This window comes from Mastigoproctus giganteus, chromosome 7, assembly GCF_048544385.1.
Source record: "Mastigoproctus giganteus isolate SK-2022 chromosome 7, ASM4854438v1, whole genome shotgun sequence".
NCBI lineage: Eukaryota > Metazoa > Arthropoda > Arachnida > Uropygi > Thelyphonidae > Mastigoproctus > Mastigoproctus giganteus.
Window position 1 is genome coordinate 15807516 of NC_143581.1, and position 144179 is coordinate 15951694.

The 144179-nt window shown below is 37.2% G+C and overlaps 1 protein-coding gene across 1 annotated transcript; it reads right to left on the bottom strand.

Annotated features, from left to right (window-relative positions):
- Positions 1 to 1801: 1801 nt before the first annotated feature.
- Positions 1802 to 119186, bottom strand: LOC150082576 (dnaJ homolog subfamily A member 2-like). Its single transcript, XM_090377534.1, has 10 exons — positions 119080 to 119186; positions 50941 to 51000; positions 44412 to 44514; positions 31136 to 31256; positions 25486 to 25566; positions 21932 to 22065; positions 19699 to 19841; positions 19371 to 19569; positions 11075 to 11202; positions 1802 to 2601 (listed from the first exon to the last, which is right to left on the bottom strand). Exons 1-10 carry the CDS (start codon positions 119146 to 119148, stop codon positions 2413 to 2415), a joined length of 1227 nt encoding a protein of 408 aa, XP_090233660.1. The 5' UTR covers positions 119149 to 119186; the 3' UTR covers positions 1802 to 2412.
- Between the last annotated feature and the right edge of the window lie 24993 nt (positions 119187 to 144179).

Consider the following 144179-nt stretch of genomic DNA (forward strand, 5'->3'; position numbering starts at 1 on the left):
GCCCGTTACTGAGTTATATTCATCACTATTTCTTGCTGAAGGAAGTGCAAGTTCTTGCATTTAGCATTTAAGATAACATTGTATTTAATCAATAAAAGTAAACTGCCTGTACTGTTAACACAGTGAAAAATTTCCTACCATGGTTGGGTAGGACTTGTTTTGCCAGATACAGTAGGACCCACTCATACGGTGGAATAGGTTCCAGACCCCCTGCTGAAAAGCAAAAATCATTGAAAAGTGGTACACAGACCCCCCCCCCCCAATTGTGAATGCATATAAAAGCCTAATAACATGTTTACACTATGATACACTGTAAACTGACAATCACCGACAATAAAATGGTGCTGGATGCCCTTCTCAGACTCGACTGCTAAGAGCGTCATGCAAAAAACTCTGAACATAATGAACATGGATATAATTAAAAACTGATGTATTAGTGGAATGCCAAGAAGTGGGGGCCCTACTGTATTAGTTACAATGCTAATGTGTTTGCAAATGTTGCGATATCATAGGCATACCTGCAATATAATGCACTTGGCAGCAAAAATGTTAATTGTACGGTAACATGAAGCAAAAATAGTTAAAAAAAAAAAAAAAAGTTTCTTTTGAGGTACACACGAAATCTTTGTGTATACTCTGGAATAAATTTACAGCGTCATTAATTTTTAGCAATCTTGTACTTCAAAGAAGTCATTTAAGAGAATTTTTTTATCCCTTCCTTCATTAAAAGATATTTTCTTTCCATTGAGAGATGCACTCCAGACTACCCATGCAATTCATTCTCAACAGGTCAAAGTTACCACTAGCTACACATTTTATTCTACAAATGAATATTTAACAAATACACTATGGAAATCCATGACTGAGAGTTTAAGTGTTGCCAAAGGTCATCTCCAGCGCGAATATATTATTTTTGATTTGTTTCAATCAGCACATTTTATGAACTAAGTTTTCTGCAAATTAACTATTAAAACAAAACAAAAAGTTTAAGAAATGAACAGGAATATTTATTTCATTTCTTTAACCATACTCCAAAAAATTAAGGTCTATCGTAGAAACATCACAACTCTACAGTACAATTACAATACTGACACTCACACCATAGCCATGTTGTTCAGTATTTACTCTCAGGCCAGGGTCACACAAAATAGCAACTTTTGGCAATCAATACCATCATAAACAGAATACTTTACAAAATACAATACTAAATGCTTTAGGAAGTTGTGGAAATGAAATATTACAAAGGAAGTGAAAGGATGAAGTGGAATGCTTCTCTCTCTTGCTTTACACACTGCTTTTGTGAAATTTCGGGAAATGTATATCAGCAACTGTCAAGTTTCTTAAAACAAATTCCAGTTTCTTCCTACAGTGCAGTAAACTTTTTCTTTTCTTTTTTTTTCACTATCTCAAATTGTTGTTACTATTTAATCAATGTAAAAATAACATGTTTGTATTCCATTAAAATATTTTTTCACGAAAGGATATAGAAACTTTACTCTAACATTTTAATTAGCCATTTTTACACATTCTTCCGTTATTTCTAGTCGTGTGTATTTGTATAGAAATACCCAAAGTCAGTTTTCTTCATGGGAATGGGGGACAGCACAATAAACCAAAATACAAACTAAATTCCCACAAAAAATTATAAAGACCAACTTCTACCAATAGAATACAATTACATAATAAACAGTGATCAAAATCTTAATTTAATGTTCTGTACACTTTAGAACACCTATACACGAAGGAGTGAAAACTTGGGCTTCTTAAAAATAAGGCTTTTACTTCTGACTGGGTAAAAAAAAAAAAAAAAGGGGGGGGGGACACGAACAAGAACTAATCAGTTAAAATGGCCTGCTGTAAATTTAACGAGAGATTTTACAGCTTACTGAACACATTGCTGTAAGGTATAAGTGTGTTATCAGAGGAAGACCCAAAATCTAACAAAGGCACAGCAATGTTAGGTCACATTATAGTAACAATATTGTAAGGTGGCCTTTCACAACCAAGTAACATCACAAAACCAGCAATGTTTATGTATATAACCTAAGATCCTGTCAGTTTTCTTAAATAATTATGTGTGGGTAAGATAGGAAAACAGATGCTTCTGTAGAAGTCAAACTGTAATTGTCACAGGTCATAAAACTAAACTCTCCTTTTATACAGTACTTCAAAGCAGTCCATATAACCATGGAGACAAGAATATAATACAAGTTCCTCTTCTCAGGCAAACTTGTGTGGGTACTTTCTGGTAAGTTCTACTACTGATACTGACAATGCAAGACACAAAGATGCCTGAGAATACACCTGGAGAAACAGGCTTATGTTGAATTTTTGTGTGCCCAGATAAGCCCTACTAATAATCACTTAACCCTTACAATAAGGAAAACTCCTTGATTATCTAAAGATTTGTGGTTATTGATGTGCACATTGCACCCCTGGTCCTCGGTGATGGTCTTCATCATCAGAATCATAGACTTCGGATCTCCCAGTTCCACTTCCACCAGCTATGTTAGGATCATAATCGTGAAGGTCTACTTCTTCTACATGATCACCAATGGGCATCTCAAAGGCTGGGCGTTCTGGAAGCAATGTTTCCAGTTCCTGAAATGAAGTTAGCAATCACAGTTTATTAGATAAACAATAAATCATTAAAATAATGGTCCTCTGCTTTTTAATATTTTAAAAGAATGTAAAGCTTCTTTAGAACATTTTACAATTTAAGTAAAAAATAAAAATAAAAAAACCCTAGGTGTTTTTTTTACAAAAATTTTAATACTCAGTTATATTAGCATTTTAAAAGAACAGTTTGGAGAGCGGTCTCTAAAAATAAAATAGAATAAGCATATTTCAAATATTTAAAAAAAGAAATATTTTGTGCTAATGAAGTGTGCTGTTCAACTTTAACAGTCACTGATCCAGAGTAAATAAAGCAGTCTTTCTTTTTTTCAAAGGTAGCTTCAAAATGTTCACAATATCCTCCATTTCACATAATTTTTAAATTAGTTTTTAAAATCGTCTTATGATAATAATAGATTGCATGTGAATGGATTCACTGTGAAAAGAATGCATTCTGTGGCAAATGGGATCCTCAAATTAGGAATGCTAGTACCTGTGTCTAGTGTTGAAGGAAGCATAGCAAACTGCAAGTGGTGAATATGATACAAACAAGAAAGTTGTAAAGGGTGTGATGAGAGCTTTTATATGCAGATGGAACTGGTGAGGAAGTGCAAGCACCTCTTTATGAGAATTTCAATTTGCTCCTCATCGAGTGGAGTGACCTGAAGGGGAACCCATCATGGGAGACAATTTTAAATTAACTAAATGAGCGTCACCTATATCAATGCTAGGGCAAGAATATTCTGGACCTAATCATCACCCATGACCTTGACAGAACCAAAACCCTTAGAGGAGGCAGCATGTGTCAGGGGTAACCAATGATGAATGTATATAGTGGATGATGAGCGACTGCTCAGTTTTCAAAGTAAGGCTGCATCCACACATGCAACATTCAAGAGGATCTGCTGGTGCTCAATTTCCCAAACTAATAAAATTAGAGGTATGATTTTTTTTTTTTTTTTTTTTTTTTTTTAAAGGAGCATTAGCAACTAAGGCCATATTGCTCCGGGAATATGCGGTGGTTATTCCCTGACCTTTCTGCATCCTCCGTATTTGGTGGTGACTGGATCAAACCCCGGTCGAATCAAGAAGCGTGTGTTACACACTGCTGCTCCTTCCCACCTGGCTACGGAGGCGCCTTAGAGGTATGAACAATCTATGACAGCCTGAAGTGCCACATGGTCTCCATCTACATAGTGGAGAAGATGGAACAAGGATTATGGAATTACTAAATCTGTACTCAAATGATACGAATGTGGCAGAGAGAGAGAGAGAGAGAGAGAGAGAGAGAGAGAGAGAGAGAGAGAGAGAGAGAGAGAGAGAGAGGTCATAATAGCAAAAGAAGGATGTTACAATTAATGAATAAGGAAACAGCTAGTTTAGTGGCGCAATAACTCTGCATGCACCTCTTTTTATTCTTTTTTTAAAGAGAATTCTTTCTGCAGTATATCCAAAGGAATGACAATGTTAAAACTGACTAATCTGTTTACTGTTATAAAAACCTTCGCCAATCCATTCAGTGTTTCGATATTTGCAGTTAAACAATGTTACTTCTATACTTAACCATGCATCTTCTCTTCACACTTCATGTTGAAGGGATAATGTAATCACCACTATCATTTTTAGTGCTGTATGTCACAGTGAATCTTCATTAGGAAAGAGCAATGAAAAAAAAAAAGATGAATGCTCTGTAGGAAGACTAATGCAAAAGTTCAAAAACAGGTTTTAAGTCCAGTAAAATAGTTCAAAAGAAGTGAATTTCACAAAGAAATTCTAGTTTCAATTTTGAACAGGCATGAGTATTTCATAGAGTTTACAGAGATAAATGTTGACAGAAATAACACTGGTTCCCGTCAGTTATGTTATAATGGATAACTTTTTTCAGTGTGAATGTGTCAACAATTGAAAAATTGTTCTTTTTAATAAAGGCTATTTCTACATCTTTGTAGTGGTTATATTGGCCACTACAAAGTTTTTGTAGACCACTAATTCCAGATCACAACATCTAGTTGAGAATAGATGTTGACTAGACTGCTGACAGCTTGGAGAAATTCAAAGGCCAGCTTGACTTTATGACAAGCAAATAATTTCTCCCCCCCCCACACACACTGACCTACCATTAATATCTGGGCACCCCTCCAAGGATGGGGAAACAGATCCTATGCATGCAACACATCACAGAACCTGCTATAAATATGCACACTGGGATTTGAACAGACAATTGCAAAAGCGGGCATGCAAGATGACAAGTTCAACAGAATTGATCACATCAACAAATGCCAAACACCGATTAACATGGTGTAAGGAGCACAAATCCTGGACTGTAGAGCAGTGGAAGACAGTCCAATATGGACAGATGAGTTGGTTTGCACTCTACCAGCCTGATGGCTGTTCCTGGGTGTGAATGCCAGGGGAACAGTTCATTCCTGGTTGTATCCTCCCAACAATGAAGTTTGGTGGAGGCAGTGTCATGGTACAGGGCCCCTTTCATGGTTTGGCTTGGGCCTTTTAGTCGTTATTGACAAAATCATGAATGCTGTGCAATACCAGGCCTTCCTGGACAATTATGCACTTCCAACATTATGGCAATACTTTGAGGAAGGCCCAGAAGTATTGCCAAAATGTTGCCACCTGTATCAGCAAGACACCACACCATGCCATACTGCTCAGGTTGTAACAGAGTGGTTTGAGGACACAGGTGTAGAAAAGTTGAATTGGCCAGCCCAGAATCCTGATCTGAACCCCACTGAGTATCTTTGGGATGTATTGAATTGTCAGGTATGTGCACGTCGAGACTGCCCAAAGAACAAGGCTGAATCGGTGGCTGTGTTAAAGGTCGAATGGAGAAACATATCACCTGACATTTATAAAAAGCTGGTTGAGAGTATGCCGCAAAGATTGAAAGCTGTCATAAAAGCAAAAAGGTTTTAGCACAAAATATTAAATGACACAATAAAAGCTCATTTTTTGTCTAAAGGCAAGTGTCCAGATACCAATGGTAGGGCAGTGTGTGTGTGTGTGTGTGTGTGTGTGTATATATATATATATAAATTTATATAAATTATACACTAAAATTAAAATAAATAATTTCACTGGTACAAATACACAACTCACCTCTCCATAAGCACATGGCTAAGCACACTAGCATAACATGCTAGTCTACTAGCTGAGCCTCCTGGACCAATGCCCACAGTATACTGCAGTGTGCGTCATGCAGAAAATAAAACTAACCACTGGCTAGAAACAATACACAACTACTTTCAGGCTCTCAATTAACCTGGCAGCATGTGCACAGGAACTGACAGGTCCATCTTCAAAATAACCACTGCACATTAACTGCTGGTGCAATGCTAATGGTTGAAAAATTTTCAAACTTTTATTTGAGCAGTTCTGGAAGTGAAATATTAGGCAATTGGAATTATACATGCAAAGAACTTGTTAGGATTTGTGTACTATTTTTACCTTATTACTTCATTGTGCTAGTTTTGGTTTCAATACACAAACAATACATTGCTGAAAATGAAACTAGCACGGTGGCTGATATGCCTGATGCAGCTGCTACAGAAATTATTCTGTAGAGGGAATGTTGGTTAAGAGGGCTTCTTCCATAATTGCGTAGACCTGAGAGAGAGAGAGAGAGAGAGAGAGAGAGAGAGAGAGAGAGAGAGAGAGAGAGAGAGAGAGAGAGAGAGAGAGAGAGCACACACGTATGTCTACACGCAAAAAAGTAAAATTTTTAGCTTTTTGCATTACTGCTTTCAGCAAACTTCATAACCGAGTGTGAACTGCTCTTGCTAATTATCCCACACAGCCAGTGACCAGGTAGTACTACTTTAGAACAGCTGAAAAAATGCTTGATTACAGTTGTCAAATTAAATCTGTGTATATGTTGCTTGTATACCTCAAGCAGTCACTTGTGATATGCATATTGCAGTTTTAATCATTGTACATTGTAATTTAAGCACGTACAAGACAGCTACCATACAGCCACTCCCAGACTTACGTAGGTTGGAATTTCCCTAAATGCTTATGCAGCACTCGCAAATTTGATTGAAGCAAAAAAAGAAATGTTCAGCGAACATATAAATAGAATTAATTATTAAATTTTTTTTTTTTATCTCATGTGCAGAAAAAATTACAAAAAGAGAGGAGACAGGCATAATGTCAGCAAGTTTTACCTTTCAAGCATCATTGCCAGACTTAACTGTCCAGCTGATAAGCACGCCACTGCGGAAGTTGAGGGCTGTGGAGTTTAAGAAGGGGTTTCTTCCAACACATCACAAAATTTCTCTGCAACTGCAGAATCGATACTGGCGACTGCACAGCATACTTTAATGTTTTGGAAACCAGCACGATGCTCGAACCTATTAAACCACCCGTTGCTTGCCACAAACTTTGCTCGTGGTTCGCCATACTTATGCTTAATATCTTCATAAATACCTCTTGCTTTTGCTTGAATGGCCATTGGACTCTGGGGCACTTGCTTCTCAATCTGATTTTCCATCCATATTATTAATAGCTTTTCCACCATCGATATAGCACCTGAACACTGTTTTGTGATCACTGTTGATCTTAAATGCATTGATCCTTTAACATATTCTTTTATACGTGCACTGTGCCTCAAAATTACTGTTGAAGCAGAGACCTCGTTGTTTGGTTTTTAGAAGCATTAGCAACTAAGGCCATATTGCTCTGGGGATATGAGGTGGTCATTCCTAACCTTTCCACACCCTCCGTATTTGGTGGTCACGAGCTCGAACCACGGTCTAATCAAGAAGTGTGTGCTATGCACTGCTGCTCCTGCCCACCTGGCTACAGAGGTGCCTGCAGAGAGACCTAATTCCACGCAATAGATGACAAACTTTGTCCTGCTTCATATTTATCTACATTTCTAAAATCAATTTTGTCTTGTTTCCTAGCATTGCCAGCACTTGCACTTTCAGTTGGTCCCTTTCCCTTCACCATTGTAATAAGTAAACAGGAATGAAGAGAAGGTTCTGAAAATTTGTTTTTTTTTATGATTGAAGAATTCAGTGAAGGGGAACTTATTTCAACATAATACCATAACGTAAAAAACCCACACAATTCCAGTTATCGGTATTATCGCAAATGCAACAAGATCGAGTTTACTACCCATTTATAATAGATTGCACTTACAGGAAAGCCCAATAAACCGGAAAGTGCAAACTGTTGGTAGTGACCTCCAGAAATGTGTTTTAGAAAAATATCACAAAGGCATTCAAAACTGATTCTTACAACGGAACATACAATAACAATGAAAGTGTAGTGTTGGAATTTCTGTAAGTAGAATATTACATAAGCCGGGGAATGGCTGTACTGTCATCAAATGCAATGATTAAAGCATTAATGTTTTGAAACAATGTAAAATATCAGCTATGTTAAGAGAGAAATTTATAGGCAAATTAAAAATCATGACTACCCAATACATTTTCACCTCTGGTTGGAATGGCAAGTCATGCCTTGCTGAATTCTCCCCCGGTAAGCAAGTTAAAAGCTCGGTTTACTCTTTTGTCATTAGCAAAAGTTTGGCAATGCTAATTGTGATCACTTTACAGTTGCTGATAGGTGTAGGGAGCTGCAAAAATTTGCTGTGAAACAAGGCCATTACACATGTAGAACCAGCTCCAATGAAAATTTAAAGTTATTGCTTTAAAAATTTAACAATGGACCAAGGAGCTACTCCACACAGGAACAAAAGTTAAAACCTAGGCATACCCTAGCTATTGGTAAAAATTTAACATCACTTTGCAGTTGACGTGGGTTACAAAAAAATGCTATGAAACGTGATTATAACCTGTATATTAAACTCCCAACAGTATGCTATCAGCAACTACTGATCAAAACACAGCTGTAGCAGGAGGTAAAATCCAGTTCCACTTGGCAATTTTAACATTTACTGAATGTAATAATGCCTTCAGTAAATAAAAAGAAAAGCCATTTATCAAATTGGCATACCAGCCTATGAAATTACACAAAAAATGAATGTGTCAGTCAAACCTGATTCAATAGACAAGTAGGTGTAGTCATGTTCATCAGCAACACATTATTTTATCAAATTTTATATTTGTTTTTTAAACTTGGCACAGCACAGTAGCATTGAAAGTAAGAAAAAAAAACTCTTAACCAGCTCTTCTTTTTCTCAAATACAGAACATTGGTTATTCAGAATAATTTGAAAGGCTGATCTTTTTTTTTTTTTTTTTTTATTTTCAGTAGCACAGTAAGCTTTGGTTATAGTGGTCATGTTTGCAAATTGAATTTATTATAATAAACGAAAGATTGAGTTTACCACCTGTTTATAACAGACTGTACAAACAAAAAGCCAAATAAACCGAAAACTGCAAATTGTTTTATGGTTGTGACCTTTAGAATTCTATGCGACAAGAAATGTGCCCTAGAAAAATATCACAGACTAATTTAGCCGAAGATTCCGTAAGAATAATATCAGCTGAAACTGTGCAAGTTATTATTCTTCTCAATTTTTAATGATAAAATGTGAACGAAAAGAAAATGCGTAGTTTTAACATTGCAACTAAAAACGGAGATTAACAGAATTAGAAAAGGTGAAAATTTAGAAAATCTTTCCAAAGAGTTAAATGTGGACTTAAACAATTTACGACAGCAAGAAAAAATTCCAATGCCATATCAGAATTTGTGTAGATTATGGATCGTGAAGGAGGATCTAGCAAGAAAAAGACTATGTCGAAACCTAAAAATGCCGCTTTAGAGAGTGCACTTTATTTGTGGTTTCTTAAGAAGCGAAGTTTAGGTGAAGCAGTGTCTGGCCCAATGTGTGAAAAAGCATTGGATTTTAATCGAAAATTAATAGGTAATGAAGATTAAGGCAAGCACAGGTTTGCTGAAAAACTTTAAACCGAGACCTGGTACACGTGAACTAGATATTCAAGGCGAGAAAATTTCTGCACACAAATCAGCAACGGTGTCCTTTGAAAAGTAAGTTTGTTTCAGTTACAGCAAATTATGAGAAGGAAAAAGTTTATATTGTTGATGAGACGGGCTTATCATGGAAAGAATTACCGAGAAAAACCCTAGCCACTAAAAGAGAAATGCTGGCACAAAGTTTTAAGACGAGGAAAGAGCGAGTTACAATTGCTGTGTGTGCAAATGCCACCGGGAAGCACAGACTGTTGCTGTTCATTAATCAGTAAGTCGAAAAAACCGAGAGCATTTAAAAATCTTTCTAATTTTTCCATTTTGTATAAAAATCATAAAAATGCCTGGATGGATGTTTCTGTTTTCCGAGATTGGTTTATAATTTTTAAAATTTAATTAATCTTATGAGAAAAATTATCTGGTTCGATTATCTGGAAAATTTGGCTATCCGAAAGAGGTCTGACATCAATTATTCCGGATAACTGACGTTCTACTGTAGTGACAATTCACATGCACAAAAAATAAAAAAGATTTAATCCCATTCTACCAATGTAAAATTTCACAATTATAATCAAACACATTCTTACAGCTGTAACCACATAATCAGCACACATTCTCACCTGCTCTAAAATAACAAACTAATTAGTGCTTCATGCAAGTGTTCTATAACCAGCTTATACAGCTGCAATTAGCAAGAGTAGTAGTAGTAGTGCCACATTACTTAATTCACTAAATAAGCAGCAGTGCTAGAAGAGAAAAAGGTCATTAATTTTTGCATGGATTACAAGTATTAAACAGAAAATAAATAAATATTCCAAAATATGAATACTCTCTCTGTAGCTGGTAAGTAAAATTATACATAATAAACATAACATTTGTTTTTAATGTACAGCTCACATACATTGTACATAACCACAGAGCTATGGTGGCAAAAATGAAACTCTGCGATCTCGTTGTTAGTGGGAGAAATTGAAAAAGAATTCACATTCTTCAAGAAGAATAGTTAATAATGTGAGTTACAGTTATGTAAATTCTGATTCCACACACAGATCTTGGGAAAGAAGAGAAATCGAAAATTTAGAGGTACTAGATATTGTATGCAATACACTGGCAAAGTTTCATTACAGTTCATTCAATTTCATTATAACATTTGCAAGACATTAGTTTTTTGCAGTCTTTTGAAATTAAACAAGCTATTCACAAGCCACTGATCCCAACTGAGATGTAAAATAATCCACTTTACAAATTGCTGCAGAAGTCCACATCACTTGTACAAGCCAAAGAAGTCACCATGAGCAAAACAAAGCCAGCAGGTCACAACTTATTTCATAATTCTCAAAAACTGTAAAAACTTTTACATGGAAAATAAAGGTTAAAAAAAAAAAAAAAAGAAAAGAAAAAAAAAGTAAATCAAGTAAAATTAATTATGCAGTACCAACAACTTTTAAATAGTAATTAATTTCCCCAAAACCTTCCTTCTGATGGTAGGCAATAACAAAAATAATAATAATAAAAATAGCATAAATCAAATTTTAGCCACCTACTTTAATTGTAGTCTCATCTGCAAAGTGGTTTTCAGGAAACTGAACATCGAATTTAATGTAGAGATTGCCCTTTTCAAAAGGATTACGATAAATAGGCATGCCTTCACCTAAAACTCCCTTTACAGAGCCTACAGGAAGGAAAGAGAAAGTTAAAAAAATGCATATTATGTGATACACCAAATAAGCGGCCCATTAATAATAACAAGTGCACAGTTGGGTTCTTTTAAAATATGCAGTGATAACTAAGACCAAGGCATTGGTATATAATAAACAAACAATAAAGGCACCCACAATATGAGAGACAATTAAAACTACGCCTTCTACACTACATACGTAGTTCAAATTTATGGGTAAACTATGGTGTATCTACACCGATATTATATAGCAGGGGTGGCCAAAGAGCAGATCATGGCTTTAATTTTGGTCGATCACTTTAAATATAGTCAGCCCTCGATTTGCGCGGCCAGGTATACTACCAAAATTTTATATTGCGCAGCGGGTTTCGCTACCTGTGTGTTATTTCATTTATTATTTATTTTTTTATGAAGCTTCAAAAATAGGAATGAAGAGCAAATTTTGGAAATTTATTTATTTATTTTTTTTTGCATGATTGAAGATTTCATTGAAGGAGAAACATTTCACCATAATAACGTAAATTCCAAAAAGAATTCCAGCTGTCGGTATTACTGCAAATGCAATAAGACTGAGTTTACTACTCGTTAATAATTTGATTGCACTAACAGAAAAGCCCAATAAACCGGAAAGTGCAAATTGTTTTTATTATTGTTTTATGGTCGTGACCTCCAGAAATAGCTTTAGAGAAATATCACAAATGCGTTCAAAACTAATTCTTATAACAATATAACCAAACAGAGCAATAAATGGTGGTGTTTGTCCGGTTATTTTGGAAACAAAAAACTTCCTCATTCGGGAATCCTCTTCATCAATTATCCTATGTTAGCTGTTCAGACAGAATACATGTATTTTTCTGGTTCGCGCAACTTAAGTGTTTTAATCGGCAAGCATTGCTTTTGCTGCTTTAATAACCGGACAGTACTTATGTTAATTTAATACCTTTTGATTTAAAATGAATACTACAAAAAAGAGTAAAACATATCGTTTTCATCAAGAGTGGGAACTTGAATACTTTTTTGTAATGGTGAAAGGAAAATGTTGCTTTTTGATTTGCAATGCTTCCGTGGCTATACCCATAAAGGAAATTTAGAAAGGCACTCAATGTACTCCATGGTAAATACCAATCAGATTTTCCACTGAATAGCGACCTTAGAAAAAATAAATTAGAACTTAAACCCAGATTATTTGCGCAACAAAATTTCTTTGTGACACCTAATTTACAATCTAAAGCAGTAACTGTAGCATCATTTAAAGTGAGTCATCTTTCAAAAAAATTCAACTCATTTTCTGATGGTCAATTCATCAAAGACGCATTTTTAGAAATAACAGATTCTCTTTTTGAAAATTTTAAGAACAAAAATGAAATTAAAAGTGCCCTTCAAGATCTGCAATTATCTCGAAATACTGTGATGCGACGTGTCGAAAAAATGAGTAAAAATGTGAGGGAACAATTGCGTGCTGATATTGCTAATTGTGTGTCCTTTTCTTTACAACTGGGTGAATCTGCAGATGTTAGTGATACAGCTCAGTTGCTCATTTTTATTCGTATGGTTTTCGATGATTCTGCCACTAGAGAAGAACTGCTGGGTATGGTTTCGTTAAAAGAAAGAACTAGAGGTCTTGATATCTTTAACTCATTCAAACATTTTATTGAAAAAATTAAATTACCACTATTTAAGCTCGTATTGGTAACAACAGATGGAGCTAAAGCAATGACGAGGCATCTTAACGGATTCATCGCATTGTTCCTAAAGGATGATGAATTCCCAGATTTTTTGAGTTACCACTGTATCATCCACCAACAAGCGTTAGCCAGCAAAATTGTGAATTCCATCAGAAAACAATCTCTTCAAAGGAGACTTTCCGAAATGCAACTCGATGAAAATGAACCAGACCTGACATTACACACAGATGTGAGGTGGCTAAGTTGGAGTAAGTTTCTACAGAGATTTCGAAATTTGCTGAATGAAATAAAAAAATAAAATAAAAAAATTGTTGATCAAAGGGGAGATATTATCAGCAGCTACACGATACGGAGTGGTTGTGTGATCTGGCTTTTTTTCTCAGATGATTTTACTAGTAAAAATAAAAATGTGGGTGTCACCCACCTACTAATCATGTTGATTAGTAGTATTTCTACATGCAAGATCATTTGCAAAAATATCCTGTTTTTGAATTTAATAGTGAGAATTATGTTTCTGAAATTGAGAATGTTGTGGACGATTTTGAAACCAGATTCAGTGATTTTTAAAACAATTGAAGACATTGTTCAATATATTTCTTATCCATTTAACGTCGACTTAGATATGAAACAAATTGCAGAAAGAAAAAAAAAAAAAAAAACGCTGCAATTTTTCACAAGGAGAAAATATTTCTTGAAAACGAAATTATTACATCTTCCTAAAAGCCGCAGCGCCAGAAAAAGAGTTTTGGAAATATGCTTGCCGAGAAAAGTACCCAAATGTAAAAAAATGCAGTGAACTTTTAAATTCCTGTTTTGGTTCCACATATATGTGAATCTGCCTCGGCCTTTTTGTATTTAAAACAAACAAAGACTCGCTGTGCTCTTACGGACTTGCACACAGAAGATTCTTTACGGTTGGCCTTATCACATCCCCAATTTTGAAAGCTTGGCAGATGACATTAAGACAAACTTTGCATAAATTAAAATTTTAAATACATATGAATTTAAAATAAGAATTCTGAACTGTACTGAATTTTAATTTATAAACAACATTTTTCAATATGTGTTGATTAACTTTTTTAACCTTGTGCAATGTAATTTTTGAGATGGTAGATTGCGGCACATTTTGAAGGAAAAAAGTAGATCGCATCACAAATTAAGTTGGCCACTCCTGTTATACAGATAATAAATTACTAGAATAAGAGAAATCTACCTCAATATCATACAAAGAACACTTACGTACGATACTCTCCATAAATTAAAATGAATAAAGCATTAACGCAAAATGATTACAGTAAAAAATCAATTGAAAATTCAAAAAAAACAAAGTTTAACAGTTTAACATAAATTTAAAAAACGATTTTCCTTCCTAAAGCAGACTGCTTTTCGACTGCATGCCACAATCACAGGAATGGAAATTATGGAGTATGTGAGCTCGAATCTTAAATAGATAGATTATTTGTCCCCATGCATGTGCTTTTGCAAAAGACCACAAAATGGATATTAGATATGGACGGCGAATGTTAATAGAATTCTCATGCAATTTAATTTCGATGATTCCTGCAATTAACAGTCTCGTATAATTACACTGGACACTAAGTATTTTGTCCTTGTAAACAGCATGAAAGGCCAATTCTGACGCTGCTGAAAGAGAAGCACGAACTGAGAACATGTACTGTTTTACTTGAATATTCAGCAGAAATTGCTTTGATCCTTGGTAAGAAGAGTCGCAATCACTGCAAGAAACGTTGCACACTAGGTAATTTATTTGTGTCGCAAAAGAGGAAAGGACTGAGTGAGTGTTCAATATGGCATGTAATTTCCATATTGGTCTGGCCACAATCTTAAATTTGGTATTTTTAAAGAATCTGTCACAATCTGCTTGCGCCACTTCTGATTGTAATAAATTAGAATTTTATGGTCAGTTATGCTTATTGGATGATGAGGGATGAAAACCCAAGTTCCTGTGAACTGTAAACAGAATGCAGATGTGAAATTTATGGGTATACTTATCGTTAATATAGTATAATATAATAATGGTATAATTCTATAGGCTATTTTTTAGGTCGCCACACTGTATAAAGATAGAAATTAATGCTCAATTACAAATACAGTAAACCCCCCGCTATTCGCGGTCGCTGATTTAATATAAAATGAAACCTAAAAATATGTGAATTTTAAATCGCCGTGAACATTTTCCACCATAAAAAAAACATGGGGGTAGCTAAAATCATCTTTACTGGTCAAAACAGCACTCAGTGGGTGGGGGGACAAAATCGCGAGTGTGGATGTTTCTTGCTAATCCTTGTTCAGTATGTGCTATGCACTTGTCATGGAAGGTTTCGTCGTTTGCTTTTAATTTATATGCTTATAAATTTATCAATTTATAAATTGATATGCTTACAAAAGTGAAAAACCAACCGTTTTGCAGTGTGTTAGTGTAAACAGACTTTTTCGAGTGTGTTAACGGAAGAAAGTGACTTTATTGTGGACAAATTCTTTTCTAACCCCTACAAAAATATGGCTACGAATAACAAGGGAATTGTGAAAAGATCAAAGAAGGTGATGACATTAGCGAGTAAAATTCAGTTATTAGACAAAATTTCTAATGGTGAAAGTGTCTCGTCAGTGGCAAAACATTATAAAATCAATAAGTCAACGGTACGATCAATCAAGAAATCGGAAGAAAAAATCCGCCGTAGTGTCTGTGAAAACGCGCTAATTGCTTCAAAAATTTTCTCTGTAACTCGTGATGTTAAATTAGAAAAAATGGAAAAGGCTTTAAATCTGTGGATAGAAGACCGAACTCAAAATAAAATTTCCTTAAGTTCACTCATCATTCGTGAAAAGGCAAAACACCTTTATCATCACTTTAGCGAAACTGGCGGGATAAGTTTTTTAGCTATAGCAAAGGCGCTAGATTGAAAGATTTGTTTGAAATTTCTAATAAATATTACATTTAATATTAAATTGTTTCTTAATTTCATTTCGATGCCTTATGCTTCCATTTCACTATGTACTGTCTATGTACATAGTCATATTATGAAGGTACATATAATACATACATAAACAAAATTTCAGACTAGTTTTTCTTATATATTTCATACTGTGGAACGGAACCCCTTTATTACTATGGGAGACATAATTCAGTATTCGTGGCATTTCTCAGGAACGTAACCCCCGCGAATAGCGGGGGTTTACTGTATAATTCAATATTAAAAATAAGCTTAGCCCTCCCATACACATTTCCCCAAAGTCCACATCCAGAATTTGAACACTGTTTGCAAAATACATAGGCAGTATCTTTCAATGAGAATATAAGCTGCTCACACACCATACCAAAATGTATGTTAAAGGTCACTGGGATCAGCGAGGGCTGCCACATAATCAGGGGTAAGATGCTATTCAGAGTTAAATAGCTTATAAAATTTAAAATAATTAACCTGAAAAGGATATTACACAGAATTACTACCAAATAGGTTAATAAAAATACTTTAACACACAAAGTATTTAATTAGTTTATTGGAACAAGAGGACAATTATTACAATAGAAACAGTGAATAACTGAAGAAATTGGCCGTTTCAGATTTCTGTCCTGAAATTCATCATTGGGCTTGGGTTTTTGGTTTAGGATTAGTTTTTAAATTGACCATCGAAGACTAAACTGTAGTGTGGGAGATACTGAAATTTATTGCACAAAATATTTTTTGAAGTAAACCTTTATTGTAATTATGGGTAGAACAGGATTAACCATTACACAAAAGATGTAAATGTGCAAGCTCAGACGAGAAGGGAGAAGTTGGAGTTTGGGATACGCAATAGATACACTGTAAATTAATGTTATTGCAGTATGGTCTTTGTTTTTCTTTCTGATAAAATACAAATAGATGAAAACTATGGGTATTGTTTACAATATTTATACGGCACTAGAACTATAGAAACCAGACCTATCTGACAAGACTTGAGGATCCAAGAATCCCCCCCCCCTCCACCACTAGACATGACCATAACATCTCTCACTGAAAGATTTCAGTTTCAGATTATGGTTCATGAAAAACTGCAGGAGTGGGAAACTTTTTTCATCACTAATTAATAATGATGCACAAAGTTACTGACTGACAAACAGCAACATTCCTTTGCCCAGCAGGAAAAACGTCTCCACCCTACCAACTAGTAAAGAATAAATTGGTCAATTTAACACACACAGTATTAATAAAATCAAGAATACTATACCTATATTTTGTTGGCTTTTCCCCCCTCTTATATTTATGTTAAAGCAAAATGTATTTAATTGTTTTTGTGTTATTATTCTATTATAATTTATGTAATATATGGTTTAACATATAAGATGGTATATAAACATTCTGAAAGGTTTTTTTTTTTTTTTTTTTTTTTTTTTTTTAAGTGTGTTAAGACTATTTCAAAGGTGATAATACAGATTTTAAACTTCTTTTCAATGGGTTGTGTTTGGGAAAGCAATTGTAGATGCTACAAGCTTTTTACACCAAGAGATACTGTTAGAGGTTTAGCCCTAAATGGATATCAGACGAGCTGATGAGACTAGTAGCAGAGAAGAAAATACATGGGATTATAAAATATCAGGAAACAGAAGTATAAACTAGCCTGTAATCAAGTCACTTAGCATGCCCGTTACGGCATGCTAAGGCAGACGAGAATTCTTTGGCTAAGAATGTGAAGGAAAGTGGCAAATAATTCTTTCCTTAATGCTAGAAAGAAAGGGAAGAACTACATTGACCAGATAGATACGAATAGCATAACTATTGACAATCCTGTACAAGTTGCTAACAAACTAAATATTTTTCCCTCTACATTCACACAGTTTTTGGAATGGGAATATCAAAGTATAACTACTTAGCTGTGTGTCAAATGATGTGATAACTGAGAGGAAAACCAAAGAGAAACTGAAATAAAGTTAGCAGTTAAAAGTAATACAGAATAATCTTGACAGGAATGCCGTTATAGGACATTCACCCTGCCTGACCAATATGATTAGTGATGAGGTATTCAAAGGAACTAGACGCAAAAAATAATTCTGACAGCATTCAGTGGACCCTCATTGTTTCCTAGGTAGATGAGCCCTAAATAGCACAAATGCAGTCTGTTTTCTCACATGTTCACAGTTTATTACTAGAACTGGCATACAAGGGTTTTTTTGCACTTGAGGAGTAATTTTCTGTACTGATTTTCTACACTGAATTCATCTTTAGTTAGTATTCTAATGTTACAGCTGTCTAGCATTCTAATTTAAATGGCGGATGCACACTTTTATACATATCAAATGTTTGTACGTTACAGGAAGCCTTAAGGATGGAAAGTCCAAGATACCGGAGATAGGAATTTTCTCTGCAGTTTCAGTTGTGAATTCTAATGTTAGTAAACCTTTCCATATTTGATAGGTGTGTTGCTTAATAGTGCTATTACATTCATTTCTGAGTGCCTTTCATGCTTAAGTTTTGTCAAACAGTTACAAAAGAAATTGATATTCCGAAGCTGAAAGTTATGATTTTTCCCCCCCTGCATTTAGTTTCTCTGATTTGTTATTAATGTACATTAAATTAAAAATGTACAGTTTTTATAGATCTGTGTTCTGATCACATGCAAATATTGTGGTTGTAGCATTTTTTGGGTGTCATTTCAGTATGGAATTTCCTATAACCTTGTAAAATGGTATTGCAGAAAGTCTGATGACTATTAAAAATAAGCATTTAAGCTAAATGACTATCCTGAACTTAAAATGGTTGGAAGTGACCTGTTAAACTGCATAATTCTCTTCACCCTACAATGGCTCCTCACATCAACAAGCTGTCTTAGGTCACAGAACTACCATCATCTGGTGTTTTCTAGTTGTTGGATCATTCTTGATGCACTCCTGTGCATGAAAACCCTGGCACATGACCTATGTAATGCCGAAAGTTGCATAGGTCATGTTTTTGGCCCATTCTCTTGATGAATTGTACACACAATCCCTCAGTGTCCAACTGCCTGCTTTATATAGCCCAGCACAAACACTACACTGTCTTGAACAGAACAATAAATTTCTTGAAGGGATGATCCCAATAAACTGGCCACTTAGTGTATGCTGAGAGCAGTGTTTAATATTTTCATCGATATATTAATACTGAAGGGTAACAAACACTTCCAAGTAGTATTATGTAAAAGTAAGAAAGATTTGCTTATTACAAATTCACTATATTCTTGTAGTAAGGAAGAAGTGTCAGCAAATGTTATAATTCTGTGATGCACATAGGAAAAGGGAGCTGTTAATAATATTAATGAAGGATGTAATTATCACACAATGCTAAGTCAATTAACTACACGCAACCTTGGCAACAACCATGATGCAGTAACAATTCTATGAAACACTTATGTCCGTTAATTATTAACAGACAACTAATTAAATGCAAGGTTTATCATTCCATATATAAATCTTTTTCTAAAATTTAAAAATGTCCCTACCTGGTTCGATGACTTCTCCAGGAGGATGCTTAATAACAATATCTCTTCCATCTAAGTGCTTGATTAGAAGGTTAAAACCACATAGAGCTTCTGTGAGAGTAATAGTGTGAGACATATACAAATCATTAGCTTCACGTTCAAAGCGATCATGATGTCTCTGACTGAGTACAATAATCACATCTCCAGGTTCTACACCAGGCTGCAAGGAGATTAAAAAAAAAAAAAAAAAAAAGTAGTAAACACAGAGAAAAATTAAAATGTTACATCATTACATTGATAATAGCACACATGAATTACAATAACAAATGAGATGTGAAAGGAAACTTACTTCTTGATCACCTTCTCCACGGAAATATATTTTCTCTCCTTCTCGCATGCCTTTATCCACATGTACCTCCAAAATCTTTGTATCATTTATGACTTTTTTACCTTTACAAGCCTTACATCTATCTTTTTCATTTACCATTTCACCTAAAAATAACAGCGGAAACATGTTTTACACAAAATTCAAAAGAACCACTAATTCAGTTTTTGAAAAAAAAAAAAAAAAAACAAAAAACACCCCAATTCGAGAATTAAAGTTGAATTATGAAGAACGCTTGAAAAAAAAACTAAGATTTACACATGGCTCTATTTGAGTGATTTTGACAATAAAAAAAGTGAAACTGTTCAAATCAAGTGAGCAATGGACTCATGGATGGTATACAAACATTTTTTTTTTTCAACAAGAAATTACAATAATCATTTTTTCTCTGGTGAGCTGCTCCTCAAATAGCAGAAGATAACTAGTCAAAAGACCAGTTCTATCATTTGTAAAAACCTCAACCTTATTACACATCACCTGCCTACCATTTCCTATGTTTGCTTCATGCATTGGTAGGTTAGATTACCCATAGCTGGAATCATGGTGTATTTAAATATTCCTTTATGAGTGACACAAATCAAAAAAGATAAATTGTAAAGCTCGGAGAGGGTTTAGTAAAATGAATGAATGCATAATTTTCACTGTTATAGAGAATTCCAGAAGTCAGGGCACAAAGGAGGGAGAGGTTTAGACTAGATTGTAGGAAGGTTTTCTTCTAGCCAGTGTTCACTGCCTTCACAGGTAGTTGAGGCTGACAGCTTGAATAAATTCAAATGTCAACTGAATAGTTAACTGTGAGGAGGGAAGCAAATGATTTATATTTTCTCATCTACTTTTCCCCCCAGCCAGTGCAGCAAAAGCTTGCGACTTCCTTGCACTATATGGCCATTTTCAAAATCCGCTTATACCTAAAATACATTATTTACAACAATCAGGGTTTTATTGTAATAAAAATAAATCTCAGATATGCAATGGCTATTAGTTACTTTTCCACTCCCCTAGAGAAAATTTGTAAAAATGCTAAAAAGAAAGCATTACAATTGCCAATCTAACTGAAACTTAGTTACAAGCCCACATTTTTTTTTTTTTTTTTAAATGTACAAAATATAATAGATAATCATGCATTCATTGTGTAATCTGTCACTCAGGTTGCACTGAATGACAACTTACATAACAAATAGCAAATTAAGTTATAGGTTTTCTTTTGCGATTTGTGTCACTCATGAAGGAATATTTAAATACACCATGATTTCAGCTATTGGTAACTAACCTACCAGTGCACCAATCAAGCAGAATTTATCCAAATGTGACAATAAGAGAGAGAGCCCTACATAGTATGTTTAGAGTATTTCTTGGAAGATATTTTAAATGCTTGTTTTTAGTTTAAGAACCACATAAAATAACTACAAGTGATAAACTTTGTTTTGTGCAGAACTTTATACAAAGTTCACTAAAGGAAGATAATGATTGGTTGTGATGACATCAGCAACAAAGCCTAATCCAGTTGTTAGTGTTATTATTTCAGGATTGACAACCAATAGCTCAAAAGGCACGAAAAACAACCCTATATGGTGACAGTAACCCCTCCCAACTTCACAGATGGGATGTTAGGACACTCATAAATAACATTCTCTGGTCATTAGGCCAGTGAATCCATCTACTGTGATTTGTAATTTCATAAGATAGCTTTCCAGCCCGGGATTTACTGTTCCAGAACAAACTTATTTTTTTCCAAACCAATCCAGAAGGTACCAATCATGAGAGGTTATGTACCAGGCAAGTTGACATCATGCATTGTGTTGTGGTAATGTTGGTGTACCCTTTCATAAAATCCCACGTATTATCCTTGTACTAGTATCAGTTCCTAATAATAATGGAGAACTAATTCTGTAACAGAGGTTATACTTAATGTGAATGGTAATACCATGTTGTTACAAATTACACAACAGGTTGATGTTGATATGTAGTCTCATATGAAGTGTTGTTATATGATTTTTATTTTCTTAAGGTTAAGGGAGGAAAGGTTTACAGCATTTTTTTAGCCTTCAACCATGTAGTGGTACTAATAAGTTCTAATACACTGAGTTTGAGGTTTTCATAAAAAAAAAAAGAGGGGGAGTTGAAGTTCTGAAATTCAGCAATGCACAATAAAATTAAAGTAGTTCCGAGAAAGTTATTTGTATTATTAGTAACTTACCTTCTCCATTGCAGTCACCACAAACAGTCTGAACATGCTGCACCATTCCTGGGCCCAAAGGTCTAAAAGATACTTTAAACCTACGGCCTTGACAACCACGACAAGTCTGCTTGGCTCCTGCTCTACCACCAAGCCTATGGGAAAAATAACTATGCAGTGTAGTCTGAAACCGAACTTTAAAAAAATAATGAATAAACAACTGAAACTAAGTTATTCGTGTGAGGATAATCACTTAGCTTTTCTCAGAGAAAGTTTGGTTAACAGAACATAAAATATCTAATCAAACTGATGCTAAAGTGAATTTTACCATTTTAATAACACATTATTATTTGATGATGTCAAAAATTGGAACAATTTTTGGTGACAGTTGATTTAAAAGAATAGAAAAGTATCCCCCCCCCACATCATTTCACCTTTCTTATAACTGAATCACAGGTTAATTATTGTATAAGATCAGAGATTAGACTGTAAACCCAGAGGGATACAATGCATCAGAAAAAAAAAAAAAAAAAAAAAAAAAAAAAAAAAAAATCACAAAAAAAAAAAAAAAAGCTGCTAACTTATCACTGGAAACAAAACTACTTTACAATTCTCCCATGTAATAAACTATTTTAAACAGAAATCACTTTTAGCTAACAAGAGATACTGCTGGTAATTTGCATTTCATCAAGAAAATGTTACCCCCCCACACCTTCAATTAATTTAAGTATATACGGTTTGTTGTTTTGCCAATTGACAGGATTTTCCAGTCCCTAACTCCTGTGTTTTCATTGAGGGATTCCTGGACATCCATTTAACTTCCAATCTGTCTGAGTACAATTACTACTAAGGAAAATAAAGCAGGATATGTTAATCAAAATTGAATAATCTGATCAGTGTTCTTTTAACACTATACCTAGTCATTTGTCTTGGCTGCAACCTGCCCTTCTTCATTGTTTGAATCCTCATGGAAACACTCCATGCTCTTCAGTCCAAATTGGAAAAAAAAAAAAAAAAAGTCCAAGTGTGAGTGTAAACAGCTTTAGGAATATTCTGCCATTTCATACTGTTCAATCAAAATTTCAACCAAGCACTCTGCAGTTTGCACTACTGCTACTTAGAAACTCATGCACTACAACCCTACATACCTTTCAGACATTCTTTTCAACACCAACATTTTCTCTTCCATTGTTTTAGATGCTGGGATCGTGCTACACTGCCGCAAGACCACTGTTAGAAGTCTTCAAAACACAGTATCAAAGCTGCGTGAAAACAATTTTACCAGTACTAGTTAAATGTGAAGTAGTAGGGTAGCAAAGCCTTGTCTATTTGGATGAGAACTCTTAACCATGCTGCCTTTACCAGAGTTTAATTCCTTTTTGACAGGCTATTTTCTTCTGATATAGTAATCTATAATCAGATTACTATCCCATAGACAGAGAAAATAAAGATACTTAATATAATAACCTTCTAGTATAATGAAGTCCACACAACATTCCACTTGTATCTTTTGTAGTTGATCTCTCCAATAAATGACTAACATTTTCATAATCTTCCTTTTTTACAAACTGAATAGGCTACAGGAACTGACAGAATTTATTCTAGCCGATGAACAGACTGCTCTGCCAGAATGTGATCAGTGCCAACCTCTTTAAAAAGACCTTTTGCAACTGAGCAGAAGCACAAGGAATCTGTAACCACATGTAAAAGTGTCTTTCCAGTAGGTGGATCTCCTACAGCTAGGATCCATTCTGTTCTTTTAGATGAGATGTCAAGAACTCCGAAATGGACTTGGCAAGACAAAGGCGCTGAATAACTCATCTAATCTCAACGATTACAGTAATGTGGAGCTTTGGTTGAGTATGCTTTTCTAAGGAAGGGTAGGTTGTGCATTGAAGTCTTTACTATGTGGCACTGGGAAAATCCAGGATTGCATACTATACATTTCTCAAATATCTAACCCCATTGTACATTGATATATCTGCCTTACAAAAGCAGCAGTCATCAAACATGGTAAGTGGGCTTTATATTTGAAGAAATGCAACAAGCAGTTCCAGATCAGAAGTGAGGTGATTATGATTTGTCTTCATCACCTATAGACATTTCAAAACGTCATATATACTATAAAACTAAAATGGCACCTAAAATATTGTGGGATAATAATCTGCAGAGCTTACAGCCCAGAGTGGTAGTCAATCTAAAACAAATCCAAGCATCAGCAAAAAAAAACACAAAAAAAAAAAAAAAAAAAAACACACCCCTTCCCATTATCACCTGTCCACCCCAATAGTCTAGTTCTTTCTTGAATTTATGCAACCTATCCACAACAACAGATGAGTTTGTTACAAAAATCAACCATGCACTAACTAAAGACAAATTTTTACTCATCTATTCTGCAACCATCTTTCCTCAACTTGAATTTATGCCCCTCCAGGTGTATAGTCTCAGCAAGAGGATCAGAATCCCATCAACAATGAGCTTGCTCAATCCACTTAAAAGAAAAGCCTTAAACACCTCAATCGGATCACCTCACAAATGCCTAGTTTCCAGAGCCACTGCAATTTGCAGAACTAGAACCTTTCTTGGTAAGAGCCCCCTTTGTTCCCCTTGCCAATCTCATTGTCCTTCTTTGCACCCATTCTAGAAGCTCTACATCCTTCCTAAAATGAGGCCTCCAGACTTGCATGCAGTACTCAAGATGTGACATAACCACTGCCATATACAATGAGATAATCATCTCCTTATCCACGCTTGCAAAATTCCCGTAATTAACAAAACCTCATGAGCTGTCCTGGCAGCCTGTCTCATATATGACTGCACAATTACCACAAGGTCTTTTCATTTTCTACTACCCTGAGTGTAGTATCACAACATTTGGTACATTAATCTGGGTTTACTGATACCCATATGCACTACCTTGCATTTGTCAATGCTAAATTTCAATTGCCATTTCTCCACTCATCTGCCTAATTTTTCTAGACCTTGTTGCAGTAGCATACCATAATTTGCAAACTTAAGACATTAGCATAATATACATTCATCAATATCTTTAATAAATACAGAGCAGTGTCCATTGATAACCACTGTTTTCTCCCATTGAAATATCCCTTTATTCATAGTAGCAAATTGCTCTTAATGCCCCACTGCTTCAATTTGTACAGCAGTCTTTTGATACTGTGCAACAGTATCAAAAGACTGCTGTACAAATTCAGGAAAGTTTTTGATACTGTGCAACAGTATCAAAAGCTTTCCTGAAATCCAAAATATGATATCAAAAAATCATGTACAATAAATAGGAAATATGAAAACCTAAATTTTGGTCAATAGTGTTACCACTTAATCCAAATTCTGAGTTCTACCATATGGGGCTACACTCCATATGGTAGAACTCAGGATATACAGTAAACTCTCATTATAATGCTATCCCACTTTTTGCACTCTTCTTTTATGGTCTGATAATCAACCAAGTGAACTGGGTGGTCTCTGTGAATGTGCTATAATGGGAGTTTACCATACTGTAATCACTAGGATTAAGCTGGCTAACTGCAATATAAGAAAGATTAATAAAATCTTACCCGTCACATGATTTGCAAATTACATTCTTGCTGAGTTGTAGCTTAGCCGTTTTACCGTTGTACAGTTCTTCTAATGAGACCCTGAAAGATTGTTTGTAAAAATTACCCATACAGATATAATCTGATTATTTTTAATCAAACATTAACTACATTAAAAGTTTAGTTGATAAGAAACAATAACATTCAACATAAATACATAAAGTATTTCTATAAATATGCAGCATCTTTCTCACCACCTCCCCATAAGGAACTTTGTAATCACTGGCTTCAAACACCTTGAAGTTAAATTCACATCTCTCACAGAGGACTTTATTCCAACCATATGGAAGATCTTCCATCTCCTTAGAAGCACCGTTAACACAGTGGACTGCAGGTTAGAGTTAGATGCTATGTAGAGTCCTTTGCTTTGCCCTCATATCATCCACTTTGTCTTGCTTATCCTTCAAATCAACCATTACTTTACCAAGGAAGCTCTTCCTACACAACTTCTTGAATGCCAGGATAATACCCATATCTGTCAACTGGATCAAGGTAAAGAAAGCCAACATGAGAACCATGGGAAACCTCTACCAGTCAAGTGTTTCACAGTACCACAGCTTCTCTCTCCCTGCATTTTCAGCAAACAGGCGGTGCATGTTATCAATAGAAGTCGATAATGATGTATTAATTAGTTTTTTCTCATTATTAAAAGCAGATTATTGGAGTTCACGAGTGGGCTGAAATTTGTTTATGGGTACACCCTCCACAGACCATCCCAGTCTTAGGGTGTACCAGCCCCGAAGGCATTACACTCTTACTCCAATAATCTGCTTTTAATAGAGAAAAACTAACAAATACATCGTTATCAACTTCTACTGACATTACCGATAACACACACCATCTGTTTACCGAGAATGCAGAGAGAAGCTGCAGCACCGGGAAACGCATTTGACTGCTAAAAGTTTCCCGTGGCTCTCGTTGTTGGTTTAGGGATTTATTAGGTGCATCGGCAACTATGGCCATAGTGCGCCACCCGTGGTTCTCGTGTTAGCTTTCTTTACCTTCGCTGATCAAGGTAGTTATGTAAAGGATGTGAAGGAGCACAGTTGATGATTACCAAGAATCTCAATCTATTAGGTTGAGGTCCTTGGGATTCTTGAACATTGAACAATATATTCAAAGTGGCAGAACCAGGCAGAGGCAATCTGTGCAAACAGTGGCTGCGAGTTTATGCGTGATGTTCTTCAGCACTCAATGTTTCTGACTTTCCCATTACAATAGATTTCATTCAATGGCTATTATTGCCATTACCCCGAGTGTTTTCAGACAGCAAAAGAAGTTCAGGTTCAACATTCACCACGTGATCTTTTATGATACCATGTCTCTTACCAAAAATGAAAATGCCACAACCAACCATCATTATGACTAAAGTTTAGTTCATGTACTTTGGAAGTTTATTAATGATTGCTCAAGGCCCGATGTCATATACCATTTGTGCACATCTTCCAGGTTTTTGTCATGAGTCACCTTCACCTGTATTCTAAAACTAACAGTCATACTAGTAATGACCTCAGTATATGGATGTGAAGTATACTGGATGGAAGAGCTTTATACAGATTTCAAATGTTGGTATAACATTTAAAAGAAACTTTCTGCATGAGTGAGGATAATATGGCAAGAATTATTAGCTTGTTTGGTCTGTTTAGGATGCTTTTACCAGAAGTTTATGTTTCAGATGTCCTTTTTCTTGGAGTTCATTAATTTGTGTTCTTTTAAAATCTTTCCGTTTCTTTATATACACTTGTCAAAGGTTGCCACTGTTCTAACAATCTAGTTGCACATTTAACCAAAGACAGGCAATATGTACATATGCTTAAAAAAAAAAAACCACCACCACACATTTTTTTACTTTAAGTGGCATGTATCAGTTAATTGTTTAAATCTTAAGTTTCCTTTTAGCACTTCTCTCTAGATAGTAGTAAGTGTCTGCCAAATATTCATCTACTTTCACAAGCAGGCACACAGCTGCCTCTTTAGCTCACCAATTAATAAGCTGGGAAGGACAGCCTATTATCACGAAGTGCTCAATTTCCTCTTTTAATACCCTTTCACTCATTTTTAGGCCTGCCATAACAGTCACACTATCAACACCAAGCAGTTTTTGAAGGAATTCTGCAATACTTTCGGGTTGTTCAGAAAGTGTCCATATCGAATCACATGGAGTCACCTTGCTCGCACTGCAAGGTGACTAAAAATAAAACAGAGCAAGCAAAAGGTGACCACAATGGGCTATAGATTGGAATCACTTTTATTTCTATTATCTGTAGTAATCAAAGTGATTCCATTTTTCAAAGCCATTGCTACCACCTCCCCCCCCTATTTGTGCAATTTGCAAACACGCTACCCTTTTCCAATTTTTACAACACAAATGAATATAGCAGAGAATAATGCTATCATTGTGTGCTTGTATTTTCAACAAAGACCACAGTGGCACACCCGGTGGCCAATTTGTTAATGAAAATAAAAAAAGGAGAAATGGGCAAAATAAAGAGAAAACAGGGTTTTTGCTAAGACAGATAGGTCAAACAGAGTAAAAAAAAAAAAAAAAAAACGTTTCCACTGTAAATCTAAAGAGCTGCAGTTATGATAAATATACAGTGGATTCCGGTTATTTGGGCCACCAGTTAATTGGGGCAGCCGCTTATTTGGGACAAATCTTAAAAAACAGAAACCAATCGAGAAAATAGCCAGGGTTCACTTTGCTTAATGGGGACAGCAGGCCGTTTAATCGGGGCAGGAGGCCACAGCACTGGAGATTACCCTACGATACCACGTGGTTCGGTCGAAATTCTGAAAGTCACAACCATAAAACAATAAAAACAATCAGCAGTCACCTGTTTATTGGGCTTTTATGTTAGTTGAAATCTATCATAAACGGACAGTAAACTCAATCTTACTGAATCTGCGATAATTCCGACAGCTGGAATTCTGTGGGTTATTATGGTGAAATGTGTTTACACTTCCATGAAATCTTCAATCATATAAAAAAATTAATTTTCAGATCTTCTCTTCATTCCTATTTTTAAAGCTTTGTAAATCATTACTCCGTTCTCACTTGCACGTATTGTGTTATTTGCAATTTGTGTGTGCCGTGTCCTTTGTTATTGATTGCTTATCTTTTTACTGTTTTAAATTTTAACCCCCACCCACAAATGTCAGTGAACAGAAATGTCAACTAGTTCGTATGTACATATTACAGTACGTATTAATTCTTACGATTTTCACGTATCATTTATTTTTTTAATTGGTAAGGTAATAAAGGGTAAATTTGTGCTTAATATATCTTTACTTTTATAGCCTGTGGATAATATTCCTCCTATTTTCTCCAATTAGAATCGCTGTTTAATAAAATTAAAATTCAAGCCACAAATGTGATCACAATGACCGGTGCTTACTACACATCGTATAGTGAACGGTGAGTTCGTTGTAACGTGATTTAATTGTACAGTGAACTAATTGTAAAGGGGGGGGTACACTGTATTTTTAACTATTTACGTGAAACTTCGGATAATTGGGGCAGCCGCTTAATCGGGCCAAAATGCACTAGTCCCGATGTGTCCCGTATATAATTAATACTTAGCATTATGTATCTAATAGAAAAACATTTAACTGTAGTGAGTTCATTCCTTTTTAACAATTAGCAATGCAATGCTGGTAGGAGTCTTTAAAATGGACAGAAATGCTTCATGTAACATTTACATTTTTCTACTTAATTACCTGATATCACTGATAAACATAAGGCCAACCATCTCACTAGATGGTGAGTTAAATTTGCTTTATTGTTAAGACATTAACTGACAGCAAATACCACAAACTGAGGCAGTCAAGCTGAAGTGTCCTGTGCAGATGAAAAGCCCGGTTCAGTGTGTACTGTTCACTGCTTTCTAAGTCCAATAGTATTAAATCAAGTATTTACTGTATTAACAGTTTGTAGGGAATGATTTAACTTTAGGCAAGTCATTCATGAAAACAAATCACATGAAAATACAGTATTTAATATTTTTATTTGATTTATGTTTTAATTTTTCAGTCTGGATGACTTGCCTAAAGCTAAAGCATATCCTGCAAACTGTTAATACAGTAAATGCTTGTTTTAAGAAATAATTTGATAATTTAAACGTCGCATAAAATCCTAAAAATTCTTTATCTAGTGAACCAAATGTGCAGCTGACTCCTACACCAACAGGACAAAATTATCAATTGACAGCTTATGAAATATAGCGCCAGTAAAAGTTAGTATAGCGATTTCATACTACTTCTCTACTTCCCTGAGTAATGATTTTTCCCTTTCTTCTCCCCACCCCCAGATAAATTGGTGTGAAAAGTGAAAATTTCCATCATGGAAAGGTAGAAAAAACAATGTTATGAAATTAAAGAAATGTATTTTAAAAATTTTTGCTTGGTTGCTGCTGCTTGAGAGATATACTAAATATCTCACTGGGAATTCAAATATATTCAAAAACCTACTTGAGTGCATTTCATTTGGCTTAAAAGCTTCCATGTATGGACATATGCACAAATATATTTTTGCGTGAGAGAGTTGGAATGATGCTCTTGAACCCACCATCTACCAGTGTGTGACAAGATTGAGAGTGGAATAGTCAGTGACAGATAATGAACAGGAAGGGCTGCAATAGTGGAGGACAATTTCGAGCTGATGTGCATTAATGTGAACTTATTAGTCCATAAAAATCAGTCAGAAGACATTCAGCAGAACTTTGAACTGCTGAAATGTCTAAGCAATTTAAGAAAGACCTGAAGCACTACCCCTGCAAAGTATGATGGTCACATTTCAAAACTTAATGTCTGGTGAAGCATATTTTTCATTTAAGTGACTTTGTGAACAAACAATTGTTGATTGTGGAACACAGAAAATGTGCAACAGAAAAAAACTGTACCTCAACATGTGACTGTGTGGTAGTTAATCATGCAGAGCAGAGTAAATGGATCATACTTCTTTGAAGATTAAAGGTGTGGCAGTAACAGTTAATGGCAAAAGATATTAGAATATGACTGAAAATTTTCTTCGAACTGAAGGACATTAATGTACCAGAGTTGTGGTTTCAAACTAGACATAACCACCTGCCACATTGCAAGAACTACAATCACCATGTTGAGAGAAAAATTTCCTAAAAGATTAATTTCACACAATGTTATAAAATATAAACTGGCCTGCCAGACCTCCAGATTTGACAGCATCTATTTTCTGTGGAGATACTTAAAGGTAAGGGCATACTATTCAAAAGCAACAAACAGTCAGACTCAAAAATAAGCGTGGATCTGAAATAAATACTATAATATACAAAACAACTGTAATTACAGAAAATATTACTGTCAAGAGTATGTCAATATACAGCATCCAAATGTAGTAATTTTCTAGGAATTATTCTCATGCTTAAAATTTAAATTTGTAAACTTAAGGTTATATTGGTACGTTATTTCAGAAAAACCAAAATATAAATTCCTTACATCAGTTTTGGAAACTGTATATGTTTATTTTCAGGAGATTGCCATTTTATTAGAAAACTGACCATAGTATAATACTGTACTGTAATAAATTTTTTTTTTTTTTTTTTTTAAATTTAAACAGTTGTATCTGATCTTTACATACTTTAATGGGTGTACTGTATCATCACCTCGCTGCTTTCGTCTTCGACCACCCATTCCTCCAAAACCTCCAAACAATCCACCACCAAAGATGTGGGAAAAGAGGTCATCACCTGACAGTCCACCTGGAAATGTTCAAAGAAAAGTATTAATTTTTTCATATGACATTAGCTGATGCCGTGAAAGAACATCTAATTTTTTATCTACTATTTTTATTTTAACCAGTGAGTTATAAATTACTGGAATAAATTACCTACACGGGTGGTAGAGGTTGACAGTTTGGGGAAATGCATAGGTTACCCATTTCCTTTTCTCTTATTAATTATTATTTTTTAAAAATATTTTTATTTATTTCATTTCATTTATTTTTTTTTTTGGCTGGTTCACCATAAGGCATAGGCTCCTTGCACCATGTGGCTATTGCTAATACTAAATACTAGGTGGGAGTTCAACTATATTCAAAAACCTACTTATATGCATTTCTTTGGCTTAAAAGCTTCTGTGCGTGGACGTATACAGTAAGACCCCCGTATCCTTGGGGGATACGTTCCAAGACCTACCGTGGATGGCTGAAACCGCAGATATAAGTGAACACCCGCTGACCCCACAAATGTGATTTTCTTGTACATACATATGTATAATAAAGTTTAACTGATAAATTAAACACACACAGTAAGACATTACTAGCATTAAATATGGTAATAATGAAGTACACAGCAGACTCTCGATTTACTAGGACATTTCAAGACTCCAAAAAAAAAAAAAAAAAAAAAAAAACCAGAAATCATAAAATTCAAGTAATAACCAGATATTTTGCAAGTCTTAATAAGCTACAAGAACCGTCGTTATAAGTTGTCATTGGGAGATTAGTGTACCCATTATCTTGCAACCCCTGCTGTTTTCACACCTACTGTTCAAAACAAAAAAAAAAAAAAAAAAAAAAAAATCAGTTTGATTTAGTGCATCGCATTGATTATTGTGTTCCGTTGCACCGGAACACAATTTTGCTTCGTTATTTATGTCAAGGATGTCGGATTTTTTTTTTTTTTTTTTTTTTGTTTAGAAATCAGGAAAATGATGGGCAAACGCAAGAGTTGTGCTTTCAAATTAAACAAAAACTTGAAATTATTCAAAAGTTTGAAAAAACTGTTCATCTGTTAAATCTCTAAAGAACCATTATAATGTTGGTGACCAAACCAAACGCAACATTGTAAAAAATAAAGGGAAGTATCGTAGTGGACATACGTGAGTAGTATGTGTTGTTTTTTCTATGGTTAACCACAAGTAACTGAATCAGTGGATACGGTGGCAAAACTGTATATATTTTTGCATGAGAGAGTTGGAAGAAATTTCAAACAACACAATCTACTGAAAGGAAAAAAATTTTTTTTACTAGTTCCTACTGGAGTGATATTAAATTAATTTCACTATTTTTATAAGGATGATTGACCAAATGGACTCAACTGACAATCATAACTGCTACTGCTTAATACAAATGATTGGATAATTTCAGATGTATTAACCATTTATATAAATGCTCAATGAGATGCAAAGGAACAAACTCCCACAGGAATTCTTACAAATGAATGCAAATGCCTGTGGTCCTGATGAATAACACTTTGAATTTGAATCAAATATAACAATAAAATAAAAATCTCTATTTCAATCTTTTCCTGAAAATAGCAAAAACAAAGAAAACTAAACCCCTTTTTAGAGGTCGGAAATCTAGCTTATATAAAGAAGGAAAATGCCAAAACCAATGAAAGATGTTTTTCATTGCAGATTTATATATAGCATTAGTAGAGGCATTTGATGCAAGAAAGCAAGCTTATGCAGCATCAGCCAAAAAAAAAAAAAAAAAAAAAAACCCACTTCCACTTCACCCCTCTGTTCGTTCAAAATACCTGTCCAGCTGAGCCTTAAACTTATTTAGGCTATCAACCTCCACCACAAGGGATGGAAGTCTGTTCCACCAACCAACCACCTGCTGGCTAAAGACAAATTTCCGCACGTCTATCCTACATCTGTCTTTCCTCAATTTGAATTTATGCCCTCTCAGGTGATTATTCTGAGCTAGAGGAAGAATCCCATCAGCATTGAGCATGCTTAAACCATTCAAGGCTTTATACACCTCTATCAGATCACCTCGCTGGTGCCTAGTCTCCAGACACTGTAATTTGCAAAACTTAAGCCTTTCTTCGTAAGAGCACCCCTTTGTTCCATTCACTAATCTTGTTGCCCTTCTCTGTACTCGTTCCAGCAGCTCTACATCCTTCTTGAAATGAGGCCTCCAGACCTGTATACAGTACTCTAGGTGTGGCCTGACCATCGCCTTATACAATGGAATAATCACCTCCTTATCCCTGCTGGAAAAATTCCTGTATATCATTGACAATACTCCATGAGCTACTCTTGCAGCCCGTCTGCACTGCTCAGAGAACTTCATATCTGCCTGCACAACCACCCCCAAGTCCCTTTCATTCTCTACCACTGTCAGTGTTGTACCACAGAGTTGATACGTTGCTCTGGGGTTGCTGTTTCCCATGTGTAGTACTTTACATTTGTCAATGTTAAACTTCATTTGCCACCTCTCAGCCCATCTGCTCAACCTTTCCAGATCCTGTTGCAGCAGCATAGTGTCAGTAGTGTCCTTGACAACCCTGCCAACCTTTGTATCGTCTGCAAACTTGGACATTAATCCCGATATACCATCATCAATATCATTTATAAATACAGAAAACAATAATGGACCCAACACTGAGCCCTGAGGGACTCCACTAATAACATCAGTCCACGATGAGCAGTGTCTATTGATTACCACTCTCTGTCTTCTCCCCCTCAACCACCCCTTTATCCATAGCAGCAATTTGCCTCCAATGTCACACTGCTCCAATTTGTGTAGCAGTCTTCCATGTGCAACAGTATCAAAAGCCTTTCTAAGATCCAAGTATATAATATCAAAGTTATTCCCTGCATCCAGTTCTTTTGTGACTACATCATAGTATCCAATCAAGTTGGTCAGGCAAGACTTCCCCTTAACAAAACCATGCTGTGTCTGAGCTATAACTGAAGTCTTGTCTAAATGATCCTGCAGTGCGTCTTTAACCAGTGCCTCCATTAATTTTCCTGGAACAGAAGTTAAGCTCACAGGTCTATAATTACTTGTGTCAGCCTTTGATCCTCCTTTGTGAATTGGGGTCACATTTGCACATTTCCAGTCTATGGGTACCTCCCCTGAGTCCAAGGAAGCTCTCATAATTATGGCTAAGGGTTTGCTTACTTCCTTTGCTGCCTCCTTTAATATAACTGGATAGATCCCATCCACCCCGGGTGCCTTTCTTGTGTTTATCTTCAACAGTGTCTCCTCCACTTTACTCCCAGTTATTTCAAGATTCTGTAACTTACTGCTAGAGTTGAATACACCTCTGGCATTCCCCTCGCTGAATAACTCCTCATGTGTGAATGTCGATGCAAAATATTCATTTAGTTTGTTAGCCACCTGAGCAGGATCATCAACACTTGACCCATCAATATCAAGTGGACCAATCTGATTCATCCCTTTCCTTCTAGAGTTTACATAAGTAAAGAACTCTTTGCTGTTTTTCTTTGCATCCCTTGCCAAGGATTTCTCGTAATCTGCCTTCGCCTGCCTAACCTCCTTTGTAACTTGGTTGCATATCAACTTGTATCTATCATAGGCTTCTGTGTCATGTGTTAATTTGTAAATATCCCATGCATTTTTCTTCTCTGCCATATGCCTCATTAGTTCATCTGACATCCATTTTGGCCTAAACCTTGAACAATATTTCTTAGTTGGTATGTAAAGCCTAGTAGCTTCCAAGATAAGTTCTTTGAATGCTTCCCATTGTGAATTTGCTGTTGGTAACATCATCAGTTGGTCCCACTGTATAGAATTTAAATACTGTCTCAGTCCATCGTAGTCGCCTTTACGGAAGCAATAACCCTTCCCTTTACCCCTAATGGTAGTTACCTCTTTGAGTAAATCCCACTTCAGCACACTGTGATCACTGCCACCTAGTGGTTCATTTATCTGCAGATTCTTAATGCATGAAGAATCACTGCTGATAATCAAATCAAGAGTATTACTCCCTCTAGTTGCCTCCCGAACATGCTGATGTAGAAAACAATCATCCAATAAATCCACAAAAGCCCTGCTAGTGTGTGAGTATCCAGCCCCCAAATTCCAGTCAATATCTGGGAAATTAAAATCTCCCATTATAAGACACTCTGATTTACTGGCCCACTCTATTTCCCTGTACAGTTCCTTATTATACTCATCAGAGTCATTAGGCCTATAGCACACTCCTACTCTCAATTTTGATCTCCCAATGTTTATGTCACACCAAACTGACTCCACACTGCACTGTCCAGCGATGTCGACTGGCTTCACTTCCTTGGTTTTTATGTGTTTCTTAACTAATAGCATAACACCTCCCCCCTTCCTATCCTGTCTATCCTTTCTGTAGACGTTGTACTCCCCAAATTGCAGTTCCGCATCCCTTATATCTGTGTGACACCACGTCTCTGATATCCCAACAATATCTGCCTTCGATGTTTTGAGCAATACCTCAAATTCATCAAATTTATTTACTAAACTCCTAGCATTGGTGTACACGCAAGTATACCTGCACCTGTTTCTATTCTTAGCTACCCTAACACAACCCATGTGTTTACTTGTACCACAATGGCTCCCAGCAGTCTCTGAAATACCATGCATCTTGTTTTTCAGGCTTCTGCTCATTCTAATAGAAGCAGTGCAAGAATCTCTTTCACCTCTGCCAGTGGCTACTGTCAATCTATTGGTCTTTGTCTCCCCCCAAGCTAGCAGTTTTCCGACCCACCTAACACTGCCTCGATAGCATCAGCAAATATTCTTGCACCCTTTCTATTTAAGTGTATCCCATCCCTGTAGAAGCAATCTCTCCTGTTAACAAGTACAGTCCAGGCTGAAAAAAAATTCTACCCCTTGAGCCTTGCACAATCTTTCCAGGGCCGAATTGATCGACAAGGCTCTCATCATATACTCCCTCCTATCGTGTCTGGGCAGAATTGCAGACACTTTCAAATTCAACCCTAATTCCCGGCTTTTGTTCAACAGTGACCTGTACTTGTTAAGTAATTCTGCCAGTCTCCTACTCTTAATATTATTAGTGCCAACGTGTACAACTATATCACCTTTTGTGCCCTTAAAAGATGATATTCGCTCTACAACGTCATCAACCTTTGCCCCTGGCAGACATACCCTGGTCCTGTTCCACCTATCTTTTTTACAAAGCATGTTCCCCGTTTCCCTGACAATAGAGTCACCAACAACTACTAGTTCCTTCGGGACCAGCGCATTCTGCCTTGGGGGTTGTCTCTGTGTCACGCGATGCCCAAGTGCAAGCTCTGGCGTTGATGTGGGCAGCTGAGAGCTTGATGGGCCCCTCAATTTAGTTTCTTCGAGGGCATCCACCCTGTCCTTCAAGCTCTCACATAGGCCCAAAAGAACGCCGAGTTGTTGCCCGATATCGATACACTCCTTGCATCGCGCACACACAAAGACATCCCCCTTGGCAGTATCATGTCCCGTACCCGATTGCTCTGCAAACATCAAGCAAACAGTGCATTTTATAAGGCTGTGAGTCAGAGGACAACTGCCCCCCTCAGTTCTGCTCTGAGCCACAGCACTTCCATTAGCTTGAGCCTTTTGCTTTGCTGCTCTGGTCTGAGTCATGATTCTATTAATTTATTAATTAATTATGTTATGTTATTAATTATATTACGTTTGTAATCTAAGTCGTTATATGTATTTATTTAAACGTACAATTTAACTGCTAACGATGTTCAACTAACGCTATCTAGTACGGTATATAACCTACGGTATATCTAGTACGGTATCACAATGGCGGGAAAGTTAATAACGGTAGCGGTAGTTACGAACACGTGGAAACCCTTACCGATACTTTTACAAGGCCGAGTAAAGAATAAATACACCAAATTAATCAAAAAATCACAAAATAATGTTATACTACTAAATTTAAATCAAAATTTAAATCAATCACGAATTTAGGGGTTACAAAAAATAAAAAATTGTAGACAGAAGAAAATTTCAGAAGCAAAAACCATGGAAAGCTAATGAGACAACGTAGCTCCTTGATTAGCAAAAGCTTTTACAAACTGAAATGAAAACTTAAGAGAATAAATTAAATAAAGACCATCTAACGAAGAAAAATAAATCAGTCAATTACTGAGTGCTGGGCACTCGGGATGAAGGGTCTGTAGTCACGAATGGTCGTTAGTGTAGTATCTCAAATAGAGAGCTTTATGGTAACTGAAAAAAAGTTTCTAGTACCCCGGCTTGGCCTAAAACTGAGGAACTAACGAAAACATTGTCTATTTGAGTCTTTCCAGTTGTTGTGAATGACAAGGGTGGGAGAAGCGACTGGCAGGTGAGGGCCATGCAAGACTCCGCACAGGTGCCTCCCCACCACTGCCTCTCTTGAGTACCTCCTTGCTGGGACAACTCCAGCTTTGAAAATTGTTAAAAAATACTTCTCGTTGCAAAATTTATAAATGACCATTATAGAATTATTAACTATTTAGCAACCTTTTTGTCACCAAAAGGAGAGTTACTTAGTACAAAGAAGTGCACTATTGAAGTGCAATAAAAAACCGGCTTTTTAATTTTAATACAAAAAGTAAATGATAGATTTCAATCAGAATAGTTTTCTCTTGATAAGCATCGGATAACACATAGCTAATGTGATTTTTAAATTTTTAGCTCCATTAGTGACAGAAATAAGGGGGGGGGGGAAAGAAAATTATTTTCCTGTCTGGTGCCAGCATTTTTAATTTTAAAAATATTTTAAACCTACTCGTTGAGCTCTTTCAAACTGTATAATAAGCTATTGGTAGTTGACATTTTGTCCCCCCCCCATTTCTCAGAAATTTTTGTCAACAATGATCAATATGGTGTTAGTTTGGCCCACATGATGTACAAACTCATGCAAAATATCAAGTCAATAGGTTGAGTGGTTCCAGAGATACAATGCTGTGACAGATGGATGGATGGACAGACAGACAACCAAATGACATTATAAGGTTCCTTCATTACACTATGGACCCTAACAAGTGAAAATACCTGGAAAAGAACAGAAGAGGAATTCAGCTGTCCATGCCTCATCTTTTCAAGGGAAGGCTATTCCATTTTTTTATGGCTTCAAGTATTTTGCTGGTTAGGACTGTGCTTTCTTACTGGTTGCATAGCGTGTACATTCTTGATAATGTCCAATAGTTGTATTAAGTCATTGCCCTGCAAGGGGGTTGCTTTGAGATCAATAGTTGGTGTCATACAGAAGGAAAGAACAGACCAGCTTGAACCGCTGCATCACGAGTAGATTTTGTAGATCAGGGGTGCTCAAACTATGAACCCAACAAAGTTTCCAAAAAATATTTAAAAAAATTATATATAATAGTGCAAAATGGAGTATAGCAACTCCTACGACACCTATCGGCTAAGCAGGAAAGCTCAGTTTCTCAACGAGTGCATACAGGTGGTGCTGCTACATTTGTGTACTTTCTAGTTCTAGTGTTTACCAGAAAAGTATTCTCTAGCCTTTCTATAAACTGTCAAAATATATATATATATATATATATATACACACACACACATACATACATACTTGCACAGATTTTAATCATTCAGCCAGTTAGACTTTGCTTCACGATGCGGTCTTTTCTGAATTCGATTATTAACGATTAATATTAATAATTCTTTAGTTTTTATTACGTTCGAGTATTGTAAAAATAAAGCTAAGTGAATTTAATCATTTAGTGAAGTTTTAATTACCTTTGTTATATAAAAACGCAACAATGGTAATAAGAGTTTAGTAAATTCAAAATGGCGGGTACCAGCAAAAAACATGTTGACAGTGAAGTTGTTCGCAATTTCAACGAAAAATAGACTGATTTATATTTTTGTGGAAACTGATGGAAAGCTGCTTGTTTAGTATGTCAGGAATCAATATCTGCTGTCAAGGAATACAATTTGAAAAGACAATTTGACACGAAACATGCAACCAACTTGGTTGCTTAGTCAGTCTCCAGGGTCAGGTATGAAGAGACAAACCAAACCTTCTCAAAAAATCATTAAAATCGCAACAATCAGTTTCTAAGAAAGTATCGGAGGATGCTGAGAGTTATGTCAAAGCTAGTTATATCATTGCTCAAAAAATTGCCAAAAGGTCGAAACCATTTTCTGATGGAGAATTTGTGAAGGAGTGCCTTGTAGAACAGCTGAAGTTGTGTGCCCAAACAAAACTAATGCATTCAAAAAGACAAGCTTGTCTTGAATGACTGTTACTAGGAGAGTAGAACTGGCATTGAATGTTGAGGGGACATTGAAAACAAAGTTGCTAGCATGCAAATTTTACTCATTGGCATTGGATGAAAGCACGGATTTAACCGATACAGCTCAGTTGGCTATTTTTATTCGCAGGATCGACGACTAAGTCTTTGAAGAACTGTTGGCTTTATGTCCCTTGAAAGGAACCAAGAAGGGAACAGACATTCTGAAATCTACGAATACGACCCTTGCTAGATATCACCTCAATTTGAAAAACCTTGCAGGGTTGGTGGCACTTTAAAAAAAGAACAAGAAATAGATACTAGCAGATTTACCAGCTACCATTGCATCATTCGCTAGGAAAATGTGTGCCAAATCTCTCGGTTTTGAAAATGTCATGAAAGTTATCACAGACATTGTGACTTTCATCCGAGCGAAGGGTCTGAATCAGACAGTTTCAAAATTTTCTACAGATGGAATGGGATGCTGATCATGGTGATGTTGTCTACTTTTCTGATGTGCGATGGTTAAGCCGTTCAAAAGTGCTCATGAGGATTTTTGAGTTAAAAGAAGCCATCCAAGAGTTCATGACAGCAAAAGGCAAGCCAGTATCAAAGTTTGACGATCTGAAGCGGTTGGCCGACTTTGCCTTCCTTATGGACATTTCTTCTAATTTGAACGAGTTAAATTTGAACTCTTTAAGTGCCAACTTCAAGACCAGAATTTAACTCATTTCCAAGGAATGCTGAAATTGCAGTCTGCAAAATATGCTCTTCAATATTTGGCTGCAATATCTCAGCTCCAGACCCAGTTCCAAGAGAGATTCCAAGATTTCCGTGCTCAAGAAAGGAGCCTGAATGTGGTAATGAACCCTTTCTCTGTGAATGTGATGAAAACTCCATGGGGCATCCAAATGGAAATCATTGACCTTCAATGTGACTCAGACCTGAAAATAAAATTTGATGAAGTGTCTCTCCTAGAATTTTGGAGAAATGCTGGGATTTGTGAAGGAGTGCCTTGCTTTCTCTTTTCTACATATTCAAAAATATGTAGAAAAGGGAAAATTTGTTAATTTAAGAATGTATGTGGCAAGAATCTTCTCCCTCTTCAGAAGCATGTACTTATGTGAACAGATGTTTTCTAGAATGAAGTACTCCAAGTCAAAATTGAGGACAAAAATTATTGATTGTCATCTGGAGCACTGCCTCCGATTAGCCACCACAGAAATAGTTACTGACATTGAATTATTAGTAAAAAAATAAACAGTCAGTTTTCTCATTAACTGAATCTCTCATTCCTTTTATTGCTATTGTAATAACATTTGCTTATAAATGCAGTTGGTTTCGTTCTTTTAAAGTTTAAAATTTAAACGATCCCTAGGTTTACAAAACAAAGTTATTACATGGAGTCAAATTCAGAAAAAACTCTCAAGGGCAATATTTTCAAGTCGAAAAATTAAAAGAATCAACATTATAGTAAAGTGCATGGAACAACACTGTCATTGGTTTTAAGTGTTTTTATTCGACACATTCCCTTAGGTGTTGCTTCTGAACTTGAGCATAAAAGCGGCATATAAGACTTGTCTATTGTATGGCCCTTGATGTAGATCATGCAAAGCTACATTAAGAAAAGAATGAGAGAACCAGTCCACATCACTATGATGGTTGCAACAGGACAGCTTCTGTTTCTTTTTGGGTATTATCAGTATGCAGAATTTAAGCAACTAGTGGCTGTATGTGTTTATATACTATAAAACTGGACCGGATCCATGGCCTACGGTGTTTCCAAGGTGGCCATGTAAGGTGGTAAAATACTTGATTATAAGATCTGGCAAAGTAAGTTAGGCTTCATGAATATAGCAAATCAGCTTATTTTATCATTAATGCCATCAGTAACTCTGGCAACAGATGACTATACTAGAAGATATCTCTTCAAAGAGACTTATTACATAACATCAGCTTTCGTAAGTTAGTCAATTTGCAGTGACAGTCTGCCCAAATGCATTACAAATATTTAAGGGGGAAAAAAAAAAAAGTTCTCTCAGATAGCCACTTCTAGCTATCTTATAATCCAGTTTTTTGGCCTCTATACAGAATCTCTAGAAAATATCTACAGTTTATTCAGTTCATTCTGCTCTGTTCATTCCCAGCAGCATCAAAAAATTGTCAGAGCTAACCATTTCCAGTCCCCACTTGCAGATGACAGTATCTCTTGAATAATAATAAATAAATAACCCACCTATTTTGTTAAATGGAGAATTTTAATAATGTTTAAACCTAATGTTTTTGCAGAATAATTATTAAAATTACAATAACATATGAACTGCACACTTGCTGTTGTACCTCACTGGTGAGGACTGTAAATTAACTAAGAAGAATATTTTGACTTACCATTTTAAAAACTTTTCAGGAGTGAGCCTTGCTCATACTGCATGGGCCCAAACTTCTAACTTTTGTAGAAAATGAAAAATAGGCACACAAATGTTTCCAAATATTAATCTATTCTTATTTTGAATGGTGGTGATCAGATTATCATTTGATTTTTATAATAATCTCACTGTAATAGTTCAATGTTAGTGAGATTAAAAATCAAAAATACACTTTTTTGATGGTGCTGTCATTTTCTCAGCTCGTTTATCTTCTAATTCATTATTACCCCCCCCCCCCGGTGCAATATCCTCTACATCTATTTATGTATCACTTCATTCAAATTCAACTCCAGGATCTGAATTCCACAGAATTAATTTCTTGCATAAACCACATGGGATAACTAGGGTTAACAGGTGTACACTAGTGATGGGCATAATCCAGAGTTTCTCAAACCTTTTCAAGTGTGGACCGGTGTTTACAGATTTTTTTTTTTTTTTCATGGCTCACCTATAGCTATAAATTAATGTATTTTCAACAATTATTAACATACCAGTAATAATGCAATTAGGTATTCATTAACATCAGTAAATATAAATAAAAGATAGGTAATTATTTCTTCGTTTATTATCAAAAGTTTACATAAAATTGATATATTTGAGTGTTTTTTGGGCAAATAAATATTTATTTAATGAGTATTTTTAGTATAACTGGGTATTTGGTATTCATTTTCATTTCTTCAGGAAATTCTCTTAGTTTTTGTAGGCATATTTCAAATAAGTTGTTCGTAGACCGGTGCTGGGCCACAGACCACAGTTTGGGAAACCCCCGGCGTAATCGATTATATGCAAATTAGGCAATTAAAAAACAACAAGAAGAAAATTTAAGGATGGGGGATTTCATCCGATATTATCAAAATTGAAGTGCTGTTTGCCACCTGGCCAAAAGTTTATTATAATCGATTATTTCAATTTTTTAAAAAATAATTTATATTATTAATCATTCAATTATGCCCATCACTAGTAGACACTATCCTCATTTTAAAAGCTATTTTTAAGCCACCATCTATTAACAGAGTTTAATATTACTTGAAAACAGACAACAGATAGCAGCACATACCTGTAGATTCAAACAATTCATACATGAACAGACATTATGCTGAATGACCTTAAATGCATAAGAAAACTGTACCTACTTGTCAAAGGGACTTAAAAATAAACCAACAAACACTGAAACTGTAAACACCATGCTCAGAATCTGTACATGCCGTTTTATCTAGATGAAATTTACAGTGCACCTGAGATTTTAGGACAGATTTCCTAAATAGGTGCAGTGACAACTTGGAGTGTCATACTATGATCTTTAACTGCATATATTGATGTAATTGACTGATTAAATCACAATTATTGAATGATACGTTAAAATTTTACGACATTTATTTCTTCACAGCTGGTGAAATTCTGAACATTTTTTGAAGCTAAAAGAAACTAGCATAGCCAATTAAGCCTGTACTTAGTACTGCACATCTTCCCTCTCTTCCTCTTGATAAAGAAACTAGCATAGCCAATTGTACAAAATGTACAGTACTAGCATGTACTTAGTACTGTACATCTTCCCTCTCTTCCTCTTGATTGCATGCCCCCCCCCCAAAAACAAAGCCACACACGACTGCATTTATTATAAAATTAAGGATAAGGAACAGAAGGGGGGGGGGTCAAATAATTACAAAATTCTGAGTGGTATGTTGGATTATTTTTGGCATGTGTTGGTGTAAAAAAATTTTGGAAAGCACTGTTTAGGGTTTTTTTTTGATTTGGTAGTTGTTGGCGCATCGGCTTTTGTGGCCATATTGCACCTCCCAAGGTTTTTGCAGTACTTTGATCCAAGCCCGAGGCGGGAATCGAACCCGCAACCTTTGGGTTGCCGGGCAGGTACTTTACCCACTCGGCTAGCCTGGTCGGCCACTGTTTAGGGTATCCTAATTTTTAAGGCAGGGAATAATACATTCTAATCCCTCCATTTTGAGTGAGTGTAACAGGCTTTTTAATCAGCATTTTGAAAGTGGCAGAAATTAAGCTCCATTAGTTTTACTTAAATTCTTGCAAAATCCCAAACTAAATAAATCTTTTCAATTTATTTATGGCCTCGGAGAGTCAGATGTTTCTGAAATAATTTCATACTTCCCACATAAAATGTGGTTTTGATGTTAATTGAACATTTAGATGGAACGGTCTCTCAACTACTAAATACAGTTCTAAAGCATTAATCAAAATTACATAGTGAAAATGCAACTGAAGAGGTTGCATTTTCACATATAGGAAATTTACTGGAAAATTGTCTCCTCAGGAAGATTGCAAAACATGGTGAAACAATTCCACAGCAGTAAGTAGAGATCAATACCTTAAATTACTTGGGGCTTGCTCAGTCATATCAATGTTTGAGAATGACGCCCTGATGTGAGCATGTTAGTGTACAAGCCTTTACAAATGAAACTCAATTCTTTTCAACAAGATTTATAAACTCAGTTCATTAAACGTATTACAAGTACAGAAAATACTTCTACTCACCATCATTTGCTCCACCTTGAATTCCCTCCAGTCCAAATTTGTCATAGGTTTCTCTCTTTTGGGTATCAGATAAGACTTCGTATGCAAATGATATCTCTTTAAACTGAAATAAAAATGTTATTTAAACAGAATCTTGCCATAAAACAATGCAATATTCAAATGATATACTGTGCTGAAAAATATTATTTATCGATGCTGCAACTACTCCTTGTGGATCTTTTTCCAAAATAGCGTGCACACAAAATATTCTTTTTAAGCCTTTATCCAATGACAAAAATTACCTTATAAACTCTTCTGATCTTATAATTATACAAAGAAATATCCTGCACTATCTTCCAATTACATGATGAAAAAAGGCCACCCCATTCCAAACTTCATATATTCATTCCTGAAATAAGAAATATGTAGACTGCTGTAGCCAAATGCTCAAACATGGGTAAAATAGGGGAGACATTAAGTTAAATGAGGTTCTAATCTGTATGACTGCTGACTGATGCTATTCTTGTATTCTCCCTATGTTGTAAGCTGCTCTAATCACAATGGCCAACCTGGAGTATGAACAGAATTATTTATTTATTTATTACTTCTTTTATGAAAACTCCAAACGACAGGTTTTAGAACCTATAGTACTTAGTACTGTGCAAGGGTTGAAGGTTGAGAAGTTGAAAGAAGATACTTGTTGACATTAGACTTAAACTTCTGTAGATTGCAATTTTCAGGAAATACACGTGAAAGATTGTTTCAGAAAGCAGACAGTAAAAGGATGTTGACTAGTTGCAGCATGCATTTAGGCTGGTTTGAGACAGAGAGAGAGAGAGAGGGGAATTATTGAAGTCAATTCAGAAGAACAGTACCCATCAAAGTATCTACAGAAAAAGCATTAAACAGAAACAGAACGTCTGAGAGGAGTGGAGAGACTTTGTAAGAGATGGGTCATTAATTAACCTAACTGCTCTCTTTTGAATGGAGTCAAAGCCTCAGATGTGGGAAAAATATTCCACGGTAAGGCAGATTTGAGACTTGCAGCGCAAGTAGCATTTAGACAAAAAATAATGCTCAGAGCGACAGAGAAAACCCAGTTGTTTTAGATGTAGTGTAAGAAATATTAGTGATGTGGTTATGTCGAAAGAGATTAGAAATCAGGGTAATCCTTAATAAAGATATGACCTTTACTAGAAATCTGAGTCATTGAAGATAAGTGCAGGAATCCTTTTTGCAAGATACAAGACAGGAATGAGTTTCAGAGGATTGAAATTATCTAAGTTACCTTTGCCCCATTGGAGACTTACCTGGAGATTGGCAGTGGATATTCGGGAAGTTGATGTATTTGTGCAGCACAAGGTTTCTCAAACTGGAAGGTGAATTGCAATATGTTATCATCAGCAAAACTATGGATAGGATTTCCAACCGATGGAATAAGGTCAATAATATACAAGAGGAAAAGAGTAGGAGAAAAGAACTGAAATTTGGGAAATACCAGTATTAGTGAAGAAAGTAGAAGAGAGCTGTCAACCACCACCTGCAGTTGTGTTTGTTTGTTTGTTGTTTGGTTTTTAGGAGCATTAGCAACTAAGGCCATAACTGCTCCGGGATATGCGGTGGTCATTCCCTGACCTTTCAGCATCCTCCGTATTTGGTGGTGACGGGCTTGAACCCCGGTCTAATCAAGAAGCGTGTGCTACGCACTGCTGCTCCTTCCCACCTGGCTACGGAGGCGCCCCATCACCTGCAGTGAGCAGTTAGAGAGAAAACACGATACCCAATTACAGAAAACAATTGGCAAACCATAACATGAAAGATTATTCAGAAGACCTTTATGCCAAACATGATCAATAGCCTTTAAAATTAAGATCATCTGCGTGAGTTTCCATATTGGCAATTACTGATCAGATGGAAGGTTTCTAGATAGTTCAAGAGTTGGCAGTTAATAGATTTCTCCATTGCTTTAGAAAGAATAGGAATAAGTGATGGGATGATAATTGTTTGGGAGAGATTTGTCACCATTTTTTTTAAGGAACTGATTGGATATGGGCAAATTTCCAAGCAGAAGAATAGTGGAATAAGAAAGTATAAAAGGTGACAGAACAGGTTTTGAGAACAAGTGGAGAAATACCATCAAGACATGGAGATTTTTTGACAACAAGATTGTTCAAAATTCTTTTGACAGAAGAGCACAGGAGGTATTAAGTGGAGTGTACTGAAGATTGGTAAGAGGTGGTTTACCAAGATTGTCAACACAAGAGTTAGAAGCAAGCAGCAGCAGTTTTATTTTTAGCTTGGGTAGAACCATCAGGTTTTAACAAAGGATGAGTACAGATGGGCAAAAGTTGTGGCCAATGGCTTAAGCAAGAGACAGAACACTTAATTGACGTTAAACTCAAACTTCTGCAGATTGTAATTTTCAGGAAATGCACATGTAGGAAGTGGAGACATACATCAGGACCTGGATCTTTCTTAGCATCAAGAATGGTGGGAGGTAGTTTACCAAGATCATCAATACACGAGTTGGAATAAAAACAGGATGCTAGCAGGTCAGCTTTATCTTTGGCTGAAGTGGCAATAGAACCACCTGGTTTTGACAGAAATGGGGAAAAGTTGCAGCCAATACCTTTGGCAAGGGACTACAATGCTCAACTACCATTCACACAAGAAGCAAGTCATACTCTTAGCTTGTTCAAAATCTAGTTTGAACTGATTAATAACTGCTTTACAATTGTTGCTAGCCAACTGCAACATGTAACATTCTCATTTTGAACAGAACATCTACTGGAAAATTAAAGTTCAGATAAAGGACAAAATTTTATGGATGAGCATGGAATAAAGGATTTCATCCCTACAAGAATAATTATGACATGATCTGAGCAAACATCAACATCAAAAGATTTAAAGCAAAAGCCTCAGCATCTCAACCACTTCAGTATGTGTGACTTGCAAATGGAAGCCAGCTGAAGTTTGAATATTAACGTATTTCGTATTTAGCAGTCATAGGCTCAAACTCCGGTCCACTCAAAGAGCGCGTGCTACTGCAGCCTTGTCCCTAACCACTCGGTTACATCAGGCCCAAGAGAGTAGAAGCAATTATGTTTAAGCTTAAAATGTTTCAGTACAATGTTTTTCTAACAGTTCATGTAATCTGAAATTTTCTGCAGTTTGGATACATTTGTATGACATTTTGAAAATGCAAGGTTTATGTTTGGGTAGACTAAACATTGCACAAAATACTGGGTGTTTACTAGTAACATATCAATTTTCACTATTTTCCCGAATTCTAATTCAGGGTTTTCACACATGTAGCCTTTTTTAACATTTGAAGAGCATAACATTGCATGCTCGTCTGGGTATATGAGTCTGCATAGTGCTGAAACTGGAATGTGTGCTCTCCCTGTGTTGTCCAAAGCATGTTAAATTGGAGGTAACTATGTATTTATTACTTACAAAAAACATATTTATGTTTATTGATGACAAAGGCAGAGTGAATAATGGCAGATAAGGCATAACATCAAAAAATGCAGGGCCTTCAATCTAGACAGTGGCAACCCTCAAATAATGTAAAAATTGGGTAGCAACAAATCCAAGATAAGTTGATAATGAAAAAGGACCTGGGAATAACTAGTTTTTTTATTATTATTTTTTTCTGATATGAAGATGTCCGAATTTTCCAAATCTACTATTCTGTGAACAAGATACAAGAGTTTGGCCAGTAGGGATGGAGAGGTGATTATTCCATTATACACAGCAATGGTAGGCTACATACTGAATATTACATATAGGTTTGTTTCCACTTGTGGAAATAAGTGGCTCTGTTATCAAGGTTATAGAGAAGAGTGACATGACTGGTTAGCCTATCAGTGGTTGCACCCCAACAGGCACCCAACTTTTTTTATAACTGAAAAAGTTATTTTATTTTTAAAGTTCTGTTTGGATCTTTTACTAATGGACTGCATTAATTATTATTTGAAATTTTTATTCTTTAAAATGAAAAATTTAAACATTAAAATTAAAAAAAAGTTTAAATGTAAACATGAAATCATTAGTCATTTAAATTTAAACTTATGTATACATTTTGACATATAAACTATGTATATTAAAAAAATATTATACACAAATACACGCAACAAATATAATTTACGGGAGAGGTCATACTGAACCTGTGAGGTGTAATATGACCATTAAACAAAAAAGCATAAGTGACTGTAATGCACCCGACATGTAATGCTATGAAAAACAAAATTTCACTTTAAAAACCACTCTTCTTGCACCTGAATTTTTTATACCTACAAAGGTATAAAAAGTTTCAGAAAAAATCCCCGAACTAAAAATTTCAGGTGCAACATGACCACTGCTGGGTTAAGGGCACATTCTTATCAAGAGAGGCTTGATTTCTCTACCTTGCAGTGTTTGATAATCATGCACCTGTAAGGTGACCCAACTGAGGTGCTTAGGATTTAAAAGAGTACAATAATGCAAAATATTTTTACCCTTAGTCACATGGCATACACATACAGGGTAGTTATAAAATAAATTTCCCTACCCAGGAGACCCTACTGTCAAAACAGTTAGAGATAGCACTGTGAAAATCGGTGGGTATGTCATTTAGGGTACAGGGAAGCGATTTGTAAAAGAAAAAAAAAAAGTTCAAATTTCTGCCACCAGGGGAGAAATTGGCACATGATGGAATACTTAACTTAGGATTAGATTTTAATATCTGAACTTAGAAATCTACAGATATTGTTCTATGTGCCTTCCTTCACTTGAGATGACATTCCAAAAACTGAGCACTGTGTGTGACACAGTTTCACATAGCATCTCACTGGGAATGTTGGCTACACGTTGTTTAATGCTTGCTTTCAAATCGACAAGCATCTGTATACCACCACAGTAAACTCTGCCTTTCAGGTATCCCCATAGCCAGAAATCACAGGGATTGAGATCTGGTGATCGGGTTGGCAGAAACTGTAGAAATGACACGATAATCTCCAAATGTTGAACAGAGCAGTGCCTTCACTTGTCGACCAATGTATGGAGGGGCACCATCTTGCATGAACACTATAGTCTCCAAGCATTGCGTTTCTTGCAGAGTGGGAATAATGTGATCTTGTCGAAGAGTGCAGTACCGTGAACTAGTTACCGTACACCTTCGGGGCAATGAGGTGTAGACTCTTCAAAGAAAAATGGTCCGATTATAAACACTGATGTAAATCCACACCATACTGTAACATATGGACTTTGTAGTGGTCTTTCATGCACAGCAGATGGATGAGAAGATTCCCATATTTGGTAGTTTTGTGGATTTACAGCCCCATGAAAAAAAGTGAAATGTGTCTCATCAGATCATAAGATCATTCAAGCCCATGTATTGTCAAGTTCCATACGAGCCAGAAATCGTAAAGCCAAGTCTATTCTTTGTTGCTGATCACAAGACTAGTTCTTGCACCATGTGAATCTTGTATGGGAACCAGCGTAAAATTATTCGAAGCACTCTACATACAGTAGACCAAGGAAAGTTCAAGTCTCTTGACACACCTCTGGCACTACTGACCACTGCAACTGCCACTTCACCCACTACCTCCGTTCCGATACGTGGTCGCCCCCTGCCTGTAATTACACCTAACTCCCCGGTTGCTTCAAATTTCTTTATTAGTTTTCGAAGCCCCACCGATGTCAAAGGTCTTTTACACAAACCTTTAAGTTTCCGATATTCATATAGTGCTGCATTAAGTGTTACTATTATTCTGGTAGAACAGTTTTACTAAAAGAGCAGGTTCCTTTTTTGTAAGAGCCATAATGGTTATTGACAGTGGCATTGGCCGTTCTGCCTTTATCTAACAGGATATCATTTGCGTAAGCAGTGCAATTTTTCACCTGGTGACAGAAATTTGAACGATATATTTTTTCTTCCACAAATTGCTTCCCCATATCCCAAATAACATACCCACCAGTTTTCACAGTGCTAATTCTAACTGTTTTGACACTAGGGTCTCCCAAATAGGTAAATTTGTTTTATAAACCACCCGGTATGTGCATAAATTTAAATTAAGAAGGGACAAGTGTAGAACAGATGTCTGAAAATAAAATTTAAGGAGGGACTATATAAACACTAGCCTGGTTGCCACTGTTGACTAAGAAATCAGGCACGCAATTAATATTTTAAAGGTCAATCTAGCAACTGTGAGGTTGAACTAAGAGTTTTGTTTCATGATTGCAGTATTATGTAGCTTGCACAAGGATTGGCATGATTTTCAGCAAAGATAAGTATAATGGATGGTAGATCACGGAAGATGCTCTTTCAGCATCCTTCTCACTTGGTGACTAACATTTTTGCAAGTGGCACCTAGATCTTGAACGTATTTGTTAAGGCACACTAGTCTTCTGTTATATTTTTGGACAAGTAAACTATATAATATCATCTGCTGTGTTACAAAAATGCCAATGAAATGTAAATGCATATCACTTAAAATTAATATCCATTTAAAATGGTATCAATGTCACAGTTAGGAGTATATTATATTAATTTTTAAACATTACTTACTTTTTCACCCTGTTCAGGATTCTTATCAGGATGATATTCTTTGGCTAGTTTCCTATAGGCCTATTTAAAAAAAACAAAACAAGGTTGCAAACTAATCTAAACAAGATCTAAACTGCAATTTACACATCAACAGTGTAGATTAAATTTATATATTTCTTATATGCAGAAAGTTCAATATTATACAAAGCATTATTTACTATCAAGACAAGATCAAAATAAATAATAACTACAAATATGATAAAGATGCAGTGGAATGAGGAAGTTCAGGACAATTTCGGAAATGGCAGATGTTTAAAAAAGAGACAGATTAGGGAGTATGCAAGAGTGTTAAGAACAAAGGTAAAAAAGAATTGTGGGCAAAATTTGAAAGATATGAAATGTATAAAGCAATAGCACATGAAGAAATGATGCATCATACAAAAAACTAACTACACCAATTGTTCAATCCCTGTAGTAATGCCTAAAACTTCCTTAAATTTATTCAGACCATCAAGTTCCACAACACCAGATAATGTTTTTTCCAACAACCAACCTCTAGATATAATAATAAAAGAAAAAAATAATAATAATAAATAAAATTTCATATATCTATCCTACAACCATTTTTTTCATTTAAATTTACATCCCTTTAATGTGCAATGTCAAAAAAAAAAAGAAAAAAAAGGGGGATGCCATCAGCTTCATTACTTCAAAAATAATTTAAATCGTTATTACACAATTAAATTTAAATTAATCATTAATTACGCATACATTTATTACAAATGTAATACTGAAAGTATTACATTTGCTAGGAACTGCTGTCCCTGTGTGCAAACGAAAAATTCTGAATTAACATATCCTAGTAGAAAAGCAATTCAGTTTAAATTAACTGCTGTTAATTTAACTGATGCCATCAGTATTTAGTTTACTCAAACCAATTAAATCTTAATCACTTCAATTAGGTCAACCTACAGGTGCCTAGTTCCTAGATGCTACACTTTACAGAAGTGAAGTCCTTGTAATAAGTACCTTTTTCTGCTCCTCCCTACCAATCTTGTTGCTCTTCTCTGCAGTTAGCTGATCCAGTTCCTTCCTAAAGCAATGTTTACAGACAAGTAAGCAGCAACCCCCCCCCCCCTGTTCCCATCAGTCAATTTCCTGTATATCATTGATAGAATCCAGTGAGTTTTCCTAGCAGGCTATCTACACTGCACAGACCTTCATGTTGGACTACAATTACCAGTCTTTCTCCTCTACCTTGAGTGTGGTAGTACCCAATTGGTATGTTATTCTAAGGCAGCAGCTACTCCAATACAATACTTCGCATTTTTCAAAGTTAAACATCAACTGCCACTTCTCAGCCTTACTTTTTCAAGGTTTTGTTGCAGTAGCATACCATGATTCCTGTCATTAAATACCCTGTGAAACTGTATCATCAGCAAACTCAGCCATTAAACTTGATGTGCCTTCACTGATATTGTTAATAAATACTGAAAATAGCAAGGAAACTAGAACTGAGCCCCGAGGGGATTCACATACTACTGCAACAAGTCCAAGACAGTGGAGTGCTGGGTGGCAATTGAGGTTTAGCATTCATAAATGCAGGATGCTACATATGGGCAAGCAGTGGTCCCAGATTAACACCATTTAGGTGGTGACATGTTCAGGGTATTAAAGAACAAAAGGGATTTAGGGGTGATTTGCAACCCAACATGAGGTTCTCTAAGGGTGCAGTGACAGCTTGTGGGTCCTGTTGTATGGGACAATGGTTGGGTCTCATATTGGGTGCTTCATACAGGTCTGGAATACCAATTTTAGGAAGAACGTGGATTTGTTGGAGTGGGTGCAGAGAGAGAGGAAACAAGATTAGTCAAGGGTACAAAAGGATATTATTACCATGAAAGACTTCAGTTCTGCAAATTGCAGTGCTTGGAAACTAGGCACCAGCAATGCAACCTGACAGATGTTTATGGATTTGGATGGATCAAGTGGGCTAAACCCAGATGGCACACTTATCCTTTCTTGATTAATTCACAAGGGAACAAGTAAATTTGAATTGGAAAAGTATGACTGCAGGATGAATGTGAGAAAATTTGCTTTCGGCAAGAGTAATTAATTGTTGGCACAAGCTTCCATCTGGTGTTGTGAAAGCTTCTAGTTGGAATAAATTTGAAGATGGATTTGACATTGTTGGAGAAGGTGTTATGGTGTAGGAGGGTACTTTCTGTTTAAAAAGTTACCTTGTGAAAAAAAAATAACAGCAAAAACTTTTTGCACAAAATTTTTTGCATATAAGGTGGCCAAAGAAAACCAGTCTTAATTATTTTGAATTAGAGGTAGACCTACAAGAATTAAATGGGATTGACAGGTCTGGAGGCTTCACTTTAAAAAGTGATGTACATCTGCTGGAACAAGTGCAGAGAAGGGCAACCAGACTGGTGAATGAAATAAAAGGGTGCTCTTACACAGGAAGAGCTTCAGCTTTGCAAATTGCAGCATCTCAAGGCTAGGAACCTGTGGGGAGATCTGATCAGGGTGTTTAAAGCCTTGAATGGATTGCGTAAGCTGGATGTTAATGACATTTTTCCACTTGCTAAGACTACGCACGAGAAGGCATAAATTCAAGTTAAAAAAAAATTTGTTGCAGGATGAGCAGAAGTTTACCTTCAGCCAGCGGGTGGTTGATTGTTGGAACAGGCTTCCATCTGTTGTTGTGGAAGTGGATGAGTTGAATAAATTCAAGGAAGAACTAGAAAAATTTGTGGAGGGCATGGATGGGTTAATTATGTAGGTTTTGTGTGTGTGAGAGTTCGAACTTGTACAGCAATACCTCACTTAGCATGGCTTCAAACAGCACGGGTTTCACTATAACACAGTTTTCAATTAAGTTTAAGTTGAAAATTTACTGTCCACATTAAAACTCATTCAATTGCCTAGGTAAACAATACATATATGCTGTGGTGCCAACTATATTGTCTCACATGCACATATGCCAAGAGTTCCCCCTCAGGTAGTCAGCGGCAACATGCAACAGTGTTCAGTATTCTTAATCCATTATGACAAGACAACGTGATACAAATTTTATTTTTTACCCCTTTAAACATGATCAAAAATATATCTGCATCTTGGCTATAAATCACTGCCAACAACGTGCCTTCTGTTTGGCAACATGTTCTGCCCCATTTGGCAAATGATCTGGTTTTGTATCGCAAGTTCAAACAACTGCCAAAGAATTTTCAACAGAAGAACTGGAGAAAGTTTTTCGGGGGATTGACATGGCCTGCAAGGTGATTATGAATGGAGATCCGAACGTTCAACATAGCATCAAGATACGGCAAATTTTACAAGATGGGATTCGATGCTACAAAGACTTGTATGCCGAGAAAAAGAAGAGACGACTTCACCAGACTTCATTATTGAAATACTTAAAGTTTTTTTCTCATCTCTCATGCTGTTACCTTTTCATTAATTAAATTTTTGCAATATATATTTTTTTTCAAATCCTTTTAATTGGCTATCAAGTGCAAATTGTTTATAGACTTTCTCTAGTATGCATTCAATTAAAACCCATAATTATATCTCAATCTGCAGAGTTTCACAAAACAAGGAATAGTTTCAGTACCAATTATCAGTGCTATGCAGGGTATTGCTGTATATTGGAGAGTGGAATAACCTCTGCCTTAAATTTCATTTTGGGCTTGATCGAACTCAAAAGCACTACTGCAAAAGGTATATTTGATTCCCTGCTCAATTGTCTTCAGTCATATGATATGACAGAAAATTTAAAAATTCACTTAATTTGTGTCACGTGATGGTGCAGCTGTAAAAGTGGGGTTACCAAACTAATGAAAGAAAAATGCACTTCATTAAATGTGTGGCATTCTGCTAATCACCAACTAGAACTATCAGTTGGTGATACTATGAAATCTGTTGCAGATATCGATAGATTTAAGGCATTTATTGACAAAATTCATGTAATGTATAACTGTTGTTATTTGGTTTTTAGGAGCATTAGCAACTAAGGCCATATTGCTCCGGGATATGCGGTGGTCATTCCCTGACCTTTCCGCATCCTCCGTATTTGGTGGTGACGGGCTCGAACCCCGGTCTAATCAAGAAGCGTGTGCTACGCACTGCTGCTCCTTCCCACCTGGCTACGGAGGCGCCTGTGTAATGTATAACACATCACCAAATAAATTAGAGAATTGAAGGTGTGTACAAACTCACTTGATACTGAAATATATATATATATATATATATATATATATATAAAAAAAGGAAGAATTTTAAGCACATGGTTGTTAGCATCAAGGTACTGGTCTGTTTCAGCTGTTTGGAATAACTATGAGTCATTAATTATTTTTAGGAAGCAAAGAATGATTTTAATTGTGACAAAAGAGAAGACACACATATTAGCATTAGCATATGATGCAAGAAAGCAAGCTTATACATCATCAGCAAAAAAAAAAAAAAAACCATTTCACCCATCCATTCACTCCAAATGTTTGTCTAGTTCTGCCTTAGATTTATTTAAGCTGTCAACTACCACAATGACAGATGGAAGTTTGTTCCAACAATCAATCAACCACCTGATGGCTAAAGGTAGATTTCCGCACATATATTCTACAACTGTCTTTCCTCAATTTGAATTTATGCCCCTCAGGTGATTAATCTGGGCAAGAGGAAGAATCCAATCAGCATTGAGTTTGCTGTAACCATTCAAGGCCTTATACACCTTAATTACATCACCCCGCAGGTCCTAGTCTCCAGACACTGCAATTTGCAGAACTTAAGCCTTTCTTCATAAGAGCAACCCTCTGTTCCATTTACCAACCCCGTTGCCCTTCTGTACTTAGTCCAGCAGCTTTACATCCTTCCTAAAATAAGGCCTCCAGACCTGTATACAGTACTCAAGGTGTGGCCTGACCCTTGCCTCATACAAGGGGATAATCACCTTATCCCTGCTAGAAAAAAATTCTTGTATATCACTGACAAGAAACCATGAGCTACTCTTGCAATTTGTCTGCACTGCACAGAAAACTTCATATCTGACTGCACAATTACCCCCAGTTCCTTTTCATTCTCTACCACCCTGAGTAGTACCACACAGTTGATATGCTACTCTGGGGTTACTGCTACCCATATGCAGTACTTTACATTTGTCAATGTTTAACTTCAGTTGCTACCTCTCAGGAATTTGCTCAACTTTTCCAGTTCATGTTGCAGTAGGATACTATTATTACTGTCATTAGCAACAATGCCAACCTTCATATAGTCTGCAAACTCAGACATTAACCCCAATATACCTTCATCACAATATTCATCAATATCATTGATAAATACTGAAAACAACAATGATCGTAACACAGAACCCGGGAGACTCCACTATTAACATTAGTCCACGAAGAGCAGTGTCCATTGATTACCTACCCTGTCTCCTCCCACTCAACCATACCTTTATCCATAGCAGCAATTTTCCCTTAATGCCATAATGCTCCAATCTGTACAGTAGCCTTCCATGTGCAACAGTATCAAAAGCTTTCCTAAAATCCAAGTATATGATATCAAAATTATTTTTGCATCCAGTTCCTTTGTGACCACATAGTATCCAATTAAATTGGTCAGACAAATATTTCACCTTAACAAACCCATGCTATGTCTGAACTATAACTGTAGTCTTGTCTAGACGATCATGCAGTGCTTTTTTTAAACCAGTGACTCCATTACTTTCTCTGGAACAGAAGTTAAACTAACATATGAAGGATTACATAAAAAAAAAATTATAAATACAAACTTTATATTAGACTTAGGTTTAATGTGTGATGCTCTTTCAAGAATTAACAGGACTTTAGTTCGGACTTGCAGAAACATGACAGAGATCTGTATAAGAAAACAGAAGTTTTTGTACAACTTTTTCAAAGACAAACAGTTCCAGGACAATATTACAAAGATGCTGCCAAAAAATCTACAATTTCAAAGAGTTACACTTTACAGGACAGATTACAGAAATTATTCTCCAATCAACCCAAAAGCTTTCTACAGAACTTTGAAACCATCAATAGAAAGCAAACTGCTCAATTGGAAACAGTGGCCTGAAGATATTTATTCTCAAGACACATTTGGCAAGAATGTGAATGAGGGGATTTAAAAAAAAAAAAAATCGCCACCAGCCCAACTAGTTTCACTGATGACAAAAACAATTTGAAGGTCCACCGTTGACATCTTTTGGTCCACCAAGGTATGTTGATTTGCAGTTGCTTTGGAAAGGTCATTCAGCAATAGACACCTTTCCAAATTGCGATAATCCCAATAACTGGAATTCTGTGGGTTTTTACGTTACGGTATTATGGTGAAATGTGTTCCCCTTCACTGAAATCTTCAATCATATAAAAAACAAATTTTCAGAAACTTCTCTTCATTCCTATTTACTTATTACATACAATGATGAAGGGAAAGGGACCAACAGAAAGTGCAAGTGCTAGCAGTGCCAGGAAATGAAATAAAATTGGTTTAGAAATGAAGATGAAAATGATTAAGAAGTATGAAGCAGGACAAAGCCTGTCATCTATTGCAAGGGAATTAGGTTTCACTGCTTCAACAGTGAATGCTATTTTAAAGTACAGTGTGTATATAAAAGAACATGTCAAAGGATCAACACACTTGAGATCAACAGTGATCACAAAACAGCATTTAGGTGCTATATCGAAGATGGAACAGCTGTCGATATTATGGATGGAAAATCAGATTCAGAAGCGAGTGCCCTGAATCTAACGACCATTCAAGCAAAAACAACAAGTATTTATAAAGATATTAAGGATAAGTACAGCAAACCCCAACCCAAGTTCGTGGCAAGCAACAGGTGGTTTAATAGGTTCATGCATTATGCTGGTTTCCAAAACATTAAAGTACGCAGTGAAGTTGCCAGTGCTGATTCTGCAGCTGCAGAGAAATTCTGGTGATGTGTTTGAAAAAATTATGAAGGTGACTATTCACTGCAGCAAATTTTTAACATTGACGAGACTGCTCTGTATTGGAAAAAAAGCCAGATCGAAACATACATTATCAAAGAGGAAAAGACAATGCCAGGTTTCAAGGCTTCAAAAGATAGGGCCACGCTCTTGCTTGGGGCTAATGCAGTGGGAGATTACAGATTAATACCACTGCTTGTGTACCATTCTGGAAATCCTCATGCATTTAAGGGCAACAATAAAGCCATCCTACCAGTGCATTTCTGATTGAATCAGAGAGCATGGATAGCAATATCTCTCTTATAACTCCTTTCAAGATCTTGCTTTATTAGATAATGCCCCTGGACATATTTCTACCGCCAAACACGACTTAACACAACCTATGGAACAGGGTGTTATTTCAAATTTAAAAGCATACAATTTATGCACAACATTTGCTCAGGCATTGTCTGCAGTAGACGACGAGAAAAATTAAGCTAAGAGACGTTTGGAAATCTTACAATATTTACGTCAGCGTAGCTTAATTTTCAGCACTCACCTCATAGTAGTTATGATTTTTAAAAAATTTAAAAATAATGAGCTTTAAAAATGTGTTAAAATTTGTCTAAGAAAGAAAAGTGCACATTTCATTCTCTAGTTGTCTCATTAAATTCATGTATTAAAACGAGATAAAAGCTAATAGCCACACATGAGCGACTTTCGAAACCGTCCTCGGTTAGCTTTAGTGTAAAGAAAGAACACGAAGTATGTTATATACTGGTTAAGTTTCTGAAATGCATTTCAGTGCACATGGAAACTTTATATGTGTTAAATTCCAAATAAGGGAGAAGTAGATTGGAACTTTCATGCTTAATATGTTGAACGATGTGTGGCGCTTAAACCACTCAATGACGAGAGCCTCATTTTGAAGAATTTTATAACTAGAATTCAGTTTAACCACTGTAACAGCCGAATCGATGGTTGGGTTATGATTACAAGATTGAACATGTTGTGTTAATTCTGTACCCGATAAATTAGATTTGAAGCTATTAAAGTGGTAGTAGGCACAGCACGTGTGTTAGAAATTTTTGAACTCCCAAATTTAGCTGTTGTACTACCAATGTAACATGCTTGACAATTTGGTTGACATCTAATCAAATATATAATGTTATTATAATCCTGTGTCGTATACTCATATGTTGTCCTGTATGAATCAAATTTAGAACCTAGTTTATTATAAGATGTAAATATTAACTTGATATCTGTATTCTTAAAAATCTGTCAAAGCTGTCTAGCATACTGTTGATGGTAAGGAAGGGCGATATGGGCTCTGCGTATCTTATTCAAATGGTTATTAATGTTGTCAGGTCTATTAATACTATTATGGACTTTAGTAATGGTTTCTTTTATTAGTTGTAATGGATATTTCCTATCGATAAACTTTTTAGTGAGGTACTGCAATTCTGGGGATAGATCTGCTTGTGTGTGACTATATTTAACAGCATTATATATCTGATTATAAAGAACTGCTGCTTTTTTGACTTAGAGGATGGTGTGAGTAGTAATGTAAGAACTTCCGCGTATGTGCATTCTTCCTGTATATTTTGGTGACTAAAATTGTACCGATTTTATATATAGTGAGATTTAGAAAATTGATTTTATTATCGGTTTCTATTTTGAGGGTATATTTGAGTCTCACGTGTTGTATTAAATGTAGTGAATAAAGTGTCAATAGTTGTTTTATTACCTATTAAAAGGAAGTCGTCTGCGTATCTCATATACAATTTGATACCAAGATGAAAAAGGTTAAAGCACTTTTTCTTCAATAGAAGAGAGGTAGATTTCGGATAAAGGGGCTGAGATACAGAGGCCCACAGGAAGGCCAAAAATTTGTTCATATATATTATTTTGAAATCTAAATTGCATGGCATTGAGTAACAATGCCATGCAATTTAGCAATGTCAGCTTTAGTTAATAGTTCTTTAAGAGCTAGTAGCGTAGTTTTGATGTGCACGTTTGTATATAGGGAGACGACATCGAAAGACGCGAGAATATCATTTTCAGATATGGTCACGGAATTTATACGTTCACGTGCTTGCTTAGTGTTGTATACCCTGAACCGAGAAAATAATTTCAATGAGGAATATGGATAGATTAGCATAAGCGGTCTGTTTAAAGGAAACATTAGGTCTCAAAGGATAATCTTGTTTAGGGAGTTTAACTATTCCAAAAATACGTGGAAGTATATTACTGCAAATACCTATCTGTTGGTTAGGGTGTGTAAATTAATTTGTTTATCAGCTCTGAGTTTCCTTAAGATCCCATCAAGTTTGTTAATATTAAATGTGTTGTAAACTCTATGTCGTTGAGTCTGACGGAATGTGTAACATTTTTTCTATATATGTATCTATATATAAAAATCTACCTCGCTTCTATTGAAGAAAAAGTACTTCAACCTTTTCCTCTTGGTATCAAATTGTATATGAGATATGCAGACTAGTTCCTTTTAATAATTAATGAAACAACTATTGACACTTTATTCAATACATTTAATACAACGCATGAGAGACTCAAATTTACCCTTGAAGTAGAAACCGATAATAATATTAATCTTCTAAATCTCACTATATATAAAATTGGTACAATTTTAGACGCCAAAATATACAAGAAGAACGCACACATGGGAAAGTTCTTATATTACTACTCACACCATCATCTATAAGTCAAAAAAGCAGCAGTTCTTTATAATCAGATATATAATGCTGTTAAATATAGTCACACACAAGCAGATCTATCCCCAGAATTGCAGTATCTCACTAAAAAGTTTATCGATAGGAAATATCCATTACAACTAATAAAAGAAACCATTACCAAAGTCAATAATAGTATTAATAGACCCCGTATCGCCCTTCCTTACCATCAACAATATGCTAGACGGCTTTGACAGATTTTTAAGAATACAGATATCAAGTTAACATTTACATCTTATAATAAATTAGGTTCTAAATTTAATTCATACAGGACAACATATGAGTATATGACACAGGATTATAATAACATTATATATTTGATTAGATGTCAACCAGATTGTCAGGCATGTTACATTGGTAATACAACAGCTAAATTTGGGACTTCAAAAATTTCTAACACACGTGCTATGCCTACTACCACTTTAATAGCATATTTAATTTATCGGGTACAGAATTAACACAACATGTTCAATCTTGTAATCGTAACCCACGCATCGAATTGGCTGTTACAGCGGTTAAACTGAATTCTAGTTATAAAATTCTTCAAAACGAGGCTCTCGTCATAGAGTGGTTTAAGCGCCACACATCGGTCAACATATTAAACAGGAACGTTCCCCTAAATTCATAATTACACTAAGTTACGAATAGCTACTAATCGGAACTTAAAAGTTTTATAACTACTATGTACCTGTTATAAGTTTCATCAAATCAAGTGGATTACTATGAGGTGAGTGCTGAAAATTAAGCTACGCTATACTTATGATCTAGTTGTTACATCAAAGCACATAAAGAATCCTTAATATATCATCAGTTACAATGTCAGATTAAACATTAATAAGGCCTGGGCAGAAATTACTAAAAGTTGTTTAAATGGTGCATGGAAGAAAATATGCCCACAGCACATAAAAGGCTTCAAAGGATTTGAAAAAGACGAATCGTATGAAGAGGTTACAGATAAAATTGTAAAGGTTGCAGAACTACTTTAGTTGGAGGTTGATGCCAAAGACGTGGAGGAGTTAATAGAGGAAGAAGAGAAGGAATTATCTAATGAAAAACTTATTGACTTGCAGGCAGCGATAGCAAAAGAAGAAAATGCTGACGAAGCTCAGGATGAACCAAATGGGGAGTCAAGAGTTTCATCACCAGAGGGATGGCAATGGTATTTCGTGAAATTGCATCAGCAAGGTTTGAGTAGATGGGTCCTGACAGCGAACGATTCTTAAAAGTCAAGAGGGGTGAATGATATGCTTGCTTGATACAAAGAAACCTACGTTGAAAAGAAAAAAGCCACCGTCCTCCATTAATGTTCTTTTGTAAGGTTGAGCGGCCGACCCCTTCTAAATCTCCACAGCGGTGTACTTATCAGCTGAAGATGTCAATTCTGGCAACGATGCTTGAGAGGTAAAACTTACTGACAGTATGCCTGCCTCCTCTTTTTTGTAATTTTATAATTTTGAATTTTTTAAATTGCACGCTTTTGTAATTTTTCCTGCACGGGATAAATTGAATAAATACAATAAATAATTCTATTCATATGTTCGTCGAACATTCCTTTTTTGATTCAATCAATTCAGTGAGCACAGTTGCAAGTGCTGCACAAGCACGGAGGAAATTCCGACCTACGTAGCGTTCCGCAACCCTTATGTAAGTCGGGGAATTCCTGTACACATGTGTGAACTGGGCTTTTTAACCTTGACTGCAATTAAAACATCAAAGAGGGAGAGACTCAGATCCATTAATGAAGAAGTGAGGTTTGCATTGTCAACAATTCTGCCACGCATCAGATGTCTGTGTTCAGTAAAGCAGGCACAAGCAGTACACTGAAGGTATGTGTAGTTATTTGGTTTAATACTAATAATTTTTTTTCCTCTTTTGGCTTAGAATAGTGATTTAGGGTTTATAAAATGTTAATATACGCATAAGCCAATTTATGTTGGATTTCTGTAACAATAATTGATTCTATTGTGACTTAGCATATTTATATTAACACTGCCGTAAACTATGCTTTTTGGGTGATTAACATTTTGATGTGCTGTGTTGTGTCATGGATCATGAAGAGAAAAAGGTTGCAGAACACTGTCTTAGAGTATAAGGATGGGGAAAGTAACCTCTCTGCAAGAAATAAGATATGACTTGAGTTTTAGCAGGATTGAAATTTTTTTCTCCCTCCTCACCTCGTGGGAAACACTAAAGATCAACACTTGAGGAATTGGTAGTGGATAGTTGAGAGGTTGAATTTGTTTGTGCAGGACAAGGTTTTTCAAACTGGAAGTGGAATGTAGTATGCTTTTGTTGGCATAACTATTGACAGGATTTCCAGTCAGTAGAGAAGGTCATTAATATACAAGAGAAAAGAGTGGAAAGGCCTGAATCTTGGAAAATGTAGAAGAAAACTAGTGATTTGACAGTCTTATTCAGAAACTCAAGCAACTGCTCTTGTTTTTGCCAAGGGCAACACAGTTTCATTGAACCTTTCCATCAAATTTGTCTAGTGGATCAACACTGACAGAATCCATACTGATGCCCACTGATCAGATGGAAAGTTGATAGTTTAAGAATTGGCAGCTGGATTTCTCCATTACTTTGGAAAATTATCTTGTTGTGTTTCTAGAGAAGTGCAAGAGGATAACTGGAATGTAGGAACTTTCACCCTTTTCACAAACTGGCTAGATATTGGTAAAGGAAAAACACCTGTAGAATAAGAAAGTGTAAAGGGGCAACATAAAATTGGAGCACAGGTTAAACAAGTGAAGAAATACCATCAGGACCTGGAGCTTTCATGGCATCAACACTATTAAGATATTAGTAGAATTCTAATATCCTTCTGTCAGAAGACTAGGGAGGCACTGAATAGATTGTATTTGGTACATTAGGAGGTGATTGACCAAGCTCAGTGATACATGAGTCAGAAGGTGTAGGATGCTAATAAGTTAGTTTTATCTTTGAGGATGCAACAGAACCACGAGGTGGAAGTACAGATGGACAAAAGTTGTGGTGAGTAACTTTTGCCAGAGACCAGAAGGCTCAACTACCATTTGGACAAACAGAAAGTTTTTTACTCTTAACCTACTCAAAATTGAGTTTAGATTGATTAATAATTGCTTTACAACTGTTGTGAGCTGTAGTGTTGGCAGAAAATGAAGCTGGAGATATGGACACAAGCCTGTTGAAACATGCAACATCTTATCTCGAACAGCCTTACATTTATTGGAAAACCAAAGCGATGAGATTTTAGGATGGAATGCAGAATAAAGGATTTCATCCCTACAAGAATGAACTTCACTGATGATCTGAGCAAACAGTACCACTGCAAGATTTAAACAGTAGTCTAAACAAGGAAAAGAGGAATATAAATTGCACAGATCATCTGATTTTGCATAACAAGGTTACCAAGTTAAAAAAACAAGTAGCGTCATCTTTAGATCAGCAGGCAGAAACTTTTTACCCTTTTTGATGGTTTGTTATTTGGTTTTTAGGAGCATTAGCAACTAAGGCCATATTGCTCCGGGATATGCGGTGGTCATTCCCTGACCTTTCCGCATCCTCCGTATTTGGTGGTGACAGGCTCGAACCCCAGTCTAATCAAGAAGCGTGTGCTATGAACTGCTGCGCCGACCGGGCTAGCCGAGTGGGTAAAGTACCTGCCCGGCAACCCAAAGGTCGCGGGTTCGATTCCCGCCTCGGGCTTGGATCAAAGTACTGCAAAAACCTTGGGAGGTGCAATATGGCCACAGAAGCCGATGCGCCAACAACTACCAAAAATCAAATCATCAAATCTATGAACTGCTGCTCCTTCCCACCTGGCTACGGAGGCACCCCCTTTTTGATGGATATTGCTGGGGTTGGGAAAAGGCAATATTAAAAAACCTATAGAGTTATAGATGGTACATTAATATGGTATTAAGCTTCACGGACATTGGTAAACCATCCTGTAACATTTTGTTTTTCTGCAGCAAGCACCAGTCTCAAAATCATTTTAAAGCTTGAGTACATGAATTGAAGAGCTTTTACCAAGATGAATTTATTATAGATTTAACTGGTTTGCAATTATTCTGAGGGCAGGTGGTGAGAAGGTGGTATATGCACCGATCCTAGAAGGATGGTAAGGATATAATTCCCGTCATTTTACAATAGTGACGAGTCATCTCTACCTTAACACATTTGCTAATCTGCTGTGATTTTCATTTGGCTGGCAAGTATTGTAGAACTATGTTTGACAAATGGTACTTGTTGTTTGCCCATTTCAGCATCCAATATTCAGCAGCACACAGTATCAACAGATAGACAGCCATCTTAAGATACCAGACTATGGTTAATGGCTCTTTCACATACAGTAGGTGTATTCACATAGCGAGTGAAAACTATTGATTTTCATAAGAAGTATTTGTATGTGTTGGACAAAGCTCAGTCTGTTATTGGACAACTCTTTGTGAGCTATAGGGGGTGCATTCTGGCCATTTATGTAGTTGTCTATTTCTAGATTGGAATGGCATTGACGAATCTGCCACACTGCTGTGGCTAGGACTGCTCTATTACTCTGCTATTTGATTTATTCATGCCACATACAAGAGTAGGGTCAAGCTACTTAGAAAATGAATATTTCAGTGCCAAAGTTGTGGTCTGACAATCAATATTAGCATTGAGGCATGTCTGCGAAGCAATATAATTTAAACAAGTAGTAGGGATTAGACCAGAGGTTCCCAAACTTTCTCGGTTCACGGCATTTGCTAGGCCAAAATAAACACCTAACACAGTGATTTTCGACATTTTAATATATACCTATATAATAATTTTATTCTTTATATAGAGATACTAAATAAAGATCAATTATAGATCACCACAAAATTAAAAAGATATGGTACAATGGATACCGTACACATTTTTATAATGAAATAAATACACAATTTAAAAAAATAATAATAAATTTAAGTAACTTAAACCCAAATTACACAGCACCCCAGTTGAAAACCACTGGATTAGACCTTAGTAAGCCCTAGACTCATGATTATGAAGTTTCTTGTCAAGAGCACTTCCCCCCCCACCCTTTCTAGAGAGTTATTAATGTGGAGGTCATTCATTCTTTTATTACAGAAGTCATTTATTTTTTTTTCAAAAAAAGTGTAGATGTCTCAGAAATTTCTATCTCAATTGTTTCATAATCCAGGCCCTCATCAGTACTGTTGTACTCTCAACTAAAGCAGAATTTGCATTTTAAAACAATGTCCCTAGTCTGGGTGGCAATGTTTTATTAGTGTATCAATCTGTAATAGATGCCTATTTACTTCATTGGTAGAGGTGGGTTCTTGTTGGCCTAGCATCTACTAGTTATAAAGCTAGTTGTGTTGTTTTTAGCATTGTTATATACTGTATTTATCTGCTCTGAGGGTGAGCAGTTATAATTTTCAATTGTTCGTTGAGTGCTATACATTCCATTTTTATAGCCAGAGGTAAAAACTTTATAATTCTCTGTATTTGTGAAGCTTTTGTGATCTTATTGGCAGTAAATCTTATCTACAGGCCTCATGGTTAAGTTGGTCGGTTCATATTTCTGTTGTGATTTCAGTTATTTGGGAGCTATGACTTCCTATTCTGTGCACTTACAGTGTATTGAGAACATCTGAATTTCAATCTCCTCAATGTGGATAATCTTGGTAGATTCTTTATAGAACAAAATTCACAAAGGTCTAACTTGCATGCCTTGCACTGGATATGTAATACACTTATGGCCTTTATCACACAAGAGTTCGCCATTATCAGGCATTCCTTTAGTTTTTAGATTTCAATGCTGTGTTTTGTCATTTTCTTAGCTTATTCAATTAACTGCTTGCAGAGATTATTAAATATGCTTAGTTATTCTAGCCAGCTAGGGTATGATCTCTTTAGTGCATTAAGTGTTGGCATAATCTCAATACCTGTAGTTATGCAGATGTTCAGAGTAGTTTAATCTTGTACATAAATCACAGTGATAGCCTTGGCTACTTGTGACTGGAAATTAATCCTATTAAAAGTTCAGTTGCTCCAATAAATAATAGCTTACTATACACTGACTGTTACAGTGCTAAAATAATTCATAAAAAGTGAATGACAAATACCTTTTCATCTCTGAAAAATTTGAATAGTACAAGGCCGGATAAATCACTAATGTACTATAAGCTGTATGCATAAAATAAATCTTTCAACTTTGTGAAAAAAATGTCATTCAATGCAAGAAAACCATATTTTGCTGCATTTTCCCAAGCATTCTTTCCACATAGTGAAAAACTGGTAAAAATCAAGAGGCTGATGTTTATACCAATGTTTAATGTCAGAAACTAGTTCCATATCATTCTCAAACACCTTTCCATGCAAGTATGCCTTTAGTCTATCATACAAAAGAATCTGATGGGACAAAGTCAAGGCTATAGGATGGGTGAGACGTAGTCTTTGACAGTGTATGTGGCCATGCATTATCTCAATGAAACTTGATGTCCTGCCGATTCAGTTCATGTCCTTTGGTTTTCAGAGCTTAAGTTTTTCCAGGGGATAAGCAGTAACTTTCTTTGTTAATGCATGTTCCATTTTCTAAGAAATCAATAAAAAAATGATGCCATTTTGATCCCAGAAGGTGGCCATAAGTTTTGTTGATGACTTGAAAAAAAAAGTATCAGTACATGGAATAAGAAATGGGGTGATCCATAGAAGGAAAGGGAGATCACAGCAATATTCACATTTATAACAATATTATATTCAAAGTATTTGTAGAAGATATTTTTGCATATTTAATATTTCACTTTCCCAAATGGCCCCCAACACCATGGTCACTCTGAGTGCAAGGTTTCAGAAAAAGTCCATATCTGAAAAAAAAAAGTACAGTGATTAGTTGCAATGTGAGTAATTGCCTGAATTGGATTACTGACCAATCATCATTGTTATTCCTAAACAATGGAACAATTTGGTAGGTTTCAATCACTTTCAGAAAAAAAAAAAAAAAAATGCACTAAATACTGCTTTAATCACTGATTCACTCAATTGTGCTTCATTACTTGGGGTGCAAGTCAGTAGTACGTACAGGAATACCTCGCATAATGTGTTTAATTCGTGCCAAAAAAATATCGCACTATGCGAAACCGCGCTGATCGAGGTATTATTAGTATGTATTTTAATGTAATGCGTTCCGACAGTTTGATTACATGGGTAGAGTCGCAAAAATATACAGGTGTTTGTTTACTATAAATTGATGCACACGAAGTTCTTGCAAAAAAGAAACTAAAATGATAAAAATGAAAAGTACTAGTAAGTACAGTAGAAATGATTTTTATTGCAGTATGTACATACCAAAAGAATATAAGTGAAGTACGTACAGTACTGTATTTTTTGTTGAAAAATAACTGATCAGCTTAGTTTGCACATTTTTCTTCTTTTTATCTGCATACATATCTTTATAATATCGAATGTCATTTTTCAACACCTGCCTTACTTTCATACCTCGTTCGATGTTTGGATCTAGAAGAACACTCAGCGCCATTACATTTCTTCTTTTCACTCATATTTGCGTATAAAGGTGTAACGTTTTTAAAAAATAATCTTTAATAAAAATAGACAGCGAAAAATATTTGTACATCTTATGCACATTCAACGACCTCACCGCTCGGAATCTAGTGTTTACTAATGTATGAATGCTAGCAGAGTCCGTATATAATGGGAGTTTTGACAACAGTCAGAATGGCCTTGAATCCATAACACATTGACCTATGTGCTGGCATTATAATACACACATACCAAATGTATTGGTGCGTAACGCAGTTATTTTTTTTTTCAATTTGTAAGCCGCGCTATAGCGAAACCCGCACTGTGCAAGGTATTCCTGTATATCAATTATTAAATTTTTCAACCCCAATATAGATAAATAATTAAAGTTCTTATGTGTTCACAGAAAATTTCACATTTGTAACTATATTATTTGCCTTTATAAAGGTGTTGAAGTATGGAAGGTGAACGAATATGGCAACAGTTGAGAGAATCAAGCAGTATGCAGTCACTGAGTACCTTCATTTAAAGGGAATGTCACTGAAAGAAATTCATGAAGCCATGCAAGTAAACATTATGGAAATCTTATCCTTCATATGCCAAGGTAAAAAACTGGGCAGCAGAATTTAAGTGTGGAAGTCAACAACTGCAAATGTGGATGCCATTCATCATCTGATCATGCAAAACCACAAAATAACATTGAGATAACATTCAACATCTCACACGAGCAAGCTCATGATATTGTGGGTAATGTTTTAAGAATGAAAGTTTCTTTGAGGTGGATCCCTAAATGTAGAGCAGAAGCAGGAAAGAGTGAGGTGTTATGAGATTGTGCAGCACTTCGAAGATAAACAAGCTCAGTTTTGGAGGCATTATGTTATCATGGATGATAACGTGTGCCACACTGACTTCCAAAACAAAAGAACAATCAAAACAGTGGAAACATCCCTTTCTCTTCCTCCTGAAAAGTTGAATGAAGAAGTCAGCTGGAAAGTCATGGCATCTGTCTTCTGGGATGCAGAAGGTGTGATCATTGTTGATTTCCTGGAACAAGGTGCCACCATTTAATGCCAAGTATTATTCTAACCTACTGAGACATTTCTGTGAGGAACTGAAGCTCAAGGAGCACAGAAAATTGGCCAAAGGAGTCATCTTACAACAAGAAAATCCACCAGCACAGCATCTGTGAAAGCAACATGGTGTAACTGTGGGTTGAAGCTATTATGACATCTGCTCTACTCATTGGATTTGGTTCCATCGGACTATTCTCTATTCCAAATCTCAAAAAGGACAAATTCAACAGTGAAAATGCTGTGATGGATGCAATAAACAATTGGTTTGGGTCAAAATCTTCCAAATTTTATTTGAATGGATTACAAAAGATAATGCATCATATCAGAAATGTGTTGACTTAAGGGGGATTCTGTTGAAAAATAAATGGGTTCTCAACTTTTCAGCATTTCTACGAGAGGTTAGAATCTTTTCAACCCCCCCCCCCAGAACAGATTGGACACTGAATATCTTGGATGTTCAACAACTATAATAGATTCACTTAAATTGCTTATTGACCACTGATACTATGCTGAATGATGATTTATTTTGAAGTGACTCCATGACTCGAGTCAGCGAAAAGACTCATTTTGTCCAACACTATTTCATAAGTTCAGAGGAACTGGTAGGGTTTCACACTGAAACTGACAAAGCAGATATTGTAAAACATCTACCACTTTACATATTCTATTATCTTCAATAATATTGAGAAGTATTGGAAACTTGTCCACAAAATTGAAGCAATAAAATATTTCCTCACTGAACCTTTCATGTTTTAGACTGTAAACAGCAAAGACAATCATCTTTCTGATTCAGTCATCTTTTGTAAGCTGCTTCCAAAACAGAAGTAGAAAATTTAACATACAGTTGTTCCTCTGTATCCACTGATTCAGTTATCAGTGGTTAACCACGGAAAAAAAAAAAACAAAAAAAACTTAACACGTGCTACTCCTGTGTCCAATACAATGCTTCCCTTTATTTTTTACGATGTCGATTTTATATCGAATAGCTTCCCTTTATATTTTTACAATGGTTTGTAAAAATATAAAGGTTGGTCACCAACATTATAACAGTTCACTAAGAGATTTAACAGATGCACCATTTTCAAACTTTAGAAAAATTTCAAGTTTTTGTTTAATTTTAAAGCACAACTCCTTCGTTTTTGGAGTCTTGAAGTGTCCCAGTAAATCGAGAGTCTGCTGTACCTTATTATTACCGTATTTAATGTTGATAATGTCTTAACGTGTGTCGAGGCCACGTTATGTCAAGGATCTGGGTATATCCTTACCACATGTACGCCATATCCAAAAATTTCATTACTTCATACAGCATGTCCCACCCACTTTTTCTTACTATTGAATACACCATGAATTGTCAAAATAATAGAGCAAGCTTATCTGCGAAAAGATCTAAACCTCCCAAGGACTTCCTAATTCATTTCACAAATATACGTGGTCTCAATTCCAATCTCAACGATGTCCATTTCCATTTGCAGTCTTCCAAACCCCATGTACTTTTTCTGACTGAATCTCAGTTATCAGTTGATTCAACTACTGCTCATCTCAGATGTCCAAATTATTTGCTGTATGATTCCTTTCGCCTCAAAGGTGGTACTTGTGCACATGTCCGTTCCGATATTCCCTGTCAGAGACTTGGCAATTTGGAATCTACTCTCTTTGATCTTCTCTGGCTTAAAATCTCTCTACCTCATTGTGTAAAATTCATCTGTTGTCTCTACCGTTCTACCAACTCCACTAATCACTTGGAGCTCTTTGACTTCCTCTCTTTGCAACTTGACTTTCTCCAGTCCAGCTTTCCTAACAGTGAGGTAATTTTCCTTGGTGATTTTAATGTTCACAACTCCAGCTGGCTTCCGTTTTCTAGTCACACTGACCCAGCAGGTCGAGATGCTGAGGCTTTTGCAATTACTAATGACCTAGCACAGATTGTTCATTTACCTACAAGAATACCGGACAATCCTAATCATACAGCCAATACGCTTGATCTTTTTCTCACAAACAACCCTTCTAAGTACAAGGTTGAAGTGAGAGGTCCTTTAGGCACTTCAGATCACAACTTGGTGATTGTCTCTTCTCCAATGGAACCTTTATCTCATGGCTATTCCCAACCTCGTATTGTTTGGCATTACAAGAATGCAAAATGGGATGATCTGCGAGACTTCTTTTCTTCTTTTCCTTGGTCTGATTACGGTTTCAAAAGTTTTTATGTCAACGTTTGCTCAGATCGTGTCAGTGAAATTATTTTTGCAGGAATGGAATCCTTTATCCCACACTCCACTTTAAAATCTCGTCCTTTATCTAAACCTTCGTTTTCCAATAAATGTGCTAAGGCTGTCCAAGAGAAGAATGTTGCATATCGTAATTGGCTTGTTTCTAATTCTTCAGTTTCATTTTCTGCCTACACCAAAGCTCGCAACAATTGTAAAGCAGTTATTAATCAGTCCAAACTAGAGTTTGAACAGGCTAAGAGTAGAAAACTTGCTTCTTGCCCTAATGGTAGCCGAGCATTCTGGTCTCTTGCCAAAGCTATTGGCCGCAACTTTTGCCCATCTCTGCTCCCACCTCTGTCCAAACCAGATGGTTCTGTTGTCACTTCAGCCAAGGATAAAGCTGACCTGCTAGCATCCCATTTTTTCTTCGAGCTCATGTATTAATGATCTTGGTAAAACACCTCCCACCATTCCTAACACGCTCCATTCAATGCCTCCTGTGGTCTTCCGTCAAAAGGATATCAGAAGGATTTTGATGAATCTTGATGCTAAGAAAGCTCCAGGTCCTGATGGTATTTCTCCACTTGTTCTCAAAACCTGTGCTCCTGAACTTACTCCTATTCTTTGCCTCCTTTTTTCACTTTCTTATTCCAAAGGTGTTTTTCCTTCTGCTTGGAAATTTGCTCATATCCAGCCAGTTCCTAAAAAGGGTGACAAATCCCTCCCATCCAATTATCGTCCCATTGCAATTACTTCTACTCTTAAACTACCTAGAAACCTTCCGTCTGATCAACGATCGCCAGTATGGATTCCGTCAGTGTCGATCCACTGGTGATATTCTGGCTTATGTTACCCATTTATGGACTAATTCAATGGAAAGGTTCGGTGAAACACAAGTAGTTGCTCTTGACATCTCAAAGGCTTTTGATCGTGTTTGGCATAAAGGACTTCTAAACAAGCTTCCATCTTATGGTTTGCCAACTGTTTTTAGTAATTGGTTATCCAGTTCTCTCTCTGATCGCTCACTGAGGGTGATGGCTCTCTGTCTTCTAACTTCTCCACTAATGCCGGTGTCCCCCAAGGTTCAGTTCTTTCCCCCACTCTTTTCCTCTTGAATATCAATGACCTTCCATTGACTGGAAATCCTATCCATAGTTTTGCCGATGATAGCACATTGCATTCAACTTTCCATTTTGAGAAACCTTGTCCAGCTCAATCAGCTTCAAGTTCTCGAAAATCTGCTGCCAATTCCTTAAATGCCAATCTTCAGGTAATTCTCCAGTGGGGCAAAGACAACTTAGTTGATTTCAACCCTTCTAAAACTCAATCTTGTCTTATATCTCGCAAAAAGGATTCTTCTGCTCCTATGCTTATCTTTAGTGACACTCCGATTTCTAGGCAAAATGATATCTCTTTTGGGGATTACCCTGACTTCTAATCTCTCTTGGCACAAGCACATTACAAATATTGCTTCCTCTGAATCTAAAAAACTTGGTTTTCTCTTTCGCTCTCGGCGTTACTTTTCTTCCAAACAGCTGCTCACTCTGTATAAATCGCAAATCCGCCCTGCCATGGAATATTGTTCCCACATCTGGGGTGGTGCCCCCAAAACCTCTCTCAGGCTTCTTGATTCCATTCAGAAGAGGGCAGTTAGGTTAATTAATGATTCATCTCTAACAGAGTCTCTCCACTCGCTTTCTCACAGACGCACTGTTTCTGCTGCATGCCTCTTCTACAGATACTTCCATGGGCACTGTTCTTCTGAATTGGCTTCTATAATTCCCCGCTCTCTCTTTCAAAACAGTCCGAACACGTGCCGCCACCAGCCAACATCCATTTACTGTCCAACTTCAAACCCACAGAACCAACTTTTCATCTTCCTCATTTATTCATTCAACTGCCGTTTTCTGGAACAACCTTCCTTCATACGTATTTCCTGAAAATTACAATCTACAGAAGTTCAAGTCCAATATCAACAAATATCTTCTTTTGTCTTCTCAACCTCCAACCCAAGCACGGTACTAAGTACTATAGGTTCTAATACCTCTCGTGTTTGGGGTTCTCATAAAAAAAAAAAAAAAAAAAAATTAATTAAACTTTATTATACATACGAGACAGACAACTGAGTAACATTATGTATGAGTTATTGAACCACCCTTGTATGTACAAGAATATCACGTTATGTATGGGGTCAGCAGGTGTTTGCTTATATCTGCAGTTTCAGCCATCCACGGTAGGTCTTGGAATGTATCCCCCTCGGATCCGGGGGGGGGGGGGTGTCTTACTGTATTTACCTACATTTTCCAACATATTTAGGAGCAATGACATCAGTAAATGGATGAGGCACACTGGATTGAAAATCTATGCTCGGACACTCAAACATTGATATAACATTCAGAAGAAACAAGTAAATCGCATTGTTATTCTCTTATGGCTGCATGCCAGAAGATAGTAACAAACTAAGGATAACCTGCCTAGTCTTTAAGACTTGTTTGTCAGAAGTTTTTACTTGAAGAGATCATTAGCAGTTTGTTTTCTTTCAAAGCTTCTGGATCATGAACTGAATTTGGACATTCCAGGGAATGTCACTGGTTAAAGAAGTAATGCAGGACCATCTAGAACAAATTCATGCAGTCAAAGCACGAATTTATTAAGGGGAAGTCTTGTCTTACCAATCTGACTGGATACTATGATGTGGTAACAAAGGAACTGGATGCAAAAAAAGAATTTTAATATCATATACTATGGTACCTCGGGTCACAGACTTAATTCATTCTTTGACTCCGTTCGCAAACCGAAACAATTTTTTCCATTGAAATTAATGCAAATCCAATTAATCCATTCACCCGCCCCAGAAACATTGTTTTTTTGACTTTATGGATTTATGTGTGGCAAAAATATATAATATACAGTATAACTTTACCTTTGTGGTTGATAGTTGCTGGCACAGGTAGATGGTAGAGGAAGACAACTCCTTCGAAGGAGAGTCCCATTCCATAATAACGTCGGGCATTTCTGGTGTTTTTTCCTCTTGTTTGTATCCTGGGAAGTGGTTTGATTGCTGGCTCGGTGGCTGGTGTTTTCACAAGATAACGATCCAGAGACATGTCTTTTTCTTTGTTGGATAATTTTCCGAAAATGGGACATCACATTGTCATTTAAAATGTCCACTGCTCTGCTGGTCACAGTTTTGTTAGGGTGATGCTTGTCAATGAAAACCTGCACTTCGCTCGCTACAAATTTCTTTGATCTCAGCACTTGAAACATGTACCACCCTTCCTCCTCCTCCTACATAACTTTCATCTGTTCACACTGCAACTCAACAAGTTCTTCTGTATTGAGTTCTTGTCTGTGGTCCTCCACCAGCTCCTCCTCGTTGACCTCCAAGCCCAAACTCTTGCCAATGGTCACAATCTCATTTACTAGAGTTACATCTGTCTCCTCGAAGTCTCTATCAGGCACACAACCTGGCCAAAGTCTCCTCCAGGCAGATTGAAACGTGCGGTTAGAGACACTGTTCCATGCCTTGTCAATGAGGTTTATGCAGTGGAGGATATGGAAGTGATCCTTCCAAAAATCATGCAGGGTCAAATCTGTGTCGTTGGTCACCTGGAAACATCTGGAAAAAAGAGCCTTTGTATATATTCTTGAAGTTGGAAATTACTTGCTGGTCCATGGGCTGGATGAGAGGAGTGGTGTTAGGAGGCATAAATCTGACTTTTTTGAAGTCTTATTCAACATCAAGGTCTTCTTCCATACTTGGAGGATGGGTAGGAGCGTTGTCCATAACCAGCAGACACTTAAAGGAGCAAATTATTTTCCTCGAGGTATTTCTTGACAGTTGGCGTAAAAACTTCAGTCAATCACTCCATAAAAAGTAATCTTGTTACCCAAGCCTTGCTATTCGCTCTCCACAATACCGGAAGTTTACCCTTTAGCACTTTATTGCGTTTAAAAGCATGCAGATTTTCAGAGTGGTAAACTAAAAGAGGCTTAATCTTACAATCCCCACTTGCATTAGCGCACAATAAAAGTGTAAGCCTGTCCTTCATTGGTTTGTGGCCAGGCAGTGACTTTTCCTCTTGGGTTACGTAGGTCCTTCTTGACATTTTTTCTCCAAAAAAGTCCCGTTTCATCGCAATTAAAAACTTGATGCAGTATGTAACCTTCAGAGTTGATAAAGTTTGCAAATTCCTCCACATAGGCATCTGCTGCTTTTTTTGTCCAAACTAGCTGCTCTCCAAGCCTAACAAAACACTATGAATTCCAGTTCGTCGACGAAACTTCTCGAACCAGCCTCTACTTGCTTTAAATTCGTCAATGCTAGCATCACTTGTATTCGGCGTTTTCGCCACTAAATCACCGTGCAAAAGTAAAGCCTTCTCGCATATTAGGGCCTCGCTAACACTATCTCCAGCAAGCTGCTTTTCATTAATCTAAACCAACAATAATTTTTCTACTTCTTCTAACACTTGAGACCTTTGCTTCGTTAACATAGTTACTTCTTTAGCCACATTAGCCGTCTTCAGCGCATCTTTGTTCTTTAAGATAGTACAGATTGTAGATTTAGCCATGTCTTACTGCTTGGCGAGATCAGAAACACGAACACCATTCTCATGTTTAGTTATTATTTCCTTCTTCGTTTATACTTTAATACGCTTAGGCTTCTTTACACCACTGTCACCACCACTCTTCACTTTTTTGGGAGCCATAATGAGGGTTATTTTAATGCAAAAAGCAAAAAAAAAAAATTGTATCAAGAACAACGCAACGACGAACAATGTTCACAGTGCGCAAACCTGAGTACAACTGATGCTGTTCGCGAGCAGAGGCATTGTTCGCCGGCTGAGTCAAAATTTGTTCGGAAATTGTGTTTGTGGGCCGATTTGTTCGTGACCTGAGGTACCACTGTACTTAGATTTCAGGAATGTTTTTCCTATTGTTCCACATAAAAGATTGCTGTACAAATTGTCCCACTGTCGCATTAAAGCAAAGTTATTGCAATGTATAAAATATAAAGGGATTTTGAATGCCAGAAGACAGTGGTTATTAATGAACACTGCTCTTCACGGACTAATATTATTAGTGGAGTGCCCCAGAATTCAGTGTTGGGCCCATCGTTGTTTTCAATATTTAGTAATGATACTGAAGGTATATCAGGCTTAATAGATAAGTCTGTAGATGATACAAAGGTTGGCAGGGTGGTCAATGACAGTTAATCAAGGTATGCCACTGCAATGTGATCTAGAAAAATTGGGCAGATGGGCTGAGAAATGGCAGCTGAAGTTTGACAAATGCAAATTACTGCATATAGGTAGCAGCAATCCTAGATTAACATACAAACTGCGTGGTACTACACTCATTGTAGTGGACCCGGAGTATTTTGTGCAGTCAGATACGAAGTTCTATGAGCAATGCAGACAGGCTGCCAGTACAGCTCACAGGGATAAGGAGGTGATTATAACTTTATACAAGGCTTTGGTTAGGCTGTGTCTTGTACTGCATACAGATCTGGAGGCCTCATTTTAGGAAGGATGCAGAACAGCTGCAGAGAAGGGCAATGTGGACAAAAGGATGCTCTTACCAAGAAAGGCTTCGGTTCTGCAAATTGCAGCATCTGGAGACTAGGCACCGCCAAGGAGATCTGATTTAGATGTTTAAGGCCGGATTGAGTAAATGGCATTCTTCTTCTTGCTAAGACTACACACATGAAGGACAAATTGAGGAAGGATGGTTGCAGCAGGATAGGTGTGTTTGTGGAAGTTTTCCTTCACCCAGTGGGTGGTTGACTGTTGGAACAAACTCCTATCTCTTGTTGCAGAAGTGGACAGTTTAAATAAATTCAAAGAGGAACTGGGCAAATTCTTGGAGGACAGATGAAGTGCACAGGTTTTTTTTTTTTTTTTGCCTGATGCTCTCTGCAAACTTGATGATCAAGTTTGCTTTCTTGCATCATTTGTCATTACTAATAACTAACCAAGTGCCCTTTTCTGGATTTTGCTTGATATAATTTTTAACTTGGTAACTCAAAAGTGCTCAGTGGTCTTTCCTCAACATTTCTAACCCTTTCTTTGACTTTCAGAAGTTGCTTTCCATTTAGCACTTTTTTTTGAAAGTAGTAAATGTCCATCAAATATTAACCAACTTTCATAATAAGGTATGCAGTCCCTCTTATCAGCCAACAAATTAATCAGATAAGGACAGTCAATTATCACCAAGTTCCGAGTCTCAGCCTTTAGTACATTTGCTAATGCAGTTCTTGTGCCTACCGTAACAGGGACATAATCAACACTAAACACCATGCCACAGTTTTATAAAGGAATCACTTGTTTTCGGGATATTCAGAAGTAGCCTGTAGGGTTATTTTCCAACAATAGCACAGAGAGCAAAATGCTTTCATTTCCCCCGCCCCCGAATTAGGAAAGATCACTACAACAGGATATGGTTTGGAATGACTGATTACTGCTATCTGTAGCATTTAAAAATGGCATATTTTTCAAATACGTCACCACCTCTTCTTTCCCATCATGTACAATTTCATTAACAATGCTTATATCCCATTTCCCACCACCTGACATTGAAAAAAAATCAGATCTACATACAGTACACAAAGCAAAACAAATCTTGTCGGGTTTTACAATACACAGAATCTTCTGCACAAGTCTGAAATTTTACATTCCATTATATTGGTTTGAGCATGCTCAATGCTGATGGAACTCTTGCTCAGAATAATCATTTGAGAGGGCATAAATTCAAATTGAGGAAAGAGATGTAGGATTGATGTGTGGAAGTTTGCCTTTGGCCACCGGGTGGTTGGTTGGCGGAACAGACTTCCATCCTTTGTCGTGGAAGTTGATAGCCTAAATAAATATAAGGCTGAGCTGGACAGGTACTTGGAACGAACAGAGGGGTGAGATGGGAGCATGTTTTTTTTTTTTGGCTGATGCTGCACATGCTTGCTTTCTTGCATCATATGCCTCTACTAATGCTAATATTTCTATAGCATCTTTACCAAAAGGCATTGTTAATTTTCTTCACACAACAGAGAATACTAGATGCTAGCCACCTGATTTATCACCATTTCCTATGAATGTTACATAATAAGGTAACTATTACAGTTACCTACCAGTGACTACATGTTGATGAATTCCAGGAGGCATTTCATTTATTATTTTTTATTATATATCTAATGCATGTAAAGTAAAATAGGAGGTAGGCACAATGGAAAAGCAAAAAATTAAGTTAAAACTAAGGTAGAAGAGAAAAAACATGAGAAGTACAATAGAAGGAGTATGTATCTAAAACTCAGAACATTCAAATGAAAGGCAAATACAGCAATTATGCATAACTCCCATTTTACTTTACATATATTTTTACAGGCTATGTGTTGGTTATCCTTACACAGACACTAGTTTGCTGACATTTCTTTATTTCTCCAGCCCTTTTGCTGTTCTTCAGTCTTTATTTTAATGTTTATGTTACATGGCTGTAGTAAGTGTTAGTTGGTCTACACTGCTCATGCTGCCACCTATATTTAATTTATTTTCATATCTATACTTCACTCTCTTTGGCAGCCTGGCTTTGCATTTTGTAAGCGCTCAAGCTTTCTCAGTTTTATTTCTTTACTGCATTAGGTGCAGGTCCATCACTTTGGTCTGTCACTTTCCAACAATGGAAGGGAAAGAGGGAAAAATGGTTAACAACTTCAATTATCTAGGAAGCACCATTACAAAGACTGGAGTGATAGATGAAGAAAAAGTAGGATACAAATGGGCGGGAATTTCTATAGGCAGACAAGAGATTTGATCTAGAACAGAAACATACCACTGAAGTGTAAGAAGGCTATATATATCAGGAATATAAGGTACCAATTCTGACGTATGCATCTGAAATTTGGACTATGAGGAAAGAGGATGAAAGCAGAATTCAGAGGGCAGAAATGAGATTTGTGAGGATCATAGCCGGAAAGACAAGACACGACAAAATCAGGAATGATGTGATTAGGGAGAGAATTCAGGTTTAAAAACTCCAGAATAGGATTGAAAGGTCCCGTTTGAAATGGTTTGGACATTAGCATTAGTAGAGGCATATGATGCAAGAAAGCAAGCTTATGCAGCATCAGCAAAAAAAAAAAAAAAAAAAAAAACAACACACATGCTCCCATTTCAACCCTCTGATTGTTCCAAGTACCTGTCCAGCTCAGCCTTAAATTTATTTAGGCTATCAACTTCCACAACAAAGGATGGAAGTCTGTTCCACCAACCAACCACCTGCTGGCTAAAGGCAAACTTCTGCACATCTATCCTACATGTCTTTCCTCAATTTGAATTTATGCCTTCTCAAATGATTATGCTGAGCAAGAGGAAAAATTCCATCAGCATTGAGCATGCTCAAACGATTCAAGGCTTTATACACCTCAATCAGATCACCTCGGAGGTGCCTAGTCTCCAGACACTGTAATTTGCAAAACTTAAGCCTTTCTTCGTAAGAGCAACCCTTTGTTCCATTCACCAATCTTGTTGCCTTTCTCTGTACTTGTTCCAACAGCTCTACATCCTTCTTAAAATGAGGCCTCCAGACCTGTATACAGTACTCAAGGTGTGGCCAGACCATTGCCTTATATAAGAGGATAATCACCTCCTTATCCCTGCTAGAAAAATTCCTGTATATCATTGACAAGACACTATGAGCTACTCTTCAGACCGTCTGCACTGCTCAGAAAACTTTATATCTGCCTGCACAATTACCCCCAGGTACTTTTCGTTCTCTACCACTGTCAGTGTAGTACCACAGAGTTGATACGTCACTCTGGGGTTGCTACTTCCCATATGCAGTACTTTACATTTGTCAATGTTAAACTTCATTTGCCACCTCTCAGCCCATCTGCTCAACTTTTCTAGATCCTGTTGCAGCAGTGTACTGTCATTAGTGTCCCTAACAACCCTGCCAACCTCCGTATAGCCTGCAAACTTGGACATTAAACTTGATATACCATCATCAATATCATTTATAAATACAGAAAACAATGGACCCAATACTGAACCCTGAGGAACTCCACTAATAACATTAGTCCACGATGAGCAGCGTTCATTGATTACCACTCTGTCTTCTCCCACTCAACCATCCCTTTATCCATAGCAGCAATTTGCCTCCAATGCCACATTGCTCCAATTTGTGCAGCAGTCTTCCATGTGCAACAGTATCAAAATACTTTCTAAGATCCAAATATATGATATCAAAGTTATTCCCTGCATCTAGTTCCTTTGTGACCACTTTTTTTTTTTTTTTTTTTTTTTTTGGTAGTTGTTGGCGCATCAGCTTCTGTGGCCATAATGCACCTACCAAGGTTTTTGTAGTATTTTGATCCAAGCCTGAGGCGGGATTCGAGCCCGCGACCTTTGGGTTGCCAGGTAGGCACTTTACCCACCCGGCTAGCGACCACATCATAGTACCCAATCAAATTGGTCAGGCAAGACTTTCCCTTAACAAAACCATGCTGTGTCCGAGCTATAACTGAAGACATGTCAAGAGGATGAACGAGAGTGTTTGCCAAGGAGAATGTTTGATTTACAATTAAGGGAAAAAAGACCAAGAATGAGATGGCAAGACATGATAAAGACCAATGTTATTAACAGAGGAGGAAACTGGAGTGAAATCAACGATGGAGAGAGGTACATAGACAGGGCATGGTGGCGAGGCTTCACATGCCGGCCTGGGGAATAGGGGACCGGTGACATAATGATTTCGCATTTTTTGGCCTCTGCATCAACAGGTGGGCACAGGTCTAAATTTGTTATTCATTGACCCACAACCTTGGCTATGAATTACTGTACTTGCTGTGCTATTAAGCTAAATAGTTACTATTCTCTTCAAATGCCGCTACAAGTAGACATAGTGATAACGAAGTTTAAGAATTTTATGAAGATGTATGGCACCTTTACAAGCAGGATGACTACCACTATAAAACTGTAATGGGCAATTTCAATGCAAGAATTGGTAAGATCCAAAATGGGAGAAGATCTATCAATCCATATGGAATCAATAAAAAGGGATTACAGAGGCAGTCCTGCTGACTGAATTTGTAGAGGAACAAAATTTGTTCATTATGAGCTCATTCTTGAATGACAAAGGCCCAATGAAAATGGATGTGGAAGAGCCCACTTAGAAATACTAATGAAGTTGACTTCATACTAATAAACAACAAAACAATATTCACTGACTGCTCAGCCTTGAACCATTTTAACGTTGGAAGCAACCATCAGTTACCGAGAGAAAAAATCAAAAACAAAAGAAACTGGTTGCCAACTTTTTAAGATAAAGATCAACAATAATCAACTATTAAAAATTCATCACAAATTAACTAGAACTGTCCAATCATTTGTGTGCTGCAAGACTGTCCTGACAGATATTTCAAACAATAAGTTTTTTGTTTTTGTTTGTTTGTTATTTGGAGCATTAGCAACTAAGGCCATATTGCTCTGGGGATATGCGGTGGTCATTCCCTGACCTTTCCGCATCCTCTGTATTTGGTGGTCACGGCTTGAACCCCGGTCTAATCAAGAAGTGTGTGCTACGCACTGCTGCTCCTGCGCACCTGGCTATGGAGGCGCCAACAATAACAGTAACTGTGACTATTGTAGACATTGCCCATGCCCTTGCACCTACTGTAAAACAAGAAAAACCAAGATTTGAATAAATTTCTTCCACTCGCTTTAGTATTTGTTTGGGGTTTTTGTTGTTGTACCATCCAAGCTTCAAAGCAAACATTTGACTCTTGCACGTAACCATTTTTTGTTTTGCTTTCTTTAGCCCTTGATTTTCCTCTAGTGTGCTTCTGAAGAGATTTTTTTTTTTTTATGAAAACCCCAAACACGAAATGTATCAAAACCTATAGTACTTAGTACTGTGCATGGGTTGAAAGAGAAGTATGGGGGGGGGATGACGGAAACTTTGCTCTAGAGACTAAACATGGGTTTCACCACTTCAAGCCTCCAATAAGAAAAGAAGTGGTATTGCTTAATGCCAAGCTTGTACATTTCTTCTTTTATGTCCTTTCTTATGGTCTTGCACATTTCTACACTTTTACTTTGATTCCTTCTACACTTTGAGTCATTTCTCATCTCTCTTTAATCATGGGAATTGTTTCTTTTGATATTCTGGAATGCCAAAGTCTTACAAAGACTGAGGGTCATGTAAAGAAGTATGGAGCACTGAATTTTAAACACAACCAAAAGAGACCAAAAAACATGAGTGGATTTACCAACAAACCAAGGTCTGTAACATCACTGAAGGAACAAAGCATTTAAAATGGAAATGGGCAGGTCACATATCAAGGACTTATGACAGATGGCCCAAACAAATTTTGTAATAGATACCCCTTGACTCGGCACCCAAGGAAAAGAGCAAAGACGAGGCAGATCAATGAAATTTGAAATTGCTGGTGTACAATGGCAACAAAGCACAAGAACCACAGTTGCTGGAAACGTGAGGAGGAGACCTTCATTCTTCAGCAGATTGATAATGGCTGAAGATGATGAATCTTGGCTATATTTGCCTTTAATTTAAATGTCCTAAATTTTAGATACATATTCCTTCCACTGTACTTCTTTCATTTTTGTTTTCTCCCTACTTCTACCTTAGTTTAACTTTTTGATTCTTCACTTTTCTCTATGCTTTTCCATTCTGCCTATCTCCTACTTTAGTTATTGCACTAAATTATCAGGACCTGCAAAATGCGACAAAGTTATCCACGAGCAAAAACACCAACGTTCGAAAGTCTGACCCTGAGATTTGTTGATGTGATGACAAAAGTTAAGAAATTTCTCCTCTTCAAAGTAAACAGCAAGTTAATTTCACTGGGAATTAAATCAATTCTTGGGGTTTGAATTTTTTTTTTTTTAACTGATAAGTATAACCTATTTCAAAAGGAATCAAGTCAAAAGCTTTTTAGCCTGAGTTATTCAAGTTCAAAGTGTCACAGACAAAGGGACACAAGAAAATTATATACAGTAATACCCCGACTTACGCGAACTCGGAGTTACGCGGTTCCTGATTTTTTTCGTTTGGCAACGCTGCCGCCCACTATCTTCAAGGTCGTTTTTCATATGTTATCGATATACGGTGCGACGGTGGAGAATGAGAGCGAAAGATGAACAAAATTCAACTTTGCTGCTTTTATGTTTTTTATATCAGTGAAGGGGAAACACACTTTCACCATAATAACGTAAAAACCAACACAATTCCAGCTATCGGTATAATCGCAAATGCAATTAGATCGAGTTTACTACCAGTTTATAACAGATTCCACTAGCAGAAACGCAACTGGATTTTTATTGTTTTATGGTAGTAACCCCTAGAAATGTGAGGTGCTAATAGTGTATCTCTGCCTTTATGGTGTTGTTTATTCAGTTGCTACATGCGCGCAGCTTTGTTTATGCGTATCAAGCGTGCCTCCTCGTTTTGTAATTGTTGCTTTATTCCCTAAAAATAAAAAGGAAGCGTCCTGGTGAAGACACTGCAGATTCAGAGAGAAAAAGAAAAGCAATTATCGATAAACAGAGGCGGACTGGGTCAAAAATTCTTACCCGGGAAAATTTATAGTGGCCTCATACTATGGTTTATGGCCAAAATCACACTGGCCCACCGGGGTTTCCCCGGTAAGGCTTATTGCCAGTCCGCCTCTGTCGATAGAGAAAAAAATATGAAATTGTGAAACGCTTTGAGCGAAATGAAAGACCATGTGATATTGCACGTACTACAGGCCTAAATGAAGCAACGGCGAAAAGCACATGACAATTGCAAACTTGACAGGTTGAAAATTGAAAAGGGCTCAATTGTAAAGGGCTTAAAAATTTTAGAAAACATAGACTCCAACGAAGAACGCGTTATAGCTACAAAGCAAGGAATAAAAAAATTATTAGCTTGCTACGAAGAAATTCTGCGTGAAAAAAAGAACGTGCTGTGTCGTCAGACGAATTTGTTAGATTTTATGAAGCCATCGACATCGAAATAACTTTTTAACGTAAGTCATTTGTTTTTTTAATACATATTTTGTATTAATATGTATAAAGAACTGCAATTTTATTAATATTTTTCTTCTAAACTAGTGTTTTTGTTAGTCCTTGGTCCCAATTAAGCAAAATTTATATGTATTTATATGCAAAGTTGTACCCCGACTTACGCGAATTCGACTTACGCGATTTTCGTCGGACCCACCTATCGCGTAACTTCGGGGTATTACTGTATATATATATATATATATATATGTATTTTTTGCTAGTATCCTTAGCTTGGGCAGCTATGCTATGGGCATGGAATTTTTGCTGATACCCACTGGTACAGTACTGCTTCTAGTAGATGTAGGATTTTGCCATTTAGGGCAGACAAGTATAGTGCCTGAGGCCCACCAGAGCCTGAGGCTGCTATGATGCTATGCTGCTGTAACAGGATCTGGAAAGGTTGAGCAGATGGGCTGAGAGGTGGCAAATGAAGTTTAACATTGACAAATGTAAAGTACTACATATGGGAAACAGTAACCCCAGATCAACGTATCAACTCTGTGGTACTACGCTGACAGTGGTCGAGAATGAAAAGGACCTGGGGGTAACTGTGCAGGCAGATATGAAGTTCTCTAAGCAGTGCAGACGAGCTGCAAGAGTAGCTCACGGTGTCTTGTCAATGATATACAGGAATTTTTCTAGCAGGGATAGGGATGTGATTATTCCCTTGTATAAGGCATTGGTCAGGCCACACCTTGAGTACTGTGTACAGGTCTGGAGGCCTCATTTCAAGAAGGATGTAGAGCTGCTGGAACGAGTACAGAGAAGGGCAACAAGATTAGTGAATGGAACAAAGGGTTGCTCTTATGAAGAAAGGCTTAAGTTTTGCAAATCACAGAGTCTGGAGGCTAGGCATCAGCGAGGTGATCTGATAGAGGTGTATAAGGCTTTGAATGGCTTGAGCATGCTCAATGCCGATGGGATTCTTCCTCTTGCTCAGAATAATCACCTGAGAGGGCATAAACTCAAATTGAGGAAAGACAGATGTAGGATAGACGTGCGGAAATTTGCCTTTAGCCAGCGGGCAGTTGGTTTGTGGAATAGACTTCCATCACTTGTTGTTGAAGTTGATAGCCTAAACAAATTTAAGGCTCAGCTGGACAGGTATTTCAAACGAACGGAGGGGTGAAATGGGAGTAGTGGTTGTGTTTTTTTTTTTTTTTTTTTTGACTGATGCTGAATAAGCTTGCTTTCTTGCATCATATGCCTCTACTAATGCAAGGTGGCCAGAAACAATTAAATCACACATTTCTGGCTGTTTACAGTGTACCAAGGTGGTGCTGAACTAATGTTCTGGAGTCGCTGTACATAAGATGCTATACGTGTCTATGCTCCAAACAAGCATACACCTTTTTTAAAAATATGCTATTTGCAACCATAATGCATTCCATGTAGTTGCTTACAATCCCCCCACCTTCAGGGAATCACAACCAGTCCTATTTATTTTTGCACTAGTGTTATAAGATCCTCATCAGGCTACAGACATTCCCTAAAAGGAGGTTGACCACACACACAGATACAGACAGACAGAGAGAGAGACCAAATCCTGTTTATACATGCATGGTGGTGCTCATGGAACATGGAGTTTCCATAGGAATGAAATTTTTGTATTGTATCCTTTTAATCTTGAGACTTAAAAAAAACCTTCAGCAATTTCATATTTTTCATCTACTTCGTCCACATGGCTAAAACTGTAAATACTTTTCAATGAAAGTGTTCTCTTCGATTTTGCCAGTGAAAATGACAGAAATCTTTGTTAGTTACCATGAAAAAAGTAAAAATGCAGGAGCAAGTCACACCTACTAGTTTTGATAATTATATACATATGCTGAAAAACATGAATTTAAAATTAGAGCACATCTCTTGCATACAATCACCAAAGTGTGCTCATAATGCTTAATGACAGTGTCCATTCATTACACTCCATAGCTTCACATCATGGAAGATGTCTGGATAGCATCCAATTTGTGAAACAAAATTTTCAAATTATATTTTGCTCACTTGTCAGTCTAAGATAATAATGGAGACAACATTCAAATAAGAGGGGATAAAGAACACATACAAGGTGCTAAGAGGCATCTTATTTTAAAAAAATAAAAATTCTGTTTTTAATAAAAAAAAATGCATATTTATTTTTTTGTATAATGGATTATTTATTTTCAGAAATGATTGAAAATAAAGGTGACATCAAAAAGTTAGTTTTGAATTATTTCTTGCAGATTAACTTTCTACTGCTACTGTGGCATTACCATTACACTTTTTTTTTTAAAAACCTGGTGATAACCAGATCAAATCCTACCATGTACCTTTTTCCACCAAAATTTTCAAAATGATTGTACAGTGTTTTCTGCTTCAACCCTGATAGCATGAATTACAAGAAATCATATTTTAACACAACAGATCAGTGAGAACATTATTTCTGTAGTCCACTGCTCACATGTCTGAGACATCACATGAGTTGTCTACAGCAGTGTTTCTCAACCATTTTTGTCTGCATACCCCCAAAGAACCAAGTTTTATTTTTGTACCCCCATATATGTATGTCTACTATATTTTACTACAAGTAAACCTCTACACTTGAATTCAAAGTGCTTACAGTGAGTTAACTTTTTTGTACTTGCATAGTAAAACAGATAAGACCCCTTTTATGCAAGCTTTGCGTTGCACGACAAATTGTTGAAATAGACATTTATTCTCATTATAATATCGCTTCTACAAAAACAGTAAAAGTTTAAAAGAAATACAAACATTTATTCTCATTATAAATAACAAATATTAAAAACTCAGTGAAATTGTTGAAGCCTGCAGTTCAATTCGTGGGCGAGTAGAAGTTAGGGCAAGAATGATTGCCGACTCTGGATTCAAACGGTTTCTGTCCTTAACTTTTATCAACATTAAGGCAGAGAAGCCTTGTTCACACAAATAAGTTGAAGGAAATACGAGAAGCTTTGAAAGAGCTTCATTGCCAATTTCTTTGAACTGTTTTGAGTTTTGGACCAAAAATTGCACATTGTCAGGCTTTCAAAAATTGTTTTCAATGAGTTATCCGCTGAAATTTCTAATAAACTCTTAAATTGACTGACATGTCAGCAGTTATGGCATTGGCTGTGACAAAAGGATTCAATACCCAATCATTTATTTTTTCTTTGTTCTTGATATGCGGAAAATATTGTGCGAAGGCTTCACTGAGACACATCAAGTGACATTTATTTTAGCCACACTTACGGGAACTCCATTCTGAACAGTGAATTCGTTAAGATTCAAAAAAGCTGTGATATTTCCATCCTTGATACATTTTGCCCACAACAATAATTTATTATAGACACCTTTTATTTTACTATGCGTCTTGAAAATATTACTGTTGAATCCTTGAAGTTGGAGATTAAGTTTGTTTATCTTGCTGAAAATATCTGCAAGGTAACTGAGTTGTAAAAGCCACTCAATGCTTTCGAAGTTGGTTACATAGATCTTATTTTTTGTAGGAAACACTTCACTTCCTCCCTCAGTTCAAACAGGCGAGTTAAAACATGTCCTCGGGAGAGCCACCTCGCCTCGGTATGCAACAATAGATGAATGTGTGTTAAACCCATCTCTTCGCACATTGCGTTAAAAAGCCATGAATTTAGTACTCGAGACTTGATCAAATCGACTACCTTAATAGCAACACTCATTACTTCATGCAACTCTGGAATCATGTTTTTTGCAGCCAAACCTTGTCTATGAATAATACAATGCTGCCAGCCAATGCCAGGATTGATTTCACGCATACTTTCAATAAGACTGCTTTTTTGCCCAGTCATTGAGGCCGCTCCATATGTGGATAATACTGATACACCATTCCTACTGGAGTCCTAATTCAAGTCTCACAAAATTGTCTAAAGTCTGAAAAATATCTTTTCCCTTTGTATGTCCTGGCATCTGTTTACAACCCATATGTTGTCCTTAATAGCACTAATTTCAACATCAAAGTAGCAGACAAACACAATAAGCTGGGCAATTGTTTGAAATGTCTGTAGACGCTTCGATTTGCATTGAAAATCCTTTATCCAGTTTGATCTTTTCAACAGTTTGCAGAATTACATCTTGTGCCATTTCACAAATTTGGCAACCTACAGTAGTATCAGAAGTTAGTATGCTTTTTATTATGTTTGGACACTTTTTGTCTAGCATTTTATCAGCGATAATTAAAGCACCAGAAACAATGAGTGTTTCAACTGCAGTGTACGCTTTTTATTTTTAGCAACTAATAAAGCTAATTCATAAGATGTTTCTAAAGCATCTTTAGAATTTGAAGTTTGGGTAAACTTTGAATAACTTTGATTTTTTATTAGAGTTAGCTTTGTGTTTAAAATAATCAATAGCTTTATCTTTCAATTTAACGTGATTTGTTACAAGATGTCGTTCTAATAGACAGGGCTTCATGCTATTATTAGACAAAGTTTGACTGCATATTAAACACTGGAAGAGGTGGATTACACTTATTTGAAATGAAACCATAATCAAAATAACTTTTGTCATAATAACGATATTTGGGTTTAGTCTCAGCCTTTAAAGATTTTGCAGTACAGTAAACCCCAGCTATTCGCGGGGGTTACGTTCCTGAGAAATGTCGCGAATACCGAAAACGCGAATACTGAGTTATTGCTCCCATAGTAATAAAGGGGTTCCATTCCAAATGGAACCCCTTTATTACTGAATGAAATATATAAGAAAAACTAGTCTAAAATTTTGTCTATGTATGTATTATATCTACCTTCATAATATGACTACATAGACAGTACATAGTGAAATGCAAGCATATGGCATCGAAATGAAAATAAGAAACAATTTAATATTAAATGTAATATTTATTAGAAATTTAAAATAAATCTTTCAAACCAACGCCTTTGCTAGCAAAAAAAAACTTATCCCGCCAGTGCTATCACCAGTTTTGCTAAAGTGTTGATAAAGGAGTTTTGCCCTTTCACAAATGATGAGTGAACTTAAATGGAATTTTATTTTGAGTACAGTCTTCTATCCACAGATTTAAAGCCTTTTCCATTTTTTTCTAATTTAACATCACGAGTTACAAAGCAAATTTTTGAAGCAATTAGCGCGTTTTCACGGACACTACGGCAGATTTTTTCTTCCGATTTTTTGATTGATCGTACCGTTGACTCATTGATTTTATGTTTTGCCACTGAAGAGACACTTTCACCATTAGAAAATTTGTCTAATAACTCAATTTTATTCGCTAATGTCATCACCTTCTTTCATATTTTCACATTTCTCTTGTTATTTGCAGCCATATTTTTGTACAGGTAAAAAAGAACTTGTCCACAATAAAGGCACTTTCTTCCGTTAACACACTCGAAAAAGTCTCTTTAATGTGCAAAACGGTAGATTTATCACTTTTGTAAGCATATCAATTTATAAATTTATTCAATTTATAAGCATATAAATTAAAAGCAAACGACCAAACCTTCCATGACAAGCGCATAACACATACTGAACAAGGATTAGCCAGAAACATCCACGCTCGCGATTTTGTCACCCCCCCCCCACCGAACGCTGTTTTGACCGGGAAAGATAATTTTAGCCACGCTCATGTTTTTTTATGGCGGAAAATTTTCACGGCGCTTTAAAATTCACATTTTTTTAGGTTTCATTTTATATAAAATCAGCTATCGCGAATACAGATACCGCGAATAGCGGGGGTTCACTGTATTAGGGGTCACTGTTGAAAAAAAAGCTGTGAATTATGGTTGAATTTGAAATTGTTTGCAATTCTGCCCAGACACGATAGGAGGGAGTATATGATGAGTCTTGTCGATCAATTTGACCCTGGAAAGACTGCAAGGCTCAAGGGGTAGAATTTTTTTCAGCCTGGTTTGTACTTGTTAACAGGAGAGACTGCTTCTACAGGGATGGGATACACTTAAATAGGAAGGGTGCAAGATTACTTGCTGATGCGATCGAGGCAGGGTTAGGTGGATCGGAAAACTGCTAGCTTGAGGGGATAAAAGGACTAATAGATTAACAGTAGCCACTGGCAGAGGTGAAAGTGATTCTTGCACCGCTTCCATTGGAATGAGCAGCAGCCTGGAAAACAAGATGCAGGATATTTCAGAGACTGCTGGGTGTCATTGAGATACAAGTAAACACATGGGTTGTGTTAGGATAGCTAAGAACAGGTGCATGTATACTTGGTGTACACCAATGCTAGGAGTTTGGTAAATAAATTTGATGAATTTGAGGTATTGCTCAAAACATCAAAGGCAGATATTGTTGGGATATCAGAGACGTGGTGTCACACAGATATAAGGAATGCAGAACTGGAATTTGGGGAGTACAATGTGTACACAGAAAGGATAGACAGGATAGGAAGGGAGGAGGGGTTATGCTATTAGTTAAGAAACAAAATCCAAGGAAGTGAAGCCAGTCGACATCACTGGATAGTGCAGTGTCAAGTCAGTTTAGTGTGACATAAGCATTGGGAGATCAAAATTGAGTAGGAGTGTGCTATAGGCCTAATGACTCTGATGAGTATACAATAATAAACTGTACAAATAGAGTGGGCCGTTAAATCAGAGTCTTATAAAGGGGGATTTTAATTTCCCAGATATTGACTGGAATTTGTGGATTGGTCACTCACACACTAGCAAGGCTTCTGTGGATTTATTGGATGATTTTTTTCTACATCAGCATGTTCCGGAGGCAACTAGAGGGAGTAATACTCTTGATCTGATTATCAGTAGTAATTCTTCATGCATTAAGAATCTGCAGATAAAGGAACCACTAGGTGGCAGTGATCACAGTGTGCTGAAGTGGGATTTACTCAAAGAGATAACTACCATCAGGGGTAAAGGCAACTACGATTGTCAGAGACAATATTTAAATTCTATACAGTGGGACCAACTGATGTTACCAACATCAAATTCAAAATGGGAAGCATTCAAAGAATTTATCTTGGAAGCTATCAGGCTTTACATACCAAGTAAGAAATATTGTTCAAGGTTTAGGCCTAAATGGATGTCAGATGAACTAATGAGACATATGGCAGAGAAGAAAAATGCACGGGATATATATAAATTAATGGGTGACATGGAAGCCTATGATAGATATAAGCTGGTCTGTAACCAAGTCACAAAGGAGATTAAGCAGGCAAAGGCAGATTATGAGAAATCCTTGGCAAAGGATGCAAAGAAAAACAACAAAGAGTTCTTTACCTATGTAAACTAGAAGAAAAGGGATGAATCAGATTGGTCCACTTGATAACGATGGTTCAACTGTTGATGATCCTGCTCAGGTAGCAAACAAACTAAATGAATATTTTGCATCGACATTCACACATGAGGAGTTATTCAGCGAGAGGAATGCCAGAGGTGTATTCAACTCTGACAGTAAGCTGTTGTTCTGGTTTTTAGGAGCATTAGCAACTAAGGCCATATTGCTCCGGGATATGCGGTGGTCATTCCCTGACTTTTCCACATCTTCGTATTTGGTGGTGACGGGCTTGAACCCCGGTCTAATCAAGAAGCATGTGATACGCACTGCTGCTCCTTCCCACCTGGCTACGGAGGCACGACAGTAAGCTAGATAATCTTGTAATAACTGAGAGTAAAGTGGAGGAGAAATTGTTGAAGATAAACACAAGAAAGGCACCTGCAGTGGATGGGATCTATCCAGTTATATTAAAGGAGGCAGCAATGGAAGTAAGCAAACCCTTAGCCATAATTATGAGAGCTTCTTGGGACTCAGGGGAAGTACCCATAGACTGGAGATGTGCAAATGCGAAACCAATTCACAAAGGAGGATCAAAGGCTGACACAAGTAATTATAGACCTGTGAGTTTAACTTCTATTCCAAGAAACTTAATCGAGGCACTGGTTAAAGAAGTGCTGCAGAATCATATAGACAAGACTTCAGTTATAGCTCGGACACAGCATGGTTTTGTTAAGGGAAAGTCTTGCCTGACCAACTTGATTGGATACTATGATGTGGTCACAGAGGAACTGGAAGCAGGGAATAACTTTGATATTATATATTTAGATCTTAGAAAGGCTTCTGATACTGTTGCACATGGAACACTGCTGCACAAATTGGAGCAGTGTGGCATTGGAGGCAAATTGCTGCTATGGATAAAGGTTCAGTGTTGGGTCCATTGTTGTTTTCTGTATTTATAAATGATATTGATGATGGTATATCAAGCCTAATGTCCAAGTTTGAAGGTGATACAAAGGTTGTTAGGGTTGTTAATTACACGACTGACAGTATGCTGCTGCAACAGGATCTGGAAAGGTTGAGCAGATGGGCTGAGAGGTGGCAAATTAAGTTTAACATTGACAAATGTAAAGTACTACATATGGGAAACAGTAACCCCAGAGCAACGTATCAACTTTGTGGTACTAAACTGACAGTGGAAGAGAATGAAAAGGATCTGGGAGTAAGGGAGTAATTGTGCAGGCAGATGGGCTGCAAGAGTAGTTCATGGTGTCTCGTCAATGATATACAGGAATTTTTCTAGCAGGGATAAGGTGCTAATTATTCCCTTGTATAAGGCAATGGTCAGGCCACACCTTGAGTACTGTATATAGGTCTGGAGGCCTCATTTCAAGAAGGATGTAGAGCTGCTGGAACGAGTACAGAGAAGGGCAACAAGATTAGTGAATAAAACAAAGGGTTGCTCTTACGAAGAAAGAGCATAAGTTTTGCAAATTACAGTATTTAGAGACTAGGCACCGGCGAGGTGATCTGATAGAGGTGTATAAAGCCTTGAATGGTTTGAGCATGCTCAATGCTGATGGGATTCTTCCTCTTGCTCAGAATAATCACCTGAGAGGGCATAAATTCAAATTGAGGAAAGACAAATGTACTTAAATTTGCCTTTAGCCAGCAGGTAGTTTGTTGGTGGAACAGACGTCCATCCCTTGTTGTGGAAATTCATAGCCTAAATAAATTTAAGGTTCAGCTGGACAGGTATTTTGACGGAACAGAGGGGTGAAATGGGGGTGGGGTTTTTTTTTTTGTTTTTTTTTTGGCTGATGCTGCATAAGCTTGCTTTCTTGCATCATATGTCTCTACTAATGCTAATCTCCAAAACCACCATTCAGAAGCTTTAAATGTATCATTAATATCAACCAATTAGCTTATTAAATTTAAGCAATCCTTGCTTTCAAAATTAACCCAATTTATTTACTACGCTTGTGTAGAAACCACTTGTACACATTGGTAACAACCATAATTTCCACAAATTCTTATTTTCTTTCTTTGAAGGCCTACTTCATCTTTTACAGAGTCCACGAAAGAACACAATTTTTCTTCTCTCTTTCATCAAGTCACAGATTGTTCCTTCTGGAATTCCACATCGCAAAAAAAATATTGCATTTTGTTTTGCCACTCAACTTTTTTAAATAATTTTGGTAGTAGTAGTAGTAGTGGCATGTGATGCAAGAAAGCAAATGTATGAGCTTATGCAGCATCAGCCAAAAAAAAAAAAAAAAAAACACACCATTCCCTCCAAATGCCTGTCCAGTTCCTCCTTAAATTTATTCAACCTATCAACTTCCACAACGAGAGATGGAAGTTTGTTCCAGCAATTAACCACCCGCTGGCTAAAAGAAAATTTCCGCACATCTATTCTACATCTGTCCTTTCTTAATTTGAATTTATGCCCCCTTAGGTTCGTAATCTGAACAAGTGGAAGGATCCCACCAGAATTCAGCGTGCTCAACCCATTCAAGGCCTTATATACCTCAATCAGATCACCGCGCAGGTGCCTAGTCTCCAGCCACTGCAATTTGCAGAACTTAAGCCTCTCTTGGTAAGAGGATCCCTTCATTCCCCTCACCAATCTTGTTGCCCTTCAATGTACACGCTCAAGTAAATCTACATCCTTCCTAAAATGAGGCCTCCAGACCTGTACACAGTACTCAAGCCGTGGCCTGACCATTGCCTTATACAGAGGGATAATCACCTCCTTTTCCCTGCTAGCAAAATTCCTATATATCATTGACAAAACCCCATGACCTGCCCTGGCAGACTGTCTGCATTGCTCAGAAAACTTCATATCTGCCTGCACAATTACTCCCAGGTCTTTTTCATTTTCTACCACCTTAAGTGTAGAACCACACAGTTGGTACGTTTCTCTGGGGTTACTTCTACCCATATGTAGTACTTTGCATTTGTCAAGGTTAAACTTCAGTTGCCACTTCTTAGCCCATCTGCCCAAATTATCTAGATCCTGTTGCAGTAGCACACTGCCATTACTGTCATTAACAACCCTGCCAACCTTTGTATCATCTGCAAACTTCGACATTAAGTCTGATATACCTTCATCAATATCATTGATAAATATACAAAACAACAGTGGACCTAACACCGAACCCTGTGGGACTCCACTAATAACATTAGTCCAAGAAGAGCAGCACCCATTGATTACCACCCTCTGTCTTCTAGCACTTAACAATCCTTTTATCCATTGTAGCAACTTACCCTTAATACCATTCTGCTCCAATTTGTACAATAGTCTTCCATGCGCAACAGTGTCAAAAGCTTTCCTGAAATCCAAATATATGATATCAAAATTATTTTTTGCATCCAGTTCCTTTGTAACCACATCATAATATCCTATCAAATTTGTCAGACAAGACTTTCCCTTAACAAACCCATGCTGTGTCTGAATTATTGCTGCAGTCTTGTCTAGATGATCCTGCAATGCATCTTTAACCAGTGACTCCATTATTTTACCCGGAACAGAAGTTAAACTAACTGGTCTGTATTTACTCGTGTCACCCTTCGATCCCCCTTTGTGAATTGGGGATACATTTGCACTTCTCCAGTCCGTGGGAACCTCCCCTGAGTCCAAGGATGCTCTCATAATTATGGCTAAGGGTTTGCTTAGTTGCTTTGCCGCCTCCTTTAATATAACTGGATAGATCCCATCCACTCCAGGTGCTTTTCTTACGTTTAACTTCAACAATTTCTCTTCCACTTTGCTCTCAGTTATTACAAAATCATTAAGTATCTTGCTACAATTTGATAACCTTCTGCCATTTTCAAACCTTAATAATTCCTCACGTGTGAATGTAGATGCAAAATACTCATTCAGTTTGTTTGCTATCTGAGCAGGATCATCAACAGTCGAACCATCGATGTCAAGTGGACCAATCAGATTCATCCCCTTCCTTTTAGAGTTTATAAAAGTAAAGAAATCCTTGCTGTTTTTCTTAGCATCTTTTGCCAAGGATTTCTCGTAATCTGCCTTCACCTGCCGAACCTCCTTTGTGACCTGATTACAGATTAACTTATATCTGCCATAGGCTTCTGAGTCGCTTGATAATTGATATGCATCCCATGCATTTTTCTTCTCTGTTACGAGTCTCATTAGTTCATTTGACAACCATTTAGGCCTAAACCTTGAACAATATTTCTTAATAGGTATGAACCTTTTAGTAGCTTCCATGATTAATTCCTTGAATGCTTCCCACTTAGAATTTAAAAACTGTCGGAGACCACTGTACTCGCCTTTACGGAAGCAAAAACCCTTTCCTTTACCCCTGATGGTAATTAAATCTTTAAGTAAATCCCACGTCAGTACACTGTGATCACTGCCACCTAGTGGTTCTTTTATCTGCAAATTCCTAATACATGAATGATCACTACTGATAACCAGATCAAGAGTATTACTTTCTCTGGTTGCCTCTCGAACATGCTGCTGCAGAAAACAATCATCCAATAAATCCACAAAAGTCTGACTAGTGTGCGAGTGCCCAACCCACAAGTTCCAGTCAATATCTGGGAAGTTAAAATCCTCCATTATAAGACATTCCGATTTACTAGCCCACTCTATTTCTCTGTACAATTGTTCATTGTACTCATTAGGCCCATAACACACTCCTACTCTTATTTTTGCTTTCGCAGTGCTTATGTCACACCAAACTGACTCAACAGTGCACTGTTCATCTATATCAACTGTATGCACTTCTTTTGATTATGTTTTTCTTTATTAACAGCATAACACCTCCTCCCTTCCTATCCTGTCTATCCTTTCTGTACACATTGTACTCCCCAAATTCCAGTTCGGCATTCCTTATATCTGTGTGACACCACGTCTCTGCTATCCCAACAATATCCGCCTTTGATGTCTTGACCAACACTTCAAATTCATCAAATTTATTTACTATACTTCTAGCATTGGTATACATGCACCTATTCTTATTCTTAATTACTCTTACACATCCCATATACCCACCTGTTTCACGATGACTGCCATCCGTCCCTGAAACCCCCAACACCCCTCGCTCCAGGTCGCTACTTATTCTAATAGAAGTTGTGCAAGAATCACCTTCACCTCTGCCTACGGCTACTGTTAAACTATTAGTCCTTGTATCCCCCCAAGCTATCAGTTTTCCGACCCGCCTAACACTGCCTCGATAGCATCAGCAAATATTCTTGCACCCTTTCTATTTAAGTGTATCCCATCCCTGTAGAAGCAGTCTCTCCTGTTAACAAGTACAGTCCAGGCTGAAAAAAATTCTATCCCTTGAGCCTTGCACAATCTTTCCAGGGCCGAATTGATCGACAAGGCTCTCATCATATACTCCCTCCTATCGTTTCTGGGCAGAATTGCAGACACTTTCAACTTCAACCCTAATTCACGGCTTTTTTTCATCAGTGACCTGTACTTGGTGGCCACTACTTCAGTCCTACTGATTAAATAACACTGCTGTGTATTTATTTCTGATGCCCTAGAATTTAGTGTTTTGAGTGAACTACATCTAAACTAAACTGATTAGCCTATCATAGCACTGAAGAAAAGTCATGTGATTTCTCCATAAACCACTTTATATTGGAATGAGCAGCAGCCTGAAAAACAAGGAAGTGTATTTCAGAGACTGCTGGGAGTCATCACGGTACAAGTAAACACACAGGTTGTGTTATGGTAGGTATGAATAGGAACAGGTGCATGTATACTTGCATGTACACCAAATGCTAGACGTTTGGTAAATAAATTTGATGAATTTGAGGTGTGTTGGTAAAAACATCAAAGGCAGCTATTGTTGGAATATCAGAGACGTGGTGTCACACAGATATAAGGAATGCAGAACTGGAATTTGGGGAGTACAATGTGTACAGGAAAGATAGGAAGGGAGGAGGGGTTATACTATTAGTTAAGAAACACAAAATCCAAGGAAGTGCAGCCAGTCAACATTGCTGGACAGTACAGTGTAGAGTCAGTTTAGTGGGATATAAGCACTGGGAGAAGGAGTGTGTTATAGGCCTAATGACTCAGATGAGTATAATAAAAAATTCTACAGGGAAATAGAGTGGGCCAGTAAATCAGAGTGTCTTATAATGTGGGATTTTAATTTCCCGGATATTGTGGATTGGTCACACATACACACTAGCAAGGCTTTTGTGCATTTATTGGGTGATTATTTTCTACATCAGCATGTTCAGGAGGCAATTAGAGGTAGTAATACTCTTGATCTGATTATCAGTAGTGATTCTTCGTGCATTAAGAATCTGCGGGTAAAGGAACCACTAGGTGGCAGTGATCACAGTGTGCTCAAGTGAGATTCACTCAAAGAGGTAACTACCATCAGGGGTAAAGGGAAGGGTTTTTGTTTCGTAAAGGCGACTACGGCGGTCTGAGACAGTATTTAAATCCTATACGGTGGGACCAACTGATGATGTTACCACAGCAAATTAAAAATGGGAAGCACTCAAAGAATTAATCTTTTAAGCTACTAGGCTTTACATACCAACTAAGAAATATTGTTCAAGGTTTAAGCCTAAATGGATGTCAGATGAACTAATGAGACATGTGGCAGAGAAGAAAAATGCATGGAATACATAAATTAATGGGTGACACGGAAGCATATGATAGATATAAGCTGGTCTGTAATGAAGTAAAAAAGGAGATTAGGCAGGCAAAGGATGCAAAGAGTTATTTACTTATGTAACCTCTAGAAGGAAAGGAATGAATCAGATTGGTCCACTAGATATTGATAGTTGAACTGTTGATGATCCTGCTCATGTGGCTAACAAACTAAATGAGTATTTTGCATCTCCATTTACACATGAGTTATTCAGTGAAGTGAATGCCAGAGGTGAATTAAACTCTGGCAGTGAACTAGATGATTTTGTAATAACTGAGAGGGAAGTGGAGGAGAAATTGAAGATAAACATAAAAAAGGCACCTGTGATTGACGGGATATATCCAGTTATATTAAAGGAGGCAGCAAAGGAAGTAAGCAAACTCTTAGCCATAATTATGAGAGCTTCCTTGAACTCATGGGAGGTACCCATGGATCGGAGATGTGCAAATGTGACCCAAATTCACAAAGGAGGATCAATGGGCGACAAGTAATTACAGACCTGTTAGTTTAAATTCTGTTCCAGGGAAAATTAATGGAGGCACAAGTTAAAGAATCACTGCAGGATCATCTAGACAAGACTTCAGTTATAACTCGGACACAGCATCATGGTTTTTTTAAGGGGAAGTCTTGTCTGACCAATTTGATCGAATACTATGATGTGGTTACAAAGGAACTGGATGCAGGGAATAACTTTGATATCATATATTTGGATCTTAGAAAGGTTTTTGATACTGACTGCAGCACAAATTGGAGCAGTGTGGCATTGGAGGCAAATTGCTGCTATGGATAAAGGGTTGGTTGAGTGGGAGAAGACAGAGTGGTAATCAATGGACACTGCTCTTCGTGGACTAATGTTATTAGTGGAGCCACTCAGGGTTCAGTGTTGTTTTCTGTATTTATAAATAATATTGATGATGGTATATCAGGCTTAATGTCCAAGTTTGCAGATGATACGAAGGTTGGCAGGGTTTGTTAAGGACACTAATGACAGTATGAAGGGAAACAAGATTAGTGAATGGAACGAAGGGTTGCTTTTACGAAGCAACCCTTACGAAGAAAGGCTTAAGTTTTGCAGATTATAGTGTCTGGATGATTTGGTTTTTTTTTTAGGAGCATTAGCAACTAAGGCCATATTGCTCCGGGATATGCGGTGGTCATTCCCTGACCTTTCTGCATCCTCCGTATTTGGTGGTGACGGGCTCGAACCCCGGTCTAATCAAGAAGCGTGTGCTACGCACTGCTGCTCCTTCCCACCTGGCTACGGAGGCGCCCATAGTGTCTGGAAGACTAGGCACCTGCGAGGTGATCTGATTGAGGTGTATAAGGCCTTGAATGGTTTCAACATGCCCAATGCTGATCGGATTCTTCCTCTTGCTCAGAATAATCACTTGAGGGCATAAATTCAAATTGAGGAAAGACAGTTTGTAGGATAGATGTGCAGAAGCTTGCCTTTAGCCAGTGGGTGGTTTATTGGTGGAACAGACTTCCATCTTTTGTTATAGAAGTTGATAACCTAAATAAATTTAAGGCTGAGCTGGACAGGTATTTGGGATGAACAAAGGGATGAAATGGGAGCATTTTTTTTTTTTTTTTGGCTGATGCTGCATAAGCTTGTTTTCTTGCATCGTATGCCTCTACTAATGCTAAACTGATTGGCCTATCACAGTGCTGAAGAAAAGTCATGTGATTTCTCCATAAACCACTTGTCATTTCACATATATTTTTGTCTAGTTTAGCCCTTAACAATTTTGGCTATCCTAAACTGTGCAACGTCTAGCATAAAAAAGGATGTCACACGCCATTTACAAAAATTTACTTTGTAACTAGCGTAATGCACTTCATGAACGGTAGTAGCATTCCCCTACAGAGGTGGCTGTTTGTAATTAGCATTCCACCGATACTTTTTTATTGCATTGCTAACTGGGGGGAGAAACTGTCTACAGTAATCACCAAAATTACTCTGCAACTGAATATATCAAACTGATACAGCCAATTTTTAGCTAATTTCCCCTTTCAGAAATATGGTAGTAAGATATAAAAGATGAGTAGTGGTAATGTCAAATAATGCAAGAAAGCAAGCTTATATAACATGAGCAAAAAAAAACAGTTCACCCATCTGCACCTTAAAGAATTTGTCTAGTTCTCCCTTGAATTGATTCAACCCATCCACTTCCTCAACAGCACAGATGAGAGCCAGTTCCAACAATCAACCACTCACTGCTGATGTTGTTGTTTGTTAGTTGTTGGCGCATTGGCTTCTATGGCCACAATGCACCTCCCAAAGTTTTGCATTTTCTACTCTGATCTCTTGCAATTGCCGTTCAAATAAATGCCCGATTAGAAATTATGCACAAAGTATTTAATGGAGAGAGGGAGTTTGATTGTATACATCGATTTACATTGACTCTTTTCTTCTTAAATCTGATTATAAAAGCCTAATAATTTTAGATAGTGGAAAACCTCTTGTATATTATTTTCTTCTCTTAAAATGTTTTTCAGAGTAGGAGCGTCTTGAATTTTAGTTACGGATTTAAAGGCTGTTTTTCTTTCGTTTGTATAGGCTGGACAGTCTAGTAACAAATGTTTAACTGTTTGTTGCACATGGCATTGATTACACTGAAGCAGTTCTTCGTCTCTAAATAGATAGGAATGAGTAAGATATGTTCTATCTTTAACCTGGCTAGGATTACTTCTTTTTGTATATCTCTTTTGCTGGACGTCCATTTCTTTAAATCTGGTTTAATTTGATTGTTTATTATAAGTTTGCTCACTCCATATTTTTTGCCATTGTTCCTTGCTGTTCATTTTGATGTTATGCCTGTAGTCTGTATATGGTACTTTTGTTGAAGAAAGGGTGCCTGTTGTCGTTTTTGCTGCATAGTCAGCTTCTTCGTTCCCTTTAATTCCTGTATGTCCAGGGATCCAACAAAAGATTGTTTTGTTTTCTTTTAAGGAGCTTGTCCAGAGTTGCTTGAATTTGTCTTACAGTTGGATGGAGATTCTTTCTGTCACACTGTATTGTCTGAATTACACTGAGGGAGTCTGTGAAGATCAGACTATGGGGTAACTTTTGGTGCCATATTCGGTCTATTGCTAACTTCACTGCCTGTAGTTCAGCTGTAAAGATGCTATATTCTGTTGGGAGAACTTGGGTTATAGTACTATCACAGAAAACTGCTGCCGTACCTACTTTTGTATTGGTTTTCGCTCCGTCGGTATATATTTGTGTATAGTGTGGATATTCTTCTAGACAGGCAGTATGTAGTAGTTGAAAGCTGTTTCCTGGTAGGGAATTTCTTCCCCAGTTAAGAAAGTAGGTATCACAGAATGGTAATATTGTATCCCAAGGAGGTCTTAGTACGTTTTGTATGGCAGCTAGTTTGTTGAAACCAAGAGACCAAATTGGAAGTAGCTCCTTGATGCGTATGTTTGCTGGTTTATTTGTTATTGAAAGTACTCTGCACAAATGTTCCCATATTGGTGCTTATGTTTTGTGCACAGGATGATTTGGAATACACTTTATTTTAGCTGCATAAGATAGACGTTCTTGTCTTCTGAGGTGGAGTGGAGGTTCATAGGCTTCAGCATAGACTTTGAACCAGAGAAGTACGAAACGCTCCTAGGGCTATATGTAGTGCATTATGGTGTATAGGGTCTAACCATCTTAAGGCACTGGGTCTTGCAGAGCTATATACTGGTGCCCCGTAATTGAGTCTGGATCTTATCAAGGTTCTATAAAGATATAACAAAGTGTACCCGTCTTCTCCCCACGTTGTTGCAGATATAACTTTCAGAATATTCAATTTCTTTAGACAGTTTGTTCTAAGACATTTTATGTGATCTAAAAAGGCCAGTTTATTATCAAGGGTTAGTCCAAGAAAAATTGTGCTGGATGTTATTGGGATTAGTTGTTCTCCGAGCTTTAGTTCTGGATGCAAGTTTCTTTCCCGAAAAAAGTGTATTCCAACTGTCTTTTGTTTAGAGAGTCGAAAGCCATTGTTTTGGGTCCATGCTATTACTTTATTGATTGTTGTTTGCAGTTGACGCTCTATTGTTCGCGTGTTTTGCGAGTGACAAGAAATGCTGAAATCATCAACAAAAGTGCTGTATCTACAATACTTGGTATTTGTTCAGCTATTGAGTTGATTTTTATGGCAAAAAAGGTAGCACTGAGTACTGATCCCTGTGGTACTCCTTGTATAAAAACCTGCGATATTGTGGTTAATATCCTAACTTGGAAAGTTTGTTGTTGCAAAAAATTATAGATATATATTGGGAGATGTCCTCTCATCCCAAAGTTATGTCTTTAAGTATTCCATATCGCCATGCTATGTTGTATGCCTTTTCTATATCAAAAAATATCATTACCAGATGTTGCTTTCTTATGAAGGCATTTCTTATGTTGTCTTTTGCTTTTATCATTAAGTCTAGAGTGCACCTGTTCTTTCTGAAACCACATTGGGCTGTGTTTAGTAAGTTACAGGTTTCTAAAAACCACATTAATTGGGCATTTACCATTTTTTTCCAAGTATTTTTCCAAGGCAACTAGCTAAGGCTATTGGGCGATAGTGGTTCAGATTTATGGGATTTTTATTTGGTTTTGGAAAGGCTAAGATTATTGCATGACGCCACTGATTTGGAAAGGAATTTTCTAGGTATATTCTGTTATACTACAAGAGTAATGATATCAATGATTTCTCATCTAAATTGTTGTACCATCATACTATTTCATCTGGACCCACTGCACCTTGCCTCGTCTCTGAAATGGCCATATGAAGTTCTCTGAGAGTGAAAGATTGGTTATAGGCTTCTCTACTTTTACCGGAGAAATTTAATTTATATATTTCTTTATTTGCTTTATGTTTTTGGAAAGCTGGTTCATAGGAGCTACTGCTTGATATTTTTTCAAATGTTCTACCAAGAGCATTGGTTTTGTCTTCAGGCTTTGATATATCTTTTCCATTCCATTTTATAAAAGGAAAAGAAATTCTTTGGTATTTGTTGTTTATTTTATTTATTTTGTCCCAAACATTCCTGCTGTCTGTTTTTCTAGCAATTGTAGATGCAAAACAAATCCAAGATTCTTTTTTACTGATCTTAGTAATGCATCTAACATTTGCCTTTGCTTTTTTGAAATGTATCAGGTTAGTTGTGGTAGGGTATCTTTGGAAATTATTCCATGCCTTGTTTTTCTCTCATTTTGCTAAAGTACATTCATCGTTTCACCACGGCTTTGGATGTATGGGAAACTTTGAAGAGGTTTTTGGTATTGTTTGTTCTGCTGGAGGAGTTTATCAGTTGCATATTTCACTGCAGAGTCAATTGAAACCTGTTGTATTTGTTGTTGTTCTAATATGGCCAGCTGCTTATATCTTGCCCAATTCGCTTTATCCACTTTGGAGTTAATTCCAGTTGACAAGGGGTCGATTTGTTTGAAGTAATCTTTTCTGGAAAATGATCGCTACGTAGTGGATCACTGAACTGCACACTCCAGTAGAGGGTATAATGATGGAGTGCATATAGAAAAGTCCATTGCTGTACTAGTTCCTGTGGATAGATGTATATACGTCGGTGTCCCATCATTTAAGAGTATAAGTTTGAGCTTATCCAGTAGTTTTTCTATAATTTGACCTCTTTTATCTATGTTTTCATTTTCCCATAGAGGATGATGGCTATTCATATCTCCCATGATTAATAAAGGAGGTGGTAGTTGGACTACCAAGTCTTCTAGATCTGTATAGCTTATATCTTGGTTTGGTGGCAGGTACATGGAGGCGATTGTTATATGATAGTTTAGTACAATTCATACTGCTATGACCTCTAGATTAGTCTGCAAGGGAACATGTTGGGTAGGTATACTTGAGTTTAAAGATTGCTACTCCTCCATGTGTTGTACTGTTGGTAATCCTGTCCTTTCTGTATATATTGTAATGTTTTAGTGTTATTTTATTCTGAGGTTTAAGATATGTTTCTTGCAAACTTAGACTAATCGGATTGTACTGCGATAGGAGATCGTGGATATCTTCAAAATTGCTGCGGAATCCTCTAGAGTTCCAATGTAAAAATGTATTCATTATTTGTTTTGTTAGTATTTTCAGCTTGTTTTCTTGAGGTTGTTGGCTTAGGGTTCTCTGTTTTGTCTTCTTTTTTAGGGAAGTATGGATTTCCAGTATCTATCTCTTCTTCCTCTGCAAAAATTTCTAGAAATTTCTGCTAAAATGTTGTCCATTTTATTCCCATTTATTTCAGTGGTTCTATCTTGTTTTGTGGATTTGCTGATTTCTCTAGTTGGTGGTATCATAATGGGTGTGTTTATTGCCTGTTCTGCTTCTTTTTTTTTTTGGTTTTGGGTCAATAAGCAGTGAGCGTGCCCAATCTGAAATAGACTTTTTTGGTGGGACCGTTACTTCTGTCTGTTTCTACTGTTTTATAAGCTTGTGTTACTTGTGAATAAGATGGTCTATTTGTTTGTTGTGGCTGTACAGTCTGTCCTCGTATAGCACGATAGTTGTGTTCCTAGAAACCCTCGTGCAATGCAAAATCGTACACATAAACAACAGGCCCTATGGGAAAAATGGGGTTAGGTTCAGACCACCCAAGATTGAACACACATTTGTAACCAAAACATTACCAAACACAATAAATAATCGTAATAAAATACTTACGCATTTTATTACGACTATTACGTAATAAAATATTGCTGATGCTTTTACTTCTATCGTAAGCAAACTTGTTTTTTGTTTGATTTTCTATCCAAACAGATGACAGGCGTTCCATCTCTTCCAATTCTTTGTCTTAATCTAATGGATTTTAATTACACTTTGAGTTGTTCCCGCTATGAAAGTTGTTTTTATTTTCTTTGCATTCTTTCTAATTCTCGGCGTTGCCTTATTTAGGTCTGTAGCACGTGCAATATCACATGGTCTTTCATTTCGCTCAAAGCATTTCACAATTTCATATTTTTTCTGACTGGCCACAATTTCATATTATGGCCAGTCCGCCTCTCTATCGACAGAGGCGGACTGGCCATAAGCCTTGCCGGGAAACCCCGGTGGGCCGGAGGCCAGTGTGATTTTGGCCATAAACCGTAGTATGAGGCCACTATAAATTTTCCCGGGTAAGAATTTTTGACCCAGTCCGCCTCTGTTTATCGATATTGCTTTTCTTTTTCTCTCTGAATCTGCAGTATCTTCACCAGGATGCTTCCTTTTCACACCTTTTAATTAAGTATTTTACTCATTTTTAGGGAATAAAGCACAATTACAAAACGAGGAGGCACGCTTGATACACATAAACAAAGCTGCGTGTGTGTAGCAACTGAATAAACAACACTGTAAAGGCTGAGATACACTAACGCCTCACACTTTACTAAAGCACATTTCTAGGGGTTACTACCGTATAAAAACAATAAAAACAATTTCCAGTTGTGTTTCTGCTAGTGGAATCTGTTATAAATTGCATTTGCAATTATACCGATAGCTGGAATTGTGATGGTTTTTACGTTATTATGGTGAAATGTGTTTCCCCTTCACTGATAAAAAAAAAAAACAAATACATTTTCAGAATATTCTCTTCATTCCTATCGTGTTGCGTTCGGTTGGGGTGATTCTGCGTTCGACTGCCATTTCTTGTAAACACAAAGGCGAATCGTGCATAAGCGAATTTGGTTCGTGTTATATAAGATATCGTTCCCCTATTTATAAATCGTGTATGATCGAATTCGTGTAGTGTAAACACGAATTATACGAGGACTGACTGTATTGTTCTTTTAGTTTCGTGATATGTTACATTGTTTTCCACTTAATATTTCTGTATTCTCTTTTCTCTCTTCCACTCTTCACATTCTTTCAAGTAGGCATTATGTTCTCCTCTGCAGCTGGGACATCTTGAATTTTGTGATGTACAGTCTTGTTAGGTATGTTCTTGTGACCCGCATTTCGAACATATAGCGAAACTTCTGCATACTGCTTGAGAGTGTCTGTACTTCTGACACTTAAAACATCAGACAGGATTTGGAATGTATAGTTTCAGTGGGCAGTTTAGATATCCAGCTTTCACAGTTTTTGGTGGTTTTGGAGTGTTGAAGGTCAGAATTATATTCCTCGTTGGGATAATTTCTCCGTCTCTTTTAATTGTTATTCTTTTGACTTGAATAACCCCTTGATCTTTCAGCTCTTCTTTGATTTCATCTTCGGGGACGTTGAGGAGGTCCATTCAGTAATTACTCCTCTCGAGGTATTTAGGGTGGAATGGGGAGTAACGGTTATTGGAATATCTCCAAACGTTTTTGCTTTCATTAGATGCTCAGCTTGTTTTTGGTTTGTCTTTTTTTAATAGGTAAAACCCAAACACGAGAGGTATTAGAACCTATAGTACTTATTACCGTGCTTGGGTTGGAGGTTGAGAGGACGAAAGAAGACATTTGTTGACATTGGACTTGAACTTCTGTAGACTGTAATTTTCATGAAATAAGCATGCAGGAAGATTGTTCCAGAAAATGGAAGTTGAATGAATAAACAAGGAAGATGAAAAGTTGGTACTGTGAGTTTGAAGTTGGACAGTAAATGGATATTGGCTGGTGGCGGCACGTGTTCGGACTGTTTTGAAAGAGAGCACGGGAATTATAGAAGCCAATTCAGAAGAAACAGTGCCCATGGAAGTATCTGTAGAAGAGGCATGCAGCAGAAACAGTACGTCTATGAGACAGCGAGTGGAGAGACTGTTAGAGATGAATCATTAATTAACCTAACTGCCCTCTTCTGAATGGAATCAAGAAGCCTGAGAGAGGTTTTGGGGGCACCACCACAGATGTGGGAACAATATTCCATGGCAGGGCGGATTTGCGATTTATACAGCGAGCAGCTGTTTGGAAGAAAAGTAACGCTGAGAGCAAAAGAGAAAACCAAGTTTTTTAGATGCGGAGGAAGCAATATTTGTAATGTGCTTGTGCCAAGAGAGATTAGAAGTCAGGGTAATCCCCAAAAGAGATATATCATTTTGCCTAGAAATCGGAATGTCACTAAAGATAAGCATAGGAGCGGAAGAATCCTTTTTGCGGGATATAAGACAAGACTGAGTTTTAGAAGGGTTGAAATCAACTAAGTTGTCTTTGCCCCACTGGAGAATTACCTGAAGATCTGCATTTAAGGAATTGGTAGAAGATTTGAGAAGTTGAAGCTGATTGAGCAGGACAAGGTTCCTCAAAATGGAAAGTGGAATGCAATGTGCTATCATCGGCAAAACTATGGATAGGATTTCCAGTCAATGGAAGAAGGTCATTAATATACAAGAGAAAAAAGAGTGGGGGAAAGAACTGAACCTTGGGGGACACCAGCATTACTGGAGAAGTTAGAGGACAGAGCCATCTACCATCACCCTCAGTGAGAAAACTGAATAACCAATTACTAAAAACAGTTGGCAAACCATAAGATGGAAGCTTGTTTAGAAGACCTTTATGCCAAACACGATCAAAAGCCTTTGAGATGTCAAGAGCAACTACTTGTGTTTCACCAAACCTTTCCATTGAATTAGTCCATAAATGGGTAACATAAGCCAGAATATCACCAGTGGATCGACACTGACGGAATTCAAATCCATACTGGCGATCGTTGATCAGACGTAAGGTTTCTAGGTAGTTTAAGAGTTGGAGGTTAATTGATTTCTCCATTACTTTAAAAAGAGTAGAAGTAATTGCAATGGGATGATAATTGGATGGGAGGGATTTGTCATCCTTTTTAGGAACTGGCTGGATATCAGCAAATTTCCAAGCAGAAGGAAAAACATCTTTGGAATAAGAAAATGAAAAAAGGAGGCAAAGAATAGGAGTAAGTTCAGGAGCACAGGTTTTCAGAACAAGTGGAGAAATACCATCGAGACCTGGAGCTTTCTTAGCATCAAGATTCGTCAAAATCCTTCTCTTCTGACATCCTTTTTACACAAGACCACAGGAGGCATTGAATGGAGCGTGTTGGGAATGGAGGGAGATGTTTTACCAAGATCATTAATACATGAGTTGGAAGAAAAATGGGATGCTAGCAGATCAGCTTTATCCTTGGCTGAAGTGACTTTAGTTACTGAAATATTTGCCCATCTCTGTTCCCACCTCTGTCCAAACCAGATGGTTTGGACAAAGGTGGGAACAGAGATGGGCAAAAGTTGCAGCCAATAGCTTTAGCAAGAAACCAGAATGCTTGGCTACCATTAGGGCAAGAAGCAAGTTTTCTACTCTTAGCCTGTTCAAACTCTAGTTTGGACTGATTAATAACTGCTTTACAATTGTTGCGAGCTTTGGTGTAGGCAGAAAATGAAACTGAAGAATTAGAAACAAGCTAATTACGATATGCAACATTCTTCTCTTGGACAGCCTTAACACATTTATTGGAAAACCGAGGTTCAGATAAAGGACGAGATTTTAAAGTGGAGTGTGGGATAAAGGATTCCATTCCTGCAAGAATAATTTCACTGACACGATCTGAGCAAACGTTGACATCAGAAGTTTTGAAACAGTAATCCGACCAAGGAAAAGAAGTCTCGCAGGTCATCCCATTTTGCATTCTTGTAATGCCAAACAACACGAGGTTGGGAATAGCCATGAGATAACGGTTCCATTGGAGAAGAGACAATCACCAAGCTGTGATCTGAAGTGCCCAAAAGACCTCTCACTTCGACCGTGTACTTAGAAGGGTTGTTTGTGAGAAAAAGATCTACTAGTAGATCCCTTTATTTTAGTCTTCTGACTGTTTTAGGGGAACTAGCTATGCTTTCAAGAGTTTTTTGAATTCTGAAAGGTGACAAACTTCCGATCGGTTGTTCATTCTTAGAATGAATAACTAGAAACAGTGTTGCAATTAGAGGGAGATCCTCTGTTCTTTCTCTCTTAGCTGTACATGAATCCATTTGGTCTAGTTTTCTGCTAGTTTGAGAAGCAGAAACATGGTCTGTGCTTGCCATGTTTGCTCTTTTTGGCCCTTGGGTGGATGACTTTTCTGTCAAGATTTCTGGACCTGCCACAGGGAGGCAGGAGCAGCGTCGCTAGGAGGTCAAGTGGTTAGTGTTAGTTGGTTAATGCTACTAAAAATATATGAAAAAGGAAAAGAAAGGAGCGTTTCCTTTCTGCATTCTGACTTGTAGTTTTCAAGTATGGAAACTTGTTTTTAAATGAAACTGTTGAGAGAAAGACAGGAACTTAAAAATAACGTTATTCACTTATCAAGAGCACTCTAAGTCGCAGTAATGTCGCTTGGCATCGAAAAATTCTTGGCACCCGGGGCCACTCGCTGCTGAGGAAGAATGTCCGCACATCTGCAACCATCCTTCAACTTGAATTTATGGCCGTCACACGTAGTCTCAGCAAGTGGAAGAATACCATCAACACTTGGCTTACTCAATCCATCCAAGGCTTTAAACACCTGTCTTGAGATGCTGCAATTTGCATGACTCAAGACTTTCTAGGTAAGAGCATGCTTTTGTTCCCTTTGTCAATCTGGCTGTAATTCTCTGCACTCATTCTAGCAGATCTACATCCTTCCTAAAGTGAGGCTTCCAGACCTGTATATAGTACTCAAGATGCAGCCTAACAATGGCCTTATACAAAGTGATCACCTCCTTATTCCTGCTAGCAAAGTTTCTGCATATTACTGACAAAACCCCATGAGCTGTCCTGGCAACATGTCTGCACTGCTCATAGAACTTCATGCCCAACTGCAACAATTACCTTCAGGTCCTTTTCATTCTTTTTTACCCTTAATCAACTACTACACAGTTGATAAGTTATGCTTAGGTTACTGCTACCCATTTTCAGTACCTTGCATTTGTCAATGTTAAACTTCAACTGCCATCACTCAGCCTGCTGACCCATTTTTTTTAGATTTTGTTGCAGTATATATCATCTATGCCTATATATCTGAAAATTTAGACATTAAGCATGATATACCTTCGTCAATATCACTGATAAATATTGAAAACAACAATGGACTCAGCATGCAACCTTGGGGAACTCCACTAATAATATTAGTCTTCGAAGAGCAGTGTCCATTGATAACCACTGTCTTCTTCCACTTAACCATTCCATTATCCATAGCAGTAACTTGCCCTCAATGCCACATTGCTCCAGTTTGCAGTCTTACAGACATGTTAGCTTTGCAGTCTTATGTACAACAGTATCAAAAGTCCAAGTGTATGACATCAATTATTTTTTGCACCCAGTTCCTTAGTCACTGCATCATAGTAACCTATCAGATTGGTTAGACAAGACTGCCCCTTAACAAATCCATGCTGTGAGTGTATGCCTGTCCAAATGGTCGAGCATTACTTCTTTAACCAGAGATTCCATTATTTTTCCTGGAACAGATGCAAAGCTAACATGTCTGTAATTACTCACATTGCCTTTTCTTTCCCATTTACGAGTTGGAGGATATATTTGCATGTCTCCAGTCCATAGGGACATCCCTGAATCCAAGGTTGCTCTCATAATTATGGCTAAAGGTCTGCTTGCCTCCACTAATATAATTGGATAGATTCCATCTGTCCCAAGTGACTTATGTCCATCCTCAACAATTTCTCCTCTACTTTCCTTTCAGTTATTACAAAGGTTACATTACATTTAGCTCCTCAGAGTTTGATAAACTTGGTATACTCATCACAATCATTAGGTCTATAAACACACTCCTATTCTCAATTTCATTTTCTCAGTGCTTGTATCACACCAAACTAACTCAACATTGCACTCATAATCCAAGTCAACTGGATACACTGCCTTAGATTTAGTATTCTTCTTAACTAAGAGCATAACCCCTTCACTTGTCCTGTCTGTCCATGTATACAATGTACTCCCCCTATTCAAATTCAGTATCACTAATGTATGAGTGACACCATGTCTCCACTATTCCTACAATAGAGTATATACAGTATTCCCCCCATTGTAGTTTCCAATACGAAATGGCCAGTCGTTCTTTGAACATACTACTACTACTATTTTTTTCTCTTTATAATTCATTTTGGGGATACATTATTGTAACCATGGTATGAAGAGGTGCATTACATTGAGGTCACACTGTAAATATGATTTTCATTTGAAATAACACACACAATTTTCCTCTCAGACCAATGGTGCACAAAACGGTAAAACATTTTGAATAACATTCCAAGTGTCATCAAAGATGAGCAAAAGAGCAGTAGAATTTTTGTGCGAGAAATGAAACAGGGCAGAGTCTCATTTCCATCAGTTAACTATGTTTTCTTTGCCCACAAAAAGATTTATATGGAAATCAGCATTTAAGGACTTAGGGGTGGATATATGAGAAGCTGAAACTGTTTGTGCAGAACAGGGTTCCACAAATTGGAAGGTGAAAAAGTACAATATCATCAGCAAAACTATGGATAGGATTTCCATTCAGTGGAAGCTCATTAATATACAAGAGGAAAAGAGTGGGGGAAAGAACTCAACATTGAGAACAATAGCATCCATGGAGATGTTAGAAGACAAACTGTCATCTACAATAACCTACAGTGAATGGTCAGAGAAAACGATACCCAAAACATTTGGCAATACATAAGATGGAAGTTTAAGACCTTTACACCAAACATGATCAAAACATTAGAAATATCAAGAGCAAATGCTTGAGTTTCTCCAAATTTTTCCATCAAATTTGTCAAAAGATGAGTAACATAAGAAAGTACAGCACCAGTGGAACCCATATTGGTAATCATTAATTACACGGAAGGTTGAGATAATTTGAAAGTTTGGGCTGACGAATTTCTCAATTATTTTGAAAAAAGTAGAAGTAAAATAATTAGGAGAGAAGGGAAAAAAAAAAAAAAAAAGAACAGGAGAAAGCGGTGGAGCACAGGTTTTTAGAATGAGTAGAGTAATGTCATCTAGATTGAATCTAGTCAGAATTCTCTAATATACTTCTCTCAGAAGACCATGGGGGTATTGGGTGGGGTGTACTGAGTACGACAGAAGGTGGGTTACCAAGATCACTGACAGTGTTGATTCTTTTAGAAAAAAGAAGCAGGGCTTGGTAAACTATAGGTGGAAACAGACATCATTGAGATTGGAACTGAGACCATGTAGTTTCTGGGAAGTTTAGATCTTTTTGCAGATAAATTTGTTATATTGATTTCACTTCATGATGTATTCTGTAGATAGAGTAGAACTGCTGGGGTGGGAACATAAATTAATGAAATTTTTGTATATGGTATACATATGGCAAGAATATACCCACAGCTCCTTTACCAAAATATGGCCTTGAACTACTTGGACTTCCTCCAGCAACTATCTAGAAAAGTATAGGCAATGAGATCATACAATACAAAAGCCAATCTGGATGGCCCCTACATAGTTACCAACAGGTTTGGTTCAGAGGACTATCAAGTGGTTTATCTGTGAACACCATTTTAGAGCTGTACCGTTGAAATATAAGGAACACTCTAGCCTGCAACAATGTCCATCAACTTAAAAAGTCACCACTCACACTGATGGAAGAGATGGGAATAGCTAGAGCTTTTATGAAACGGTAACTGCCATTGAACTAAATGGAATTTTTCCCACTCTTGCGATGTATTTGAAAAGGATCGTGGCACACTGGCTGAGAACCACTGGTTTAGGCCATTTAATTTCAGCATGATTGAAGGCGGCAGCAGCATCCTAAGCTTAATTCTGTTTTAGTTTACAGCAAAATTCCTACATGGTATAAAAGTGGGAGTTGAAATCAATAATCTTTGGTTGATTATATCATGCATATCTTCATTTTTTTCTCCATATATTTATAATTCAAATGTTTAACTTTCATAATTTCTCAGCCTATCAAAAGTTCAAGGTTTCAAAGCTTTGTTCCTGATCCTATACTTGGGTTTCACCACTTCAAGTTTCCAATAAGCAAAGTGGTAGTGTTGCACCACATGAGAATCACCTACCTACTATTGCCTGGTAACACAGAGGGGCAGTATTCCTCTCTGTGACATGGACACCACACCTCAATCCTGCTCCCACTGGTTCACACCTGGTTGGTCACCTACAGTATACCAGGTGTAGTATTTCACTTTGTGCACGTGGCAGGTATGCCCACGGTTACCAACAGTCTCCATTGCAAAGGAGCAAGCTGAGAATTTGCCGGTTACAGAATAACCAGACTACTCTGAAATCCACTAAACAGGATCTAAATATCAGTTCCATGGGTGTTTTAAACTCCCAGGTAGCAAGCCACAGGGACCAAACTGATGAAACTCACCAGCAAAGCTGAACTGCTTTGAGACTTCCAGCACTCCATATATGCAATTTGGCAAAAGCATGGCCAGCCATATGCTCACATTTTGTTGTGGTTTGAAGAAATCATGTGTGGAGTGGATGACTATTTATGCTGCCCTTCCAAATCCAGAAAGATCTGATCAGCAGTGTCAAAACAGAAGGTAATGATGACTGAAGAACCCTATGAGGTTGGATACATAATTTCTTGCATAAGAAATCACAGCAAAATGTGGGCACACGGCTGGCCATGCTTTTGCCAAATTGCATATGTGAAACATTCAAGAAGGTAATGAACAAGCCTTGTGGAAACATCAATACAAACTCTCCATGCATGAAGATTAACAAATGAAGGGTTCCCACAATGTTTTCTAAGACAGACTGGGGGGGGGGGAAGAGCCCCACTGTATTACTAGCAAAAGCCAGATGAATCCACAACCACCATCAAATTTCATAGTACCAAGACTGAAGTTGATAATGTATGGGTTGTTACATGCTGCCCACTCCTTTCACTTATTTTTTTTTCTCTTTAGCTTTTTCCTTTGTATGTTTAGGCCAGTGATTCCCAACCTTTTGTCACTCAAGTCACACTAAGTTAAGACTAATACTAATAGCATACTAAAATGGTAATTGCCATCGAACTCAATGGAATTTTTCCTAATCTCAACGGGGTATTTGAAAAGGATCATGGCACATTGGTGCTGAAGCACACCGGTTGGGAACCACTGGTTTAGACCATTTAATTTCAGCATGATTGGAGGCGGCAGCAGCAGCAGCAGCATCCTAAGCCAACAAACATTTAAGATGGTAAACCACAGCAAAATGAACAAGCTGAGAGAAAATTCCTACATGGTATAAAAGTGGGAGTCGAAATCAATAATCTTTGGTTGATTATAACATGCATGTCTTCATTTTTTTCTCCAAATATTTATAATTTAAATGTTTAACTTCCATAATTTCTCAGTTTATCAAAAGCTCAAGGTTTCAAAGCTGTTTCACATTGATAAACTAAGGTCATTACTATGTGTATAAATCAAAATTACAGAGAGGGAGAGAATAATCAAGGTTGTTTTGAATTTAACTATACAGCATTTTATTAGCAATCCTAATGCCATTATTATAATTAAACATTAAATTTTGATATTAAATTTAATCCAGAATATCACCAGCTAGTAATAAAGCAAAATATGATAGTAATACAGGCAATAAAGGGAATTTTTATATCCTAAATAAGCCAAAATATGGAAAAATCTGGTTTCATGTTATTTGGCCTTGACCCACTGTTGTACTTGAAACCACAAATACCAATGCCTCTAGTAAATCCTAGTCAATCCACTACTGCATTATGAGAATTCTATGGAGAAGAACCATACCTGTATTAGTATGATAATGACACAGCTCAATCAATGTGGTTCAAGGATAAAACTCCAGAAAACTTACTGACTAGAGAGAGAATCCAATCTTACTTCAAATGAAGTAAGATTTTTCTAAGTAGCCACTGCTTGATGGATAAGTTGTACAATATCATGGTGTCTGTATGCAGATATTTGTTCAAAGGGCACCCTACAATACTGCTACAATGAATCACATGATAGCTACACACATCCCTAAAGTCCCTATAATTTCCTAAAAATAAAGAATACCACAACTAATACCAAAAAACATAGTACTCAAGGACCAGAGTAACTAAAGTTACAAAGCACTAGCATATTGTACCAGTAAACTAGGTATATGATATAGTTTTTGCCTGTTTTGAGAGGTGAAAAAAAAAAAAAAAAAAAAAACATGTAACCCTCACCCAAGAGTTGCATGTTTTTTTCAAAGCCAGGTTAACATGGAGTGTGACCCACAATCATAACTCACTACTAATGTAAACTGGCAATTCGTGGAATATGATTATGAATGTGATGTCCATAAAACCCTCGTGACTGGCACAGAATATATCAAACAATATTTGGTTGTTCAGTCATGAAGCATCCCAGCAAAGGTATGTATATTTTGAATTTAATTGCAACAAGTTCCCCCTGCAAAAACCAGCCACAAGTCAACAATGGGCAATGACAATGAAAAAGGCATTAAATAAATAAAAAAAAAAGAAGTGTTTTGGACCAAAACAAGTTACTGAAATTTAAAAATTAATTTATAAAGTTTTCCATACATACTGTCAGGAGAGAAATTAACATTGGAGTGGTAACATCAAACACCTGTTAATTTTATTCACAGTGAATGCAAAACTTTTTTCTTCATATTACAATCTCATCCAATAAATTACTTCTAATTCACTTCAGTTTTTTAACTAATTCAGTTCTTATAAATTTATAACATGCATGTCTTCACTTATTTTTTTTATCTCTTTAGCTTTTTCCTTTGTTTATCTAGTGTAGTGACAACCTCAATTCATCTTTTCCTTTATCATACAGTGCCTTTAGATGTGATTTTTACTCATTCTCTGTGCTGTCAAAGAATGAGTGCCTTTAGATGTGATTTTTACTCATTCTTTGACAGCACACACAAGGGGCCAAATTTAAACTGAAAATGGATGACAGCAGGATAGCAGTATAGGAAATTTGCTTTCAACCAGAGTAACTAACTGCTGGAATAAACTTCTTTTCAGTTGGTTGGTTGTTTGGGTTTTATTGGCGCATTAGCAACTAAGGCTTATATTGCACCCTTATTTTCAGTGTTGTGCAATTTAGGTAGGCTGAATGAGGCGAGTAATTTTTTTCTTTTTGACTAATATGCATAAGCTTACTTCTTTGCATCATCTTGCCACTGCTCGTACTAAAAGATGCACTGCTGAACATAAGCCCATTCATGATTCATCCCACACAAACTATTTCATGAACTCATAAAATATGACTCATACAATTTGTAAAACTAGTTTTATCCTGCCACAGTGTGGGAGGAAGGAGAGTCCAAAAAATTCCTGTCATCTTAACAGGAATTGAACCTGGACATTTTATAGTGTGGAAAGACAGTAATACAATCACTTTTCTCTCTACAGTGGTTTATTGCACTGTAATGCAATGAACAATCACATGCAGGACCAACAGAGAAAACGGCAAAAAAACGCTCTTATTTCACCTATCCGTTGCTTCAAAAGTTTGTCCAGCTCTTCCTTGAATTTATTTAAGCTATCAACCACTCACTGGCTAAAGGTAAATTTCTGAACATCTACTCTGCAACTGTCTTTCCTCAAATTGAATTTATACCCCTTCAAGTGCATAATCTGAGCAAGAGGAAGAATCCCATTAGCACTGAGCTTGCTCAAACCATATAAAGCCTTATAACACCTCAACCAGATCACCTCACAGGTGCCTAGTCCCCAGATGCTGCAATTTGCAGAACTTTCTTGGTAAGAGCACCCTTTGTTCCCGCAGCACTATATTCTTCCTAAAATGCCTCCAGACCTGTATGGAGTACTCAAGGTGCGGCCTGACCATTGCCTTATACAAAAGGATAATCACCTTTTTTGCCTTGTATATTATGAAACAAAGGAAAACTTTTCCAAGTCTTCAAACACTGATATTTTTAAGTTATATTTTATTGAAATGTTGGCCATTTTCAATTTCATATAATTTTTGCTGTTATTGAAAGGGCATAAAAAATTACTATGCACCTTTACATAATTTACGGGTCATTTTAGGCAATAACAACTTTTTTTTTCAAAAATGGAAAAAAAAAAAAAGACAACTAACAAATTATGATGGCATGGTCATGAATTCCATTTTATCACTTTAGTAAAGAAATACAAAATTACTACATATTCTCTAATTCTTTAACAGAGTGGCATTTGCACAAAAATTCACAGATGTGGGGTTTTCAGTTTCACTTATTCAATGGAGATTTTGAAATATTCTAGGTTACAGCTGGATAAAGTGGTTTCTAATTGAAACTAATTAAAAAATTGAGTAATTTTTTTATCATCATCAGATTTTAAGTATTGACATGCCAAGTGACAGCAATCATACTCAAAAAATCTAATGATAATCTGAAAGAAAAAAAAAAAAAATCAGTAATTCTTAGGCAGAAATGGTCATCTTGCCTATTTTAGAACAATGTCACCACATAAGTGTTCTAGCATTTTGCCATAGTCATTCTGCTCTGATAAGATTAACTTATCAAAGCAAAATGACTACTAAAGAGAAAGGGATGCAAAAGGCTGTATGTAATTAAAAATATATCACAAAAAAAAAAAAAAAAAAAAAAAGAAGCTATTTCAGGTTGGTAACAAGGGGTTAAGAAAAAATCTCTAGGCCAGTTCTAAAACATATAATAGAAAAAAACCAATCGTCCCTACTCAAGTATAAAAAGGAAAAAGAATTTAATACAGCTGATTGAAATAATAAAAGCTTTAGCAAATTCCATTTCACGGTTAAACTTTTCCTTTCCCCCCTCCAATAATTAGGTAAAGAAAACTAGTGAGAAATACACAGAGAACTCAAAAATAATTCTCTAACAGGATTGGGAAGTTTTAGATTACTACTACTTGGGCAAGATACTACTATGTGCTAATCAGCGAAATGCATATTACTTCAGTACGAATCAAAAGATATTCCGAATACCTGATTTATACACAAACAGACTTTTCTTAATAATATATACCTTTCCAAAGGTTACATAATCAAGTCATTTACTGTTTTGGTGAAGAACACACTACCAAAGGTTCATACTTTTGGTAAAAGGGGCTAAAAGTTGGGGGATAACAAACAAAATGTATTCCATCTAATTCCACAAGGGTGAATAATGAATTTTGGTAGCATTGGTCTGCACTCTGAAAAACAAAATAAAACTTTCCACGGGAGGAGATGGTGCAAAAGTTGGATTCGGGAAAAGATTATTCACACGGAGCAAAAACGCATTCATCTACCATACAAAATACTTAAAAATAGGGCAGACTAATTAAAATTAATTTAACCAGACTTTAGCAACACTAGTTAACGAGACCCACAATATACCTAAGTGAATGTGCTACCACCTAAAATAAGTAAATGAATTGGCTAATCTATGTTTTTAAATATGGCGAGGTTCTAATTATATTTTAACTTGCATACTTTCTAGCTTCCCAAAGTGATGGACAATTTGAAGTGTATCGGGCACTGGGGAAAGTAAAATTAATAAGGGAATTTATTTTTAAAAATCTTAACAGTTCTCTAATCTCCTTGCGAAATGGCCAACAATTCGGTAAGCAAATGAATGAATGAATATGACTCTCATATGTTTCACCAGGTTGGCGACAAGATATTGCTTCCTTTAATAAAAGAATGGCATAAACTCTAACAAGAACACATTTTAATATCACGCCGACATAGCAATCGTCAATTTATTTAACAAGGAGAAACATTTTCCAACCTTTAAAAACAAAAATAAAAACTACTGCAGACACAAAGGCAAAAATACTGCAGCGTAGTATACTAATTATCCAAGGATTAGTACCTTAATCAATAAAATATTATGATTACTTTAAAAATTTTTCAGAACTTATTACTCGTAAGAGTGAGCAAAAAAGTTACCCTTTTGATTTCATTATCAGTTGCACTTTTAGTGACTCCAAGTAAATCATACAATTTAGTGTCAGCCATTTCGTCCTCACCAAAGTGTTCGATGTTGACGTAACTAAGATAGTCCAGTTTGCGCCATCTACTAAATTCAAGGACACAAGCATTTTTTGTTGTATTTATTTCTTTATTTTATTATTATTAATTTTTTTTAATCGAAAATCTTATCAATATATGGTAGCCAATTTTACTATTGAACGATGCCAACAAATGTTTCGATACAGAAATAAGCAAAAGGTCCATTTTCTATGAGTACATTGCCGGATTTGGGATGGAATGAATCACTCGAATTACATTATACGGTATTCCATCGGATGGAAATTTTCAATGGTAACATAAAGTTGGAATGAATCCGTATGAAAATTACTGCTCTAATACTAGGAAATTTCATGTTTCCATTATAATGAACAATTTAGTCATTACCAAACTATAATTCGGATATAGATTACCCGTAGCTGTGAACCCTTGTTGAAAGGCTATTCCTCGTAGATCAATTAGGATTAAACCTCTGATTTAAAATTTAACTCTGAGTAATCCCTTTCAAAAACAGACTTTGGACAGCGGGATACCACTTTTTTTCAAAATTATCAACGCTGATAAACTTTTGGAGCGAATAAAAGAGTGAAATGGGAAGTGTTTTCTTTTTTTGGTTGATGTTGTATAAGCTTGCTTTATTGCATCGTATGTCTCTACCGCTAAATATTTTTACAAAGGCATAAATAGGGATCAGTTTATGATTAAACACTCTATCCACTCTCTACATATGATAATGTTATGTTATTTGTTCCCAGTACTTTTGGTTATCAACATAAATTTGTTATACAATGGTCAGTTAGCAAATTTTGTTAAATGCGTATAGTGTTTGCATCTTTTGACATTCTTCGTTGCTTTAAACTGTCGGAGTGGTCTCCGACAGTTTTTAAATTCTGTACAGTGGGATCGACTGACGATGTTACCAACAGTAAATTCTAAGTGGGAAACATTCAAGGAATTAATCGTGGAAGCTACTAGACTTTTCATACCTATTAAGAAATATTGTTCAAGGTTCAGGCCTAAATGGTTATCAAATGAACTAATGAGACTCGCAAGAGAGAAGAAAAATGCATGGGATGCATATAAATTATCAAGCGACTCAGAAGCCTATAGCAGATATAAGCTAGTCTGTAATCAGGTCACAAAGGAGGTTAGGCAGGCGAAGGCAGATTACGAGAAATCCTTGGCAAAAGATGCTAAGAAAAACAGCAAGGATTTCTTTACTTATATTAACTCTAAAAGAAAGGGGTGAATCTGATTGGTCCACTTGACATCGATGGTTCGACTGTTGATGATCCTGCTCAGATAGCAAACAAACTGAATGAGTATTTTGCATCTACATTCACACAGGAGGAATTATTAAGGTTTGAAAATGGCAGAAGATTATATCAAATTGTAGCAGGATACTTAATGATTTTGTAGTAACTGAAAGCAAAGTGGAGGAGAAATTGTTGAAGTTAAACATAAGAAAAGCACCTGGGGTGGATGGCATCTATCCAGTTATATTAAAGGAAGCGACAAAGAAACTAAGCAAACCCTTAGCCATAATTATGAGAGCATCCTTGGACTCAGGGGAGGTTCCCACGGACTGGAGATGTGGAAATATATAGCCAATTCGCAAAGGGAGATCGAAGGGTGACACGAGTAATTAGAGACCAGTTAGTTTAACTTCTGTTTCGGGTAAAATAATGGAGTCACTGTAAAAGATGCATTGCAGGATCATCTAGACAAGACTGCAGCAATAATTCAAACACAGCATGGGTTTGTTAAGGGAAAGTCTTGTCTGAAAAATTTGATAGGATATTATGATGTGGTTACAAAGGAACTGGATGCAAAAAATAATTTTGATATCATATATTTGGATTTCAGGAAAGCTTTTGACATTGTTGCGCATGGAAGACTATTGTACAAATTGGAGCAGAATAGTATTAAGGGTAAGTTGCTACAATGGATAAAAGGATGGTTAAGTGGGAGAAGACAGAGGGTGGTAATCAATGGGTGCTGCTCTTCTTGGACTAATGTTATTAGTGGAGTCCCACAGGGTTCGGTGTTAGGTCCACTGTTGTTTTGTATATTTATCAATGATATTGATGAAGGTATATCAGGCTTAATGTCGAAGTTTGCAGATGATACAAAGGTTGGCAGGGTTGTTAATGACAGTAATGGCAGTGTGCTACTGCAACAGGATCTAGATAATTTGGGCAGATGGGCTAAGAAGTGGCAACTGAAGTTTAACCTTGACAAATTCAAAGTACTACATATGGGTACAAGTAACCCCAGAGAAACGTACCAACTGTGTGGTTCTACACTTAAGGTGGTAGAAAATGAAAAAGACCTGGGAGTAATTGTGCAGGCAGATATGAAGTTTTCTGAGCAATGCAGACAAGCTGCCAGGGCAGGTCATGGGGTTTTGTCAATGATATATAGGAATTTTGCTAGCAGGGAGAAGGAGGTGATTATCCCTCTGTATAAAGCAATGGTCAGGCCACGCCTTGAGTACTGCGTGCAGGTCTGGAGGCCTCATTTTAGGAAGGATGTAGATTTACTTGAGCGTGTACAGAGAAGGGCAACAAGATTGGTGAGGGGAATGAAGGGATCCTCTTACCAAGAGAGGCTTAAGTTCTGCAAATTGCAGTGGCTGGAGATTAGGCACTTGCGCGGTGATCTGATTGAGGTGTATAAGGTCTTTAATGGGTTGAGCACGCTGAATTCTGATGGGATCCTTCCACTTGTTCAGATTACGAACCTAAGGGGGCATAAATTCAAATTAAGAAAGGACAGATGTAGAATAGATGTGCGGAAATTTGCCTTTAGCCTGCGGGTGGTTAATTGCTGGAACAAACTTCCATCTGTCGTTGTGGAAGTTGATAGGTTGAATAAATTTAAGGAGGAACTGGACAGGCATTTGGAGGGAATGGTGTGATTTTTTTTTTTTCTTTTTTTTTGGCTGATGCTGCATAAGCTCATACACTTGCTTTCTTACATCACATGCCACTACTACTACTACTTCATCACTCTGCGTCAGCCTGAGGCAATAAACAGCCGCTGATTAAAACTTCTTCTACCGTAAGTTCCATTCTTCATAATCAAATAAGTTTCCATTCTGAAAGTAGAGAAATACGTGTGTTTAACGAATAATGTAGGACATTTTATGAAATTTATAGTCTTCAAACTGGTAAGGCAAACGACAATCATACCAGCGGTGTGTCAATAGAATGGCACAGTTGACAAAATTCCAAGATCCCGCATAAAATTTTATATTTGTATGGACAGAACCCATAGGTAAAACACACAAAATCAGTTTGAAATCTGTCATCTAGTGAGCTATTAATCATAGTAATGAAAGCCAACAGATTGATCAGGGTGGTTATATCTCTAATAAAACCACGAGGATTTATTAGATAATCATTACCATGATTAATATCATAGTAATGAAAGCCAACAGGCAGATCAGGGTGGTTCTATCTCTAATAAAACCATGAGGATGAAATGAAATTTTATTGTTTAACCTTTAATTGTATCTTCAATTAATGTACACTGAGTGATCACTGAATTATGACTACCTACCTAATGCTTCGTAGTTCCTCTTTTTGCCCTCAGTACAGCAGCTATCGGACGTGGCATTGTTTCAACAAGATGTCGGAAGCGTTCGGGAGGTATGGCCAATCAAGCTGTGTATAATGCGGCTAGCAATGCAGGTATGGAGGTGATTGGTGTATCCAGACGCCTGATATGCCTTTCCATAGTGTCCCACAAGTGCTCTGTGGGATTGATATTGGGGGAGTTCGGAGGCCAATCGATATGCTGGAAGTCAGAACTGTGTTCCTCAAACCATTCCTGCACATCAAGTCCCCGATGGCTCGGCGCATTGTCAACTTGGAAGACACTCTCGCCATTCGGGAAAAAGTGTAACATAGCGGGGTGTACACAGTCAGCAAGAAGTTGACGATAGCAGACACCACGGATACATTGTTCCACATGCACCAGGGGTCCAAGTTCCTGCGAGTGAAACATGCCCCACTCCATACAACCGCATCCACCGGCCTGCACTTTTGATACCATACACGATGGATAAAGAGCCTCATATTGTTGACGCCAAATCTGTACACGACCATCCACGGTGTGAAGTAAATAACGTGACTCATCCGACCAGCACACCTTCTTCCAGTCTTCTAACGTCCAACTTGCATGCTCTTTGCACCAGGCGAGTCTTTTACACCGATGAACCTTAGTTAGGAGAAGATGCCGTAGGGGTCGTCTGTGAGCGTGTGACGCATGGTCATGCCAGATATTGTTCCGGGTTGGCCCATGTTGTGTTAGTTAGTCAACTCTTCAACAATGCTGTGCCTGTTCGCCTGAACGAGTCGTCGGAATCGGCGCTCACCTCTAATATCAACCATTCGCTGACCTTACCTTTGCAGTTTTGCCGTCGGGTCGTTGTTTGACCATTTTGACGCCAGCCCTGGTACACTTTAACAACGGCGGCTCTCGAACACATCACCAATTCAGCCGTTTTGGAAATCGAGGCACCAGTTCGTCGAGCTCCCACAATCTGTCCTTTATCAAAGTCCGATAAATTCTTCATTTTACCCATCACGCTCGGAATTTTACTACCTACTGAACCACTGACACCTTATCTATGCTATGTAGGTCGACTAACTGCGTACTCTCGTACCTCACGTGGTCAACGAGTAGCATTCAGTTTTCATAGGGGTGGTCATAATTCAGTGATCACTCAGTGTATAAGAACTATACAAAAGGAATGATCACTGTGGCTAGGTCAAAGCCGATTCTTAGGGGCCGTAGCATGTGGACAATGCACTTGGACAGCCGAACTAGAGGCTTAAGCCAATATTGAGGGTCCTCCGTTCAGGCAAAGAGAATTTCTCCTTTCTGTCCTCTTCTCCAACTTTAATTTTTCGTACCCGTCCTCCAGAATTCTAGGAATGGCCCTGGCAATGGTTATGATCCCTGTTCTTCGACAGGCCCTAGTGGGTAAAATAGTTGGTATAATCGCCGTCTTGTGTACAACGAATGGAATGAGACCCCGAGTTCGAATCCCGTCGATGATGTGAGAGATTTTTATGGCCTTTTTCACAACGCGGCTACGTTAGTTGTTCTCAGGCAAGGGTAGTAGCATGGGCAACGGCAAGATATTTTGAAAGGTGGTGCATGTATGAATAAATTTTTATGTCATTAAATTTTCGAATACACGCTATATTTTAATTAAGTCAAGTTTGATTGATTTACGTGTACAGTCGAACTGACGTTTCATGATCGGTCGGAGAAAGTACAGTACTTGTATTTTGAAAGAAAGAATTTGTCTGAACAAATTAATGAATATATTAACAATTGTATATTACTTCGAAATGCAATCGAAATTGTATATTACTTCCACCTGCATGGTGAAAGGTGGTGCACTTGGGCCACCTTTCACCATGCAGCCGGCGCCCATGGGTAGTAGTAATAGTATAGTTTTTCTCAAGGAAACTCAGGTTCTTCGTTCAACAAACAAGGCAAATCGACCACAGAACACACAGAATTTTACAGACTCAATAATATACGGCACAATATGGCTTAATTCTCTTATGCGCCTAAAACTGTACAACAATAAAATTCTAAATTTTCTCCCACAGGGTGAAATAGGCCTGAGTTGATTCTCATAAATATAGTGAGAATTTTTATGGCTGCTGAAGATGTCGTTGAGTTGGCAGCTTTTGGACGCTGGGAACATTGTGTTATTTTTCCTGAGATTTGATCTTTCACTAACAAAAATAGGTAAAACGAATATAGAATACATGCAGCTTACAGACACGCTATATTAAAGCCTAATGATCTAAGTTGTGTTTCTCTTGTCGAAAGTAGCCATCACACAATGTTCTACTGCACTCGTCTTTCTGTACTGAAAATCACTTTAGAGAGCAATTCTGTTTGTATAATAGTTTCTGTCCTTCATATTTACTGAATTTTTCTTAAAAAATTTGAAAAATCAGATCCCTGCTGTTCATGTGTTATTAGTAGAGGGGGTCATATCAAGCTCTGAGCTGCCCAATTCAACGCCAGAGCTCACATTTGTGCATCAGAGAACATAGTGGAAATCTACAAGGCAGAATGCGCTGGTCCCACAGGAAGTGGTTATTGTCGGTGACTATATTGCAAGGAAAATGGGAAATATGTTGTGCAAGAAGGATAAGTGGAATAGCACCAGAATATGTTTGCCAGAGACAAAAGTAGATGATGTTGTAGAGCAGATATCACCTTTTAAGGAAACAAAATGTGATATTGTCGTACCCTTTGGCACTAATCATATTGTGTAGGAGGTCTAACTTAAAAAGTACAGGTCAATGTTGAAAAAAAAGTCTCGAGTCGGGGTTAAATTTGAAAGTATCTGCAATTCTGCCAAGAAGAAATAAGAGGTAGTATATGATGAGAGCCTTGTTAATCAGTTCAGCCCTGGAGAAATTGTGCAAGGATCATGAGGTAAAATTTTTCTCATTGTGGTCTGTGCTTGTTAACAGGATAGAGTTTTTACAGAGAAGAGACACACTTGAATAGAAAGGGTGCAAAAATCAGATCCCTGCTGTTCATGTGTTATTAGTAGAGGGGGTCATATCAAGCTCTGAGCTGCCCAATTCAACGCCAGAGCTCACATTTGTGCATCAGAGAACATAGTGGAAATCTACAAGGCAGAATGCGCTGGTCCCACAGGAAGTGGTTATTGTCGGTGACTATATTGCAAGGAAAATGGGAAATATGTTGTGCAAGAAGGATAAGTGGAATAGCACCAGAATATGTTTGCCAGAGACAAAAGTAGATGATGTTGTAGAGCAGATATCACCTTTTAAGGAAACAAAATGTGATATTGTCGTACCCTTTGGCACTAATCATATTGTGTAGGAGGTCTAACTTAAAAAGTACAGGTCAATGTTGAAAAAAAAGTCTCGAGTCGGGGTTAAATTTGAAAGTATCTGCAATTCTGCCAAGAAGAAATAAGAGGTAGTATATGATGAGAGCCTTGTTAATCAGTTCAGCCCTGGAGAAATTGTGCAAGGATCATGAGGTAAAATTTTTCTCATTGTGGTCTGTGCTTGTTAACAGGATAGAGTTTTTACAGAGAAGAGACACACTTGAATAGAAAGGGTGCAAGAATATTTGCTGGAGCAATCGAGGCAGTGATAGGTGGGTCAGAAAACTGCTCGCTTGAAGGAATACAACGATTAATAGTTTACCTAGAGCCGCTGGCAGAGGCAAAAGTGATTCTTGCACTGATGGTACATGGGCAAATTGTAAAGCAAAAGCAAAGTGAGTGGGATTTCATGTCCTGTTGTGGGTCATCATGGAACAAATAATTACATGGGCTGTGTTAGGGTACCTAAGAGTAAGAACTTGTGCATGTGTCCTTGCATGCACACTAATACTAGGAGCATTGTAAATAAATTTGGTGAATTTGAAGTACTTATTAAGTCGTCGAATGCAGACGTTGTAGGAATAGCGGAAACATGGTGTCACTCAGACATAAGTGATGGTGAATTTCGATATGGGGAATACAATGTATACGTGAAGGACAGACAGGAGAGGTGGAGGGGTTATGCTCTTAGTTAAGAAGCATATTAAATCAAAGGCAGTGCATCCAGTTGACATGGGTGACGAGTGCAATGTTCAGTCAGTTTGGGGTTATATAAGCACCGCGAAAACAAAATTGAGGATAGGAATGTGATGTAGACGACTATACCAAACATCCGTATATAGAAATAGAGTGGGCTAGCAAATAAGAATGTTCATAATGGGGATTTTAACTTTCCAAATGTTCACTGGAATTTGTGGATTAGTCACTCACACACTAGCAAGGCTTTTGTAGATATCTCGGAATGGTTTTTATAGCAGCATGTTAGAGAAGCAATAATAGAAAGCAATAGTCTTAATTTGTTTATCAGCAGTGACTCTTTACGTTTTCAGAAACTGCAGGTAAAATATCTACTTCGTGGCAGCGATCACAGTTTACTAATGTGGAATTTAATAAGAGGCAACTACTGTCAAGAGTAAAGGCAAAGGCTTTTGCTTTAATGTGGGTGACTACAGAGGTTTCAGACAGTTTTTAGATTGTGTGCAATGGGACCTACTAATAATTTTACCAACAGCAAATTTTAATATTACGTTCTTAGCGTTTTTTCACCAACCTTTCATGGAGTAAAATAAAATTAAAATTAAATAAAACAAAACAAATCTTGATAACTATATTTACAATAACCTGTATTTACAAAATTAATATACGTATTACAATATTAAAAGTATTAAAACACAAGATTAAAATGCATTAAAATATACTAAGTTAAAAGCGATAAAATCCCGTAGCTTTCAAAGGCTCCAGCCTTCTTCTTCAGCAGTACTCTCTATTATTCAGTACACCTTTTTAAATATCAGCAGGGTAATGGTAGGCATCACATGTTTCCATTCTCACGTGTTCCGCTCTCTTACATTGTGGAACCGGAAGTGGCTCGAACGGAAGTCGTACGGAACCGTTCATCCTTTTTTAGGATAATAGTCTCTAAAAGGGGGTGAATCCGTACACCCCTATCCCTATTAATGTTGGTTGTAGAGCTGATCCGCAAACTCTCGAGCCACTTTAAATGGGAAGTATTCAGAGAAGTAATCAAAGAGGCCACTAGGGTTTTTATGCCCACAAAGAAATATTGTTGAAACCTTAGAACTAAATGGATGTCAGATGAACTATTGGTACACGTGGGACAGAAGGAAGTGCATGAGATGCATTGAAATTATCAGTTGATACAGAAGATTATGGTAGATATAAATTAGTCTGTAATTAAGTCAGAAAGGTGATTAGGAACGATAAGGCAGATTATGAGAAATAATGGTTTAATACCCATATATTTAAAGTTATTACACACACTTCTCTCAGCTGCCCACACCAATGCCAGAGCTTGCACTTGGTCATCGCGGAACACAGCGGCAACCCCCAAGGCAGAATGCGCTGGTCCCAAAGGAACTAGTAGTTGTTGGTGACTCTATTGTCAGGGAAACGGGAAACATGCTTTGTAAAAAGGATAGGTGGAATAGGACCAGGGTATGTCTGCCAGGGGCAAATGTTGATGATGTTGTAGAGCGGATATCATCTTTTAAGGGCACAAAAGGTGATATAGTTGTACACGTTGGCACTAATGACATTAAGAGTAGGAGACCGGCGGAATTACTTGACAAGTACAGGTCACTGATGAAAAAAAGCCGTGAATTAGGGTTGAAATTGAAAGTGTCTGCAATTCTGCCCAGACACGATAGGAGGGAGTATATGATGAGAGCCCTGTCAATCAATTCGGCCCTGGAAAGATTGTGCAGGGCTCAAGGGGTAGAATTTTTTTCAGCCTGGTCTGTATTTGTTAACAGGAGAGACTGCTTCTACAGGGATGGGATACACTTAAATAGAAAGGGTGCAAGAATGTTTGCTGATGCTATCGAGGCAATGTTAGGTGGGTCGGAAAACTGCTAGATTGGGGGGATACAAGGACTAATAGATTAACAGTAGCCACTGGCAGAGGTGAAAGTGATTCTTGCACTGCTTCTATTGGAATGAGCCGAAGCCTGGAAAATAAGATGCAGGATATTTCAGAGACTGCTGGGAATCATTGGGGTACAAGTAAACACATGGGTTGTGTTAGGGTAGCTAAGAAAAAGAACAGGTGCATGTATACTTGTGTGTACACCAATGCTAGGAGTTTAGTAAATAAATTTGATGAATTTGAGGTATTGCTCAAAACATCAAAGGCACATATGTCACACAGATATAAGAAATGCAGAACTGGAATTTGGGGAGTACAATGTCTACAGAAAGGATAGACAGGATAGGAAGGGAGGAGGGGTTATGCTATTAGTTAAAAAACACATAAAATCCAAGGAAGTGAAGCCAGTCGACATCGCTGGACAGTGCAGTGTCGAGTCAGTTTGGTGTGACATAAGCATTGGGAGATCAAAATTGAGAGTAGGAGTGTGCTATAGGCCTAATGACTCTGATGAGTATAATAAGAAACTGTTCGGAGAAATAGAGTGGGCCAGTAAATCAGAGAGTCTTATAATGGGGGATTTTAATTTCCCAGATATTGACTGGAATTTGGGGGCTGGTCACTCACACAGTAGCAAGGCTTTTGTGGATTTATTGGATGATTGTTTTCTACATCAGCATGTTCGGGAGGCAACTAGAGGGAGTAATACTCTTGATTTGATTATCAGTAGTGATTCTTCATGCATTAAGAATCTGCAGATAAATGAACCGCTTGGTGGCAGTGATCACAGTGTGCTGAAGTGGGAGTTACTCAAAGAGGTAACTACCATTAGGGGTAAAGGGAAGGGGTATTGCTTTCGTAAAGGCGACTACAATGGACTGAGACAGTATTTAAATTCTATACAGTGGGATCAACTGATGATATTGCCAACAGCAAATTCAAAATGTTAAGCATTCAAAGAACTTATCGTGGAAGCTACTAGGCTTTACATACCAACTAAGAAATATTGTTCAAGGTTTAGGCCTAAATGGTTGTCAGATGAACTAATGAGGCATATGGCAGAGAAGAAAAATGCATGGGATACATGCAAATTAACACGTGACACGGACGCCTATGATAGATACAAGTTGATCTGTAACCAAGTTACAAAGGAGGTTAGGCAGGCGAAGGCAGATTACGAGAGATCCTTGGCAAGGGATGCGAAGAAAAACAGCAAAGAGTTCTTTACTTATGTAAACTCTAGAAGGAAGGGGATGAATCAGATTGGTCCACTTGAGATCGATGGGTCAACTGTTGATGACCCTGCTCGGGTAGCTAACAAACTAAATGAATATTTTGCATCGACATTCACACATGAGGAGTTATTCAGCGAGGGGAATGCCAGAGGTGTATTCAACTCTAGCAGTAAGCTAGAGAATCTTGTAATAACTGAGAGCAAAGTGGAGGAGAAATTGTTGAAGATAAACACAAGAAAGGCACCTGGGGTGGATGGGATCTATCCAGTTATATTAAAGGAGGCAGCAAAGGAGGTAAGCAAACCCTTAGCCATAATTATGAGAGCTTCCTTGGACTCAGGGGAGGTACCCATTGACTGGAGATGTGCAAATGTGACCCCAATTCACAAAGGGGGATCAAAGGCTGACACAAGTAATTATAGACCTGTGAGTTTAACTTCTGTTCCCGGAAAATTAATGGAGGCACTGGTGAAAGAAGCACTGCAGGATCATCTAGACAAGACTTCAGTTATAGCTAGGACACAGCATGGTTTTGTTAAGGGGAAGTCTTGCCTGACCAATTTGATTGGATACTATGATGCAGTCACAAAAGAACTGGATGCAGGGAATAACTTTGATATTATATACTTGGATCTTAGAAAGGCTTTTGATACTGTTGCACATGGAAGACTGCTGCACAAATTGGAGCAGTGTGGCATTGGAGGCAAGTTGCTGCTATGGATAAAGGGGTGGTTGAGGGGGAGAAGACAGAGAGTGGTAATCAATGGACACTGCTCATCGTGGACTAATGTTATTAGTGGAGTCCGTCAGGGTTCAGTATTGGGGCCTTTATTGTTTTCTGTATTTATAAATGATATTGATGATGGTATATCAGGCTTAATGTCCAAGTTTGCAGACGATACGAAGGTTGGCAGGGTTGTCAAGGACACTACTGACACTATGCTGCTGCAACAGGATTTGGAAAGGTTGAGCAGATGGGCTTCGAGGTGGCAAATGAAGTTTAACATTGACAAATGTAAAGTACTACATATGGGAAACAGCAACCCCAGAGCAACGTATGAACTCTGTGGTACTACACTGACAGTGGTAGAGAATGAAAGGGACCTGGGGGTGGTGGTGCAGGCAGATATGAAGTTCTCTGAGCAGTGCAGACGAGCTGCAAGAGTAGCTCATGGTGTATTGTCAATGATATATAGGAATTTTTCTAGCAGGGATAAGGAGGTGATTATTCCCTTGTATAAGGCAATGGTCAGGCCACACCTAGAGTACTGTATACAGGCCTGGAGGCCTCATTTCAGGAAGGATGTAGAGCTGCTGGAACGAGTACAGGGAAGGGCAACTAGATTGGTGAATGGGACAAAGGGGTTCTCTTACGAAGAAAGGCTTAAGTTTTGCAAATTACAGTGTCTGGAAACTAGGCACCAGCGGGGTGATCTGATAGAGGTGTATAAGGCTTTGAATGGTTTGAGCATGCTCAATGCTGATGGGATTCTTCCTCTAGCTCAGAAAAATCACCTGAGAGGGCATAAATTCAAATTGAGGAAAGACAGATGTAGGATAGATGTGCGGAAATTTGCCTTTAGCCAGCGGGTGGTTGGTGGGTGGAACAGACTTCCATCCCTTGTCGTGGAAGTTGATAGCCTAAATAAGTTTAAGGCTCAGCTGGACAGGTATTTCGAACGAACAGAGGGGTGAAGTGGAAGTGGTTATTTTTATTTATTTATGTTACTTTTTTTTTTTTTTTTTTGGCTGATGCTGCATAAGCTTGCTTTCTTGCATCAAATGCCTCTACTAATGCTAATGCTAATGCTAATGCTAATATATATTTACACGGTATGTTGTTGCTTACCCCTTAAAACCCAAGAATGTGTTCATTTTCTTAATCAAACTAAACAGTTCATGAAATTCATTAACAGTTGTTTTCAGGTTTACTTTTAGAATCTGGTAAGCTGGTAGTAATTAGAGAGTCAAAGATGAAGTTTTCTGAGCCCTACAAAAAGGCTGCCATAAGAACTCATGTGGTTTTATAAGTGGCATACAGGAATTTTAACAGCAGAAATAAGGAGGTGATTATCCCATTGTATATGGCAATGATTAGGCCACATCATGAGCACTGCATACCGGTTTGGAAGCCTATTTTTGGAAGGATGTGGAGCTGTTGAACGGGCGCAGAGAAGGGCAACGAGTTGGTGAGGGGAACAAAAGAGTGCTCTTATTGAAAAGGGCGTCAGTTCTGTAAATTGTAGTGCCTGGATATTAGGCATTTGCAAAGCGATCTGATTGAGGTGTTTAACGCTTTTTAAATGTATTTATGCCTCTTTCTCTCTTGTGTGTAGTCCCTTGTTCCGACTATTACGAGTGGGTTGTTTGGCGCATCAGTGACTAAGAGCATATTGCTCCGTGTATATTGTCTGTAATTTGCTGGTGTTCTGAGGTCGATTTCCTGTTTGCCGGAAGAAAAGCTCGAGTTTCCGCGAGAAAAAACCATGCTACCCCCGCCTTCGACCAACTAACTTATCCACGATGTGAAATAGGCCGATAAAAAATTCTTCACGTCATCGACGGAACTCGAACTCAGCTCTTTACCACATTTTACCCAAGAGTTCGCTGATATTATTATTTTTGTTATTATATCAATTAATTAGATGAAAGATTCGCTTCTGCTACTGAACTTGACAGAGCTTTCTTGACCTCATCGTACAAAATGTTCTTATTATTTTTATTATTATTAAGATCTATATGATGCAAGGAAGCCTGAGGCTTATTCTGCACCAGGAAAAAAAAATTCCCGAGTAACCCCGAGAGAGAGAGAGTCAAAAGTGGAAGGGAATCACCAAGAAAGAGAAGAATGATGATATCCAGCTCAGGAACCTGGGTGTGCCAAGCCCATACTCACCAGATGTGAGCCCCCGGGGTTGATCTGTTGTAAGTCACGGCAATGAGTGTAGTGGTGCTTCGACCGCCCTGGACTTCTTCATATCTTCATAGAACTGATGTGGATTTATATCCATTGATTGGTTGAATGACTCACATGTTCTACTGGTTAAACTGGACTATGCATATCGACCCGTTTTCGACTTTGCATCTTGATGGAATTATGTTAATGGGTCAGTTGTATGCCACGGTTATTCCACCGGATTCATTGCAGTTCATTTAAATTGTGTGGATTGGGTACTTGTGTGGCTCGTTTCACTGATGTGTGACTACTGTGCTAGTTTTATCTCGGTTGATACGAGTAGAAGAACTTTATGGCGCTCGTGGACAGGGGCAACTACGATTGCAAGATGAAACAGACCTTGCAGTCGTAGTCTGTACGCTGGTAGTAGTCCCTGGCCCGGCTTCGTGTGCTATGTGCTATAGGGATGAAACTACCTGTGACAATTTGCTGTTCATCAGCTGGGCTAAGCGGCCATGTCGCTTAATATATCATGACATTATATTACGGCACATGTGTGCAACTACACTGATTGGTCTTTATTGGACACTACACCTTATACATTGAGTGGTTGACACAGTTTAGTTTGAAACGAATTCAACAATAAATAAATAAAAAAGCAATATTATTATATTTTACCAGTTATAATAAGGATAACAACATATTTTTGCAAATGAATTTCAATTCTTGGGTGGTTAAATTATTTTTAGGAGTCGTACATCTCAAGATGAACTTATTAATCTCTCTTCTGTTACCTCATTTTCCACTTTTTTATAAATACGTTACAACAAACCGTCTAGGAAATTCTTCAATTACTTGGAAACCCAGTAAAAAAATTTTATTGGATTTGCTGGGTAAAATTATTATAAAATTACTGGAAAAACTTTTTATTTTGAAAAATGAATTTTCAACAGCGAGGTTACAAATTTTACTGTAGCTCGGATATCACGCTTTAACGGTTATGAATAAGTCCTATGTCAACAGGTGGCTGTTTAAATCGATTGTTCTCAACGCGTTTAGCTAAAGAAACAACGCTATAAATAGTGGTTAGTTCCTCAGAATAGCCCGGAAATCCCATTTAATCCATTGGGCAGCAAACATCAGGGAACAGGCACTCTAAGGTCGAAACTGCGCACACTTTCGGGTACCTCCAAACAAATAAATTTCAACTGCAACCCTGTGGTCACCTCTTAAAGGAGCCCTGGCTAATATACCATACATTTGAAATCGCTTATAGTCGAAACCAATAGTATTGCAATTAAAAAAGATGAAAGCCATAAAAATGAAATAGAAATATATAGTATTGTACTGGTATATAAACTGTTTTTGATGTGAAAACATCTATGGCGGTACAAGAGTAAAATCGATTGGTAACGAAATTTTCTTGAAACGGAAATGACACAATTGATGTAGTAGTAGTAGTAGCAGTGGCATGTGATGCAAGAAAGCAAGTGTATGAGCTTATGCAGCATCAGCCAAAAAAAAAAAAAAAAAAAAAATCACACCATTCCCTCCAAATGCCTGTCCAGTTCCTCCTTAAATTTATTCAACCTATCAACTTCCACAACGACAGATGGAAGTTTGTTCCAGCAATTAACCACCCGCTGGCTAAAGGCAAATTTACGCACATCTATTCTACATCGGTCCTTTCTTAATTTGAATTTATGCTCCCTTAGGTTCGTAATCTGAACAAGTGAAAGGATTCCATCAGAATTCAGCGTGCTCAACCCATTCAAGGCCTTATACACCTCAATCAGATCACCGCGCAAGTGCCTAGTCTCCAGCCACTGCAATTTACAGAACTTAAGCTTCTCTTGGTAAGAGGATCCCTTCATTCCCCTCATCAATCTTGCCCTTCAACGTACACGCTCAAGTAAATCTACATCCTTCCTAAAATGAGGCCTCCAGACCTGTACGCAGTACTCAAGGCGTGGCCTGATCATTGCCTTATACAGTGGAATAATCACCTCCTTTTCCCTGCTAGCAAAATTCCTATATATCATTGACAAAACCCCATGACCTGCCCTGGCAGCCTGTGTGCATTGCTCAGAAAACTTCATATCTGCCTGCACAATTACTCCCAGGTCTTTTTCATTATCTACCACTTTAAGTGTAGTACCACAGTTCGTACGTTTCTATGGGGTTACTTGTACCCATATGTAGTACTTCGAATTTGTCAAGGTTAAACTTCAGTTGCCACTTCTTAGCCCATCTGCCCAAATTATCTAGATCCTGTTGCAGTAGCACACTGCCATTACTGTCATTAACAACCCTGCCAACCTTTGTATCATCTGCAAACTTCGACATTAAGCCTGATATACCTTCGTAAATATCATTGATAAATATACAAAACAACAGTGGACCCAACAACGAATCCTGTGGGACTCCACTAATAACATTAGTCCACGAAGAGCAGCACCCATTGATTACCACTCTCTGTCTTCTCCCACTTAACCATCCTTTTATCCATTGTAGGAACTTACCCTTAATACCATTCTGCTACAATTTGTACAATAGTCTTTCATGCGCAACAGTGTCAAAAGCTTTCCTGAAATCCAAATATGTGATGTCAAAATTATTTTTTGCATCCACTTCCTTTGTAACCACATCATAATATCCTATCAAATTTGTCAGACAAGACTTTCCCTTAACAAACCCATGCTGTGTTTGAATTATTGCTGCAGTTTTGTCTAGATGATCCTGCAATGCATCTTTTACAGTGACTCCATTATTTTACTTGAAACAGAAGTTAAACTAACTGGTCTCTAATTACTCGTGTCACCCTTCGATCTCCCTTTGCGAATTGGCTATATATTTCCACATCTCCAGTCCGTGGGAACCTCCCCTGAGTCCAAGGATGCTCTCATAATTATGGCTAAGGGTTTGCTTAGTTGCTTTGCCTCCTCCTTTAATATAACTGGATAGATGCCATCCACCCCAGGTGCCTTTCTTATGTTTAACTTCACAATTTCTCCTCCACTTTGTTCTTAATTATTACAAAATCATTAAACACCCTACTACAATTTGATAACCTTCTGGCATTTTCCTTCCATAACTTCTCATGTGTGAATGTAGTTGCAAAATACTCATTCAGTTTGTTTGCTATCTGAGCAGGATCATCAACAGTCGAACCATCGATGTCAAGTGGACCAATCTGATTCATCTGCTTCCTTCTGGAGTTTACATAAGTAATGAACTCTTTGCTGTTTTTCTTTGCATCCCTTGCCAAATATTTCTCGTAATCTGCCTTCGCCTGCCTAACCTCCTTTGTAACTTGCTTACAGATCAACTTGTATCTATTATAGGCTTCTGTGTCACGTGTTAATTTGTATGTATCCCATGCATTTTTCTTCTCTACCATATGTCTCATTAGTTCATCTGACATCCATTTAGGCCTAAACCTTGAACAATATTTCTTACTTTGTATGTAAAGCCTAGTAGCCTCCAAGATAAATTCTTTGAATGCTTCCCATTTTGAATTTGCTGTTGGTAACATCATCAGTTGTTCCCACTGTATAGAATTTAAATACTGTCTCAGACCATCGTAGTCGCCTTTACGAAAGCAATAACCCTTCCCTTTACCCCTAATGGTAGTTACCTCTTTGAGTAAATCCCACTTCAGTACACTGTGATCACTGCCACCTAGTGGTTCCTTTATCTGCAAATTCTTAATACACGAATGATCACTGCTGATAACCAGATCAAGAGTACTACTGTCTCTGGTTGCCTCTCGAACATGCTGATGTAGATAACAATCATCCAATAAATCCACAAAAGTCTTGCTAGTGTGTGAGTGACCAGCTCACTAATTCTAGTCAAAATCTGGGAAATTAAAATCCCCCATTATAAGACTCTCTGGTGTACTGGCCCACTGTATTTCCCAATTTTGATCTCCTAATGCTTATGTCACACCAAACTGACTCGACACTGCACTGTCCAGCGATGTCGACTGGCTTCACTTCCTTGGATTTTATGTGTTTCTTAACTAATAGCATAACCCCTCCACCCTTCCTATCCTGTCTATAATTTCTGTAGATGTTGTACTCCCCAAATTCCAGTTCTGCATTCCTTATATCTGTGTGACACCGCGTCTCTGATATCCCAACAATATCTGCCCTTGATGTTTTGAGCAATACCTCAAATTCATCAAATTTATTTACTAAGCTCCTAGCATTGGTGTACACGCAAGTATACATGCACCTGTTTCTATTATTAGTTACCCTAACACAACCCATGTGTTTACTTGTACCCCAATGACTCCCAGCAGTCTCTGAAATATCCTGCATCTTGTTTTTCAGGCTTCTTCTCATTCCGATAGAAGCAGTGCAAGAATCACTTTCACCTCTGCCAGTGGCTACTGTTAATCTATTAGTCTTTGTATCCCCACAAGCTAGCAGTTTTCCGACCCACCTAACACTGCCTTGATAACATCAGCAAATAGCATCTGCAAATTTACATGGAATGAACAAATTAAATGCTGATGGTATTCGTTCTCTTGTTGATACTACACGCATGAGAGTGCATAAATTCATATTAAGGAAGGTGGTTGAGGGTTAGATGTGCAGAAGTTTGCCTTCAGCCAGCGAGTGTTTGATTGTTGGAATAAATTTCCACCTGTTGTTGTAGAAGTGGGTTAGTTGGAATAAATTCTAGGAAGAACTAGACAAATTCTTGAAGGGTGAGGTGGGTTCCTTTTTTTTCTTGGCTGATGCTGTGGAAGCTTGCATTCTTGCATCATTTGCTACTACTAATACTAATACTAAAACACTAAAATATACATTTAAATAATCACTGGTGCTATTAACTATCGTACAGGCAATGTAATAGCATCACTTTGTAAAATGTATTATTGCAGAATTAAAGTACTAGAATTGTCTATTCTAGAGATCAGAACAGTGGATATATTCGCCGTCCTCCTATACTTAATGGAAAAGGGTCGGATTCGAATTCTGGCAATGTGGTGAGAATTTTTGTTGGCTCTTTTCACAACTTGGCCGAGGTATGCAGTGCCACTGCGAGTTGCATGGTGTTATCTCTCGAAAGCTCGGTTTTTCGTCCAGCAAAAAAGCAAATCGAGTATAGAAAACATGCAATTTATTGCACAATAATTATGCCTCATAGTTTTAGTTACCTTGTTTTTTAACACGCACACACACACACACACTTGTTTTACTAATGTGGAACATATTTTAGCTTAAATGCAAACTTTTTTATAATAAATTACAATACTAATTTCTCAGTTGATTTCATTCATTTAAATGATGGTCGATGGTAATCCAGATCATTTTCAAATATCATGCGAAATATTTGCCGATTCATTAGTTAAAAGAAGAAGACATTGAAAAGATGATGCCAAGTTTTGTAAAATTTGTCCTTCCATTTCTGCAAAGAAAGTTTCCGAAGTGAATACATTATTATTGCTAGTTTTATTGTTATAATAGTTTCTTGGGTAACATTAGTGAGGCTATAACCCTATTATCAACTACCATACATTTAATATATATTGATGTTAATTTGTCTCCAGAAAGCTAGATAAATATTCTTTTAGAGGTGAAAATTTTAAATTCATTCAGAAGAGCATACCACTGCAGTTTGAGCAAGGTTTCAGTTCAAAGGAGCACTGACGAAGAGAGTGATATATTAAATTTTAAATATATAATATCAGTGTAAATTCACCATAGTTTGCCCATAAATTTAACTCCCTGAATAGTATAAAGGCATCGTTTGATTTTATCTCATATTGTGGCTACCTTCACAACGAGATACCAGGTATTTCACTTCTTCGAATAAATAACGTTTCTCTAGTAGAGAAGACTACTACTATTTATTCTCAGTGGGCACCACCACCACCACCCAGATGGCACCATTTCGGAGCTTGTTGGATCACTGATCTGTGGGCGGGCAGGTACCCTGGTAATGCAAACATGGCATCGCAAAATCAAACGATACCTTTATATGTATTTACTGTGGTGTATTTACTATGGTGTATTTACACCGATATTATATATTTAATTTCAATCCATAACGCATTATGCCTCTTCATTTATTCTTCAAAAATTAAATTTTACAATAAATTCTCATTTAGCCAATGGTTAATTTTTGTTATGTGTCCAATTTTTGTAGTTATGCTACTGAATGCAGCTGTTTTTATTTATTTATTCATTTATTTTAAAATTATGTAATGTGATTTTTGCGATCGGTTTCATGTTCGAGAGATGGAAAATCTCAATTTCCTGGAAGGGGAAACCATAGAACCCTCCCTCAAGATCGATAACTCCTCTTAGATGTAAAGAAAGCCATAAAATTTCATCCCTTCTTATTAGGAATAATTTATAACCTTTAGACGACGAAGGAAATTAAACTGAGGCTGTTATACACAGTAAGGACAGAGCAGTGATTCCGTATACTGAACGGTAGGAAGGTATTATCGTTTATTTATTTTATTAACGTTAATATTTATCTCTCATTTAGCAGATTAGCTTAAAGAGCGTATTTTAACGAACACTGGCTGCATAATTTACATTCCACGAGCCGATTTTAATGAAGATTAATGTTGCGTAATTAAATATTCATTAATTTTTATTTAACTTTTTCTGACAGTTTTTTGATAACATTGTCTAGAGGGAGCGTTTGTGTTTCACAAGAATTTCTTGCAGAAGATAATCAGAAGTGAGTACTGGAATATGTATATAAATGATTAAATTAAGAATAATGATTTGTAGTCATAATTTTATTATTGGTTGTAAAAATGACGTGATAAAATTTATGAATATTTAATAAAAGAAATCCGGCTTTGGATTTCCCCGTTTTGCGACAAAATTCAAAGAAAAATTAAAATTGTACTGGAATTTTCCTCTACTATAATCAGGTCTGTATACAGTACTGTAATGGCTCACCTGATCTTCTCATTTTGAATCTCGTAATTAAAAGCAGAAACACATAAATTTCACCTGTTATATTTATTACGTACTTTATTTTTTTGAATTTTGTTAAGTTTATGATGAAGTAACGTGTCAGGAAAAGATATACTAAAAAATGAAATCGTTTACTACTGTACTTTGATTCCCCCCCCATTCATGTGTCTGCAATATTTGTTTACCGTCTTGAAGTGTGTAAAAAGACCAGAGGAAACACGCCCAAATATTTCGAAGGATGTTACGGAAGAGTGCTGTTGTTTGTGTGAAGGAACTTTTGTGTAAAGAATCCCACGTGAAGAGCACCATGTTTTTGGAAAGTTTCCAAAGCTTAATGAATTTTGTTAAACTTGCTGCGCATTTGTCTTCTCTCATGCCATATTTCGACAGCAGATAAGCAGTATCGGGAAATCTTAATGCCCCGTGTTCTGCTATGTATTGATCGTTCTTACAATAACGTATTATTAAATTTAATAATAAATATAAAGATTTGTAATATTAAAATTAAAAAAAAATACTACATTTAACATTACTTGCTATTTGGTTGGTTTATTAGTATAAACGTTTGAAATTACGCACGTTGAGTTCGAATTCCCACGATAGTGCAAATTTAAGTGAATGTTATGTTGCCATAACAACGAAATTGATAACATCCCTCTTACATGGCTGTCCTCGACTATAAATAGAAACTGTTTTTTATTATTACTGTATTTTATTTACATAAACACATTGACGGATTACCAACGGCTCTAGAATTTTGTGAAAGTGTAGATAATGTAATTCTAGGGATAAAACATTTCACAATACACACTAGTGTACAGAAGTTAGTGTATATTTATATATTTTTAAACTCCTTATCCCAATCAAGCAGATCACTTGAACTTAGAAAATGCACTTGAGTTTCAACTCTAACGGTCGGGGGTTTGAACGATCTGCCAACCCGCATGGACCAGCGTAGTAGATTATGGTCCTTTTCCCTCAATATGAATTGTTGAGGATGTTTCCAACTTGCAGTGATGATGGTTGCAGTTTATCTTTTTTTTTTTTTTACTGTATGATTACTATGCGGTTCAAGTTATTTTGTCCTCGTGGTAGCACAGTTGGTAGGATTGCTGTCCTTCCCACACCGGGTGGAAAAGACCTGAGTTCGAATCCCGTCGATGACGGGAGGAAGGACACATTTGTGTCCTTAACAGACGATATCTGCTCGCTTTTGCTCCTGGCAGACATTTCCTGGTCCTGTTCCCCCTATTCTTTTGGCTTAATATATTTCCGGTTTCCCTGATAGTAGAGTCACCGACAACAACTGGCTCCTGTGGGACCAGCCTCGGATAGGCTGTTCACTCTGTATTGCTTACCGTGACAATTTATCACACGGTCTATTGCCAATGAATTAAAGAGGTTTACTACGTTATTTGGAAAGAAATTATTTAGACAGAAGATTGGATGGTATAGAATGTAATGGTGGGCAAGTGTTGCCCACCATTTAATTATTTAGGCAGAAGATTGGATGGTATAGAATGTAATGGTGGATAAGTGTTGCCAGTACTGCGTCCATCACTTGGAGTAGAGATAAAGCCTTGAAGACTCGGGGCGTGAGTCACACCGGTAAGCATTTGAAAAAGAAGAATATTGCTGGATGCTATGTGAACCCGCAAAGGTGTGATATTTAGGTTGGTATGTAAAACAGCCTTGGAGTTGGTGAATGGGCTGCCAGTGACCCTGTTCATCCATCGCATTATCCAGTACTTGATTGCCTGGAATCTATTTACATGGGACAGCACAGCAGAAGACCAGATTGGCGATGCGTAATTTGCAATTGGTGGCAGGCACAGCTCGATGTATATCCCGACTGCATGGATGTTGGGTAATCCCATCAGTTCTTGTCGAATTGCCCACATCGAGTATCTTCGTTTTCATGGTTTAAAAATGGTTCTGAAATGTGAGACCCTCATCTCATGTGAAGTGAAGTAGGTGAGAGACTTTACTTTCTCCATCTGCAATCCGTTATGATAAGCTCTGATGGAATTTTTGTAAAGGTGATTTGAGCTGATTGAGATATCTTTAGTTCCAGACTTGTTTGCTGTAGATAGGCTACAAAGTGTTAATCGGGGTGGAGACTCACTAATTTACGAAGCGAGTCTGTTCAGCGTCTTTCGTTGTTATGTACAATTTGAGGTCGTCCGCATATGATGCAAACTCCACGTACCTTGCGAGTTCAAGGGCAGCAGCCAAAAGCAGATCAGACAGGACACCAACCTGCAGTACTCCTCGCGTTATTAGCATTAGTTGAGGCATATAATGCAAGAAAGCAAGCTTATACAGCATCAGCCAAAAAAAAAAAAAAAAACCTTCCCATTTCACCCATCCGGTCACTCCAAATGTTTGTCTAGTTCAGCCTTAAATTTATTTAAGTTATCAATTTCCGCAACAGATGGAAGTCTGTTCCAGCAATCAACTACCCGTTGGCTAAAGGCAAACTTCTGCACATCTATTCTCCAACTGTCTTTCCTCAATTTGAATGTATGCCCCCTCAGGTTCTTAGTCTGAGCAAGCGGAAGTGTCTCGTCAGCATTGAGCCTGCTCAAACCATTCAAGGCCTTATAACGCACTCCATTTGGAAGATTTTATGGCTGATGATCACTTGTCTTGGTAAGGATGAGATTGTTCGTTAACAGGCTTCTTGTAAAATTTTTCTACAATGCAGATGGATGTACCACTGATTATCCCCTGGTTAAACTCCATTGTTATTTGTTCCACCGTTTCCCTTTTATCGGCTAGTAGTACCAGCCGATAAAAGGAAAACTGTGGAACGGTTCACTGTTGGAACACCATAAACACCCGCAAACAGCCCACGAGATTCTTTGTTTCCCTAATATTGCCACCCTTCAACTGGTACCCAACAATTATCCCTTTTTCGAATTCCTACAGATCATGTTCCTTGCGCATGTCGATGAAGTACTTCGTATGGACAGCGTACCATGAACCTGCTGTCGCATATCGGTTCTTACTGATAAACGTGTGCGATCAGGCGTTGAGGAACAGCCGATTGCGAAATCATGGGGATCATGATGTTTTGATTGGACAAAGAAATTCGGATACGCTGGTCTTTCCTTTCGTCGATGTGAAAGGCAGGACCTACGTAACTGACTCTTTTGAGTTTAATTTCATTATTCTAGAAATAGAATATATTTTAATCAAAAAATTTCGAAAAACTCTTTCCCAGCGCCATCTATAAAACAGTTGTATAGGTGGCGTTTTTGTAAGTGGCTGTCATTTATGTAGGCTTGCTGTAGAAAATCTTTTTGCGCATGCCAGTACACTTCGAATTTAATTATGCGTAATCATTGTGGCATCCGGTAGCTGATATCAGTGTAGGCTGCTTTCCTGCAGCCTACACAAATGATGCCACAGACTTCTAATTTCCACTTCGCTCATTATTTTAATAAGTTCCTAAGAATGAATCATGATAAGCATGGAAGAATAAGCAAATGCTTGTAAAAGCGTACTGATGGATATTTTTGTTATATTTCCTGTACAGTGTTTTTATTATCATAATTTAATCATTAGTATGCTTAGGATTTTATAATTAAATTTCAGTATATAATTAAAATTTAATCCTAATTCGTAATTAATATTAATTTTCATTTTGGTCCATTATTTAAGTTACAGTTCAGAAATAATAGAAGCGTAGAGTTATCCACTTATCATACGTCACACAGTCAATGGAGAGTACCGTGGTAACTATGGCAACAGGCACAAAGTATCATTGGATGTGGAGAGATATTTTTAGACAGGTAGCAGAAGGTAGTCATTACAACAGTAGTGATATTTGTGGATTTGTTTGACTGTTTTTCTTTTTTCGCTCTAGCAACTAAGACTGTGAGGCGCAGTATATTGTAGAATTGCATGCTTTTCTAGATGATAAATCGCGCGTTTCAGCAGGATGGGAGAACACCTGCCAACCTGTGAAGAAATGTGAATATTAAAAATTCCCACACGATGTGGAAGAACAACGATAATAATCACTGCACTTATCAGTGCGGTGCGCAATATGGATTTTTCCATTAGAAAAATGTCAGTTTGTTTTGGAACGCCAGTTTATATTTAAACATTTTTTGGCATGCTGAGCGATATTCGATAATGCTATCGAAACAATCCCGTACCAAATAAGCCAGCAATTTCATTTGCTTGCCAACGAGAATCTAATACTTTCTTTCACACGGTGAGAGAGTACAACGACGCTATCCATTTCGCTACAAATTATCTTGTGTATTCTTAAAAGGCGAATGCATATTTTAGCGCACAAGTGACTGAATTAATCTCGGAGATAATAAGCAAAATCCTGGATGGAGCTTTTTTGATAATTCCTCCATGCATTTTAGATGTTCATCCAAATTTTATCTTTCTTATTATCGCTCATTTC

Bases quoted from the DNA above. Each gene is read 5' to 3' on its own strand.
- LOC150082576 (XM_090377534.1), bottom strand. From the start codon at position 119,148: ATGGCTGACACTAAATTGTATGATTTACTTGGAGTCACTAAAAGTGCA. The intron at 51,001-119,079 runs GTAACTTTTTTG...TTTTTTAAATAG, and splicing joins CTGATAATGAAATCAAAAGG to GCCTATAGGAAACTAGCCAA. The intron at 19,570-19,698 runs GTAAGTTTCCTT...ATCTCCTTGCAG, and splicing joins GTGGAGAAGGTGATCAAGAA to CCTGGTGTAGAACCTGGAGA.